This window comes from Mytilus edulis, chromosome 10, assembly GCF_963676685.1.
Source record: "Mytilus edulis chromosome 10, xbMytEdul2.2, whole genome shotgun sequence".
In the NCBI taxonomy this organism is placed as follows: Eukaryota; Metazoa; Mollusca; class Bivalvia; order Mytilida; family Mytilidae; genus Mytilus; species Mytilus edulis.
In genome coordinates, this window is record NC_092353.1 from 47,331,384 (window position 1) to 47,438,335 (window position 106,952).

The 106,952-nt window shown below is 31.6% G+C and overlaps 5 protein-coding genes across 8 annotated transcripts; 3 read left to right on the plus strand and 2 right to left on the minus strand.

Annotated features, from left to right (window-relative positions):
* The first annotated feature begins 11,747 nt into the window (after nt 1-11,747).
* Nucleotides 11,748-21,117, plus strand: LOC139491332 (E3 ubiquitin-protein ligase XIAP-like). 2 transcript variants are annotated; one of them, XM_071278959.1, is made up of 6 exons: nt 11,748-11,973; nt 15,784-16,627; nt 16,925-17,085; nt 18,079-18,109; nt 18,982-19,089; nt 19,841-21,117. In XM_071278959.1, the coding sequence occupies exons 2-6, from the start codon at nt 15,808-15,810 to the stop codon at nt 19,942-19,944; spliced, it is 1,224 nt and encodes a 407-aa protein (XP_071135060.1). In that variant the 5' UTR covers nt 11,748-11,973; nt 15,784-15,807; the 3' UTR covers nt 19,945-21,117. The 2 variants fall into 2 exon arrangements, with proteins under 2 accessions (XP_071135060.1, XP_071135059.1); XM_071278958.1 differs by having other exon boundaries at nt 11,779-11,926; nt 15,737-16,627.
* A 6,936-nt stretch (nt 21,118-28,053) lies between these two features.
* On the minus strand, nt 28,054-40,362 carry LOC139491333 (restin homolog). Its single transcript, XM_071278960.1, has 3 exons — nt 40,304-40,362; nt 34,011-34,083; nt 28,054-30,822 (listed from the first exon to the last, which is right to left on the minus strand). The coding sequence occupies exons 2-3, from the start codon at nt 34,070-34,072 to the stop codon at nt 28,881-28,883; spliced, it is 2,004 nt and encodes a 667-aa protein (XP_071135061.1). The 5' UTR covers nt 34,073-34,083; nt 40,304-40,362; the 3' UTR covers nt 28,054-28,880.
* A 9,444-nt stretch (nt 40,363-49,806) lies between these two features.
* Nucleotides 49,807-62,358, plus strand: LOC139491334 (uncharacterized). 3 transcript variants are annotated; one of them, XM_071278961.1, is made up of 6 exons: nt 49,807-49,978; nt 56,787-57,932; nt 58,553-58,707; nt 59,372-59,402; nt 59,853-59,963; nt 60,809-62,358. In XM_071278961.1, the coding sequence occupies exons 2-6, from the start codon at nt 57,317-57,319 to the stop codon at nt 60,892-60,894; spliced, it is 999 nt and encodes a 332-aa protein (XP_071135062.1). In that variant the 5' UTR covers nt 49,807-49,978; nt 56,787-57,316; the 3' UTR covers nt 60,895-62,358. The 3 variants fall into 3 exon arrangements, with proteins under 3 accessions (XP_071135062.1, XP_071135063.1, XP_071135065.1); XM_071278962.1 differs by having other exon boundaries at nt 49,935-49,986; XM_071278964.1 differs by lacking the exon at nt 49,807-49,978 and adding an exon at nt 52,414-52,612.
* Nucleotides 62,359-70,306: 7,948 nt separating this feature from the next.
* LOC139491335 (uncharacterized) lies at nt 70,307-75,584 on the minus strand. The gene is made up of 2 exons (XM_071278965.1): nt 74,813-75,584; nt 70,307-71,461 (listed from the first exon to the last, which is right to left on the minus strand). The coding sequence occupies exons 1-2, from the start codon at nt 75,396-75,398 to the stop codon at nt 71,052-71,054; spliced, it is 996 nt and encodes a 331-aa protein (XP_071135066.1). The 5' UTR covers nt 75,399-75,584; the 3' UTR covers nt 70,307-71,051.
* A 14,292-nt stretch (nt 75,585-89,876) lies between these two features.
* LOC139491336 (E3 ubiquitin-protein ligase XIAP-like) lies at nt 89,877-101,807 on the plus strand. The gene is made up of 6 exons (XM_071278966.1): nt 89,877-90,002; nt 94,529-95,466; nt 95,672-95,829; nt 97,023-97,053; nt 97,797-97,907; nt 98,753-101,807. Exons 2-6 carry the CDS (start codon nt 94,860-94,862, stop codon nt 98,821-98,823), a joined length of 978 nt encoding a protein of 325 aa, XP_071135067.1. The 5' UTR covers nt 89,877-90,002; nt 94,529-94,859; the 3' UTR covers nt 98,824-101,807.
* Nucleotides 101,808-106,952: the final 5,145 nt, after the last annotated feature.

Consider the following 106,952-nt stretch of genomic DNA (forward strand, 5'->3'; position numbering starts at 1 on the left):
TTGCATTATCTCATTATTATGACATGCCTTCCGTTTAACCAATGAAATGTGCTGCATAATGATGTTACGGTATAAAAGATTAATTCCTTATCGAATATTTAGTCGTCATTCCTTGGGTCATAAGAAATCTGAATATGGTTCTATATCGTACAAATATATGAATACATTGATGAATATATTGTTGAAAATGCTTAATATGCGATCGAATCGATTTTAATTAACAGGTTGTTCAGAAGAAAATAAAAGTCTTGTTGTTACATGCAATGTTATTTTTTCTAAAAGTAGGATAAATCTGTAATCTGTAATCTGACAATTGTTGTTGGGCAATATACCCCCAATGCAATGATGCGATACATGGAGTTATGGATTGGAAACTACCATCTGTGACTTTTTACGGTGACAGCAAGCAAATTAAACATCTTTCCAATTACACCAATCACTGTCCAGTTAAAAAAAAATATTTAAGCATCCCACAAGGGTTATACTTTTTTCGTACTCACCATTTTCTATTATTAAAATTTCCTGTAACAAAGTCAAGAAAATTGAAGTTGTTATCAAACAGTCTGCTTCTGTGTATGTTGTCGTATGTGTTTGTTCACTTCAGAGTTTCTGATGGTCAGTTCCTACCCGAATTTGTTTTCTCTCATTCGATTTTAGACTTTTGAACAACGGTATGCTACTGTTGCCTTTATTTATCATAGTAACGAAAATCTCTTTAATGGCTATTCTTTTTTTAACGAAGAGACAATTACCCATATTGACCTTTAATATACCCACACAAAAGCCTTAAAGTTGGTAGTCAGTGATTTTTCGCTGAATATTAAATTACAACATGGATAATCAAACTGCACTATATACTCTTTCTTTGCGTATTGTTAAAATATAAGAAAACACATATATATATAATATATACTTTACAATTGCTACCATTGCAAGGAGAAATTCCATAACTAAATATACGATTAAAACATAAATATTTAAAATGGGTTATACCGCTTTATGCGACGTTGATAATTTTTCATAAGAACTTTAAATTGAAAAATAAACCACAACATATACCCGTAGAAAATGATAGAATAGAAAAGAAAAGAGTGGATTTTTTGTCTCCACCAAATTAGGGCCCCGGGAGGACATATATCATACGAACAATTTCATTATAAATAATTACATTTGCAAAACGAAGACAATATATATGTGACATGTGTAAAGAGAAACCAAGATACTTATACGCAACAAAATATTATATTCAAATATTATCATGTTGACGCTGATTCAATTGCACCAGGTAAGTGATTATTTTACTTTTAAATAAACAAAGTTTATTAATAAGTAGTTTGTGCAGAGAAATCTCAAAATAAAATAAAAATAAGGTAAACACACACGTATAACTTTTAGAATTTATATTTGTGAGTAACATACCCACTCACAAGTCATTTTATTTACATGAATGGGCTTTAAAGGCACACTGTAGGTTCTGCACATCATTTTGTGTCTGACGGATAGAGGACTTTTCATTAATACAAATGATACCTTATTCTAACAGAACGAGCAGGTACATATACATGTGCACATGTAAATGTTAATCGCCAAAGTTATGCTTTTAGTGAAGTTGTTATAATCACTGCTTGAAAATCTCACTGATAGGCCTTGTTGTATCTTCCTCACCAAGCAACACCATTAATGCCTCACTTCTTTCCAACTTCTATTTTTTAGTTGATGCCAAAAAATTAGAAAATTCGTAAACATAATTACTCTAGAGAGTACAACAAAATTGTCGTTTCAGTACGCAACCACAATGTGTAGTACAATCATCGTAAGTTTCAAAGATCACAAACCAAAAAATAGTCGATTTCTCAGTAGTTGTTAATCATAATTACAAAATTCGAAACAGAAGTTTTACATTAATGTTATTGTTTAGTATGAAAAGGTACACGGGACATAAGTCAGCATTCACAGATTTGGCACATTTTTCGTATTGTGAGTTGAAAATGTTTTATTTTAAAATAAAAATAAAAATTCAGAAAAGCTTATACTAGTATTTTATTTTCACGAAATTGATATTTATTTATGTTTATGATTAAATTTCTTTTCTGAACCTTGTATGAGTTGGTGGTGTGTGTAGTCTGTCAGTAGTTTTTAACTTAAAGAACCTTAATTGTCTTAAAGTTAACGCACTCAGGGAACAAACAGGATATGCTAAAGTTTAATTTTATTATTTTTGTAAGAACCTATGAAATTGATTTCCTTTGAATGCAAGAGAAACCATATCCACAATGAAGTATTTTAAAGCTTTTAATCAATTTGTTACCCTAAAGGGTGACTTGGGAATAGCAAAATTGTCGCGTTTGGTCTTCTTACGACCGTCAGTACAACCCTTGCAAAAGTGTTCGTTTTTGTTGTGTGGGATATACAAATACGTACCAAAGTCATATCGGAATGGGGACGTTAAGTCTGATGCCTCGTGAAGATAGAATAATACGCTCTCTCCAGATTAGGAACCCTTGCAAAAACTCTTTTGGGGGGCCAAAATGTGGCCAGCTGTAAGTTTAGATGTCTGTTACCCTTAATTCTCAATGTCAGTCCAAATGTCAGGCTTGTCATCCCGGTCGACTACTGCTACAGGATCTGCATAACATTTACAATATAAATTTGGTTTCGTCCTGAACTTGCACATGACACATTTGACACCGGTCATTAAGTAAACAGAAACCACTCTTTTTATTATTGTTCATCTTTATCCATATTGTAACGGGCAATAATGAAGATGAAATCATTAAAGGAGTGTCTTTTGAATATAAAGTATGGAGTTCATTTATTAAAAAAAAATGTGTTGTGTGTTCAAATTTTTCAAAAAGGAAATTTGTTACTCTACATGTAGCAGATTCATTGATAAACACAAATTTTCGTCACATTTAAGATTTCATCAAAAAAGTTTTTACAAAAATAAATTTCTCCAGGTAAACTGAAAATAGGTGGTCGATAAAAAAAAAATAACCGACGGAACGAATGTCAAACAACTGGTGTTCCAGAGCTGGTACAATCATTTCTTAACATAAGTGGTGGATTAAACATGGATAATATAGGTGCCAAAATCTCCCACTTGCATGACAGTTGTTCATAATTCCACTATATGGACAAAATTTGGTGAGTAATCCTAGTATGTATAATCTTGCTATGAAAACATTGCAGAACCTTTTTCTTATGTTATGGCATATTGTTTGTTTGGAAAACGCAATGGACAACATAAATTGTAAAATTACCACATAACTGATTGTTGTTGTTTTCAAATGTATGAATACCCCCAAAATATTTCTTTATTCTCATATCTGTCAACATGAACAAATTATTCAAATTATATTCCTTCCAGTTAGATCATTCTAAGGCAACATGAAATGAAATAATAAGTATATTCTCAGATTTTTTTCAGATAACAAAACGTTGGTGTCTAACAGATACGGAAAAGGCTCGCATGTTACACCCATCAAAGATAAGCTGTTAATTTACTATCATCCAGACATTCTATTCAGCAGTACTTGAGACTGAGACTTGAAAACGTGTGACGATTGTAACATATACTGTTCTTAAAATAAACCATTTGAAAAATGATCACTGCATTAACAAATGAAGTTTAGCTTAAAGTCTATAAATAGCGTAGGGGATTTTAACAGAGTATCTTTTCGAATGTTCCGTATGACGTAATATACTTCTAGAAGATTCGCATTGTTTGTAAATAAGTCATCGATTACCTTTTTGGTAAACATTATATCTTAGATCCTTAACGAAACAGGTTCCAGAGATTTCTTGAAATAAATACTATTGTGGTAAGCCTTATAAAAAATCTACTATTTACACCAATGTCATTTTTATTTAAAAAAAACTCAAATGTTTAATTGACCTTTAAATGTGTATGTTATTCCAGATACACCATACACAGTTTAAGGCTCATCTTATTTATTAGTGAGTGCCACAATCATGCCACATAAACATTAAATAATTATTGTTTTGTAATAAATCAGGCAGTTGGTTGTTTCAAATGTTTGTACATGTTATAGTTGACAATACGGTATAAGTTTGCTTATTGTTGACGTCTGTACAGTCACTTAAAGTGATTAATATTAACATTTGGAATCCGTTGTATATTTGTCTCATTGGCAATGATATCACGTCAGTTGTTTTTTTTTATAAATATAACTATATTAGACAGGAACATCTAACTCTAAAGAGAATGTATGTAAACTGTATTAAATGTTCATGTATCAGCGGTTTTGATATTAATGGTTTTGGTAAATTGACCGATAACTGTTTCCACTTCTATTCTACGTCATTCATTGATAAATTTTATGCAAATCTAAAGTCTTTGTGAAATGGAACATTTAAAACTATGTGTGACCTCAATTTTAAATACACACAACGCTTTGTCAATATTTTTAAACCTTGAACTTGCTTATCAATAATAAAAAGTTATAAAATTTGAAATTAACTGTCTGCCAATCTTAAGTTTGATATGTGTGCAATCATTTGATAAAAACGTGTAGTTGATGGCCAAGTAAATTTTACATTCTTACTTAAAACTTACAAAAATGTTTCCCCTCGAGCATACTTTTATGACGAAAATGTTATTTAAGCTACATTACACCCGTCAAGACAAGGGTATTATGAAGAAGTACAGTACTCAATCACTATAGAAAATGATATCACATATTGATTCTTTTAATTTGCTGTATTTTTTAAAGGACATGAACTGTGTAAATGCAAACAAGTCAAAGTATTTCTCAATGCACTATCACATATAGTAACGTGTAGGAAGATTTCTTATTCTTATCTGTTTTGGAGATTATAAATGATTTGTTTGCTCTATGTTTGTTTAACAAAAAAATATGTTAATTACATCACCATTTATTTTATGCTGTGAACAGTTTCATGTAATGTCATTAAAAGTCACAGTAGGCGCATTGCATCAGTTCAATTTATGATTACAAAACATAAGAACAAATCTCGCACATTCATTATTACTAACGTAAACAAACATATTGGTGGCAACGAACAGTTCTTTATTTTTCATACTGTGAGTTGTTTAAGTAGTAAAATGTAATGAAACATAAAATATATTTTAAGTATGTCTGTAGATTATTTTGAATAAAAAATAATGAAAATAAAAAAAAACAACAAAAAAACAAGAAACAAGAAACAAAAATAAATAAATAAATAGATAATTAAAAGATAAATATATTAGTTGAATTTCAAAGAAATTAAAAGGTATCTTATGTAGACTTAACACGCGTCTGGCGTATTTAAATATTGGCCTGGTATCAAATTATAGTTCTTGTACCATTGATTACTATTTACACCACTGGGTCGATGCCACTGCTTGTGGGCGTTGTGATCCCGAGGGTATCACTAGCCCAGCAGTCAGCTATTCCTAAAATGTGTACCAAACACAACTGAGGTAAATGACCTCAATGTCAACATAATTGATATTCATGACAACACCGAAGTGCTGACTTCTGGGCTGGTGAAACCCTTGGGAAAGAAACCTGCACCAGCAGTGGCACTGACACAGTGGTCAATCTAAGATAACAGGCTTATATATTTATACGCCAGACACGTGTTTCGTCTTAATAAGACCAATCAGTTACGCTCAGATTAAAACAATAGAGCCAAACAAGTTCATACTTGAAGAATTAGATCATTGAGAGCCACAAATTCCAAAACGTTGTGCAAAATACGGCTAAGGTTATTTATGCCTGGGATACGAAGATCCTTAATATTTCGTAAAATTCATACTTTTGTAAACAAAAAAAATATACAATTAAACATATCAGAGATATTCATGTCAACACCGATTTACTGACTACTAAGCTGGTGATACCCTTGTCGGGGACGAAACACCCACCCACAGGGTAAAGCCCTATTTGACGTGTAAATAGTTATCAATGTACCAGATTTATAATTTAAAACGCTGTTTTGAGGTAATTCTGAAGCTCAATGTATACTTCGGATTTGCTTTAAGAATTTATATACAAAGTGATTTAGTTTGATATATTCCCAACTATCTTATCTTACTTCCATGAAATAATTTCAAAGTATTTAACATACCTGGTTTCATTTGAAAGCTTTTACCAAAATATATATATAAATAACCCACAGGGCTTATAGTACACCTCGATGGAAGAGAGAACAGGTGATTGCAAATAATGACGGATGGAACAACACGTTGTAAGAAGATTAATGTTTAGGCATGCTCAATAGTTTTTGAATCGCCAAATAGAGGCGATCTGTATACTTTTTATTCTTTTGAAACATCAATCGTCTGAAATACCTAGCATGACATCTTGAACTTTCCTAATTATGATGAACACAAATATTAAAAATAACAATTGAAAACGAAATTAACAATGACATCTACCACAAATTTAATAAAATTGAACAAGCGGCTCATTTCACAAGTAGTTTTACTAGTTAACATACTCTTTAAATCATTAAATTTCAGTTAAACTTATCAATTTTCGTTGTATCAGTGCTAAATGAGCACCTGTGTCTGTTGTCTAGTACATTCGAAATGGTTAAAATATCTTGTAAAATTGATAGGGCTTTTTCTTATGTTATAATATCATGAATATGATAAAATATGCTTTATTTAAAAACACTTCGTCACATTCACGTGTGAAACAAGAGGTAAATACATACACGATCCAATCATATACTTTATAAGAGAGGGGCGAAAGATTACAGAGGAACAGTCAAACTAATTGATCGAAAATAAACTGACAACGCCACAGCTAGAAAAAAAAAGATAAACAGAAAAATAATAGTACAAATGACACAATATAGAAAACAAAAGAGTTAGCAACACGAACCAAATAAAAAACTGGGGGGTAATATATGATTTGCGTTGTAACCATTTCAAAATTGAATAGAATTTAAAGACGTCATAATTTTTCAGACGTATGTCTAGACATTGTGTCTTTTCCAGGAAGTATATTATATATAGCGTAGGTTGTCATCGAATTAATTAATAAGAACATTCTGTACAAAAAAACAGTGTTTCCTAATCATCGTTAGATACTATTGCACTTCTAGTTGGTATTTTATTGTGTGTATTAAACTCCGTCACACATAATCAAAACTCAAAATTCGATATTAGAATTTCGTATTCGTGATAATTGAAAAGAAATTTGAAGAAGGTATGTTTTTATGTTGACTTTTTGTTAATATGGCTGAAAATAAAAAAGATAAACAGAAAATTATAGTACAAATGACACAACATAGAAAACTAAAGACCCAATCAAAAACTTGGGGTTAATATATGCTTTGCGTTGTAACCATTTCAAAATAAAATAGACTTTAAAGACGTCATAATTTCCAGACGTATGTCTAGACATTGTGTTTTTTCCAGGAAGTATATTATATATAGTGTAGGTTGTCATCGAATTGATTAATAAGAACATTCTGTACCACAAACCAGTGGTTCTGAGAATTTCTTGTCAATCGTCGTAGATGTTACCTCGACTATGATGAATGCCACAAGAGTTCGGAAATCAGTAGGTTTGTGCAAACGAAACATGAGTCAAATTTGTCTTAATCAACTATTTGTATGGGGTTTTTTTTGGGGTGTAAAAGAAATGATTAAAGCAGATATTGGATAAAGCGCGGAAGCGTTTTATTATAAAAATAAACCTGCACAACTTGTAGTTAGACATGTAGTATAGTGGCAATATTTTAAAGGTAAAGTTTAGCGAAGTATACGAAAACTCAATCTGAAAAACATTTTTACTAATGATCCATTTTTAACAGATAATAAATAAAGAAAGCATATTAATTGGCCTCAATATAGTCCAATATAGAAAACCAAATCTACAGTTCATATTTTGATTTGAATTCCAGATGATGATTATTTTTTATCATATCTATTTTATGATATGAATAATATTTGCAATATATCTTGGAGTATGCAAGTAACCATTATTGTATGATAGTCCTGTGTCTTTTAAAGATTATATACAAATTAAGTAACTTTTTTTGTGTACTGTTTTTACAATTAATTTCATGAAGCTACCACAACTTGTTCTCTTTTAAAAATATCTGATCTAATGGCTGACTATGTGGTATGGGCTTTGCTCATTGTTGAAGGCCGTACGGTGACCTATAGTTGATAGTTTCTGTGTCATTCTGTTGTCTTGTGGAGAGTTGTCTTATTAGCAATCATACCACATCTTCTTTTTTATATGTTGAAATTCAATTCAAAGTTTTATTGCCATATTAACTTTACAGTTTGTAACATATAGCAACAACAAAAACAAATGAAGACAATAACTAAGTTACTCAATATATATATAAAGCAAATTTACAGATCTAACATTGTTGGGTTGGTGTTTAGGCGAGTTTTATATACATTATGTACACAGCCATGTATCACGATCCGATGGATACATCTGTTGTAGAGTTGTCACTGACTCAGACGTACTTATAAATATAATTGTTTTCTGTGACTGTATATTACATTAATTAGTTATCAAAAGTACCAGGATTATAATTTAGTACGCCAGACGCGCGTTTCGTCTACATAAGACTCATCAGTGACGCTCAAATCGAAATATTGATAAAGCCAAACATGTACAAAGTTGAAGAGCATTGAGGATCCAATATTCCAAAAAGTTGTGCCAAATACGGCTAAGGTAATCTATGCCTGGAATAAGAAAATCCTTAGTTTTTCGAAAAATTCAAAGTTTTGTAAACAGGAAATTTATAAAAATGACCACATTATTGATATTCATGTCAACACCGAAATGTTGACTACTGGGCTGGTGATACTTTGTAGGATCCTTTACTATAGATAATTTAGCTGATCTGTAACAATAACATCTTCATACCTTATATATCATGTACTGTAGTACGCCGCTAGATTAAAACTGACGAGGAAAGGTAACACATTGCCAGCGAACGCTCTTTTGTTTGAGAGCCCAGGTGGTTGTATGGTCTAGCGGGACGGCTGCAGTGCAGGCGATTTGGTGTAACGATATCACAGTAGCATGGGTTCGAATCCCGACGAGGGAAGAACCAAAAAATTTGCGAAAGCAAATTTACAGATCTTACATTGTTGGGTTGGTGTTTAGACGAGTTATATATATATATAACATCTTCATGCCTTATATATCATGTACTGCAGTACGCCGCTAGATTAAAACTGACGTGGAAAGGTAACACACGGCCAGCGAAAGCTCTTTTTTTGAGAGCCCAGGTGGTCGTGTGGTCTTGCGGGACGGCTGCAGTGCAGGCGATTTGGTGTCACGATATCACAGTAGCATGGGTTCGAATCCCGGCGAGGGAAGAACCAAAAATTTGCGAAAGCAAATTTACAGATCTAACATTGTTGGGTTGATGTTTAGACGAGTTGTATATATATATATATGTCTAGAGCGCTGGACATGAGGCTAAGCGATTGGTGCTGTAGTGTATCAAAGGTGTGAGTTCGAATCCCGCTGAGGGACGGACAAAAATTTGTCAGTATAAAATCTAACTCTAACACTGTTTGGTGTAATTTTCAGACTTATATATATACATTTGTTGAGCCGAAATATTTGTCAGCACGATTTAATAACAACATTTTCGTATTATAACATCTTATATCAGTACCGTTGTGCAAATCTTTAGACTGATATATATATATAGATATATATAAATAAACCATGATTGACTTGTACATGTATCAGCAGTGAATGATAAGGCAAATGACTGTCATATTGCTTCCTCTACAATTTTTAGGCTCTTCTTTATTTATTTGTACATTCTATACTAATCTGTGAAAAAAACACAGTTAAGGTGGTTGGTGGCCTTAATTGAAATACTTCAAATTTGTTATCAGTTAAGAAAATCTTGCTTATCACAAGAAAAAATAAAAGTTATTAGATATAAAAAAATGAATGGCTGCCAATTAAGCTGCCGAGTGCACTTTCTTATTGGCATTTAAAATTACGGTACATGTACCGATTTTGTATTATTTTTCTTTTAAGGGAAGGTTCAATCGGAAATATTCTATTTTTACATAAACAACAAATGAGTGACGAAGTAAAGATTTTTATTCTATACTTCTAATGTTAGTGGAGCTTACAAACAGTCTTATCTAGGGTTAAGGAAATGTGCAATATGTCATTATTCATGTTATTACACTGGTTAGTTTGATGCCGAAAAAAATCATCTCTGTTAAACACTTGTTTAAAGTGGACATACAAAAATTAGTTGTCTCTTGCATTTCCGAACTGATTATTTCAGTGTTTACAATTATGCCCGTGAAATGTAGTTTTTGCTATTTCTTGATGACAGCTAATCATCTGCTGCTCGGAGTCGACGGATGGAAATCCAGAAATTCGCGGTTTCTTGAGAAGCAGTAAATATCTTAAACATCAGTACCAATCACTTGTTTATTATATACTACAAAGCATTTCTTACTTTCATGAAATAAATTCAAAGTGATCGTAATTATTGATTTCATTCAAAAGCTTTTACTAAAACTTATACATTTACCGTACACATAGATCTTTATATTCGAAACCAACTTATGATAATATTTTATATATAATTCAGCTAGGCCGTAGTCTGGCTTTAAAAATACTGTTAATCACTTTTGTTAATAGAAAAAGTCATAATTAACTGCATACATTTGTATCTAAAGATTATCTAAAGATACAAACCCATTGCATTTAGACCATATAAACAGAAAAAATAATATGTATATCTCCACTCGTAAATCAATTTTTTAAATTATAAAAGTTTGTGTCTGATATATGTTGGTCTAAATGGAGTTTTCAAGAAAAAATCATGGGCACACAAAAATATAGAAAAGAGAATAAAATGGTGCTTACGTATAAAGAATAGAGAATAATAGGCGAATCATATAATGCATAGAGACAAAATGCCTTAAGATAAAGAATACAGAAATAAGGCCGCCCAATCCAGAGTAAGACCTTAATAGATATGGAAAATATTATTACGTTAGACCCATCACTTAAACATGTAAGCTTCTTACTAAATAAGGGATAATTCTATTCAGCAATACTACAGAATATTTTACGAACTATTTTAAGAGCATTCAATATTTAACAGGAAATATTATATGTCCGACGTTTTGGACAAAAATGTTGAAATTACATCTTATCGTTGTGAAGCGGCTGACCAAGTATCAGATCTGTTAAGAATTATTAGTAAAAAAAAGTCTAAACGTATCAAAATATAAGAAAACAGAAAACTACACAGTGGCGGACTCAGAACTTTTAAGGGAGGATGGCTGACTGACCTAAGGGGAAGGACGATCCAGTCATGCTCCAGTGATTCCGAATATTATCAACCAAATTTTCCCCACAAAAGAGGGGGCCCGGCCCCCTGGTACCGTCTATAAAGTAAGTGTGATCAAACCATGACATAGAATAAAGGAAAGAACAGTTAACCACACGGGAAATGACTCAGACAAAAGACCATATCGCCTCCCTCTTACAAATTAAAATGGTTGCTCCCTAGAGAACATATTAATTTTTATGAAAAAACCTTTTTAATTACTATGTCTGCACTATTCATTGAAGTAAGATAAAAGTGTCAGTTGTTATGGACTTCCCGATACTCTTTTTGAATTTGCCCGGTTCTTTATAATTTCTTTACATACATTTTATTAAACAGTGTTTATATATAATAAACCAATGAAACTCATTTAAAAGACAAGGTAAGGGTGTCAGTTAAGTTTATTTTTAAATATTATCAATAACATGTGATCATGACAAACATACATGTACTGGTATCTTCTCGAATCTTCCGATCTATGACGTCATAAACTTCTAGAAGATTCACATTGTTTGTAAATAGTTCAACGATTGTAACTTATAGTATGTGTTATCCTGAACGAGAAGGTCCTGGATCATTCTTGAAATACACGAAAGAGGTAGGATTCAATATATCAATGCCATTTATGCCTCAAATCGAGTTTAAGTTGATCTTAAAAATGTTTGTTTATTAAACATGTTGAAGATAAACCAAAAACAGTTTATAATTATTGCTACTGATAATTGATACCTACTATAATTCATAAATGCACTATTTAATGTCACTATGTCGTATTTCGTTTTCATTTCTTGTGTATTAAACATGCCGTTGGTTTTGTCGTTGAATTGTTTCATGTTGTCATGTCGGTACCTCATAAATCTGGCTGCATGGTATGAAATCTGTGCATTGTTGAAGACTGTACGGTGACCTATATAGTATATTACACCACATTTATTTGGATACCAAATATTTTATTTATATCAATATATTTAAATCATAAAAGAATATCTAAGTTTAATGTCAGTTGGTCTGAAGAAATTGCCCATGTTGCATCAATTGGTTAAGGCAATAGACCGAAACATACGTTAATGTTTCCTTGTCTATTTTTAGTTATAAACATAAATATTGATATTCATTGATAAATTTTATGCTAATATCTTAAGTACTTGATTAAAAATGGGTCGGTTAAGATTGTGGGTGACCTCAATTTGAATACACGATACACTAAATGAATATATTTAACTTGAATTAATTTTTTCAAGTAGAAAATAAAAGTTGGTAAACGGTTGTCAATTAAGAAGCTGGTATGGAAGTGATTCACATCTCATTCTAGATTGATAAGACAAAAAAGGATATGTTGGTCATATGCACCTTTTTGATTAAGTCGTCTGTTCTCACTGTAATACCGTTTTGAATAAATTATAGGTTCGAGTTTGCCCACAGTCTTGTTCATTTGTGGCTGGTGAGGAAAATGATATCCATGCAATGTTTGATTGAAAGCCAAAAATTAAAATGAGTAAATTCGGGTTTTTGATAGGGGACATACTTAAACATGTACTTCACCAACAAAAGTAAATCCATAACAATAATACTCATTCTAACTTGTTTATGGTTTCGAAATCATTTACTAATCTATTTAATTTGTTCTGAAACTTTTTTGGAATTGCTTACTTTTTGTCGTTTAAATCTAGGATAGTAGATGCTTTGCTGGATTTATTGTTTGTTGATTAGTGTAAAGTGGCTAGCTTTTCATGCATATTTAGCAGAGAGTAGAGTAGAAGCTGTGCCTTGCCTAATGAGTCGACGAAACATTTACAATGTCTTCCCACAATGTCACGTCTTATAAAGGACAAAGAACAAAAACTCACTAAAACGCAAACAACATTGTATTTAGAGTCTGCAGTTAAATAATTGACCAATTAAAGTATACCAAACAAAATCCTATGCATTTGATTCATCGTTTTATAGTATTGTACAGCTTTGTTTCGGTTTATTGTTTAAAAATAACTTTGTCACACATACTGAACTTTCTATAATAAGATTTGTGATTCATGATATTATTGTATATTATCATCTCGACAATCATACACAATCTCAGGGCCGTTATAACCGGATGTGCACATATGTAAATTTTCTAATGGTAATCATACCACATTTTACTTTTATACTTTGAACAAAAGATTTTTTTTAATTTTATTTATTTTGTGACGAATGTCGTCTGTTTACTTCTGGGTGTTGGCTACTCATAGCTAAATACTTCATTTCCCCTTTTGATTCATGCTGAGTAATTTGTATTAAAATTCGTGTTACCACAACTATAATGACAATCAAATTGAATTTGAAGGTTTGTGCTCACGCAAAAATGTTCTTACCCTACGACATTGTGTGCAAGTATATAGGTTGGCTTTAAAAACCATATGACGTTTACAGTTATTGTTTCTCTTCGTTTGTATTTAAGCTTTTTAAGGTTGAGAGGTTGATGTGGAGAAATGTGTTGTGTTGTTATGTTAGACATTACTTTTATTTAAGTATCAAATGGTTCTTTGATAATCATGATAATTTAATGGTGTAAAAGCGATGATTGAAGCAGATGTTGTTAAAAGCGTGGAACATTTCTAACAAAAAAAAAACGTTCGCATGATCAACGCTTTTACAACCTTGGACAATTAGTAGTCTAGAAATGATACCACGGTGACTAATACTTTATTTATGTTATTTGTTTAAAGCATGATTCAAATAATGTAAACAAACTTAATTTAGCGGATACGTCTATTTCCATTTTGAGCATATAATGAAGCACAATGTATATATATATTGGAGATTTTGTTCATGTATTTTTGTAAAAAAATATTTAGTTAACGTATTCCTTGATTATGGTTTGTTAGAATTTTTCTATATGCGAAAGTCACAAATATATGTAGCCCGAGAATTTTAGACTAGTTGATGACAGTATAATGAGTTATCAAAGGTACCAGGATTATAATTTAGTACGCCAGACGCGCGTTTCGTCTACATGAGACTCATCAGTGACGCTCATATCAAAAAATTTATAAAGCCAAACTAGTACAAATTTGAAGATTATTGAGGATCCAAAATTCCAAAAAGTTGTGCCAAATACGGCTAAGGTAATTTCTGCCAGGGATAAGAAAATTCTTAGTTTTTCGAAAAATTCAAAGTTTTGTAAACAGGAAATTTATAAAAAAAAAAATGACCACATTATTGATATTCATGTCAACACAAAAGTGTTGACTACTGGGCTGGTGATACCCTCGGGGACGAAACGTCCACCAGCAGTGGCATCGACCCAGTGATGTAAATAGTTATAATATAGACAAACTAGCAATGTATATAAAAAAAATCAATTTATAAACTGCTCAGAGGTTTACCGGCTTCTGTTCGTAATCAGAAATACGTTCGGCCTCTTAAATGCTGAATTATGTCTCCCTTCTTACTGCAAGTTGAAGATACCGGTCTGGTATATTTTTTAGCTATCTATAGGTGGTGTCGATAACGCTTTGCTTCTTCTATGAAAAATACATTTTAACAAAAACCAAGCTGCAACGAACAAGAAAAATTTCAAAACAGGTCAGATTATTGTTCCTTTCAAACGTTCTCCGTTTCCATACTCAATACTTTTTCACTAAAAAGAGTCTAAAATTAACATAATTAATTATTTTACAGACTTTTCAGTTGTTAAGATTATTTGAGACCAAGTTACATTTATTGTGATATCGATAAAGAACATTCTGCCCAAAGTAAGTGGTTGTCTTGAACTTGCAGTGATGTTAGATATTTTGCTTCATCCTCAAGGTCTTACTTATATTTCTAATAACGAAGAACATTAACATTGACAAGGAACCAAACAATGCACAATGCATATTACAAGTTAGTTTAAAGAAGGGGATTTTTAACTGACAGTGGCAATTAGATTTGTAGAATGAAATTTGATTCCTTGTAATATCTAAATGGTGGATACAGACGTATAGATATGGAAGTTAAAAAGCCCTATGTGTGAATCATTTTGACCAGATGTAAACACACTTACTATCAATTTATATCTTTGAGTTTGACTGTCCCTCGGGTATCTTTTGATCTACGTTTATAGGTCAGATTTATATCTTGGAGTTGTAAATATCTGAGTTAATTGAGACTGAGAGGAACCCTCAAATTCATAAGCAAAAATAAACTTGATGATTTATTTGCACAAATGAAGACAAATGCCAGTAGTCTATTACTTTTCCTTTCATCTGAGTTTTGATTTATAGATATCTGCCAAACTACAAATACAATATCAATACTATGTCCCCTTTAGGGGCTACTTCTGTGCTAAAGATTGTCACTGTATTATTATTTTTTTAAGTTATTTTCACATTTAGTATATGAATGAAGAACAGTTACCTAATTTTCTTCTAATTCTTTTCTTTTTCAGTTAAAACATATCGTAAGAAACTGGTGTAACCACATTTTAGTCTGCAGATTTCATAAATTTTGGTTTTTAAAATGACGGATATCGATACATTTGAAACAACCCAGAGACTTGCATCATTCCACAACTGGCCACACTCTCTATATTCACCTGTCATAATTGTCAGAACGGGATTCTCATACACAGGCAATGGATTTGTAGTAGAATGCAAGTTTTGCAAGGTAAAAGTAGATATGAGTCGGAAGGACAATGTTATTTCACTCGCTGATGAGCATGACAATAGTTGTAGAATAAAAGCAAATCCGAACGATAACGTTGAAATTCCAGTAACGTTACACAATATAGCTGTTCATGCAGAAGAGGGGACCAACAATCAGAATAATCATTCGTCAGCTTCATCTTATAATGATGATGCCAATACTTATAGACAAACCACAACCGAACAGACAGCACAGGAAAGATCGGGTTATTATTGCATGGAAACTACTTCAGTAGAAACAACAGGCATTGCACAATCATTCATGGTAGATCAACCTAGGAATGCAGAACCAGAACCAAGTATACCTCAAACAATCGTGCTAACAAATAAACGTATCTGTAGTGATTTGTCTATATATTCTAATTATCAGTCAATCAAATCGGCTCCATGTTGTTGTTGTCCCTGTAGGCTCTGCAGATACAACAACACTATTCCTATATTTTGCAGTAGAAATAAAACTTGTATGTATGGATTTCCAAAAATGGATGTAAGAACTATGATGCTACGTCTACGGGAAAGAGTATCAAATGGCCCACTTCATCCAGACTTTAACACATTAGAAGCTAGGAAAAGAAATCTAAAAGGAATTATTGACTCATATTCATGCGGAGCAGAAGCAGGATTCTTTGCTGATAGTAAGTAAAATTCTTCGTGTATATGTTGGTTTATAATAATAAAATAGTTATACCAAAATAGCATCGATGTAATCGTTAAAACCTTATAAAAAAGATTTGCATCCTCCTGTCTTCGAATAAATAAACATTTATTAAGACACAATGAATGTTATCAAAAAATATCATCACTAGATAAGATTTTGAATTTGATAGCTTAATAGGCGTTTTATTTTCTGTAGAAATACAGACAATTCGTTTAAGTAAAAACACAAGATACATGTATACTTTTAAAAACATATCTCCGAACACTTTTCATAGGTTCCTGTGGCAAAGAAAGAATATGCTGCTTTTACTGTGATGGCAATCTACGAAACCAACTGTTGAGTAATAATCCATTCAGAGAACACACACGCTGGTTTCCTGTTTGTCCATTTATCTTACAACAGAAAGGAGAAGAATATGTTCACACCGTGTTACAGGTACATTTATTTTCCTTTCATTTGCTTTGTCGTCAATAGTACATGTAGTATGAGCCTAATAGTTTCCGGTATAAGTGTCCGTCATATCGGGTTACAATTTCAATGGTAATTAGACATTTATCACATGCAACTTCAATCTTCTAAGAACGATATCTTAATAAGGATTTTAACCAATATGTCTCGCCCAAAAAGCATGAAAATGCATATTGCAAGAGTTGTCATATGTATATATTTTCTTTTTCTTTATTTCGTTATCTTCACTGTTTGTTTATTCATAAATATACCCTTACAATTAAAGACTTATCAATCTATCGTATCCGTTACTTTATTAAAAGAACATGAATGATATAATCAACAAGAAAGCAATACTTGTTTTTTCTGTCTTTATTTATATTTTCGTATAATTTTTAGTTACTGGAACCGAATTGTAGAATGAAGTTATCACCATTGACCAACTAATCGTTTTAAAGTATAATATGAACTTTTCTCTAATTCTTCGTCAATTTAACCCTTTCTGCACCCATTGTATCAACGTGTGGTTCGTTTCATCTCAGTACTTCATTGGTTAAAATCCGATTATGACGTCGAATTTTCTTGCTTTCCTCAGAATTTCTTATTGTGACGGCATGAAAAAAGGCGACCATGCCTAATGACGTCACATAGAAAGAACACATCTTTTTGCAGATCATTCGAAAAGAAGGAATAAGTCTGCCTGCATAATGTTAGAAAATCATTAGAGAAACAGATTCAACAACAAAATCTCTTGTAATACGATATTTATCCACTCTCAACAGTTAAATTTTAAATATTTAAAACGCTCGGGCAAGCCTCGCGTTTTAAATTTAAAAATCTAACTGTCTCGAGTGGATAAATATCGTATTACACTCGATGCAGTGGTATAATCTATATTTATCACATCTGTTAAATGTAGAATTGATATGCATGTCTTCATATTTATACCCTTCGTCTAATCTACTAGCACGTTTTTTGCAGGATACGAAAATACTCAAGACTTTCCTGAAAAGTGAGTTAACGTATTTTTAATAAGAATTTCGAAAAATCTTAAAGTTTTATACTATTTATTTGTTCTTGTCTCTGTTCGTTTTGAATTCATTTATTTAGATGATTTAGGTATTTTGGTATCTCCTGTGTCTCCCATTTTTCATTTCTTGACTAGTGACATTTATAACCAATTTCATGGTCCACTGAACATACAAAATGATAGTGCGAGTGGAGTATCAGTGTACTACGGACACATTCTTGTTTTGTATAGGGTTTGGTCTTAGAGGCATGATTTTTTTATTAGTTGTTAGTGGCTTTGAACTAGCTGTCAGATAACTGCGAGTACTCTCAGATCTGTCCATTGTGTCTTTTTGTGTCGGGATGTATAAGTACCCAGCCACGTCCACTTGTATTTTGTGTCTATCTGATGAGTTAAGCCTTTTTCAACTGATTTTTATAGTGCGTTCTTATGTTGTACTGTTATTCCACTGTCCCAGGTTAGGCGGATGGTTGGGATCAAGCTTACATGTTTAACCCCGCCACATTATTTATGTATAAGCCTGTCCCAAGTCAGGAGCCTGTAATTCAGTGGTTGTCGTTTGTTTATGTGTTACATATTTGTTTTTCGTTAATTTTTTTACATAAATAAGGCCGTTAGTTTTCTCGTTTGAATTGTTTTACTTTGTCTTATCGGGGCCTTTTATAGCTGACTATGCGGTATGGGCTTTGCTCATTGTTGAAGGCCGTACGGTGACCTATAGTTGTTAATGTTTTTGGTCTTTTGTGGATAGTTGTCTCATTGGCAATCATACCACATCTTCTTTTTTATATTGTCACTTCTCGTAATCACGTAACTTGAAATATAAAACATATATCTATCTTTCATTGTTTCAGATAAAATGAAGACGTCTTGCATGGACACAAACGTTGTAGTAGAAGCTATGCAGGTATATCCACAGTATGCTATAGGCAAAATGGTGGAGGAATTCTTTATAGACAATGGTAACGAATGTTATATTTTTACTTTAAAAGTGTGAATAAAAAAATGTATTTTCTATACACGATTTACGGTTTATCTTACATATATGTTCATGATACGGATTAGGTTCTTCTCATATATTTTATGACAGTATGATACGAAACCCCTAACGGGGGTGTAATGGACACATAATAAATGATTTTCAACCGGGTGTGTAATGGACACATAATCTTTCAATCTGTTTAAAAGAGGGACAGACAGTCAAACTCATAAATGGAAAATAAACTGACAACGCCATGGCCAAAAATAAAAATTTTCATTTGAGTTGCAACAACAGAAATGTCAATCTCAAAAATCTGAGATAGATCATTTTTTTCCTATTCAACAAGAGAAAGGAATTCGATCATGCAACTATGTGTGGTAAAAAGGTACAAGCAACTTATTTTAACAATAATGAGGAACAATGATTTTTGAGATGTAAAAAAATTTAATTCAGCATATTTTCATTTTCACATAATTTACTGTTGATGGATTCATATTTATTTTAAATATCAATGCATTTTTTGTGTGTGACTGCAATTGGAATATTAATAATTTTCTACATTTTTGTGATTTTGCACCTCTGAGAGGGTTGACATATTAAAGTAAGTTCAAGGTTTATAAAGTTTTTTTAAGGAACCTAATGTATCAATAAACAAAACGTATTGTAAATGTATTATGTAGGCTGCGAACGCAAACGGAATAATGTTAATATGTTTTGTTTTATTAATCCAGGTTACTTTCCGTGTCGTGAGGATCTCTTTGAATCTCTAGAGAATTTCCAATTATGGAAGACATCTGAGACATATGATTACTGTCGATCCGAAAACAGAAGATGATGTTGAAGCAAAATGCTATATGTGCATATTTTCCTAAAATAATCAGAACTAATTTAAAATCAACACTCATGAAAAGACGATATGGCTTCTGTTTGCCAATGTTTGTACTATACTTTTGTCTGTGAGGAATTAATACATATGCAGTTGCGTTTAATCGAATGGGGACGTTTAATTCGAGAGTTCCATGTTCTATTATGAGAACACCTTGCTATATGTCTATGAGGGATCCATAGCAGGTTTAGTTGCTGCCTCTATGGAACATATCCTCATTTTCAGTGGTTGTCCAAATAATCAGTACTTCAGAATGGTCAACATTGCAGAACCTATCTAGTGCATTAATTGTTAATTGTCTCTCGTCTTGAATGTGCATTAAGTATTTGCCTTTAGCCATTACCCAATGCAAGCAACAGTCGACCAATCTTCTTGTTTAAACCAAGGGAGTAATATCAAAGTTCAGTTTCCAAAAGAACAGTTGATTTCTAATTGTTGGCTCAATTCATATGACATTTTATTAAACATGTCACTTTAAATAAATAAAAAGATAAAAAAAAAATTATGATCTGAGCAATGTGTAATGTGCATAGCAATTAGTAAAATCACAAAAATACTGAAGCTATTGCACAAATTAGTATAACATGAAAATCAAAATAATTTCTCAATTTCAGTATTATCTATTGAACAAATCAGTTATTGTTATTTATTATTGAAAGAGTTCCCTTTTGTTATTTTTTCTATATGTATGTGTTCATCCCGATGTCAACATTATGTTAATATACAGCCAATTGCATTAAATGTGTAGGGAAAGGTATAATCATTTGTAAGTTGGCTTGTTAGCTGAACAGTGAAGTCAATATTATGTTAGGCAAACTACCCTCCCTTGAGAGTATACTAGTCCGACAGATAGCCAATCTATCTGTCTGTATGACTAGATTATTTTAAAAATAGTGTGGTATACCGTATAATAATGACGTCACGATTTAGCTAACAAGCAAGGTAACCAAGGATTCTACCTTTCCCTGCACACTAAATGCAGTTGTCTGTAATACCGGTGTATTGTTGTTTAATTTATTTTTTTAGTTACCATTTTTATTACTTTTTTATATTATGTGCATATACATGTATATAGTTATTTTAGCTGTTGACGTTATAGAAATAAAGAAATAATTACAGACAGTCTACGCTCTCGGTCTTAATGATAATATCATGGGAATCGGCAATATAACAAGAACCGATTATGTTAACATTTTGGATATTGTTTCTAAAACTGTTCGAAAAAAACGTTCCCATGGTCGTAGAAGAAATCGCAATTAAAGAAAATTTTTGACCAATCATACCAATATTTCGGACCTAATTTCTATTTCAAAAAACAACGGCAGATATTATCTATTTACAAAGCTCTGTTCATTACCGATTAATAAGTTAAATACAATTTTAGAGGATTGCAACACAATTTCATATAGCAGTCCTAAGTATGAAATCGTTGAAATTATAATGACATATTGTCATTCTATACTGTTTCCCAAAATTGATTGTCCTGAAGATCACAAAAACATTTTATTAAACTAAAGTATGTCAATAAAGGTTTTGATTTTGTAATTATTGCTGGTATTTTTAACGACCATTCTGCTAAAGAACAAATTCCTTGATATTTTGATAATACTGAGCTCCCTCTTATTTGTTATATTTACAAGAAATCTACCCGGAAATTTGTGTTTTATTATAGCCAACTGTGTAAAGATGTTAACATCAGTCAAAATACACCTACTTCGCGTAATTGCAGTAATTCCGAATACATTTTGGGTCCAATTTCCCATGTAATAACAGGAGATCTTAACATCGTTTAAGACCGAGAGTTAAAATCATCCCTCACTAAAGGACCTAAACATTGTCCCCCGTCAATTATTAATTGGAATGAGTGTCGTAATATCATCCACGACTCACTCCGTACTTACTGTTTGAAATAGATAAAACGGGAAAAAGCTGACAAAAAATCTTTGGATTCTTTTTTAATTCAGTAATGAACATAGTTGATATACGTATTTAACATTTTAAAGAACATTTTACTCTTAACAATAACCGCAATAAACATATTTCTCGTATCAAGCATAAACTAAAAGAATTAGCCAAGGAATTTGTTTTTGTCCCGGTCGATAAAGCTGCTAATAATATTATTATTGTTTGACGTCAATTTTACATTTAGGTTCTACAAAAAGAAATCACCAATTCACCAACATTCCAACTGACTCCATTTTTAGAAAACGACATCTGTAACAAATTTTAACTTTTAGCTACCGCTTTACAAGCAGAACCAAAAATAATGAAAGTCCCAACTATGTATTGGCTTCCGAAGCTACACAAAATACCATACAAATACAGATTTATTTCGTCTTCAAGCCATTGTTCCACTACTAAATTATCTATTCTTCTTACCAGTACACTTGGTACAATCAAAAACCTGATAATAAATTGTTCAAATAAGGCCTTCGAAAATAATGGAATGAATTACTTTTGGAGTGTCAAAAACTCGTTGGAAGTACTTGATAAATCGCATGCTTATATTGGTGATTTTGAATCTGTTCAAAGTTTTGATTTTTCTATCCTATATACCACATTGCCTCACATTCTCATTAAGAAAAAAATCACACACTTAAATAAATGGGCATTTAAAAAGTCAGAATATGAATATATATATGTTCAAACACTTTTAGGTCATTTTTTAGTAGCAATAAACAAAAACAACTATGTCAATTGGACATGCTTTGATACTATATCTGCCTTTGAATTTTTACTAGATCACATTTTTGTTCGCTTTGGAAATTCCGTATATCGTCATGTTATCGGAATTCCAATGGGGACTAACTGTGCACCACTTATTGCGGACCTGTTTTTGTAGTGCTATGAGTTACAATTAATGACAAAAATCAGCAAAGACCCATAGAAACAACATCTGATAAACAAATTTAATAATACTTTTAGATATTTGGATGATATTTTGGCTCTCAATAATGACGACTTCAGTAAGTAAACTAAAGAAATTTATCCTGTTGAACTTACTTTAAATATAGCTAATACTAACTAATGACCACTGCCCTTTCCTCGATCTTGATATCTATATCATTAACGGAAAGCTTAATACTAAAATGTATGATAAAAGAGATGATTTCTCATTTTCTGTCGTTAATTATACATTTTTAGATAGTGACGTTCCCTTGTCACCATCTTACAGTGTTTATGTATCTCAACTTGTACTATTCGCTCGTGTAAATAACAATGGTTTAGATTTTAACGAGAGGAATTTATGTATTACTGAAAAATTATTACACCAGGGTTTTCGATATCACAAACTAATCAAAACATTTACTAAATTTTATCATCGATATATAAAGGACATCATTCGTAAATATAGCTCAACATGCAGACTTCTTATACGTTCAGGTATTTCACATCCAATATTTTATGGAAAAATGTCAGTATTCACCTCAGAAGCTTACAAAACCTTTAAATAGACTTATTAAGAAGGGTTATAGTTACGATACTGTTGTCAGGTCATTAAAGATTGCATATTTTGGCGTTAATATTGATTCACTTTGCACGGAACTAAAACATTTATTTAAAAACCAGTTGTTGGCATGACACGGGTTATGTTCTTCTCATATATGCTATGATGGTATGATACAAAACCCCTCAGGGGGAGGGTTGTGCCTGATATTCATATGATGAAAACATAAATTTTCAATCAGTTAAATTGAAGTCTTGAGCTGGCATGTCAGATAACTGCTAGTAGTCTGATGTTATTTATGTATTTTTGTCATTTTGTTTATTTTCTTTGGTTACATCTTCTGACATCAGAATCGGACTTCTCTTGAACTGTATTTCAATGTGCGTCTTGTTATGCGTTTACTTTTCTGCTTTGGTTACAGGTATAGGGGGAGGGTTGAGATCTCATAAACATGTTTAACCCCGCCGCATTTTTTGCGCCTGTCCAAGTCAGGAGCCTCTGACCTTTGTTAGTCTTGTATTATTTTAACTTTTTAATTTCTTGTGTACAATTTGGAGTTTAGAATGGCGTTCCTTATCACTGAACTAGTATATATATATATTCGTTTAGGGGCCAGCTGGAGGACGCCTCTGGGTGCGGGAATTTCTCGCTGCATTGAAGACCTGTTGGTGACCTTCTGCATTTGCCTGCTCTATGGTCGGGCTGTTGTCTCTTTCCCATTCCTCATTTCCATTCTCAATTTTACTTTATAAATATATATGTTTTATATATTAATTTCATTTGATTTTATTCAAACTTCATTTTAAACTTGATGTGAGTTTTACACCATTGGACCATCAAATACATTGCTGTAATGTACTTGTTGTGTCCTGGATAGATACCTCATTTCCTCTTTTTTTTTATATTTCATGCTTGAATTCAAATTTTATTTATCTTATTTTATTTTTAAAAGGATATATGAAGAAAAAATTAACTTTTTTTGTAAAGTGAAATTCATTCTTTGCAATTCATTCCATGTCATTTAAAGCGTCATCTCAAGCCGGCTTTAAATAAATAAATATTGGAACCACAGCTTCTTATACCTTTTATAAACTAGTAGAATGGAGACATCGCATAACATTTTGACAAATGACAAATTCAAATTTGAATATAGAAAATTTAAAGAAGACGCTGCATGATTGTAAAAGATGTTGTTATCAATTAACAATAAAGGATAAATAAATTACCATCGTACACAACATTCAATAATTCACAAAGTATTAAAAGTTTTGCTGATTATGACATATATGTTCAAATTATCGTACCTACAATCCTTCACAATTGCCAAAATTTAATCTACTGGTTGAGACTTTTCGCCAGAATTGTACTTATATAAACAACACGACTAGTTCCACATATGCGCCATGTTCTGATAACCCTCCGTGAGGTTACCCGAGATAACTCTTTGTTTTTGGTGTGTTTTGTGCTGCTCAGTCTTTAGTTTTGAATGCTTTTATTTGTCTCTTGGTATTTAAAGTTTTGACCATGGCATTGTCAGTATATTTTCGACTCATGAGTTTAAATGTTCCCTTTTGTACTCTCTCTGTTTCAGACCGTAAAAACATAGGTCCCTGTAAGACAGGATTGTAAAAGTTAGTTAATAAAACCAATGAACATTATTTTTTACTCTTTTCTAAATGTGTTTCATGTTAATTTATATGATTTAACCTTACTTTTTACATGAAAACGGGCAATTGACACGAATTGCTGGTTTCAGAAGTGTTTTAAAAGGCTATGAAAGTACCCGATCACGTCCCTCTGTGTTATTGTCAGTGGTATTTCTATTTGTATCTATCTAATGACAGGGTGAGTTGATCTCTTTTCGACCAATTATTACAGTTCATGTTTGTGTTGTACTGTTTCAGCACTGTCCCAGGGTAGGAGAGGGAATTTTATTCTTCTAACATATTTTAACGTATTTCTTATGCAGCAAAAATACTGCAATCTGATTGGTTTATTAGCCCGGTGTAAATAACACCCCACCCTTGTTCACCCCGGGATAAATAAAATTTTTCCTAAAAAATTTCATAAAAATAAAATTTTGCCAAAAGAAAGATTTTTATTTTTTTTTTTAATAAAAGAAATACTAAAATGTAAAAAAATGAAAATTGAAAAAAAAAAAATATTTTGAGGACAAAATTTTTTTTTTTTTAAATATTAAAAATATTTTTTTCCCCTAAAATTCCAAAGAAAACAAAAATATTCTGAATTTTCCCCAAAATAAAGAAAAAAAAGTATTTGACAATGAGCACATTGAAAAATGTTACACTGGAAATTTTTATTATAATTTTTCAATTTTACATCCTGGTTTTAAAAGAGTAAAGGAATTGTTCATAAGAAATAAATTCGTTATCTTGGTGTAATCAGGGGTGTACGGAATTTTACACCGTTCTTGAAAATTCATACACTCATTCGGTATGAATTTTCAACAACGGTGTAAAATTCTGTACACCCCTGATTACACCAAGATAACTAATAATCTCCACATTATGTATGAATTTATGTGCCTGTCCCAAGTCAGGAGCCTGTACATCAGTGGTTGTCGTTTGTTGTTGTGTTACACATTTGGTTTTGCTTTCATGTTATGTACATAATTATACTCATCATAGATACCAGGATTAAGTTTTTGTATTTACGTGCGTTTTGTCTACAAAAGACTGATCAGTGACGCACAAAAGCTTTTTCATTTGAATTGTTTTACATTTGTCACTTCGGGGCCTTTCACTGCTGTCTATGCGGTAACAACTTTGCCCGTTGTTGAAGCATATACGATGACCTATAGTTGTTAATATATGTGTCATTTGGTCTCTTGTGAAGAGTTGTCTCATTCGCGATCACAACACATTATTTTTTTATGATCATTCTGTATCAAAACCGATTAAGAGAAACACAATTATTAAAAAAAAAATATTTGAAGTATTTTTACATTAATTCGCTTGTTTGAGATTTTAATTATGTTAGAAATATCATTGAAATGGTATATTCAGATTCAATTGTTTGGTGTTTGCATACAAAGATGAGTGACGAGATAATCGTATTTGAAGCCGCCGACCCATTCTCCTTCTCCCCTCCCCACCCTAGACTTACAAAACTATGACTATGATGAAACGACTTAACACAATACAAACTATGTAAACCTGCCTTTCATCTACAAAAGACGCATCAGTGACACACAAAGCTTTTTCTATTGAATTGTTTTCTATTTGTCACTTCAGGGCCTTTCATTGATGACTATGCGATAAGAACTTTGCCCATTGTTGAAGTATATACGATGACCTATAGTTGTTAATCTCTGCATCATTTGGCCTCTTGTAAATAGTTGTCTCATTCACAATCACAACACAGTTTGTTTATTTTATAATAATTCTGAAGAGACACGAACTTTCTTTACCCTATGTTTGAAAGAAGAAGATAATGTCACAAATCATGAAGTTGAAACACGGTATAAAGTTATTTCAACTGGAATATACTATAAAATACCAGAGCTTTTACACATACATGTAGTAAGATACTGTTTTTACATAAACATGCTTAAGTAAATAAAGGCAACAGTAGTATACCGCTGTTCAAAACTCATAAATCCATGGACAAAAAACAAAATCGGGGTAACAAACTAAAACCGAGGGAAACGCATTAAATATAAGAGGAGAACAACGACACAACACCGAAACGCAACACACACAGAAACGGACCAAGCAACAGACAAAACACCACGAGAATAACAAATATAAAATCAAAACCAAATACATGAATTTGGGATAGACAAGTACCGTGCCACGTCTTATCTCAAAAATAAGAGAAAACACAAACGACTCAACGTTAAAATGCAACACACACAGAAACGAACAATATTATAACAATGGCCATCTTCCTGACTTGGTACAGGACACTTTTAAAGGGGAATAAAAGTGGTGGGTTGAACCTGGTTTTATGGCATGCCAAACCTCGCACTTTAATGGCAAAGTTAAATATAACATTGAAATGACAACATAATATTACAGGACTACAATACAAATAAAAAGGAGACCATATTAGACAAAGAAAAGCATGATTAATAGATAACAAAAAGCATCAGGTTTAAAATTCAATACGCCAAAAACGCGTCTTGTCCACACAAGACTCACTAGTGACGCCCAGATATAAAAGATCGAAAGTGAAAAAAGTACAAAGTTGTACAGCACTGAAGATCAAAAGTTGAAAAGGTTTTGCCAAATACGGCATTGTTTGTATGCCCGGGATAAGAACATTCTTATTATATAGAACAATTCATGCTATTGCAAACAGTAAATTTTAACAAATGAATATGAAAGAGATATACATAATGAAACTGAAGTATTAACTAATTACAGAAAACTAAACCCGAATACATAACGCCCAGATATAAAAGATCGAAAGTGAAAAAAGAACAAAGTTGTACAGCACTGAAGATCAAAAGTTGAAAAGGTTTTGCCAAATACGGCATTGTTTTTATGCCCGGGATAAGAAGACTTAAAACCTGCCTTGCTCCTTAATAAATATTTACAATCTTTACAAACTGGATTTAGAGAAACACAATTATTATCAAAACAAAATTTGAAGTATTTATACATTTATTCGTATATTTAAGATTTAAATTATGTAAGAAATATCATTTGAACCGAAATATTCAGCATGTCCAGATCCAATTGTTGGCTAACTGCATACAGAAATGAGTGACGGGATGAAGAATATTTAAGCCACCGACACCATTCTCCTCCTCCCCAGGGCCCTCCCCACCCTAGACCCACAAACTGTGACATTATACAAACTATGTAAAACTGTGCTAAAAAAATTATGACTAGCAACAAAAAGTCATTTACTTGTAACAGGCATATATAAAATGTTGCATGGTTAATCATCACTGGTGGTAAACGGATGGTCGTAACTTAAAGTTATGGTTAGCCAAAAATGGGAGACATGTCTATAGATAAGTTTTTCTTTTCCGATTTTCGTGCAGTATTAAAATTTATAAGAAAACAACTACTAAAAAACAGTAACTAAGACTTTACATATCCACCAGTACACATGCACATTCAATGATTTTAGTGTAACACATTTAGAGAAAAAAATAACATTTATCAATGCTACACTATATGTATCAGCACACTGCAGAACCATGCATGTATATATGTGTATAACAGTAATATTTAGCGTATTCATATAAAAAACAATGTTCAAAAAACTTATTACAATGTTGAAAATGAATAATATTAATATCTTCAAATTTAACTAATGATGCATCCAGTCACACACACACACACACACACACAACCACACTGATAAACACACACACACAACCACACTGATAAACACACACACAAAACCACACTGATAAACACACACACACAACCACACTGATAAACACACAAACACAAGGAAGTCAGTTGCCTTTCGATTTGTGATAATCTTTTTGACGTAGATTTTCTTCAACTTTTTCAAAATATTCTTTGTGTTTTTTCTGCACAATTTGAAAAGTTTCGTCAACTGCCTTTTGACTCTGTTTATTTAATTCCTTTCGACGACGTTCAATTTCCTTCTTATCGGTGGCTGGATCAAGTGCAACAAGACCACCTAATCTATTAATTTGGTCCAATAGATGCTTGTCTGATACTTCAACGTATGCAGATGTTATTGCTTGAACAGCATACGTCATAGTGCTCACCTTCAACAGTTCTTCGAAGATAACTTTATTTGTAAATGCGTTTATTTTTCCTTGTTTTGGCTCTGAATCAACAGCAAACGTCGTATCTTCTACAAAATTTTGCACGTTCTCGTGATTTTTTATTTTGATTACTCTAGAAATAGTTTGGAAAAACCTTACAATCTTTCCCCATTCGGAACGAACCTGCGCTATTGATTTTAAACTTTTCACCATAACTTTTAGGATGTCGTCAAAATTAACTTCTTCTATTTTGAAACTCTCTAGTTCTTTCAAAGAATTTGTTATCCTATTGTTACTTTTTATTATGTTTTGAAAAGTTTCCTCTTTACAACGTCTCGAATCTTCTAATGCATTTCTTGCACTTTCCAATTTTAAACTCCATCTCGTAAGTTCCTGCTGAACCAATGTGTCCGAGCTTAATATCGTTTGCTTCCATCCAGCTCCAGTTTTATACATATGTTCTTTTGCATCTGCCAAAAATTGTTTAACGTCAAAATGCATATCCTCAATGTTTATGACGATTTGCCTTACTTCATCGTCATCTATCTTCAACTCTTTATGGAGTTCAATTAATTTTTTACAATATTTTAATGCATTCTTGCTTATCTTAATACCCTGATAATGAGCATCTGTATGTTCGGAATCCTTCTTAAGCCTTTTATCGATATGTGAAATAGTATGTTTTAGACCTCTAACGGCATCTATTTTATTCCAGTCGGGTTTTTTTTGTCCATTTTTACTACCGGCAGTGGCTATTTCGACCAATTGATCGACCGCGTGGTATAGATTTTCTGCAAATCCGAATGCACGAGTTTTTGCCCTGTCCTCATTTGTTTCTGTTTCCCGTGTTTCATGAACTTGATCGTACAACGACTGAAAGAGTAACTTCTTGACAACTCCAAACGTTCCATCGAATACAGAAAACGCCATAAGCTTCATCCAGGACGGTGCGTCATCAAGTGCTTCTTTAAAATCTGCTGATGCACTTTTTATCTCCTCGTCGATGTCTTCAAATTGTTTAGTCAACATCTCTTTTTCTTGTAGTGATTTCTTTATCTCTTCCATTGCGGCTCGTATAGCCGTTTCTGTATCTTTAGACTTATCCTCATAAAATCCTTTCGCCATTGTGCTAGCTTCTAAAAGTTCCCCAGCTACATTCATGAAGAGAAGAAAACGCCCTTCTACATCAAGAGACAGCTTGAGACACTCATCTGCGATTAATTCAATTTTCTTCAGAGTCTTTTTACTAAAATATTGCACTTCATCATTTGTGCCCTCTGTCATGACATCAAATAGTAATTCTAAATGGCTATTAATATTTGTCGTATATAGTTTCATTGAGTCCATATTTTTATGCGCTTCATTGAATGCATCCCATCCAATATTTGCTAATTGCACTAGTGATGATCGGAATGAATCGGGGTATTTCAAATATTCAAACTGTTTTTTGAAAGATTTAGTTTTAAGCATGTTAAGAGTGAAGTCATTGTCTGTTGCTATTAGCAATAAATGGCCCATTAAAGCTATTGCATGAGGAGGTGATGTCAACAGATTCGTCAAGTCAGTATAAGGTTCGATTTCTGTGTCAGCTACCTTTTTAGCTCTCTCTCTAAAATTTACCCCGTAAAGATCTTTAGTTTCCTTCACTGCTTCAAAATTCCTAGAACACATTGATTCAATGTAACGATTGTTGCACACGTTCAAAACAGCTCATATAAATGTATTGCTGGTAACATGTTATGCCTCATAATATTCTGCGCTTAGGTACTAACAGTATATACGGCATATTTATCTTTAATTAGCTGTTTATGAATTTTGAAAAAAAGTAGTTAGGTTTCACCTCCCTGAGGCAAGAATAAATGATTTAATTTTTTGGGGGGGCGACTTAATTTTATACGTGTTCGATGACTAACATACCATTATCATTTAAAACCATTATTTGTAATGCCTCACAAAAGAGCTTCGAGTAAAGATCACGTCTGGTAATTCTACATATTCTTAAGCATACTTTAGAAAAAGTTGAAATTTTACAAAATCATAAATACTAGTAGGTCTTTCTTTCCCTTTTTTATTAACATCAAAGAAAATCTAACGTCATTATAATGGATATCAAAACTTCACAAAACTCCGTGTAAAGACCGATACATAACTGGAGTACAGTAATAGATAGCAATATTGGGGTGAGATATGTTCAACCAGTGGTGTCAATTAGATAAGGATTCTCAAAAAGTCTTTACAAAAATCTACTGTTTAATCTTAGATCACAATCTCTGCAATTTTGCAGCAACATTGAGTCATTTGATAAGTCTACGAGAAACACTTTTTCCCATGCGCAATTGAAAAATAGACTTAACCATCTCATTAAACAGAGCCTTTTTTTTTATATAGAAATAGAAATTGTTGATATAAATGTTTTGTTTTTGGGCTATGATAATTGGTTGTTTTTTGTGAAGAACACAATGATTCTATGAGAAACTGCATTGAATATGTTGAAGATGATATAATCAAAATACTGGACTTTTTAATAGACATTACCAGGTATATAAATTTTGCTTTTGAAAGTGTTTGGAGGATTTGCATTTCAACTGACACTCGGTATTCCAATGGGTACTAGTTGTGACCCTTTTGAACGATTCAAGTTTTGTACTCGTATGAAGCAGAATTCGCACAGAACCTTCTACAAGACAAACAGAAAAATCGCCTTGTGAAATTCTATAAGTTTACTTTCGGAAATATAGATAATGTCCTATCACTGAATAACACATATTTTAGTCAGTACTTGCATCTCACATTTCCCAGTGAACTTGAAATTAAGAATATTACTGGCACCAGAAGATCTGCGTCGTATACCTCAATATTGCCACATATGAACGTCTTCACACTAAATTCTATGACAAACGGGATGATTTCAACTTCCCAATTATCAATTTTCAACTTCTCAGTACTAACATACCCTCTGCTCCTTCGAATGGGATTTATATATATCAATTGATACGTTATTCTCGTGCATGTTCACAATATACGAACAAAATATAAAGGAGTGTCCATCATGCATTGCTTGATCTATAATACAATGTGGTTGTGTCTATACTTACTAACTAACTAACGACATTTTTACTACGACTTAGATTGTAGTTTTCCATCTACATCGTCTTTCTGCTGAGTACCGAATGTGAACTATTCGGGATTCCGAATTCGCATTGCTAAAAGACGTGTTGCGGTATTCATACACCTTACATTCATATATTTAGTTTAAATGTTTCTTTTGTAAATTTGGTTTGATAATGGATCATGTCTTATCATTTGTGTTTTAAATTCTGTATTTTTAGGACATTTCCCATAAAAGGATGTCTAATTGTTCAGTATAGTTGAATTATTTTTCATTTTCCATGGATAAAGTCCAAATAATTATGATGTCGTCACAGCATCAATTTAAATGAGCATTTTAAGGCCATCATAATCATTATAATTATTATTACTATTGTGAAAAAAAATGGGAATATTGGAGTCTCGTAAAATACAATTGAATGAAGATTATATATACGTCACAACAAACTTCACTATTTCTGGTGTCCTGTGCTTTCATAAAACAGTAAAAGGGAGATGTCCATTGTTATTCCTCAATATACATGTTGTTTATTAATGCTTTTTTCTATTCTGAATTTTCCATCGTTTGTATGTATTATATTCCTATCTCGTAGTGTTGTCATTTTAGCACTATGTTTTAACAGTGCCATAAAAGCGTGAGGTTTGGTTAACAATAGAACCAGGTTCATCCCACAATGTGCTATAAATTGAATATAAATTTCATAGTTCAGTACTTAGAATCACAAAGGACTCCCCCCCTCCCACACACACACTCCCCCCCCCCCCCCACACACACTCCCCCCCCCCAAAAAAAAAACCATTCACCATAGAACGCATTCCACCCAATAAAATAATTTTATATTTTATCATTTTGTTATTAATACAGAAAAATTATGCACGACGCGAAAAAGATATATTGTATTTTATATCGGTTAGTAGTTGTATTTTATCTTAAAAAATTAGTGCAATGTAAATCATAAAAATAAGGAGATGAATTTTAATTGCCAAAACGACAACTGTCCGTAAAAGTTAAAATGGAGCAGATGCAATTTAAAAAATAAATAAACAATGGGTATATCATGTATATTCGGCTGTTAAAGACCTTGACATGCAAATTATGAAATAATTCAATTGAGAAAAATAGTGGTCTAGTTTATAATAGCACAACATACGAAAAACAAGTCTGATAGACACGAATCAACGTCAACCACTGAGCAACCTGCTCGTTACTTTGGAAAGGCACATATAAGATAACGTGTAACATTTTTAAAGGCGTTATCCCCCTTTTGCTTAAGCTATGATAATAAATGTTAAATCGACACAACACAAAAAAAACTACATCTACAAGTTTCCAATGTCCTTGTCATTTGGTCTCTTGTAGAGAGTTGTATCATTGGCAATTAAACCACATCTTCTTTTTAATATACACAAAACAATATCAGAAAGCAAATTGGAGATTATCATTAAACAACAACTATTACAGGTTTCTAACTTTGGAAGGCATAAATATAAACAAGCCTGAATGAACAAACACTATCTAACCTTGTGCAATGGTGTAACGGTTCAACATAGGAATAAACCTTGATAATGTTTTATGCCCCAAATAGCAAGTAGAGGGATGCAATAAAACTGTACAAAAAAATAATTTTAAAGTGAAGTAGTGATTTGGTCACGGGGTACGTTAGATATATCAATATAATTAAATTTAAGGATGGGACGCTAATATGATACATATTATGAATATAACAAACTAAGACTTACCTTAGAAAACATGCTAAAATAATCACACAAACAGGACGACAACATACACTGCAAGCCACCATTTTTACAAAGGCTTCAATATAAAAATAGACATGTAGGACATATAACAATGGAAACGTCAATACGGGAATTTTTACAGGGTTGCTGTGTAATCTTCTTTACTTTTGACTTTCGGTTGCCAAATTTGTATCTTCTCTCTCATTTATCTCATTGACGTTTTACATATACCCATTCAATACGTTACGCTCGTTCATGTTCACACCATACGGACCTTATTATATGTGGCGTGTTTTCAAACGTAAACTGTTCTGATTCAGATTGTTAATTTTCAATAATGCTCTTTGTCTTGATGCCCTTTTATGTGTCATTGTTACATATTTATTTGTTTTAAAGTTGATATGTCTGGGTTTTTTTTTCACACATTTTACTTAAGTTTCTATGGTATTTTGTTTTGCCTTGCAATTAATATAATTTATATTTGTTCCTAATATAAGTCAAGATTATGGCTTAAAGTTACGCCTAAACACTAACTGTATTTTACTGATTCTAAAATATGATTGTTCAATGTATAAAGAAAAGCGGAATGATTAATTTTTCAGAGATATGTATTACATACCACTTTCAAGGATTAAATTTCATTTGCCAGTCCTGTTGCCATTGTTCTAAACTAGTTTTATCTTCTTGAAGAAATTGTGCTTCAAAAATATTATGTATATTTTTAAACATAAAGCAGTCATTTGCAAGTTACATGTTCTGGTAAGTCATCAATAAATTATAGTGAAAAATAATGTTGGATCTTAAACCATTCCCTGAGGAACAACAGCGTCAAAAACTGGGTCAAGATGCGTATTAGTTTCTCCATAGGTGGTAATGGTAACGTTTTCTTCTGTTGCTCAGTCCATATCATTAACTTGGATATGTGTGATAGTTCGTTTCGAAGCTGAGACATTTTCACATATGTGATTAAACTTTCGGGGTAAGAAGTGAGATTACTTTTTCCGTAAATTAGCAAAACCCGAGTATCCTTTTGTGATGCGGCTACTCGTGATAAAAAAAATCCCATTTTTAACACAATAAGTTCTTTGAAAATTTGATACTTTGAACACATTTGATAGCTTCATAGATTTTACACATTTATTCTGTGTTCCCTTACTTTTTAAATTCACACAAATGGTTAAGCCCAGTCACTTGTTTTTCATAGAAACATGTCCAATATCACTACACAGAGATTTTTTGTTTACACGTGACTTTTGAGTTCCTCATTTCAAGGCACATTAGAGATATTGTCCCATATTGAAATCCATAGTTCTTTTTTTTTGTGATCTTCATAGGTATGACAGTGTGAACAAATCTGTGTATTTTTGTCCATTTCTGAAAAATAATAAAGTTGTTTTAGCACTTTAAGGCAATGACACTTTTGTCGCTATATTCATTTATTTTGAAAACAATGTGTATATATAATTAATTTCTTCCAGTATACCTTGACTAAATAACACAAGGACAACATTTCCGATGATAACATTAAATTACAATACACAACCCTGTTAAAGCATTCTATAAAATTTTCTTGTGCCTAAAAGTGCATTTTGACAGAGAAATTATGCAAAAATGATGATTTTATAAAAAAAAAACCACCAAAATAATTATTCTTACTAGTGGAAAGCTGGTATTCAAATACTGTGAAAACCACTCTTAACTACTGGGAAAGTCATTCTTGTCATATAATTAGAGTACAATGTAGTGCAAATTTTCCAAATTGTCCTTTCACATAATTATATTTGAGAAAAAAATGGTTTTTACATGTATTTAAGTGAAAACCTTTTATCAGTGAGAAATCCACATGACGCTTTAAAGGAAACATTGTGACATCACATGTATTATTGCGTCATTAAATAACGACAGATCAAAATAGTGCTAAATATAGTTTGCAGTGTTACGTGAGAAACAGTTGCCGTAAGATTTAATTCGAAATATTGAGTCAAAAAGATCTGTAACTAAGCATTTTCATTTAATACCAATACCGTAGCAATAGTTTTAATATTAGCATATTTTTAATATACCGACTGTAATTTCAATTGCATAAATACCATAAATAAACAATTTAGAGCTTGCCTAATAAATCAAAATGCTTACCAGTTATTCATGACTTTTTAAAACCTCTAGTTTGCCAACTCAGGTTAAAAAGTAATAATATGTCTGGAACTGAAATAAGACAAAAAAGATACTCAGGCTGTGTTATCATTTGATTTAAATACATAAGTATTATTGAGAGAGAAATATCGAATTCTTGAAAGTTTTATCACAAAGAAAGACCAAATGCTTCTCCCTTGTAACTTATCCACCTTCATTTAAACCTTTTATATTAGAAGCAATGAGTAGTAGCTAACTAGCTTAATAGTTGAATAGGTGGAGAAATATTTGTTTCAAAAAGGTTTGACCCTCCCACTTTTTCACTGAGAAATGACAATATCTTTTGTTTTGGTCGAGTGCATTTAGAATAATAATTCATGATTTTCTTAATACATGTAATGTTTTTTTCTGTTTATATGCATATGATGTCTACTGACCAGGGGTCAAATCATTGGATAAAAACATATGTGATGATGCATCTCACTTTACTCGTATGAAGTGTGTTATCTCCCTTGATTATCAGGTATTCCTGTAGACCAGAGTGATAATTACATAACAAAGACTATATTGTATCATGTTTACTTACAATCTAAAAATATTTAAAAGTTATTTCTTGACTTTTTTAATATAGTAAACAAATACCTTTTGGATTTCTCGGGGGTAAACAAAGTTATGATTGTGCCTAAAAAAAGTGTTCAGCCCCGTGCCAGTAATGCATTTTAAATGCGAAAATTTCATTGCGTTTTTGCTGATCTTTATCAATAATATTCATCTTAAACCATTTATGATAACTAGGTATAAATAAAAAACTACTAACCATCATTTACAAACCATTTTTAGCCATGGCGTTGTCAGTTTGTTTTGGATTTATGAGTTTGACTGTCCCTTTGGTATCTTTCGTCCCTCTTTTCTTTTACACAATTTTCTGTGGTGTACAAGGTGAAATCATCCATAAATCAGTCTGAAAACTTTTGGAATTAATCTTCTAAATTGGGTCAAGATGCGTATTAGTTTCTCCATAGGCGGTAATGGTAACGTGTTCTTCTGTTGCTCAGTCCATATCGTTAACTTGGATATGTGTGATGGCTCGGTTCGAAGCTGAGACATTTTCACATATGTGGTTAAATTTGCGGGGTACGAAGTGAGATTACTTTTTCCGTAAATTAGCAAACCCCGAGTATCCTTTTGTGATGCGGCATCTCGTGGTAAAAAATCCCATTTTTAACACAAGTTCTTTGAAAATTTAATACTTTGAACACATTTGATAGCTTTATAGATTTTACACATTTATTTTGTGTTCCCCTACATTTTAAATTAACACAAATGGTTAAGCTCAGTCACTTGTTTATCATAGAAACATGTCCAATATCACTACTCAGAGATTTTTTTTACACGTGACTTTTGAGTTCCTCGTTTCAAGTTGCATTAGGGTTATTGTCCCAGCTCATTATGAATAGTTAATACCATTTAAAGTACCTGGTGTTACCTATCGGCTAAAACATAGTTATCCAATTAATTTTTTGATTCCTTATACCTTAACAAGAGTGCACACGCTGAAATGTCTCGCCTTCTTTACTAATCATTGATATTATGTTGATAGTCCTAAGTATAAAGCTTTATTAAAAACTGTCACATAAACTTAACATTAACCAAGATAACTAAACAAAGACCAATAAACCATGAAAATGAGGTCAAGGTCAGATGAACCATGCCAGGCAGACATGTACAGCTAACAATGCTTCCATACAACAAATATAGTTGACCTATTACTTATAGTTTAAGAAGAATAGACCAAAACACAAAAACTTAACACTAAGCAATGAACCTTGAACATGAGGTCGAGGTCAAATAAAACCTGCGCGACTGACATATAGATCATAAAATATTTCCATACACCAAATATAGTTGACCTATGGCATATAGTATTAGATAAAAAGACCAAAACTCAAAAACTTAACTTTGACCACTCAACCATGAAAATGAGGTCAAGGTCAGATGACATCTGTCCGCTAGACATGTACACCTTACAATCATTCCATACAACAAATATAGTAGATCTATTGCATAAAGTATGAGAAAAACAGACCAAGACACAAAAACTTAACTATAACCACTGAACCATGAAAATGAGGTCATGGTCAGATGACACCTACCAGTTGGACATGTACACCTTACAGTCCTTCCATACACCGAATATACTAGACCTATTGCTTATAGTATCTGAGATATGGACTTGACCACCAAAACTTAACCTTGTTCACTGATCCATGAAATGAGGTCGAGGTCAAGTGAAAGCTAAATGACAGACATGAAGACCTTGCAAGGTACGCACATACCAAATATAATTATCCTATTACTTATAATAAGAGAGAATTCAACATTACAAAAATTCTGAACTTTTTTTTCAAGTGGTCACTGAACCATGAAAATGAGGTCAAGGACATTTGACATGTGACTGACGGAAACTTCGTAACATGAGGCATCTATATACAAAGTATGAAGCATCCAGGTCTTCCACCTTCTAAAATATAAAGCTTTTAAAAAGTTAGCTAACGCCGCCCCCGCCGCCGTAGCCGCCGTAGCCGCCGCCGCCGGATCACTATCCCTATGTCGAGCTTTCTGCAACAAAAGTTGCAGGCTCGACAAAAAACTAATTTTGAACCTATCTTTGATGGGGAACTTTTTCAAATGCTTTATAGAAATATAAAAGTATAACATTTATTTGATTGCCATTTGTCAACGATTTTGCGAGATCTTGTATACCGATAATAAATTGGGCGTCGCTAAACCCATGTTGACTATGATTGAATATATCGTTTTATACTGCAATTTGATGTCATTCTATACAGATACAGCCCTACAGATATCGCTTTAAAGCTCCGCCCACTGCCGGACTACGCTTGTGTATTGCTGTTGACGCGTGTTTTAAGAAACTGCCTGACCACAGAATGAGTATTGCAATCGCATTCCAATGATGTATTGTTTGACCTTATGCGAGCTAACGATTACTTTTATACGTTCTGTTTGTTTAAAACAGACAAACACGAACAACAGTATTTTCTAAGACGACAATCATCAATTTCCAAACTTGAATGTGTACATGTGTAACAAAATCAACTATGTCAATTTCAGCTTGCATGTTAACTAACTGTCAAGTTCAGTACAAAATCTGAAGAGTAGGACAACTCGTACACTTCTGTTTCAAATTGGATAATGTTTTGTTATTTGTTTTAACTGTTGAAATTAGTTATTATGTTAAAATAGATAACTTTTCACCTTGACCGATGTATTATTGTTGACCATTCGAGAATCTTTTTTTTTTTTTGAGAACCCGTCTTCACCTGAATGTGTGATTTCAATATTACTACGCGGGCCTCAAGGGATTTTAAATCGAAAATAAATGCAAAAAATGTGAGTTTTTGTGTCTTTCAAAACACAAACAATATACAAAATTAATTGCATGATAAAGACAATAACTGTTTAGTGTCTTTACATATCTGCTGTTTGAACTCGGCTTAAAAAAAATAGCTAACTAAAGCTCGCATTACAACTGTTTGGGCTGTTTCTTAGCCTCGTACCAAATACAGTTGATATTTAAAGACAGATATTGTCTATATTAGTGAGATGTTTTCCCATGTTGCATGTTATGAATATGTTCCGAAATGTTACAACATATCACAGTTCATGAAACTGGTCATGAAACAATTAATACCTTTATGCTTGTCACCTTAAGACCATGTTGTAACATCAAAACAAACTATAAAAAACAGCTCATTAAATCTATATTATGAATATAAACGACAAAAACGACAAACACACATAGTATAGATATAGGAATACTAGCAGTTACTAAATGCTAGTTAAAGGCCAATAACAACTTATAAAAAAATCATGTATCTAAGAAAACATCTAACACTAAAATGTCAATCAGTACGCACCCAAAATCCAATATATTCATTGAATATGTGCATTGCGACCCTGACTACCAGCTCGACAACGTTGCGTGCGATTCTTTAGGTTTCAACAAAAAATGTATGTGGTTTAATTTTTTATTATTTTTATTCTAATCATTTTAAGTTTTACATGTTCAATTCATTCGAAACCTTTCTGCAATATCTATTATATCTTTTAACATTGTTTAAATAAAGCTTAATTGTACTTACCGTTATTATACCACCTAACAACATAAACATGATAAACGTTGCGATAAATTCGTCTATATTTAGATACAGGTAAACCAGACAATTTTTTGAAAACTTAAGTGTGTTCTTTTATAATGGAATAGCGCTTGTATCAATTTATTAAATGTTATAAATAACAATAATACTTATAGATGCAACAATAATATATACGAATCATAATATTATAGTATTAATAAAACATTTTTTTTTAATTTGTAGAGAGCTATTTTCATTTTGCTTTTAATCGGATTCATGATATAACGAAAGTTGTAACGTTAACTCTTCATCGGTGTGTGCACGTTCAAATCAAGCAAACATATTTTCACATGTTTCACACAAATATTTTATAAACTTCGTCAGTCGAGTATTATATGATAACTTTCATGTATTTTTTGTCGAATGTATTATGGCAGATAGTTCCATATATTCTAGTTTCCATATTTCAGTTCATACAATTAACATTATACAAAAAACTAAACTCTTTATTTTTTGTTTACATTTATAAATATTATGTCTTTAAAACCAAGTTTACTCTTTCATTTTCTACATTAGCACATGCCTATACTAATAGTTACCAAAAGTACCAGGATTATAATTTAGTACGCCAGACGCGCGTTTCGTCTACATAAGACTCATCAGTGACGCTCATATCAAAATAATTATAAAGCCAAATAAGTACAAAGTTGAAGAGCATTGAGGATCCAAAATTCCAAAAAGTTGTGCCAAATACGGCTAAGGTAATCTATTCCTGGGACAAGAAAATCCTTAGTTTTTTTTTTTAAATTCAAAGTTTTATAGCAAGTCAGGAATGACGGGAAGTTAATTCCGAGCTTCTAACATTGTTCTAACATACTAACATGACTAGTGTATTGGTTGTTACTGTTAATAACTTTTAAACATATTACTTTATTAATGACGTAAAACGAAAAGCTTCAAAATGCTGTTTCTTCTTTCAATGAGCAACAGGACAGGCTTTTAAAGTGGAGGGCGGATCTTTTTAACTATCTGGAACACCCAATTTTAACCCCAAGTGTTATATTAGATTCATGCTGCTTAATTATAGTGTTCTATGTGGAGGATATTTATTGGGCTGTCGTGTAGAGTTTTTTTTCTTTTTTTTTTTTTATTCAACAACAATATATCACATGCTGTTAACAGTTTTTTTTCTGTGTCTTTGTGCTATTTGTTTTAGGCAAGCCAAAACTATCAGAATAGAGAAAAATGATTTCAATACACCATATGCATGTTCTAGTTTCGAATAGGTATTCTGTTTCTTCAAAAAGATAAAGGTTATAGTCATTAAACGTTCAATTAAGCGGTATAAGTCTTAATTGTTTTTCTCTTTCTATTATAAATCATTAAACATCATAAAGTGGCATACACACATTGCTTTAAAGTTATATATCAAATTGAGTGGCGAAAGATACTTGAGGAATATTCAAACTCAGTATATCGCGATGAGACAGACAACGCGATGAGTAAAAAGAAAAAGAAAGATCATTAGACATGTTTGACAATCAATAGTACACAAAACACAACATATAAAGGTATAGACTGAGCAACATGAACAACATTCAAAGTTGAGGATGATCGCAGGTGCACCGGGAATGCAAGAAGATCCTACTCAAGACAACACAGATAAGCTCTCTACCATCAACATTTCAAACCCTCATACCTTTCTTCAACTGGGTAGACTTCGGCTTTATTCTTACTGTTACCATTACCAGGAATACACTTTATCTTATCTTGCACTCAAATGTATTGTGATGGGTTTCGTACAGCTCTTTGTAAGAACCAGGCAGAGTGTGATATTTGAGGGTTTCAGATTTTATTTATAAATGGCCTAGAAGAAGCAGTAACCACATACTGCTCAAAAAATAAATTAGAGTGGGAATATATGAATGGTTGCCATGGTAACGGACAATCTATTTTTTGGTTGTTAAGCGTGGTAATTTTTTCAAAAATCATCTAAATCACTACAATTCAGAGCCCGATATTGAATAGAATCAAGTATATTTTTTGAAAAATTTTGCCAAAAAATGCATATTTTCAACTTTTCTGAATTTGAGATTTTTGCGAAATTATCAAATTTTCTCGGGTGTTTTTCATAAAACTGCAAATGTGTACAGCATAGTTAGCACTGTAGTTATGAAGTTTGGATACTACTTAACCAAATTAAATAGAAAAATACTTGGGACCTTTTTTACTTTTATCACCATAGCAACCGATTTTTTCCTTGGAGACGGAGTTATTATTTGCAGAATATAGCAGTTTAAGAACTTTAACGTACTGAACTGTTTCATAACTGATAAGAAAATGCATAAAACTTTAAATTACTATCGTCAAGTGTTGTTGCCTTCAATTGTTACCATGGAAACAAAAATTATCCATGGCAACATCCATTTAAAAATTGAATAAATGGAAATTTATGTTAAAAAATACAATTTATGTTCAAAAATACATAAATTGAGGGTGATTATATTTAAATTTGAATATGACCTTATTCTTAGCTTCACTCGCAGTCTTGTCTGGTGTTTTTTCAGACAGGTCAATAAATGTAATATATAATGTAACATTGGGGTTGGAGGGTTGAGAAAAAAGTGGGATATGTTAATTTTTTTCAAATGTATCATACAAGTTGATCCTTGAAAAGATAATGGCGTTTTGTCGGACTTAAATTCGAGTTAATCATCTGATAAACAATTTTTGAAAGTTAACACATGATGAACTTCATATGATTGAATAGCCGGGCAAACCTGGCTTATGGTAAGGCAAGATAAATATGGCCCTTAACAGTTGTAAGCAAATTCTTAATTTATTGGAGCACACACAAGTCGGAGATGTTATCCCACCAGCATATTTCACAAACTTGACCTGTAACATAATAACGAGCTTCGTTCTTATGTTGTACTGTTATACCCCTGTCCCAGGTAAGGGGGAGGGTTGGGATCCCGCTAACATGTTTAACCCCGCCACATTATTTATGTATATGCCTGTCCCAAGTCAGGAGCCTGTAATTCAGTAGTTTTCGTTTGTTTATGTGTTACATATTTGTTTTTCGTTCATAAGGCCGTTAGTTTTCTCGTTTGAATTGGTTTACATTGTCATATCCGGGCCTTTTATATCTGACTATGCAGTATGGGCTTTGCTCATTGTTGAAGTCCATACGGTGACCTATAGTTGTTAATGTCTGTGTCATATTGGTCTCTTCTCGACAGTTGTCTCATTGCCAATCATACCACATCTTCTTTTTTATATTTACAAACCAAAAATAAAATCATTTGGTCAAAGCATTTATAAACTGAAACTGAAGTGTGATGGACGGGCGGATAAACGGACAGACTAATTGAACACATATTTAAAAGTCAGTGGGGACTTGACATTAGAAGTCCAGTAATATGGAATCCTCTTAATATATAGCTATTAGCATATCATTAATAACTCCTTTGTTGTACTACTATTCTGCAATTGGAATTCAGGATCTCCGAGATAGACGAATAGATACATATTATAAGATAGTGATATGATAATCCGGTAAAATGATTATGCTATACCGGAAAAATTATCAAAACAAAATAATGTATAAAATAATTGTATTAATTATGAATCATTCCTTACTATGCACCGTATACATGGTATGTGTGTGTTTGTTTTGTTTTTTTGTTTTGTTTTTTTTTTTTTTTGGTGGGGGGGGGGGATCAGCTGAAGCACACTTCTAATCCTTCTGAAATCCCCCTCTTCTCCTTTAAGATAGTCAACATGTAATAATGTATCATTTTTACTGGTTGAATCTTCAAAAAATCGTTTTGCTACTCTCAATGTCTTTTTTTCATGAATTACACCCCCATTTTCTGTATCTGTCTCTGTCACTTGTATAAAAGACTGTGCAGTAATCCCGAGATTTGGAATGAAACCACTAAGCTGAGAATGTGTGAATAAATACAGGATTAATACAACAGTTAATTTGAAGACAAATTACACATGTTACACACACGGTCTTATTCAATTAACTGCAAGACTAGAAACAGCGCAGTAAATACCAATCTTATTCGTCTTTGTAATAACCAATGCTTTCTAATCCCAACAAGTTGACTATATAGAGTGTCCCATGTGAAATAAAAGAATAATTTCCAATGTCTCGCGCATTGCACACATTTTATTTATTCAAGGTATAAGGGCAAAAACTAAAATACACACTTTTATGGCCGCGCCGCAAAAGTGGGGGAGTAAGTTTAACCCATGTCTGTTAGTAGGGAAGTTGTCTCAAAGTTGGTTTCCATTATCTAATTTTAGTTTGCCTCAAACAAATGTTATGAAACATATACACGATGCTTATAACCACAAAACAGGTATCATGAATTTTGTTGGCCTCACTTTAACTGTTAACTGTTCCCGAGTAATGCCCGTTTTGCTTTACGTTTCTTTGTTTGATACTTCAAAAATGTTTAAAAACCAGATCCAGACAAGGTTAGAACTGTATAGTTTGCCTTAAATGGCCTGGTTAACTGACGAAATTTCTAAAAGTGACTATTTGATCTTAAGAGAACCTTTCTGGAGCCCTATTTTTCTATCATACATACCATATTATATTTTTCGACTTTCATGTAGATTTTTTTTTCATCATTTCTGTTACTAAAGTAATATAAAAAAAAAGAAGATGTAATATAATTTCCAATGAGACAACTCTCCACAAAAACAACTGTAGGTTATCATCCAGCCTTCAGCGATGAGCAGAGCCCATGCCGTATAATCCGCTGTAAAAGGTCCCGAAATGACAATGTAAAACAATTCAATCAAGAAAACCTAACGGCCTAATTTATGTACAAAAAAAGAACGAAAAACAAATATGTAACACATAAAAGACGACAACCACTGAATTACAGGCTTCTGATTTGGGACGGCAACTTACATAGATAATGTTGCGGGGTTAAATATGTTAATGGGATCCCAACTATATATAAATTCATTTTCAATAAAACCTTTATAAAGATAAATAAGAAATGATTGAGAAATCGACATATTGTGAAGACACCTATAACTACTAGTTTTGTTGAAATCTGTATGTTGCCTGCTAAATGTCATTAGTTGTTTTTGTCGTTTGGTTGCTGTGTTATTGACGGATAACCTACATCTCCTACAGTTTTAGTTCCGTTTTTGTGAACTTTCAAATAGGTGTATGAAAAATCATGACTGAAAGGGTTATTGAATATAGATTTATAGCTTTTCTTTCTGTCCCTCAATAATATGCTTAGAGAAAAATGAACCGAGGAAAATGTACCTTAGTTTAGAAAGTTAAATAAACAGAAAAAATGTTTCACTTTCCAATCTTAAACTCTCATATTCTAAGCACAGTAATTACAAAGAGATTTTACCTTTGTTATGTGTGAAGTGTTCTTAAAGCACCATGACTTTCTTTGTTTTCATTGGTCTGTCCGTCCATATGTCTGTCCTTGTCACTGCAGTTTTAGTTTGGAAATGCTTAAACCAAATGTTTCTATTATTGGTTTGTAAGCTCATATTTATAAGTGAGATTTCATGTTGAGTTTCTTGCTGTTTGGATTAAATTTCTGAGTGTTATTACGCTTGGAAAATTAAAATTTTGCCAAAATGTCTTAATTTCTTACCAGTGGTAAAGGACATTATATTGTCAGAGCAGTAATTTCAAAAATTATATGGACCTTGACAAAAGCTAAAATGTGCTATTGCAATCCCCATGAACTCCATCATCTGTTAGTAACATTTTATGAATTATTCTAGATTACCAGATTGAAAATCTGAACAAAATCTGACCAAATGTTGTAGGAAAAAGTAAAATAACAAATATACGGAACACTGAGGAAAATTCTAAACGGAAAGTCCCTAAGCAAATTGCAAAATCAAAAGTTCGAACACATCAAACGAATGGATAAAAACTGTCATTTATTACTGACCTGGTACAGACATTTTTTTATGTAGAAAATGGTAGATTAAACCTGGTTTTATAGCTAAACCTCATAATTTTCCTCATAGAGATGATGGATCTATGAAAGATCCAAACAAAAACTACCCAACCTCAACTCCTCCCCCAAAATGCCACAGTGTATATATTTAAAAATGTTGAACCTTCCAAAGGAGCAAAGACTGGACTAAGAGTGAAACAAAGCAAAGCATGCAGTTATATTCCCATTAGAAAAATTTACATTATTACACTTAATTATATGTAATTTTTAACATTAAAATTATATTATCATTTATCTTTTGAATGAATGTTGTTATGGGTAATATTTGTTACCATGGCAACTGTTGTAATAATACTCAACGATTGTAGTTTAGAGTGAGAGTATATATATGCTTCTATGTATGTTTGATAAAGGTTTGGAAACAATTGAGAACATTGAATTTCCTATACTGCGGAATTCAACAAATAATATATCTGTTTCCAAGCGGAAATACGTTAATAAGGTGATAAAATTCAAGAGAGCCCCACGCAGTATTCTATTTATTTTGGTCAAGTAGTATTCAAATTTTGTTACTACAATGCTAGCATTATATATGCTTTACATATTTGCACTTTTCGGAAAAACACACGAAAAAAATTGATAGTTTCACAAAACTCAATGATTCAGAAAAAATGTGTTTTTTTGTATATTTTAACAAAAATGCTAATAGTCGGGTTGAACTGCAATCTTAACTACGCTCTGAAGCTAAAACCAAGTTATATTGATGTTTTGTATGAAATTTCTGAAAAAAAACGTTATCGTTTCAAGAATCTACATGTATGATTTTTTTTTAAATAAACCTACCCTCCCCCCTTTTTTCCCAACCTCCAAACCCAATTCTACATTATATATTACATTTTTTTAACCTTCTGAAAAGAACAGAAGAAACTGTGAGTGAAGCAAAGCATGCTGTCATATTCAAATTTGAATATAAACACCCTCTATATATTTTTTTACATAAATTTCCATTGATACATTTTAAAATAGATGTTGCTATGGATAATATGTATTTCAATGGTAACTATTGAAGTCAGCAACTCTTACCGATGGTAATTTAGAGTAAGCGTATGCTTTTATATATTTTCTTATCAGTTATGAAACAATTCAGTACGTTAAAGTGCTTAAACTGCTATATTCTGCAAATAATAACTCCGTCTCCAAGGAAAAAATCGGTTGCTATGGTGATAAAAGTAAAAAAGGTCCCAAGCATTTTTCTATTTAATTTGGTAAAGTAGTATCCAAACTTTATAACTACAGTGCTAACTATGCTGTACACATTTGCAGTTTTCTGAAAAACACCCGAGAAAATTTGATAATTTCGCAAAAATCTCAAATTCAGAAAAGTTGAAAATATGCATTTTGTGGCAAAATTTTTCAAAAAATTTACATATTTGGTTTACATGTAATCTTTACTAAAATGAAGCTTAAACCAAATTGTATTAATGTTACATATGAAAATTAATGAAAAATGATTGATTCTATTCATCATCAGGCTCTGAATTGTAGTGCTTTAGCTGATTTTTGAGAGATTTTACCACGCTTATTAACCCAAAAATAGAGTGTCTGTTACCATGGCAACCACTGATATTTTCCCACTCCAATTTATTTTTTTGAGCAGTATGTGGTTACTGCTTCTTCTAGGCCATTTTAGATAAAATCTGAAACCCTCATAAATCACATGTATATGGCACTCTGCCTGATTCTTATGAAGAGCTGTACATTAGGTTACCAGAGAACTTTTTTATCAATCGTCATGTCATGTCAGCTTACTGAGAAAAATAGGTAGATAATATGCACCGAGGACACTGATTAATTTACATGTTATATACAATGGATGTATTTAATATTAGGAAACATAAATAGACATACTTAAATATAGCTCTATAACTATAAAACTAACTGTATCGTCCAATCAGAATTGGTATGCGTATGAATAGTCCAAATTCTCAGTTCTACTTCAAACACAATTTTTATCAACATTCTCTAATATCTGATTGTGTTTTCTTTGAACGTCTGAGGTAAGACATTTCGGATACTAGTTTTATTATCAGATTTGAATTAATCATATGAACAATGTTAAGTCATATAACATCTTATTCATATATTAATGTTTATATTTTGAAATTTTTTGTATTCAATTAAATTTGTCATTTTCAATGTAAAATTTCATGACTATATAATGATATTAAAAATATACAGATTTTGTTAATTTGATACAATATTTTGAGTTTAAATGACATAAAGAAATTGTTTATTACACAAACTATCAATAAACTCACCATAGATACCAGGACTAAACTTTTACACTTACCCTATTCCCCAATTTATATTTTTTTATACTTGAAAAAATTACAAAAAGTTTTAAATGTACATGTAAATAAAATAACTCACCCGAGTTTTTTTATATAGATATAAATGTGAAAAGAGACATTTTTTTAAAATTATTTATTATCCTTTGTTTGTTACCTGTTGTTAAATAATTTATCTTTTATATTTTAGAAATTCTATTATTATCTTGGATTACGTTTTCAAAAAAAAACCATTGTGAAGTCGTTTTTATTTTTGAACAACGCCAACACTTCTTGTTGGTACCAAGAAACAAATCATACTAGCTGGACATATATGTTTTTGTTTTAAAGTTTCGTTTTTTTTGGCTGAAAACATATGCTACAAATAATTTAAACCAACATCAATGTCAAATCAGATTCCGATATTGCATTAGAATAAGTACAATATGTCCAGCTAAAATAAAATATTTAATTCAAAATCCCCATTTCACCTCGAAGCAGGCTTTCTAAAGGAGGGGCGAAAGATAGCAAAGGGAAAGTCAAAGTCATAGACCGAAAATAAACTGAAAACGTCATGGCTAGAAAAAAGAAAAAGACAAGCAGACACATAAAAGTACACAAGACACAACAGAGAAAACTAAAGACTAAGCAACAGGAACCCATAAAAAACTGGGGGTGATCTCATGTGCTTTGGAAGGGTAGCAGATCTTGGAAATGTTTGGCATATTAAGCATTGTTCTTTCTAGATAAAGTTATATTTGTAACTCGTATGGTACTTGTTTTAGATATGTTTAATGAACATGCTAGGGACGAATTTCTATTTTTTTTTCTTTCATTTTTACAAACCGCAAATGCTATCAACTTGAACCTCGAAACATAATTGAAGACAATTTTGACTCAGCTTATATATAAATATAATTTTTACATCTAAATAGTATTTATCATCACTAACATATACAAGATTATACATACACCTTACACTTGAGATATTGAATCTGTTTATAATACAATGTAATAACGTTTGTAGATTTGAACTTATTCATCGTATATTTTAATTGCAAATTCATTTCACATTTCAACTTAAAACAATCATTATTCAATTTATGTCACAAGTCATATATGTGTCCTAGATACTTGACAAACTAGGTTTGGAATAACCTTCCGTCTTATTGGTGATATTTATTAAGAACACATATTAACACGCATTGATCACAATATAAAATAAGTGTATTTAAATAAACAAATTTATATATAGCTATATCTTAACTGTCCAATCAAATTTCATGTTTGATTATGACGTAATAATTATAGTCACATTACTCAATTCGACAATGAATATTTTTTTACTGTCATTCGAGCATATTGGACTGTGATCTGTTTTGGAGACTAAAGTAAGAAAGTTTTGATATTTTACTTAATTATTAGATTTAAATAAATCGGAACAGTTTTCAGTCATCAAATCATCTGAAGTATATATTTTGATTTCTTTTGCTTTCAAGAATTAAGCATTTTCTAAAAATAATGACATGTGAAAATCCTAAGCGAAAAGAAAACATAGAAACAATGATTTTGAAGTCTAGTTAACAATAACATTTGATAGTGACACGTTTTTTTCTTGCGCGAAAAAAATATTGCATATTGGTCAATATCAAATACAACATGTACAAAGGAAATGATTATTTATAACATATTACAATTTTGTAGATTTGATACAAAACAGTGAGTTATTATGGTTGTAAAAAACTTGTTTATAACACAAACATTCCCACATTATTTTATTATTCCTTAATAAACCAGGAAGATCTAAATGTATATCAAATTATCAACCGAGTATTTATTCATTCATTTATAAATTTGCACAGAGATAGTTTAGTTTTAAAAATGTTATTTTCATTTGTGTGCATCTTGTTTGATTAGCTGTCTTTATTTTCATATTATAGAATTATATGGTTAGTACGAGTTACGTTTTTAAAGCATTTACGTATATCTTTAAACCATGACACAACACCTGGATCATTCCGAGAAACAAGTTATATTATCACGAAATGTGTTTTAAGTTTTAATCATTGGCGTGTTTGCTGAAGTAAAAGTATATTTTCCTTATACTCTATTTTATTCTCTTATCTTATTAATAAGTTGGGATTTTTTTCAAGTTTAGAGAAAATGTCGAAACAAAATCTCATCTATGATGAATTGGATAATAACAATAGAAAAAACCAGTCTTCACATTTGTACTTTTCTACGAAATAAAACATTTATAAAATTAATGTTGGCAGAAATTGTATAAAAATAGACTGGATGTAACAGTTTTGTATATTTGATACCTATGTGATCTAAAATGAATGGTATTATAAACAAACTTCAGAATTATATTTCCCCAAATAATTGTTTGTTAGTTACAAAAAACAAGGAAGTTTTTTTTTCTCAATGTCAATAATCAATACACTTGGGTATTTTGTATAATTCTATATATAGATAACTATGTATAGAGAAATTATATTGAATTATCTGTTTATTTATTCGCTTGCATATCAGTCTTTTTTAAATTTATTTACTAATTGATATTTTCAAATAATTTCTTTCTTTCTAAGGGTTACGTTTAAATTCCTTTTTTTAATGTTGTTACATCTACTTTTGAACAATGACACCCACTGGTTGATTCCAAGAAACAAATCAAATCTTTGTGTAATTTTCGCTTTTGATTCTGTTTATAAATGTTATGGGAATTGTTAACAACGTGGTTGAAACGTGACATAGGAATACATAATAAAAATTATTCAAATAAATAAAGTATTTCATTCAAAAAATGCATTTCATTTTGAATTACGGTTGGTGTATCAATCATGATGTATATGTGTGATTAAGGTAGCAAAGACTTCACCGCAATACAAAGATTTCATAACTCTCAAGTTTTAAAATGCTGTAACTTTCTTAATTGTTAGTATTATGCAACAATTATGTAACCAATTATAATGATATCTGTGTCTAAAATATTTTTCACCAAATTTCCAATTTCAAATGAAATTAGGTTCTCCATAGGTATTCCCAGAGGGTTGATTTTATTATATGTTGTACCTATGGCCATTATCTACAAAAGGGGGTCTCAGATTTCAGATAGAATATATAGAACAAATTTTGCACCTAATTAAACATTATCTTCTTTTATGTGGTTAGGATGTTTACACTAATTACAGATTTGTGAGAGAATGGAATCCCATAGGGACAATTTGAGACAACCTTTTGAAGCCCATGATATGTTGATTAAGATTTCGTTAAAATTTTCTGTATAGTTAAAGAGATGATAGAGCTAAATTCATTCATGTGAACTGACCGAGATTTTTCCATTTTTCTAATTACATAATAATTGATTACATAATGATTGCATAATAAAAATATTGCATTCATATAAAAGATTAATCTATTATCCTCGCTTTTATCTATCTATATATACCTCTTTTATTATTTTTTTTTATACATTCATAAGAAAGTTTATACAGCATTTTAAAGGTTAGTCATTGGGAGTAAAAAAATCTTTGTATTGTGCTACCTTAAAAGTGTACATCCAAACACTAAACATATTTAAACACTTTGTATAGTCAAGTTATATGTATTATGCATATCATGTTAATAAAACGAGACTTATATTTTTGATATAGCTGATCCATGTTTTCATTCAAGACTATTGATATGTTAATATGACTACAAACTATAGTCTTATGTATAGCACTTGAGGAAATTTCCGTTTCCGGGACAGGGAATATGATATACGAGAAAAACATATTTACAATTCTTACTCAAGTTCATGTCTTGATAGTAATTATTTGACAAACACTTTATTGCTTAATCAATGTATGTTCACAAATAATTTGTACAGAATTAAAAATTGAACTCTACAAATATATAACTATCTTACTATTTTTAGAAACGTTGTTATAGTTATTATTAGAGATAGGAAATTTCTTAATTTGAATTTCGATAGGATTTAAAATAGAAACAGAACATTCGCATTGTGACAGTCTATACAGGTATGAATCATATAAACATGAAAAGATGTGTATTACTTTTAAGTATACATGTAAATTGCACGTATGCAGGTTACTATTTTTCACTTGTGTTTTTGAATTAAAAAAGCCACGATATTATAATATTCTTTGGAGATGTGTACATGATGTGTTGTTATAATGGAGTAGGAGGAATTCCGAAATATAACTTTCCCATGTCTAAATATTCTGTATGGGCCAGCTGAAGGACGCCTCCTGGTGCGGGAGTTTCTCGCTGCATTGAAGACCCACTGGGGGTCTTCAGCTGTTGTCTGCTCTATGGTCGGATTGTTGTCTCTTTGACACATTCCCAATTTCCATTCTCAATTTTATTTTATTTTTTCGTCTGAATGAATGAAAAGGTATCGGTAAATATACTAGTATTCAGGTCAGGTAAATCTAGAAATATCAAATGTTGATCTACTACATAGAAACTCAAAGAAACACTATTTTTTAAATTATCTGGCATTATTGCACGTAAATGAAATTATAATTAAAATTTATGATTAAAATAACTAAAACAAATCTTGTTATCAGCTTAGGGAATATATTATACATGTTGTCTAAGTTTAAATGCGCGTAACCTAGTTTTGTCGTTGTGAACTGTATCATGTTAGGGGAAGGTTGTTACCTGCAAAGTATTCTAGCCCCGCCATATTCTATATGCGCCTGTCACAAGTTAGGAAATTGCTATTTAATGGTTGTAATTTTTTCTGTTTCTCATATTATTATTTTTTTGTTTATTATTTTGCAGTATAGTTGTAGTCATGGTTGGAGGTACTACGATGTACTATTGTTGTGAATGTCTGTCATTTTGATCTTTTGTGGAGATTTGCTTTAATTGCAATCATACCATCTCTTTCTATTGTATTTGATATAAACTTTTAAATCTTTGGTTAGTAAATCAAATATGAAACGCAACTGGCAATTTTCTATAGTCTTTCGTACATTGTTTATTGTCCTATAAATGGTGACGTTGTTAAATTTGATTTACGATTAATTGCAAAGTCAAACGATAGACTACTATATTTTGAAAATAATTTTAACCAACCTTTTTGTAAATTGGATTATTCAATACTGTGATTTTTTCTTCAGTCTACGAAATGTTATACATAAACTAAACAGTCATGTTTTTCTTAATGTTTAGTATGAATTGGGGACTCAGGGTGTCATTTCTATGTTATCTGGATTTTGTTGTTGTTGTCAATTTAACACTATTCTACATAAAAATATCTTTTTATTTGTGTACCGCATCATTTTGTTCACGCATCTGTCAACCGATATACTTTTTTATAATCACTGTTAATTCGTCGAAAGCCGATTTCGTTTCTCGAATTGAACGATTGTTTATTCTTATTATTTAAATTTTGATATTTGACATTTTTTATTATATTTTTTGTATATGTAAAAAGATAAAGTATTTCGACAAGTATATCTATAATTAAAAGGCAGAAATTCTTGTCTCATTTTCAGATGAATTTAAATAAAATCGAGTCAATCGTATTTTGTCTTTTCACCCAGGTATGACAGTATTTATTATGAACACAATGTATAACTATAATAACTTGATGAATATAAATGTGAAAGTTGATATAGGTATATTGAACCGACCAATATTTATAAAACTGGACGAAATGTTTGTACTGGCAGATTGTGCTATATTTGAGCAAGTAAGGTTTTCGAAATAAAGATTCTGGTACACAATTAGGATATCCCTTTTTTGTCTGTCGAAATGCATAACCAAGGATACGTGTTACCATTCTGACTGACTGAAATATATACTGATCAATTTAAATGTTATATTTCAGTTTAGATTATTTTATGTGTTCCTTTCAAATATTGATGTTATAAGATTAATACCATGCTACTTCATACAACAACAACAACAAATATGAAGCTAAGCCATCATCTGGTACAATGTAGTAGTATAGTTTTGTACGTGGCCAAACATATACATGCTAAAAATATATAGATATATGTATACATTAAGTAGGAATGTAAACACTGTGAACAATTACTTATCGATACTCTAGTACTCACTCGGGAATATATCAACAACACAGAACCACAAAAAAACGTTATTCTGTGTTTTGTTGCTCGATGGGTGAAAACCAGTCTACAAGTACCTGGGATAATGAATTACAAATGGGTGTTTTATGAAAATATTTGTATTTGATAATTTTCACAAGAAAAACCATATCAAATACTAGTATTGAATAATCGTTAAGAAAACAAGTATATTGTTTACAAAGGCATAAAAAACAGAATTTCAAAGGATGCAACGAATTTATTTTGTTAGGAGCCATTTTTTGTCAACTATTATAGGGGACAGTCGGTTTCGTATCTTTGAAAATAACATTCTTGGAGACGAGGATATTTGATCTGACGGCTTGACTAAGACGTGTTATAAGTGTTAGCCTAGGTACAGCTTGTAAATTTTCCGAGACATCTTAAATGACAATTAATCACAAGCATTCGACACAAAATGTTTTTTCATTTACTAGTATGATTAATTAGTGATGCCTTTTTAATTTTCCGATAGAAATTCTCAAGAAGATTTTATGTAAAGAAAACGGCAATATTCTAACAGGAAACCAATTATTCGAGTATCGTTTTGGTATTCAATTCTCGGATCTTTTTTATTTTGAATGCGTTTGCTAAGTGTGTTCACAAATATAGATTTAAAATATATGTTAATCGTCGAGTTTACCTCTAAAAGAATGTTTTTTGTGGATCGAATCATTAAATAGAATGACTGACCTTTGTTTAACTTTCAATGTTGACTTTCTTTTTCTTTAAATCAACCAAAGCGCACAATGCTTGCGATATCCGTCGTTACCTAAGAGGTTAAAGTTCACATGAATACGGATTCAATGATGTCAAATTATTCACTTGCAAAGTGAGTAATTCATCATTAATGTTTCTTAGCTTTTTTTGACAAAACTGAACGATACTGGCTGCTAAAAGAGAATTATTGTTTCGTTATGTCACTTTCATTAATGATTGAACAAAACAAATCATACTTTATTTTATTTTTTTCATATATGTCATAGCTTGTATTCCTTTCATCAACATTAACTGGATTGGCCACAGTTCATAGAGACTGAGAAACAAACAAATTATAGTTTTTGAACATTTTACATCTCCTGTATGCTCTTTAAAAAGGTATTGAACATAGTGTGACTACCTTTAAAACGGTTTGTGATCCCAACAGTGTCATGAATAACTTTGATAGAAGCCAAGGCTTTTTTTCCGTAATTTGTTTTCCCTTCCTTTCTACTGTTGCAACCAATCCAAACTAAGTAGTTATTCTAAGTGAGTGAAGATTTAAACGAATATGTGTAATATTGTATACAGTGTAAGTATTCGATGAAGTAATATAACTTTGTTTCAATAATATGAAATGAATTTAAATTGAAAATTCAATGTGTGTGTAATATACAATAAATTTGTATCGTTCTCTCTGTTGTCATTAATTAATAATAGTCATTGATGAAATAAAAGTTTTTAAACAAACACTTTCTGTTAGTTTTGAAGATATTTAAGGTTATATTAATCCTATACGCACTTTACTGACCACAAGCACATGAACTGTTTGCCTCAAAAGCACAGGTTTTCACACGAAAGTCTGAAGATACCAAAGGTATAATTAACCTTTTAAGTGAAAGACAAACTGTCCTGACGCGAAAATAAAACGACCAAAAGACATACATCAGTCTTCGAAGCACAATTATACATAGAAAACCAAAACTAAGCAACACGAACCCAAAAATCACACTTGTTAATGCTTTCGCAAGATTTTATGTAGATTTTGCTCTACATGAATACAAAAACGCATCATAAAAAAAGAACAACAGTAGTTTACCAAAAGTTAACTCGATTAAGAAGACAAATCAGGGTACCAAAGTATCAAAATCAAGTGAACCCCTACAGACGTGAGACCGGGTACAATAAACTAGATGGAAACAGCTCATGGTACTAGTTACTGCAGGAATTACTCGTTATATTCGATAACGCAAAAGAAAAAGTTATATTCATTTTTTTTTTTCATTTATATTTTCTTACGTCTTGATACTAACAAGTATTGTTATACCATATATATTTTCATTGTTGATGTTCTAAAATTGAATTAAAATAATGTTATCATTTTGTTTTGTAGATATTACTATTCAATGGTCATGCATTCTATACAGTTTAAACCAGTTCGATACCAAGATGGAAATATGCATTGTACTTTAAAATTGAGAAGCTTCGTGTAGCCTCTGTTTCGAAATTTGAAATCCCATGATCGGCACGAAGTGATATAGAAAACATATTTTTTTTTTAAATATAGAACTAACTTGTATACAATATTAACTAGTAGTTAAACAAATCAATTCATATGATTATAACACATAAAATGGGCGTATTAACTCAACAGCATGAAAATTACTGGATTATCAAGTCTTCTAAACTGATTTTGATGTGCAAAGAACAACATAAGAAAGTTAACGCCACAGGAAAACACAGATATTTATTTTTCAAAACATCATTTCATGCATGCAACGACATAGGAATGCTTGATGACCAAATACGAGATTAGTCTATTCGAATATTAATATCATTTTTTGTCATTTTTCAAATTCGATTTGACATATTTGGCACTACAAAAACAGTGTTATAGTTTTGCGATCAGAAGTTGGTCAAAATATGGCTTTGAATACTCTAAATACATTTAACGCGACTACAAAACTGGCATCATATGCGAATTGGAAAGGACCCCATTTTCCAATTATCATGACAGGAAAGGGATTTAGCTACAGTGGACAGGATTTCATCGTTGAATGCGATTGTTGTAAAGCTAAAGTGGATATGAAAACTGAAGACATAATTTCATTATCAGATGGTCATGCAGTAAGTTGTAGAATAAGTCAACATTTGCGAACGAAGAAAGCAAATCCTATTGTAGGGCAAGGGATTCCTTTTTCTCAACAAATGCATTGTGATCAATTCACATACGAGCTTTTGTTGTATCCGTCCTTAGCTTCAATTATGCTAGCACCAAGCGATGAGTGTCCATGCAAAGTATGTTGCCGTGGAAACCATATACCTTCCACTCTGTTTCCCTTTAGGCCCAACGATATGTATGGCTATCCAAGGATCTTCGGAACAAATCTTATAAATTCCATAAAGCAAAGATTAGAGGAGCACAATGGTCCAATACATCCACAGTTAACAGATGTAGAAGAACGCCAAAAAACGTTTGCATTGTCCGAGATGGATGAAAATATTGAAACTTTGGCTGAAGCGGGGTTTTACTATGCGGGTAAACATGTTTATTGTTTTTTCTTGAATTAAGTAGTGTTGCATGATAAATCACTGAACACATTCAATGATATACTTATAAGGTAAGGTTTAAGAATTTGTGTCAGATGTTTGGACTCTATGGTTTTTCTCAATCAGTCAAGGATGAAATATTTTACACCATAACACCTATTTTTTATAGACTTCATTAACTCACAAAAGTTCATTTACCAAAATTTAAGCTGATTTTAGACTTCTTGTATTTCGATTTAAATAAAAGATTAAATATCTCCTAAAGGAGCTTCAAAACCTATCAATATTTAAAACTCTTTTTGTTCAACTTATGCTCTTCCGACTTATAGTATCAAATTTAAATTCTCGATTTTCTTTATTTCACTTAAGTACATCCTTAACCCTACCCTAGGTAAAAACTTGTTTCAAATCAGGAAAATCTTAAATCTTTTTAACTGACAGTTGTCTTCCATGGTAGAAGAAACAATATATTAACTTTTAATCTTGTGACACATGTGAGTGATATTAGTAAAACCTTTGTAATAAAAAAAAACACAGTTAAGACTTGTAAATCCACATAATATTGTATTTATTTATATCGATATCATTTTAAATATTATTTCTTTATAGTTCAAAGAAAGGAAATCGTATGCTTTTACTGTGACGGTAGTCTTCGTAAAGAGGTACTTACAACGAACCCATGGAAAGAACATGGTCGATGGTTCCCAGTCTGCCCTCACGTTATGAAAACAAAGGGAGAGTCATATGTACATGATATAATGATTGTAAGTTAATATTTCTTAAAAACTATGTGTATTTCCAAAAAATACAAGAAATGTATTCTATTGTTCAAATAAAAAATAAATACCTCATAAATGAAAATATATAGTTCCACTGAAGAACTAACCTTAAAAAGTTTGTAAATTTGATAAACGACATTAAACCGAATAAATTTAAAAAGCATTTAATTTGTCGAAGAAATTCCTAAAGTTTTGTTTAGTTGCTTTAAAAATTCACACATTTTTCAAAACAATATATCACTAGGAAAGGATGCATTCAGCCTATGTAGCATTTGTATAACATGTTTAAACTAAACAATGATAAAGATGAGTTAATCTAAGTGTATATTTCAACCAGTTTTTGTTCTAAGAGTCTTCTTAATACAAAACGTTCATCTGCCATAACATCAAATCACCTGGTTACTCTAATGAGTATTTTTTTCTGTTATGCCCGAATTTCTGTTCTCTTGCTTTGAATATTTCACTAACCCTAAGAAAAAGCGAAACTTTAACTTAATGTTACTTATTGTTTTTGAGTATTGACATGAATCCATATTATGCATGTTGTGAAAAACTTATTGCCTATTTTATAATACAGTTTTTGTATATTGATATGTTTAAAAATGCGACGCTTTTTACCACAAAAAAATAATTTCTCTGTCTTTTTCAGAACACTAAAGCACTGAAGACACACCTTAAAGGTTTGTATGATAGATTGTATTACAAACTTTTGCTTTTTACATTTTCCAACAAAGATTGATAGAGGGAAGGCAGTGGATTTCTAAACTTTAGTCGTAATGCTATCACAACTGTAGATAAGGACATTAAACATGTATCAAGTATGTTAAATATTAAAACAATAATTTTCATCACCTTTATTCGCCAAAGAGAAGTATGCTCTTCTGCTTTATCGATTTTGTCAATCTAATGGAAATATAAACAACTGTCATTCGTGTGGGATGTTTATCTAGATGTAAAAACAGACGTAATCTTCTATTTTGTTTGGAAATGCCTGAACCACGTCAAGAATGTGATAGTTGTTTTTTCACTTGTCCCATTTATTTGTAACTTTAGATCTTATATAAAAAATATTAATCGACCATTTTTTAATCTTGATTCAAGTTTAGTAATTTGGTTTATACTTTTTACAGGTTTAAACAGACCTAAAAATATGCAACTGCCTATAGTACTAGATGCTATTAACGAAGGATATCCTAGATGTATAATTCGGCAAACGATTCAAGGTTTCTTTTGTGAATATGGTAAGTGAAATAATATGAGGGTACCAATAGGGGTTTTCAGAATAGTGAATAAAAGGGGAGATATAAAGAATAGGTAAACATTTACCCAAGAAACAAAAAATTCAGAATAATTGCATGTTAAGTGCCAGTCTGCCTAAGAATCAGGCAGTGGATTAAAACATGATAAAAATACCCACCCTATTTGACATTGATTTCAGTTCATAATATGTAGTTATGCACTAAAATAACATTTATTTCCATTTTCTGTTCTGGTAATAGAAGACACAATTTGGTTGAAATGCACTAGAAATTAACAAAAAAAGGGGAGATAACTCTGTTATTCGCTATCATTCTAACCAATTTTCTAACTAAGTTATTTGATATTACCAGACACACACAAACAAAAGACCAATTATTTTTAACTCCGGAAGATGGTTAGTATCAAATAGCATGATTAGCTCGGTGGGTTTTTTCTAATCATGTTTTAATTTTTACCTAAATTGCCTGATTCTTACAAAGACTGGCACTTAAGATAAAAAGAAAAGATAACAAAGGGCATAACATATAAATGATAGAGAAAATGGATGAAAACAATGAATACAGAAATAAAAGATCCCCTGTCGATATTTTACATAATAAACTTTACAATAAATATTTTTAAGTAAGGTTTAATGATTTGTTGATTAAATGTCAGTTACTTTATCAAGAGTGAAAAAATCTAATCATCTGTTTTAATAAGAACATTATCTGCAATATTTTAATATAGATTATAAGTAATGAGTATGATACTTTTACTCTTATTTTAATATTTAACTAAACAACTGTAATTAAATAAAGACGTTTTTATTATGATATTCTTCTTGCAGGAAGCTTTCCAACTCGTGAAGAATTTTTCAGTTGCATCGAGAGCATTAAACAATGGAAGACTTTTGTAAACGTACCTTGTGTCTAATTGTTCTCATATAGGCCATGATAAGAGTTGTTTATCAAGATCATTGTGCATGCATAGCCATAAAAGGCTTTCATAAACTAGTGCTTTGTGTACACAGAAAGTGTCTCTAAGAAATTTAGAGAAACACTAGTTATATGATATGGGTGCTTTAACAGAGCACAAGTCAAACGTACTGACTATTCTTGTAAAAGGGTTTTTGACTGTACAAAATATGTGTATTATGAAAATGGGACATTGGATGTTTGCTGAACATAACAAAAAGTATATAATTAAAACTTGTCTACCTCGACCTAACAGTTGGAATTGGTAGAATAAAACTAAGTTAATATATAATTTGTAAGATATTGTGTATCTGCTTATACTACGTTTGTCTACATCGATTTGACGTTAAGGTTTGATAGAATATGATACAGATATTTTAATTATCATATTTTGATTAAAATGCATACATTGTTGATAAATGAGCAATCCGTAGTACTTTGGTTAATGATGTGTTAACCAAATTAATATAAATGTAGTTATGTAAACCTGTACTTAGTTAATACAATATATATTATAATGTATGAGTGCAATGTACTTTTAATTTAACATAACAAATCAACAAAGACCGTTAATCCGTGTTTTGTTGTGAAAGCCTGGGATTTGCTCATCGTACCCAAATGAAATTCAATTTGAAAATGTCCAAACAGTATACCATTTAAATAATACTCTCCTAATAATTTGGTTTGAATAATGGAAAATAAATACCAACCACATTATCAAACTAGAGACTCTAAAGAGTATGTGTCACTCACTGTGCATATAAAACAAAGATAGACAAGAATAGATTTCATGACAAGTTCTAAGGTTAGGTGATGATGATTTGTGTGTAGATCTTACTTCATTGAAGCTTCTTGTTGTTATCTTTATCTATAATTAACTAGACCAGGTAATTTCAAAGGAAATATTTTTTGTTAAAGATGAAAAATATTGTGAACAAAATGTGAAAAAAAATATTATGAAGGGCAATTACATATAAAGGGGTCAAATGACAATTTTTGTCCCTTTACTTATTTGAAGATCTTAATGTGTTGATCAATTTTGTTATTTACGTTGTATCTCTATCTATTTTAATATTCAAGATTATAACCAGAAACTGCAAAAAATCCTTTAAACTACCGATGCATGGGCAGCAACTCAACAACGGGTTGTCTGATGTGTCTGTAAATCTCAGGTTATACATATCTTGACCTTATGACAATTTTTACCGCATGTCAGATTTGGGTCCGATGAGCTAAAAGGTAACACTCATCAACTTATATCGAATATCCGATTACTGTACTGTTTTGTATGCCTAACTGAATGTCCACAGCAAATGCAATATTTTTTTAATTGCTGCAGATTTGACAGAAATATATATTAATCATTTCTAATGATATTTCACTTGGACTTTAATATCAAATAAAGTAAAATAACAAAAATAAAGAATTCCGAGGACAAGTCAAAACAGAACGTAACTTATAAAAGGGCAAAATCAAATGCCCGAACACATCAAACGAATTATACAGATTATCAAAATAAAGTTTCAAATATCATTGATTGTGTTATGGCAACACTGAATAAAAGTAAGAAATGTTTGGGTTTTTCATAATTGATAATTAATTACTATTATTTTTGTTTCATATTCTTTAACAATAGCATTAGCATAACTTATATTATTGTAGTGTAATAATCATTTTATTATCATTTCTAGTAATTATTAATGTTTTTCATTTTCTATATTTTATTGCATTGATAGTTTTGTTTCACGGGATTTGTTCGTTACTTTTAATTGTTAGTATAATATGTGCATGTATGAATCTATGCTTATTTATTTGCTTTAATCAAGTTTGTTTATTTATTTGCTTTAACCAAGTTTGTTTATTTATTTGCTTTAACCAATTTTGTTTATTTATTTTCTTTAACAAAGTTTGTTTATTTATTTGCTTTAACCAAGTTTGTTTATTTATTTGCTTTAACCAAGTTTGTTTATTTATTTGCTTGAACCAAGTTTGTTTATTTATTTGCTTTAACAAAGTCTGTTTATTTATTTGCTTTAACCAAGTTTGTTTATTTATTTGCTTTAACAAAGTCTGTTTATTTATTTGCTTTAACCAAGTTTGTTTATGTATTAACTTTAACAAAGTTTGTTTATTTATTTGCTTTAACCAAGTTTGTTTATGTATTAACTTTAACAAAGTCTGTTTATTTATTTGCTTTAACCATGTTTGTTTATTTATTTTTTGTTTATTTGTTTGCTTTAACCAAGTTTGTTTATTTATTTGCTTTAACAAAGTCTGTTTATGTATTAACTTTAACAAAGTTTGTTTATTTATTTGCTTTAACCAAGTTTGTTTATGTATTAACTTTAACAAAGTTTGTTTATTTATTTGCTTTAACCAAGTTTGTTTATGTATTTGCTTTAACAAAGTGTGTTTATTTATTTGCTTTAACCAAGTTTGTTTATTTATTTGCTTTAACAAAGTTTGTTTGACTTTTGGAGTCTGTATTACGATCATTGTTGCCAATCAATATCATTTTTTTCTTAATATACTTTTGGATATCAATGGTAGAGCTGATGTTACTGTTATATGTCATTTTTAATGGGTTATATAAGATATTCGTCTAATTTGCATCATTCAATATTTGTTCATACCGATTAAAATGCATGCAAATACGTTATAAGGGTTTTGTTATGCTGTTAGCTCGTGAGTAAGTATTTCTCATTTGCGGGATGTTTTATCTTGAATTGAGGTATAACTTCATGCCACGTCAAGCCTTTTACTGGGATTTAATTGCGTGGCGGGTTATTTAACAGTGTGCACCACAATGTTTATGTTATTTCGAATAGACAGAAAAAATGTTACAGTCATTTGTTATAATTTTATTCTAAATTCCATTTTAAACCGACGAAAACCATGAAAAAACGTTGATGACGTCACGGTCACATGACTAAATTATGTATATGGGCTGATAACAAAATAACGTCAGCCAATCAGAAGACGCGTTACATCCAAAATCAAATTATTAACACATTTCAGCTGTTATTCTAAAACTCGTTGATTTATTATTGTTTTAGTTGATATCAACTCTGTCCTATGCTTTAGCTCTTACATATCTATACAGATGAACTATATCATACTATGCATTTATTTTACTTGAATTTTATAATGTATATATGTTTTCTTAAAGTAGTCACTGCATGCACTAAACGAAGAGGAATTCAAAAATAAGTAAGGAAATTTAAACTAAAAAAATATAAGTTATCAGCATCACAAATGTTTTATCAACTCGGTTTTTCATTTCCGTAAACTTGCTTTGATATGTAGTGAACAATATGTTTAAGTTCTATGTCATAGGGAAATAGTATTCACGCATTTGACAAAACTTGTATTCTTCGTCATTTTTTCGTTTGATTATGTTACTGTGTATATTTGAACCTTTTGATAGGGTTAATCATTTGAATATCAACAAACTTTTCTAATTTTTTATTCTTAAATATAGCTCAATTACACATAGTTCCTCGGCGTAAGTAACATCAAAAGTCCCATACGTGTCTGCAAATTATTTGCTGGTCTGGAAAGCTATGAAAATAAATAACCTAACATAAGACAGGATGCAATTGAATATTCTGAAAAACAAAATGCAGATTTTTTTTTTTTTATTATTTTTTACATTTTTTAAATGTTTAACTTTGCAACAAACGTGTGTGTATTTAATCTTTGTCTTAAATATAAAACAAAAGCAAAAAAAAATTAACTTACATTAATACTGTAATTGTCAAGGAGAAACCGATTAAGTTGCAGAGAATAATCGACAGATTGGTTAAATTTATCCTACAATTTTGAAAGGACAATAAATAACGAATCACAAGGTTATGTTGATAAACTTTGACACGACTTCTAACAAATAAATACATCATAGATACCAGGACTAAATCTAGTATATACGCCAGACGTATGCAATAATTATAATTCATAATAACAAAATGTTGGATCAGTAGGAAAAGTGTTATGAATGAATAAATCATATCAAATTCATTAATTTTGTAAGCTGACACATGCATAAAGATTAATTTTAAGGATATTTGACTTTATATCAAGTTTTTATTTCAATTAATAGTTAAAACAACCATGAAAATTTCAATCGACCAGTATTTACATCTTAGTAGAGTTTGTGATCTTGACAATAAGTTCAAGAAAAATTTAAAAAGTCCTCTTTATGTTTCATGTTATATATTGATTCCACCCGTTGATTGATTGGTGTTGCTGTACGCCGAATCAGCACATAAAGACTATGTAAAAAGTTTGGAGGAACCAGTATTCATAACCTGGTCAATATGTCTCAAACGATTAACAAGTGCCAGAAAGATTGATTACGTATTTTTTTTGTGTGCAGAGTTAACGTAAAAATTCGAGTTTATTTTTTTTAAGTGTTTTCGAGTATTATATGGTGTACATTATGGAATGGAATGTAAATGTTATTTGGACAATTTTTTTCACAAATAACTTTGTTTGTATTTAGTATTTTTTTTTTTCAATCTACTGATATATATATATATACATATGTAATCTGTATCCGTGTTATTCTGATAAACTTATGAACAATAAATTGTTGTAATAATATAACACACATGTGGAGGTTCATTATTTGATTTCATATGATCAGACGACAACTCATGCTCATTTTTGTTTTCCACTCATACACAAAATATTTTTGAGTGAGTATAGTCATTGTCTATCTGCGGTGAACTTGTGAATGTTATCTCCTTTTGTAAAATTCTCATTATTTATAACCAATATATTTCTCAATAAATATGTAAATATCATATAACTTGTTAATTGTTTGTTTGTTGTTGCAATTTTAGACGAATATCATGCTCTCCTGGAGTACAAAATTAAATTACAAAAATAAGCTAACTCTGATGAAAATGAAAATGCGAAACGAAAAATCAGTTGTCAAATGGTAAAATCCCAAGCTCAAACTCAACAAAAGAATAGAAAACAACTTTCATATGCGTAACAAAGTTACTTGTATCATCAATATATGCATCATCAGTCTAAAAGAAGTCAAGTGATTAATATTTATCTATAGACTCAAACAAGTATACTTACATGGAGGATATGTCAGTCAGACAAAGGAACCATAATTTATCCACTAGCCTCGTGACCTTATACATGACCAATAAAGTGAGTTAAAAAAACAATATAACGCAACACATGTTGCTGATGTCAGCAGAGTGTTTGGATTATTTTCTAACTGGGGGCGACTTCTTCAAAACCACTATACGAACAATGTCTTTAATATGCAATGTAAAATCATGTAATAAAAGTTTATCAAATTAAAATTATCCAGTTTCAATTTTTCAAATCATTTATATTTGAAATGCTAAATCCTAACTAACAACGTGCGTTGATTTCATTTGACTAATATAGAAATAATTTTAAAAAGTATTGCGATATAACTGAAAGACAAAAAACTTATTGAAAAGCACCGAATTATTCAGTAACATAAACGCACACGCAAAACAATACTTAATGAAGAACTAAATATTATAAAAAGAGGTCAGATTACATTGATTTGCCGGATAATTAACACAAACATGTATAACACTTGAGTCAACAAGCATTATGAACGAAACAAATTTTCTCGACAATTTACAACTTGCCCAAAAACTCGATGTTTGACCAAATTGCAATGCAAATACAGAAGCATGACAAGCACCGTTGTATTTTTAATTCCTTACATGTATGCCTTAACTCGAAAAACTGGTATCATGAAATGATTTCTGCTTTCTTAATTCAGTGCATGTATTTTCCAAAGTGTTTATCATAGCGGTGTCTGTACTAAGTGTTGACCTTGATCATTGTTGACATGATTAATGAACGTTTTGATTTTTAAGGCAGGAATTTCGTCAACTATCGAAATTAACTTGACCATGTTAAATCTTTAGCTAAAATCTTTTTTGAGCAATACCTCACACTTCTTGCATTTTCGCTACGCCTAAACCTCATTATGACCTCTCATGTAGAATTGATCTAAGCTACACCCGTATAAAACCCCCATGCAGTATTCAAGGGAACAAGAGGCATATAAATAAATAATGAATGTCATAATTTGCATAACATTGTCTTGCAAAATACAAATACAATAGAAACATAAAATCACACAAACGACGTTTGTTAATTACTTCCACATATAAGACGCACAAATAGTACAAATAATTCCCAAGAAATGAAATCATTTCACAAGAGAAATAGATCAGAAATTTATAAGGCATCATATGATACTGGTAAAAAGAATTGATTTATTTATAAGGTTGCTCAGCATCGAGATACAAATGTTTCAAGCATGAACCAGAACACAGAACACATAAACAATAAATACAGTAGGTTGGTGTTGTTATGGATGCCACTGCAAAAAGGGTATATAGATAGGGCAGGAACTTGTGTCTTTCTACTGACTCATGAATAATAGAAAGGTAGCTGTCATACACATGTATAAAACTAAACAACAGAACATGACTCTACGGTGATGTGCCTTTGGCACCATCTTACGGTGTTTATATTTCACAGCTTGTTCGCTATGCCCGTGTCTGTTGTGACGTTTTTGATTTTATCGAACGCAACCTATGTATTACTGGTAAATTATTAAACCAGGGATATCGTTACCATAAATTACTTAAAACCTTTACTAAATATTTCTATAGATATAAAGATTTGGTTTTGAAGTTTGGTTGTACCTGTAGAAAACTTATTTCAAACGGGATAGCACATCCTCATTTTGACCGGAAATTTAGAAATGATCTATGCTCCTTTAAATAAACTTCTTCTAAAAGGTTACCTATTCAACACTGTAATAAGATCATTGAATATTGTTTTTATTGGTATAAATATAGATGTTGTTATCAGTAAATTAAAAGCTAAAAACTAAATATTCCTAGTATGTTATATGTATATACATATTCATGGATCTACAATCTGTCCATATCTGTAACTTGGCATTGCACAAGGTCATGTTTTTCTCTGGCTGTTTATGACGTCTTTACACTAAATCCATTGGATGTTGGATGTGTACGGATTTATAGTTTAGTCTTAGTTGCATGATTTTTATTAGTTGTTAGTGGCTTTGAACTAGCTGTCAGATAACTGCGAGTACTCTCAGATCTGTTTATTGTGTCTTTTTGTGTCGGGATGTTTTAGTACCGGGCCCGGTCCACTTGTATTTTTGTCCATCTGATGAGTTAAGCCTTTTTCAACTGATTTTTATAGTTCGTCCTTATGTTGTACTGTTATACCACTGTCCCAGGTTAGGGGGAGGGTTGGGATCCCGCTAACATGTTTAACCCCGCCACATTATTTATGTATGTACCTGTCCCAAGTCAGGAGCCTGTAATTCAGTGGTTGACGTTTGTTTATGTGCGACATATTTGTTTTTCGTTCATTTTTTTACATAAATAAGGCCGTTAGTTTTCTCGTTTGAATTGTTTCACATTGTCTGATCGGGGCCTTTTATAGCTCACTATGCGGTATGGGCTTTGCTCATTGTTGAAGGCCGTACGGTGACCTATAGTTGTTAATGTCTGTGTCATTTTGGTCTTTTGTGGATAGCTGTCTCATTGGCAATCATACCATATCTTCTTATATATAATACAAGCAATTAAAACCAAACGGAAAATCAAACAGCGGTACACAATACCAACAAAGAAAACTAATCACTAGGTAAGACCAACCCTTCTAAAAACTGGGAAGCACGCAAGGACTTCTGAATAGTATAGAAATTTTGTCCAACTAGTGAAAAATATATTGTTACTCAGTGAAGTAACCATAGGTGGATAAAATGAATATTTCGGCTCAGACAATGTCACAATGTCATACATATCAGTATTCATATGTGACATAGATAAATCATAACGGTCAACACAACAGGATTGCGTCGGTAAACTTCAAAGCGTTGACTTTGACTTAATCGGTGTAAGCAGTTACCCCTTTCCAAGGAAATTATGATCATTGTGATAGGAAACGTCAGCCCTGAAGTTTCAACGAGGAGATATAAGGTAACGAGTAGTAAAATGTTTTATCCAATTGCATAAGAAGAGGGACCTAGTTTATAAGTACTATATGGAATCTTTTGATTCTGTAAGTATCCTATACTCACACAGCCCAAATTGTAGGTAGTCGAAAAGATTTTTGAAGCCAATATAAAAAAGAAGATGTGGTATAATTGCCAATGAGAAAACTCTTCACAAGAGAAAAATTGACACAGAAATGTCACCTCACGGCTTTCAACAATGAGCAAAGCTCATATCGCATAGTCATCTATACAAGGCCCCGACGTGGCAAACGTAAAACAATTCAAACTAGAAACTTAACGCTGTATTGCAACTAACATATAGGTGCACAGAAAATGATTATATGATGATAGCAAATAAAATATGTGTTCAATATTTCACTCAAACAAAAAAGTGTCCCCAGTACACGAAAGTCTCATCCGCACTATCATTTTCTATGTTCAGTGGACCGTGAAAATGGGGCAAAAACTCTAATTTGGCATGAAAACTAGAAAGACAATATCATAGGGAACATGTGTACTATGTTTCAAGTTGATTGGACTTCAACTTCATCAAAAACTACCTCGACCAAACACTTTAACCTGAAGCGGCACAGACGGACGGACGGATGGACGAACGGACGCACAGACCAGAAAACATAATAAATATAGGAAGATGTAGTGTGAGTGCCAATTAGACAACTCTCCATCCAAATAACAATTTATGAAAGTAAACCATTATAGGTTAATGTACGACCGTCAACACGGAGCCTTTGCTCACACCGAATAATGCCCATAAATGGGGCATAAAAAATATGTTAAACCATCATTAGTGTCTTTTAACTGTCTACTTGAACTGTTCATTGCGAAAATTAAGATCTCGTGAAATACATAATTGTTGCATTTGTTCGTGGCTTTAAATGCTGTGTATTTTCATATTAACGTAGTCCATATTCACGGGACCACGACTGTTTAGGTGTGAGTAAGAACCATTTGGTCCGGTATTTGATTGTAGGCAATTACAGTCAAAATTCCGTTAGGTACTGTCCAATGACCTATCTAAATAAGGAGTAGAATGTACGTAAAAGGCAATCAAAACTAATAACTTGAAGTGAAAATAAGTGGCAACGTACGCGTCTAGGCAGAACAAAGATGGCAACTGTCTAGACTATATATATATAAAAAAAACAGAAACTATAATGAACCACATCAACAGACGACAACCTCTGAACAACAGGTTCTTTAGGATAGGTGCTAAGCAGCGGCATTAAACGTTTTAGCGTGCGCCAGACTTCACCATTACCTAATGTAGGTGTGTAACATTACACTATAAAAAGACGTACTATAGAATATCAATTATAATGGTTTAACTCAATCAAACAAGTACACATATTTACAAAATAAGTTAACATACACTGACCAAATAAATGTCACATGATACATTTTAAATACAATACATGTATTAGTAAAAAGGGGCAAATGTAAAACAATATTAGTAAGACAATTATAGCCTTTCACAAAATGGCGTTGAATAAAAAAAAACGCCCATTTGTTATTGTTATAATTTTGTTGGAAGGAGTACCTTATACATGGAATACATCATTATTTCTTTACAAATCAAATAAATTTGTTGTTCATAGTTCGGGAACAGAATCTTAAATCAAATAATGTGATTTATTGTTAAGCGCCATGGAAAACGAAAGAAGACATGACATGTAAATCATTTCAAATTGTGAAATTTGCGGTATGCATCAATGATTAATAAATGAAGGGCAACTTCTTCTCTTGATGATACATTTGGAGTGTTCAATATACTTTCAATAAACATGTTACTTTATATAACATTTCACAGTTTTATTATAATGCCAATTTAGTTTTAAATTAAAAAGATTTTCATTATATGATCAATTCAAAACTTTGAGTTTATTTGTGATCATATTTGATGAATTACCATACTGAATGCTATTATCACATATAAAAGAATACACGTTAATAACAGACTTCCCTCGTTGTATTCTAAAACATTTCAACTCACTGGAAAGCAAAGTAGAAACAAGAACGTAAAATAGTCCACCATAAATGTTATCTGATTACCAAACGCTATGGCCAGAAAATGTAACGTATGTATTAACGTCACTGTATATTTTATCAATGTGTTTTGCTGCAATGTAGACTTTATCTCCTTTCTGTAGATTTAAGACAAGATCAAATGTTCCGGTCTTATAACCGTCACCATCGTTATAACTTCCTGACATCGCCAACCCATTGTGATAAAGTCTCAGATATAAATCATCACCATGTGCTGACATAACCACCGCCGTAATATGATAAAGACATGCATTTGGAGCTGTAAATATCCCAGTGCTTGGATTATATCCATTCCCTACATTGGTCCAGACTTGATTAAATAAGATCTTTGTTCCTTTCGATAAATCTTGATGGCTCGTACGGTATGCTGAAAACGCAACTGTCTCTCGTTTCTTTACCAATTCATAAAAATCTGAAAGAAAAAAAAATATTCATATATAATCAAATGCTTTTTTAACTGATTCTCGACTTTTTTATATGAATTACTTTAAAAGGTCACGATATTTGTTAATGGTTGTACACTATCTTAGGAACTTAGTAGTTTAAAAAGTGTTGCAATTGTTTTTGTTTATTTTTTATGTTTCTTGATTTCTATGAGTTAAATGTTTATTATTTCACTCTTTTATGCTTACAATTTGACAATCTTTCATTGTACACCGTCTTTTATAATTTTATGAAATAAGACATATCTCTCGCTGTTTTGATTTCTATGACTATTAACAAATTGCAAGCGAATTTTGGAAATCACCTATAGATAGGGTGAGACATAAAGAATATTTACTTTTTATTATGGATTCACAGCCAAAATTTGCTTACATGAATTTCACATGAATCTCAAATAAAATTCGCCTAAAAACTGTCATCGCCTCATACCTGAAACTCACGGGAAACTGTTCATTAAATTGAGATTCACATAATTCTCACGTGAACTTCTCAAAAAACTATTTGGTATTTTTCATTTTTTTAATTACATTTGAAAATTTAGATGTTGTTTGAATTACTTTATTTTAATAATTTATGTGAATATCACGTGAAATTCACAAGAGTTTCGCATGGGATTCGTGTAAAACTTTTAAAAAAAACCTGATTTTACGTTAGTTCACGTATAAGCTCGTTTGAAGTGAAATTAATGAGAATTTCACGTGAGATTCATATGAATTCAAATTCACGTGAAACTGATGTGAATAAAATTTGCCTGTGTAACACCCAAAAATTGAAATCATTAAAATTGAAAGATATATTGTCTTTGTTATAACATTCGACGTAAAATATTATAATGACCCAGATGCGCAATTTTGTAATTAATAACAAGTCAGTGATCACCGAAACAATTGAATATTTGAATATCTTAAATCTTAAAAAAAACGTTTAGAAGCTGATATTTACAATAAGGACCAACAGAACAAACAAGACTATAAAACTTGTATTTTCAAAATATGATGATATTTTTTTAGTCGCCACAGTTGTGCAAATAACACTTTAAAACATATTTCATTGGATTTGACTTCCTTTGTGTATTTTCATCAGGAACCCTCATACCAAAATATTGAAAGTCATGGGTGTTTAGTCATCTTAACATGTGACAAGCTGTACGATCAAAAGAAGTCATGAGTCATTTAACACTTCAAATTTTCTGACAATTAAAATTTCAGAGTACTGTAAAAATGTTATAAAACCTAGCATTATGTTACGATATTATATTTGGTTAGGTATACTCGACTAAAAGTGTGATTTATTGAAAAAGGTATTGTTTTGACTATGGTTTACAGTCGAAAACTCATGAAAGAATTCGTTGTGTAAAAATTGGAAAGGACGAAGTAAACGTACTTTAGTAACCAAACGACGATACACAGACAAAATAGCGGCTTCCAAAAACACGCTTGTCTTCAATATGAACACTATATAGCAAAATTCATTGTTTGTACATTTACTGCTCATTTGATGAGTTTTGTTAAATTTGAAAAATAAGGACTGACTATGGAAACAAAATACTAGTATCCAAAATATTGTAATCTGAATGTCTTTGAGGTAAAATGATATTAGCAAAGAGTTTATGAAAAAGCAAATGTAAGTTCATAGGCCGTTCTGCATTTCTGCATTGTAATTAGGCGAGGAGGTTCAAAATATCAAAATCGTTGCAAGATTCTTATAAAAACCACACACAAGTGTTACTCTTTGTCTGTAAATAGTAAATTTGAAATATGATATGTGTTCACAAATATGGTACCAAAAGATTCTTATGTGTCACAAAATTTAAGGTTCTGACATAGTTTTGGCATATTCAATGATTCAATAGAATTACATGATTGAATAAACAATTATGAATAGGAATACTAAACGCACCAGTTTGAAGAACTGTCAATCACATATAAATTAATATATTGTGTTCCTGATGAAGGTGATTCCAGAAAAGTTCTTCTGTTCTTAGCCTGTGGATATTAACATATTGGTCTTGTGTGTTTCAGTCATTTTCAGATGAGTTATATAAAGTCACAATGCTTTGAACGAATACCCTTTATAAAAATAATTCTATAAAGTGCAATTCTATCTTTGCATGTTGGAAAAATCTTCAACTTTAATTGTTTAGAGCTTTAATGAATGTGTCGTCAGGTTTCGTCAACTTTCAAATCTTGACATTGTATAACAAACAATGATGAAGCATTCATAATTCAACTCTAGATTTCCCTCTATAAATAAAGGCAACAGTAGTATACCGCTGTTCAAAACTCATAAATCGATAGAAAAAAACAATTCCGGGTTACAAACTTAAACTGAGGGAAATGCATTAAATATAAGAGGAGAACAACGACACAACATTAAAATGTAACACACACAGACACGAACTTAGCATTAGACAAAATCCGATGAGCATAACAAATATAACATCAAAACTAATACATGAATTTGGGATAGAAAAGTACCGTGACACGTCTTATAATAATGTGAATTCCCACTCAAATATAAGAGGAAATAAACGACACAAAAGAAACCCAACGTTAAAATGTAACACAGACAGAAACGAACTATAATATAACAATGGCCATATTCCTGACTTGGTACAGGACATTTTTTAAAGAAAAAAATGGTGGGTTGAACCTGGTTTTGTGGCATGCCAAACCTCCCGCTTTAATGGTAATGTTAAATATAACATTAAAATGACAACACAACATTACAGGACTACAATACAAATAAATAAGAGAATATATTGAACAAAGAGACACACGAATAATAGCTAACAAAAGGCACCAGGTTTAAAATTTCATACGCCAGAAGTGCGTTTCGTCCACACAAGACGCCCAGATACAAATGTTCGAAAGCCAAAACAAGAACAAATTTGAACAGCACTGAGGAAAAGTTCAAAAAAGTTGTACCAAATACGACTAGGGTTTTCTGCTTGGGGTAAGAACATTCTTAGTATTTAGAATAATTTATTTATCCTTTAAAGCAGATCTTAAAAATAAAAATAAATCTAGACATAATAAAAAGACGATTTATAAAGTAATTGCGGCTTCTTTATGTAGGAACGTACAATTGTGAGATTATATATTTTTTTCATTGGTTTACTTAGATAAAAGTCAGTTTGCAATTTTCTTTGTGATTTAAATTTCATGCCCGACAAATGTATGGTTTTCTAATCAAGTAGATATAATCCAAAACATATAGAAAATATAAAGACATAGAGTTATTCCTTACATAGGAACTACTTGGAAAGCAACAAAGAAAACAAAACTTAATAATATATACATTCGTTAATGAGTCCTACCTGTTTGGTGCTTTGATATTAACTCATGTAACGTCTTATTGGAGTTAACTTTAATCATTTCCACAACTTCTTCAAATGAGGTATTGAATCGTACTTGTTCTTGATGTAGAGTAAACTGCATTAATTCTATAACTCTTTCCCTTTTCTTTTCAGCTTCACTGAACATTTGTATTTTCGAAGACAAAGATTCCAACAAGGTATTCATCTTGTCTCCATAAGATGACGTTTCATTGTTAACCTTGGCTTTAAACTGTTTAATGGCTTCCTGGTATGAGTTGTTAAATTGCATTTGATCCCGTATCTGAGAATCTTGTACCAATTGAACAAATGTCTCAGTTTCCTTCTTAATATTACCCATTTTATCCAACTTTGAAGTAATTGAATTGTCCCATGCCATCACTTTCTCCTCAAGTAACTGCATTTTAAGCTCCAACCGCACAAGTTTTTCGAGTACTTTTTCCTCAAAATGAAATTTGGAACAAGTATTTAAAGATTCGAATTCTGATCCAATCGAACTTGAAAACTTCCCAGCAACAGATAAGCTATATAGAATTATAAAGGTTCGGACGATATCCATATTGATCATTGACTTTGTGCGTTCAGTTGGTTTTTTTTCAAAATGTCTAACAAAAAAATCGCTTTAACTATAAAAAAACATTGCTGTATTCTGTTCCAGCGATTTCATTCATTATTTTAAAAACTCTAAACTATTTCTGCATAGTTAATCGGTCCGCATGCAATAGCTTAGAAGACTACCAATAACATGATAAAATCCAACATGATAAAAAAACATATATTGACTGTTATATCAATTCAACATCTTTGTTGACGTCGAAAATAATTTTTAGTGGTTAAAACAGTATACACTGAGTGTAAAGTCATCAAAAATAGGTGTAAAAGTAAACAGAAACATTTTGATAACAAATAATTATTATTTTACAAGGATTTGCCAAAGCAAACATTTACAAAATACCAACTAAAGATGCATATGTCTACAAACAACAAACATGTTAAAGTTTTCCTTGCAAAACACACAGAGTTAGAGATCACAATATTAGCTGCGAAAATCATTAAAGAAAGTAAGAACGTGTCAATATTTGTGGAAAAAGTAATCAAAGGTACCAGGCTTATAATTTGATACGCCAGACGCGCGTTTCGTCTACGTAAGACTCATCAGTGATGTTCAATCAAAGAAGTCAGAAATCCAAACAAGTATAAACTTGCAGGAATTTATTTGTGGAAAATAAGGCATTTAAGGTGTATTCAATCAATATAAATCTATTGATGTTTGATTACGAACTAAAAATGCAGGTAGTATCTAAGTTTACGTAAGCAGCATTTGAATTATTTGCAAACTAATCTTAGATAACAGGCTGATAGTTTAGTGCATCTTGGTGAGTAATTGTAATTGACTTATACTTTCAGATGCCTAATAATCTGAAAGCATTTGGAACAAACCACAAAATACAATATATAGCATGTAAAAGGTTATCAAAAATAAAATCACAAAAATACTGAACTTAGAGGAAAATCAATTCGGGAAGTTCATAATCACATGGTAAAATAAAAAAGTAAAGCGCATCAAAAACGAATGGACAAGAACTGTCATATTCCTGACTTGGTACAGGCATTATCAAAAGTAGGAAATGGTGGATTAAACCTGGTTTCATAGCGCTAACCTTCTCACTTTGATGACAGTCTCATCAAATTCCGTTATATTTACAATGACGCGTTAACTGAACAGACACAATAAATGAAATAGTCGTTTGTTTCCTTTTATATATGAGTGGGAATTTACATTATTATAAGACGTGTCACGGTACTTTTCTATCCCAAATTCATGTATTGTGTTGTGATGTGATGTTTTATTCTCATCGGATTTTGTCTAATGCTTAGTTCGTTTCTCTGTGTGTTACATTTTAATGTTGTGTCGTCTTTCTACTCTTATATTTTAAAATGCTTTTCCCTCGGTTTTGGTTTGTGACCTGGATTTGTTTTTTTCTATCGATCTTATGATTTTTGAACACCGGTATACTATTGTTGCCTTTATTTTGAAAAAGGTACAATTAATAAATTTTTATTTGTGTATTATCTGTTATTTTTACAATACAATGTAGCTGACTGAATGCAGGATTAAATGAAATGAGATGATCAACCCCAATGTCAATATCAAAGATATAAAACAAATACAAAATTTTTTGAACACATGGTGGTTCCGTGATGCTGTATCAAATAATACATCATATATGATTGCAACATTATTCGGATTTTCTGACAGATATGAGACCCTGATCTCTGTCAACTTTCAGGTCATTATGTCTGAGGTAATGGTCCTTATAAATAAAATACATTTGTGTTATATGAAAAAAATAGATTCCCGTTTATCAAATCAAATCATACATGTAGAATTGCAGGTTATCTGCAACATATTATTACGTTTGATGAGAATATAAAATAAAACGATTGTAAGGTCATTGTTTCTAAGGTCAAAATCAAAGTAACCATTTCAAACTAAAATTGAGAATGGAAACTGTATATAAATTTTTAATCTATTTTTTTTGAAGACAGCAATTATTTTCTGATTTGATTGACAAAAGTTTTTGAATGATTAACAATTGAAAACTATGCTAAAATCTATCAAAGATACAATTTTGAGCTTTCATGAGGTATTTATAATTCCTTTTGTTATATAATCAAGCGTTTGGAAAAACTCGATAATGTTGTTACATGAGACTTATAAATATATGTTATCGTATACATAATTGGAATAAAGGCATGCGTTATTACAATTAGGTTACATATAATACTATCACTTCATATATGCACTTAAAGAGCTAATTAAAGTGAAAGATATCATCGACGTTTCACATTGAGTTATTTTATTAGTCGTAACATAAATACTGCTTACAATAACCGCTTAAAACTTGTCAAGCACGAGAAAACAGACTCAGTATTTACGTGGTTTTATGCTTTCCTTGAGTGTGAATTTCGTATGCTCGATCTCCGGATTCACGGAAACAACCAATTAAAAACTTTCCTATTGTACTACTAAAATCACATACCAGATGGACTTAAAGTATTGATTATGGGTATTGACATTGTTTATCATCTTTATGACGTGTTATATTTTTCTTTTAATTGTCCTTTTGAATATCACTTACTGTTAAGTCTTTTTTTTCTTTTTTTTTGGGGGGGGGGGTCATTTGACGAGGTTCGTAATTGTGTTATTGTACTGTGGTACATTTTTGTATTCTTGTCTTTCATTTTTGCTTATGTGCTTTGTCTATTTGCCTTTTGTGTTACTTTGTTTTTATTGTGATTAAGATTGTAACACAATAACGCAATGTTAACAGTTGTACTTCTATTTTGAGAGTTTTACCTATTGTTTCTGTTTGTTTTGTGTACACATTATTGTCAATATAATGGATTTTTATGCAACTGTCAAACAAGTCCGATATATATTATGCTAGCTATAAAACCCATTTCCATCCACCATTTGTAATGCAAAATAAAATGCCTGTACCAAGTCAGGAATATGACATGTGTCATCCATTCGTTTGATCTGTTTGAGCTTTTAATTTTTCCATTAGATTAGGGACTTTCCGCTTTGGAATTTTTTTTGGAATTCTGTATTTTCTGTGATTTTATTTTTTTACAAACTGTACAGTAGTAAAATACGTATTTCTTGTACAGCCTAGTGGAAAATAATTGGTACACAAATGTAGAGAATAGAGAATAATGGATAGGGAAATAGAGAAATAGAAAATAATGGGGTGGTGAAATATAATAAATAAGAAATAATGGACAAAATTAATAAATAATAGAAACAATGACTTAAAAAAAGAGAGAATTGAAGGATCCCAATCCAGACACTTAGGCATGATTCACCAAATACACTATCTCTTTGCAAAAGCATTAGTTAGATTTTAGTTTGACTGATATGATATCTATTTAAAAATCTTATAAATATACGTATAGCTTTTTAGTTCACCTGGTCCGAAGGGCCAAAGTGAGCTTTTCTCATCACTTTGCGTCTTGTGTCCGGCGTCGTCCGACGGCATCATCGTCGTCGTCGTCCGTCGTCGTTAACTGTTACAAAAATCTTCTCCTCTGAAACTACTGGGCCAAATTTAACCAAACTTGGCCACAATCATCATTAGGGTGTCTAGTTTTAAAAATGTGTCCGATGACCCTGCTCGCGAACCAAGATGACAGACATGGCTAAAAATAGTACATAGGGTAAAATGCAGTTTTTTGTTTTTATCTCTGAAACTGAAACATTTGGAACAAATCTGACTTGTTGCAAAAATGTTCAACAGATTAAGATATATCTGCCTTGAAATTTTCAGACAGATCCGACAACCAGTTGTTGGGTTGTTGTCCTCAGTTAGTATAATTGTATGTAGAAATTTTGCAGTTTTTTGCTATTATCTTAGATAATATTATAGTATCTGATGATATCTTATACTACAAATTATGATTTTAACCTTATTTTACATGATTTCCAAAGCATTAGTAGATACAGGTGAGCAACAAGGCTCTTTAGAGCCTCTAGATTTATAGTACCGTAGTATATGTATCACATCATTTCCTCCTTAGAACTAAGTTAAATCTCAAACATTCTAGTACTACACAAGTAAAGTATAGGGGTTATTTGTAGTTATTGGTTCGCATTGATACATTTTATTTATATATATTTAGATACTTGTATTTCATATCTTTCCAACATGTCTCGTAGTGAGTAAGTCATTTTATCTTGTTTAATGATACTAGTATTACTATTTCATAATTAGTATTGTTTTGGTTTTTTCAAATGTTGATATATTCTTTCTTTAGTTGATAATTTAACTTCAAATTTGTATGACCAAAGCGCACTTTCATATCATAACATTTCAAACAAATGAAGGCAAAAATTTACTATTTAGTATATATATTGATATTGTGAAGTATGTATAACGAGTTCTGGTTTTTTTTTGTGAGAGTTTCTTAATTATGGCAGATTACCTTTTCAAACCAAAAAAAACATAAAAACACCTTAAAACGTATTGCGTGGACACTTTTTTATATATATATCACTGATATCTATGCAAGAACACAAAGTCCCAGAACGTAGAATTATAAATTTAACGGAATAATAAAAAAAGGTTGGACAGTTTAAAATGACAGAAACTCTTTGTCTATGACAAATTGTTGCTAATGCTTATGAATCCCACACCTTTTTCATGCTTGTAGAAATGGAGAAAAAGCACAAAACCTGACAAGTCAATTACGTTGATTGATTGATAAGTTGGCAAGTAATGCCACGTTCAGTACACTTTTAACGTGTTCGAGGTGTTCAATTTTTGAGAAAACCGACGTGTCAGGAGAGAATAATCGAATTTTACAGAAAAGCAAATCAGTTATATATGCAACTAGTACTCTAATATAAATGTACATAATATATACTTCAATTTCGACAGCTAAGACCCCAAAGGTTTATTGGGTTATCCATTGAACTTCTCCCTTCCACCGGAAAACCATTGATAAAGTAGGTCGTGCGTTTGTCGGAGCGTTAATCATGTACTAGTATATAAATACGCAACTATATCTCGTCCGAACGGAGACCGTAAATCTGACAGTTAAATTTTAGAGATCGTTCCGCCATCCATATCTACATCGAAGAAAGGGAAAAAATCAATTTCAACTTTTGAAGAATGTAACCTTTTTTGGCATTAGAAAGTGGGATATTATCCACAGAGACAAAGCAGTGGCTTCATTTATATATTCTTGTCATACAAAACAAGAGAAAAAAAAACATGGTTTTTGGGTTGGATATATATTATTTAAACATTTGTTATAACCTTGAAAGGTCTCGACAATTTTAGATTCAGTTCATTTCTTGATCTACTGTTTTGTTCGAGTGTGCAACACCAGAAAAGACATTAGAACATAATATATTTTTAGAAAACAATAGTGAATTATGACATTAAAAATGCGGAAACTGGCGTATAACGAAAAGTGTTGGCACCTTGCTAATAATGCTCCCTGATGCTATATTAGGATTAAATATGATGCTTTATAAACTTACGTTGCATTTGATTAAAATAAAATCATATATGTATTTTTTTTTTTTTTTTTTTTTTTTGCATATCGCGTTTTAAGTTATATAAGTAACTGCCCCTCAATAACTATTATAAAATTGTTGAATGCATTGTGTGCATACCTTCCTTTTATAATGTGTCAATATTGAACAAGAAATGTAAACTGGCTGATATAAAATCTATTTATAAACCTTATATATAGCTTTTTTTATAATACTGTAATACATGTATCATATCCTTCTTAGAACCAAGTCTCAAACATTCTAGTACTACAACGTAGGGGCGAATTGTAGTAATAGTTAAATATTGATGCATTTTAAGATCCAACCTTTATGTTATCATAGGTTGAATGAACACACACATGAGTCAATGTTGTGTTACAATATCAATATAAATACATATGCAGATACTCGTATTTCAAATCATACCAAGATGTCACGTAGTAAGTAAGTAAACTTATCTTTATTTTAATGATACTATTTTAGCCTTTTATAATTATGTTGTGTTGGCTTTATTCATATTTGGCAAATGCTGATATATTGTTTTTAATTGATAATTTAACTTCAAACTTGTATGAAAAAATCGCAGTTTCGTATCCCATCATATACTGTAAACTACTTGATCTAGTCACACATAAAAAGTAGGCAGAAAGTTACTATTATGTGAATATATTTTGAATAGATATAGGAAGATGTGGTGTGAGTGCCAATGAGACAATTCTCCATCCAAATAACAAGTTATATATTTTTTCTTTCTCTTTTTTGTGGTAAGAGATCATTTAGGCATATTAACCTTTTAAAACAGGCAAAAACACAATAGCATCTTTAAACGTATTAAGGGGGCTCGCGGGTCTAAATGATTTTTTTTGTTTAATATAGGATTTCGCTATATTTTTATATACATGAACTTTATCTTATCCTTAATAGAAAAATGAAATAAAAAAATGGGGTCACCGTTCATTTACGCTCACAATCTGCCTATGAAAGAAGCATATATTTTTGTTAATGTCCCTTTTTTCTGTTGAACTAATAGGAGAAATAGCGGTAATATCGAAATAAAAAAAGAACTAAATTACAGAAATCGCTTAAATTTTACAATTATTTTATTTATATACAGCTTATTCAAAAACAACAATAAAAAATTTAGGTCACCGATGAGTTAAAAAAGATATTTCAATATTAATGCAAAAAAATGGCATTTTTGCACCAAAGGGAGATAATTTAGAGCTTTTTCAATGATATCGACATTTTAATAGTCACCTGGGGTCAACACGAATTGATTTTTTGGAATGATTTTTGTACCATATGATAAAGTAGCAATTACTAAAAGTAATTAATAAAATTTGTAATGTAAGATAAAAGTTTATTTTTTTTCTGAAAATCTTATACCCGCGAGCCTCCTTAAGTGGACAATTATTGTTTTTATTTATCCCTGATATATATGCAAAAACAGAATGATCCAAACCGTACAATTGCTTTAATTTTCCGAGATAATTTTATCGGAAAATAAAAAAGGTTAGACAGTTTAAAATGACAAAAACTCTTTGTCTATGACAAATCGTTGCTAACGCTAATGAATCCCATACCTTTTTCGTGCTTATAAAAATGGGGAAAAGACACGAGTTTATTACAAATCAATTGTGTTAATTGATTGATTATTTGGTGTGTAATGCCACGTTTAGTACTTTAAACGTGTCAGTTTTCGAGAAAGCCGATGTGTCCGGAAATAAAAATTGAAAATTTTACAGAAAAACAAATCAGAAATATATGCACACGTACACTTTTCTATTATAGATGTACATAATATATACTTCAAGTTCGACAGCGCAGATCCAAAAAGTTTCCTGAGATCATCCCTTGACCTTTTCACTTCCAACAGGAAAACCCTTACTGAAGTGAGGTGTCCGTTTGTTTGCGCGGTTATCATGTACTAGTATAAAAAAAAAAACGCAACTACATGCATGTACGCGAAATGAAGATCTGAAATCGGGTGACTCATGTAAAGAGAGAGTTCAACCTTCCATTCTCCAGCAAAAAAGGCAAATTAATTTTAAACTTTTGGAGTAACTACTTTTTATTATATGATGGATTGGTCATAGCCCTTAAGGACAAAGCCTAAGCTTAATTAACAACGCCTTGTCATGAGAAGCAAAAATATACGTTGTTTTTGGGGTTAGATATATCATATATAAACTTTTTTTTAACCTTGAATGTCAAAGGTCAAATATTTAAATGACTTTTCATGGCACAAAGCATGATCTTGAGATAATGCATATATACGAGGCAAAATATGAAAATTGTCATGTCAATTGAAAACATAGTTATGTTCCCTTTATTAAAATGAACCCCCTTTAAATCTGTATTTTGATCTCGAGTTCAATGGTCAAATTCACATGATGGTCATGGTGATATGCGGTACACCGTCTTACGGTCTTAATGCTATACATGTTAGTGCAAAATATCTTACGTTGATTTCAAAAGATAAACATAATAACAATATCACTGAACTTTTATTCAAAATCGTAGAGCTAATAAATTGCTTTTAAAATATCTAACCTCAAACCACTTCATCTCAAATATGCATGAACTATTTGCCACTTGACTTGTTTAAGATTTAGAATCTAAAAACATTAAATGAACATTGCTTTTGATAAAGTTATTCTCTTCTATTCCTTTGTAAAATGTTGCTCATATGTCATTGTATGTCAAATTTTAATTATAATTTGCTTGTTTCTATCACTCATCGAACAGAAAAAAATAAGGGTTTGTGTTATGTTGTCAATGAGACAGTTATCAATAAATGCAGTGCGACTTAGAAAGACTATATTAATCAGTTATGAAGCTTCATCCTCCTCTGTGTTCATGAAATGCCAGGTAATTGGTATCAAATAGTAGCTATAATAATTAAGCTCTGAGGAAGACAGACTGATATTGCGTTATTAAGTGTTATAATGTTACTTGCACTTATGGTATTGAACTTATATAAATGATTGTCACTATAGCAAAACACTTCCAATATATAATCAATCATTGAATTATAATTAACCTATCAATTATCCATCTTTTATCCATCACTAATCTGATCAAGATAATATTATTACAATTAGACTGACATTGGTTTTTTTTAATCGAAAACCCTGACTTTTATAAAGTTGTGATGTGTTTTCAATTTCAGATTCAGTTTATTTCAGTGTGCAATATATATATAAAAAAAAATTAAAATTAAAAAAAAGCATTAGAAGCAGGGATGGGGTAATCGTAATCTGTAATTGTTATCGATTGTAATTGATTACATTTTTTCCAGGAATCGACAGTAATCTGTAATCGAAGACATTTTCGATTACATGTAATCGTAATTTAATCGATTACAGCAAAAATCATGATGAAATCATCGATTACTTTCGACTACAATTCGATTACTTAAGTAAAATAGTTTGATGAAATATAAACTATTTTAAATGAAAACATGTATGTATTCATCACTTTGAAGTACTAATATGACTTAAGAGTTTATCAACTGCCTTTATATTTTTTCTATTGTTTCAAGCTGCATTATGATCAACCAGATCGATCCCCTACCTTTATTTACTTTATATCTAGCTTTTGAAACAAATGAATGTATGTGCTTGTCAATAAGTCAACACCTTTAATATTAAAATAAGAAACTAGACTTGAAATAAGAAAACAGATTTAAAATAAGAAATGTGTCTTACGTTAAGTTCTGTACTTCCTTAAAGTAGTAAGCTTATTTGTATTAAAGGAGTAGGTCCGGTAAGGGCCGATTTTGGCCCCAAATTTCAGTTTCATCTGACGAGATATTTAGGACACTTTTTAAACACTTAAGGGTCTATTTCAATTGATTCGATTAGTTTATGTAAGAGATTTTTAACTGATTCAGTCATTAAAAACGCTCCGATTGAAGCTTAAATATGAAAAATCTTTCAAATATGCCAAAAAAGTCACTTTTCAGATGGTTTTCGTCAAAAATGAAAGTGGCCGCATCCGTGTTCATCCTCAACCTTTATATATGTTATGTATTATCATCAAATACAACTTACATTTCAATATTATGAATGAACACGAATGCGGCCACTTTCATTTAAGACGGAAACTGTCTAAAATTTAACTAAAATGCTATAATTGTGAAGATTTCAGTAATTTAGCATGACTTTATGATGCTAGTACATGATATATGTGCATTGTATTGTCAAAAACAGCACATATTTATGTAGCAGAAGCATTCTACTTTCCAAAAAATAGCTAAAAGATTACATTTTCACAATTTTGCAAAACTGCTTAATTTTGGGGCCAAAAAGGGGTCTTACTGAACCTACTCCTTTCCTAAAAGCATAATTCTTAATAAGATGTAAGTTTAGAATAGAAAAACAGTTGATTTCTTATAGTATTATGATTTACATGTATTTAAAAAATAAGAAAGTTCACAAAATCCTTTTAACAATGAACCAATGCCTATGCATTGAAATTCTTTTCAGAAAAAGATACATGTATCCCTCCTTGACACTAAAAATGAATACTGTTTATAATTTTATTACAGAATTAAAAAAATCTTAACAAACTTCTTGTCTTATTTAGAAGATTACAGGAAGTAGAAAACAATTGTTAACTATTAAACTATACATGCGGAAACTGGTGTCTTCTGGAAATATTTTAAAACATATTTTGTAATGCCCTCGTAAGTCATATTAAGACTTTTTAATTTCGATTTATGAGTTTGACTGTTCCTCTGGTATCTTTCGCCCCTTTTTTTAACATAATTAACATTTTAACTACAACTAACTCTGATATATAGTTATGTTTCTATGGCATTTTAAGCTAAATTGGTAAATACCCCTTTATAACTTATATAAAATTGTTGAATGCATTGCATACATTATTAAATATGATTTGTCAATATTGAAAGGAAATGTAATACAGGCTAATATGAAATATATTTATTAACCTATACGTATATTTTACATGATACTGTTCTATAATATTTTTATTCACATCCTTCTAAATAATTGTCAACCCTAAAACAATCCTGTACTGAATTGTAGGGGTTAGTTGTAATTATTAAGTCACATTGATGCATTTCAAAATCCAACCTTGAACTATAATCTCACTATAATAGGCTGAATGGAACACACACATGAGTCAATGTTGTATTAAAATATGTATATAAATATACTTCAATTGCATATTTTACAACATGTCTCGTAGAAAGTAAGTCGTTTTACCTTTATTAATGATACTATTCTATTAGAATGAAATTCAAAACAGTGTGGCTGTGGTCATTGATTGACACATTAAATTCATCCATTGACTGGGACAATTTAGGTGAACGTTTGTATGTAACGACCACTGCTCACTTTGTACTTTTTAAAGACACTTAAACTATGGGGCCACCAAAGGTTCTCAACACCTTAATAAAGTAATTCGAAAAATTAATCGGAAATAACACGATGTTTTGATTTATAACAATTATATAAATTATACATAAAGGTTATTCCTGATTATTTTTTCGAATTATTTTATAATTAAAGGCGTTAAGAAACCTTTGGTAACCCCACAGTTTAAATGTCTATCGTAGGTACGTCGTGAACAGTGGTCGTTACAGACAAACGTTCACGTAAATTGTCCCAGTCAATGGATGAATTTAATGTGTCAGTCAATGGCCACAGCCACACTGTTTTGAATTTCATTCTATTTTATAATTAGTATTGGTTTTTTATTTTATTTTTGTCAACTGTTCATATAGTGTTACTTTAATTGAAAATTTAACTTAAAAAATTGTATGACAAAAGCGCAGTTTCATATCATATTATATACTGTAAGTATTTGATAGTCACATATACATGCCAACAAAAAGTTACTTTTTAGTATATTATAAAAGTTATTCTGAAGATATTTACAACTTGTCAAACAATCTCTGTCAGAGTTCATTTTTGGTAAGAGATCGTGTGTAACATCCACCGTTAAAAAACGGGAGGGGCATCTTTGGTGTTTGATGCCACTTTGATCAGTTTCAGCTTTTTCGAGGCGGTCAGTTTTTGAAAAGCTGGCCACCAGAGAGATGAAAAAAATCAATTATAGATATATGCAACGGGTACTCTATTACTAATGTACATAATTTAACATATACTTCTATGATAGCCTGGACCCAAAACGTTTTCTGATGTCATCCATTGACCTTCTCCCTTTTAAAAGGAAAACCTTTGCTTAAGTGGGGTGCCCGTTTATAAGTGCGGTAAATATTTAACCTTTTATTACATAAGGAGGTCGAACATCACCGTAAGGGACAACCTCTTAGCTAAATTGAAAAATTCTTGTCATACAAAGCAACAAAAAAAACATTTGTTTTTGGGGAGAATATATAATATACATGTATAAACATATTTTTTAACCTTGACGGTCAAAGGTCAAGGATATTAGACCTTTCCTGGCACAAGAAATAATCTTGAAATAATGCCTTTACGAGGCAAACGTAAACTTTTTTTTATGTCAATGGATAAAAACAGTTATGTTCACGACACAAAAATTCTACCCCCCACCCCCCCCCCCCCAAAAAAAAAAATCAATAAATAGTATTTTGATATACATGTAGGTCAATGGTCAAGCTCACATGAAGGTCGTGATGATATGTGACACACCGTCTTTCTGTTATATGGGCGTTTTTCAATAAAAGCGTACATTTCAGACCTAAAAAAAATGGAAAATCAACTTGTCTAAAATTTAATTTCAAGAGTTATTTTGAATACCTCTATAATAGACCTGTTTGTAAACAAAAAGTGCAATCTTAAATATTCTTTAAAATGATATTATTTTCATAATGTGTGTACTGTTTCGTAGGGAACTTTTGTCCCCTACGAAACTTCTTCTAAACACACATATTTTTTGCAATTTTAAATGTTTCCTATAGACATTCCAGTTTGTTTACTTTAAATACTAGAAAAATATCATTTTTTTTTCTGAATTAGAAAATCATTTTTATCTATAAAGATTAGACAGTACTTCACATATGAAGGTTCAACTCATGTTACGTAGTGGACATTTTGATGCGTTTCGTAGTGGACAAAACCGTTTCGTAGTGGACAAAAAGTTTCGTAGTTGACATCAACCCTATTATATGTTAATAAAAACATAATAAAAATTACATGAAAATAACCCTTGTTATTTGTTTTGCACGAATATAATTGAAAAAAGATTAAAAAAAGACTCCATGGTAGTGGTAGTGTCCACTACGAAACGTTTTTCTCCCATACTTGTTTCGTAGGGGACCGTTTCGTAAGGGACGTATTCGCATGCTTTATTCCCCCCCCCCCCCCCCCCACATTCCCTATATTGCAATAGTAACAAGACTGATTGTATTCATCAAAGCATTTATCAAGCTGTACACTGATATTTTTTTCATAATTTTAAAACCAGATACTGAAGGAGATTTGACCCGTTTCGTAGGGGACATTATCAAAAATACGGTATCACTCTGGTCCATTTGATGTGCTCAATTTTTCTTACCAACAATTTAATTGCCGTTATAAAAGCATCACTTCTTTTGTAAGACCCTAATGTTTATATCTCTTGCAAACAAAAATTACATTGATTTTATAAAACTGTTTATTGGCAAATTTTAATGACTTCGTTTCGTAGTGGACAATTTGTGAGGGACACACCTTCTGAAATTAAAAAAACCTATATTGAAAGCTGTTTATTAGAATATGTTGGCTCTGAACATACTTTTGAATTATTAAAGAACTTATGTAAAGTAAAAAAAACATTAATTTCTTCATTTTTTTACGATATTTTAGAGTATGAATGTTGAACAGGCGGTCTAGGGACATGCCATTTTGGTTGTTTTGGACCATTAAGGAGTCAATATCTTATCAATCCCTCTAAAAAATAAACTGTTTCTTTGCTTAAAAATGTTAAATCTAATTCAATGTACTGACTGCACAAAAAATTACTTGCAAAGATCAAACACATTTTTTTTAAAGTGGCTAGGACAAGAAAATACGTTTTTATTGAAAAACGCCCATATACGATCGTACCAAATAACATACGTGAATGTCAAAAGATGAAATAGGGCGGACAAGGTTGTACGAGAAGAACCAGAAGAACGTGCCAAGAAATCCTCGCTAAAAATTCAGGTGGACCTCCTACCGCATCCATTAGTAGTTGATTTCATTTCATTTAAAAAATGAATTCATGACCTGCATGTACATGTACGTATCGCTTAGAACACGGCCATCGTACCAAATGATCATAATTAATCATCCATGTAATTTGTTCTATGAGATGTTTGCAAACTTTCAACGGAGGCGATTTCTTGGCATGATATAAAAATGTTCCCTGTTGAACACCCCCCTCCCCAACCCCCCTTTTTTACGGTCTACATTTTCAACCCTCAAATTAAGCTTACCAATATTATAATAAATATCAAATACGGAAAAGTGAAACTATAATTCAAAACACAAAGTCCGAAGGCTCTTAGGAAAAGAAGGTGGGTGGGTTTTTTTGGCAAAGAGTGCCGTGGTAATAACCTCTCTATGTTTAAAATACACATGAAATATTTGCCACTGCTCCTTGTCTGTTATATGAATTCTAAACCCGAGTTTTATATCTGCTGTTACTAATTTGTATTCAATTTAAAAATAATTTTATAAATGTAACCTTTTTTTGTTGCCAATTTTATTTAAGTGCTTGTTAAGAAAACAAAATCTGACTTAATGATTTTTTAATTACAATTAAATCGTTTTTATAATTGATATATGGACTCAATTTTCCTACAACTATTCATTTAAACACTCACAACTGCATACTACATGTACTAAGTGCACTGAAATTCTACATTTTTTGAAAATGAACTTATTAATAAATTAGGTAATTTCCAACTCTATTTATACATGTTATAAACAAACACTTCGAGAGAATTCTGTTCTTTCGGATCTCTTTGGAAGTTGGTATGGGTATCTAAGAAAAAAACCGAGACAGAGTGTCACGTCATCGTTGATATAAATAAAACGGTATATAATCATCTATTTATGTTCGGTCTAACAACAAACTTGCATCATCTTTGATCAAACGGACTGTTATATTTTCAATCCTGAAGTCAAAGTAAGACTTTCAAATTATCACTTTTACATAAATGTACAAGTTAATAATTGCTAACACTTTTTGTTTTATCCAATGACTTTCGGCCTATTTTTATCTATATATATCTCATTCTGTATAAAAAAAAAAACAACAATGAACATTCCTTTGGCTTTGGGGACATAATCAGACATTATGAATAATGCCATTAATGGAACACAGTACTCTTGTATACATAAAGTCTGTGAACATTTTTAGTATTATTTTGCTGTTGTTGTTTACTTTATTGCATGATTGTAATATTCAGCTGAAATGATATATAAGTATATATGAGTGGGGGTGTGGTGGGGTGGGGGTGGGGAGGGAGGAGGGGGTCATGATCCCGAAATCTCGGCCTTAGAAACATGAAATCCCGAGGTCCCGAATTAATAGAAATTTAAATCCCTACATCCCGAAATTCGAAAGAGGAGTTCCTGGCATGATCCCGAAATCTCGGCCTTAGAAACATGAAATCCCGAGGTCCCGAATTAATAGAAATTTAAATCCCTACATCCCGAAATTCGAAAGAGGAGTTCCTGGCCTTGAAGTCATTAATATTAAACTTTCGAGTCAGTTTGTTGTACTCATACTAAAAAAAACAACCAATCAAAATACTGGATTTCATGTTAAGAGCATGATTTTTGTGCTCCGAGCACTGAGCAAAGTTTGATGACTTCAACACCCGAATCCCGAAATGAGCAATACCGAAATCCTGAACTCCCGAAAAAGTTCTTGCCCCCCCCCCCCCCCCCCTCCCTTCCTGGTATTATGCCTTGCTGCAGCTGATAGTGTACATTTCGTTTCATTTCGAAATATGTGCTGTTGATGTAAGAGCTCTGCTCATTTTGACTACAGATAGAACTAGCTCGTTATTCTGACCAGTTAGTGCCGGATCCAGGGGAAAAGGGGGCCGGGGGATGGAATCCCCTCTTTTGTGGACTGAGGACATATGGTAGGAACAGCACCCCACCCCACCCCTTTTATCCTGAGATGGTACCTCCTTTTAAAAATGTTTATTTAAATGATTATTCAAGTACAGAACCAACCCGGAAGAGGTCTAAATGTTTTCTTTAAACTCTTAAATTTAAGTTTCTTTTGTGACACTTTAATTATTTATATTTTTCTTATATTTAGATAAATGAATTAATATATTTATATTTACTTATTTTTATTTTCCTAATCATATAGGTTAAATATATGAATATATGTATATTTGTATGTCATGTATGTGTCACAATCTAAATTAAGTTCCGTCTACGCATTTCACGACCCAGATTCGATTTGTGATAAATTCTATTTTAATATTAAGATCTTGATTCAAAAATAATATATCATTTTTCAAACGTTTTATCATATATTAGTGCCATAGGAGCGGATGCGATGGCCATCCCCACTTTTAATAAACGATTAAATATAGGATTTGGTTATTTTTTCTGATAGTGTAATAAATAAAATGTAATGAAAAAAAAATGTTTGAATTTTTGCTGACATTTTTGTACCCGCGCAAACCTCCATGATGAATATTTACTGAAAAAAATGTAAACGCAGAACAAAAATATATATATAAAAAAAGTCCCCCAATCGCCTGAGATTAATGTAACATCTCTAGTGTGACTCGTTGGTTTTAATATGGTTACCCTGCTTGAATGATTGATTGGTTTTCGTGTCTTAACGTCGAGTGACGAATTTCATGCATTTTGAAGGGTCAAAACACTTTAACAGAAATAAAATGGGTAGGTTAGGTAGCTCGAGATGATAGAAATTTTGATTGGGAAAATATATAAAAAAAATTCTACGAGGGAGAACTTTCGTTCGTATTATATGCTATGGCTATGTCACCGTCGTCGTCCGAAGACATTTTGGTTCAAGACAATTTATTGTAACTTGAGTATAAGTGCATGGATTTCTATGGAATTTAAGCACACGGTTCTATGCCACAATAGTACGGTTGGATTTGATTTTGAGGGTAATTGTCGTAGCTGTTTTGTAATGATGGGCAAAAACAAGCACTTGTCTGGTTCACAGAAAATTACTTGGTTCATAGACTATAACTTCAGTATGGATCTCTATTCAATTTTGATACAAGGTTTCATGCCACAGATGAGATCGGGATTGTTTGGAGGTGATTTTCGTAGCTGTTTAGTAATAAGGTGTCAAAAGAGTCCAAACACAAAAAAAAAATATTGTTTCGGGACAATAACTTGTGTCTAAATAGTATGGCCTGTATCTCTACCTTACCTCAAAAGGAATTATCGAAGGTTCGGAATGATTTTGGGGTTCTGTTACATGGCCCAGACTGTTTAGGAAATTAAGACATCAAAAGGGGGAAAAAAACTTCCAGACAAAAACTTGAGTATAAGTCCAATGATTGCTATTTGATTGTCATACAAGTGTTAAACCAAAAAAGGAAACATGGGATAGATTTTAGGTTTTATGACCCTAACGGTTTAGGAAAAGAGACAAAAAAAAAGCTTTGTATAAATAGCTTATTTCTTAATTGACTAATTTCAATGGTGCATAATTCAAAGTCTTTAATTCTTGGGGTTCATATGCTGAATATATCCGGGTAGTTAGAATATAGATTTTTTGGGTCCTTTTTTAGCTCACCTGGCCCGAAGGGCCAAGTGAGCTTTTCTCGTCACTTGGCGTCCGTCGTCCGTCGTCGTCGTCGTTAACATTTTACATTTTGAACTTCTTCTAGAGAACCACTGAATGGAATGAAACCAAACATGGCATGAATGTTCCTTATGAGGTACTGACCAAGTGTTGTTACTTTGTAGCCGATCCATCATCCAAGATGGCCGTAAGCGGGGGACTTAGTTTTACATAGGACCCTATTGGAAATGCATACGAATGGCTTCTTCTAGAGAACCACTAAATGGAATGAAACCAAACATGGCATGAATTTTCCTTATGTGGTGCTGACCAAGTGTTGTTACTTTGTATCCGATCCATCATCCAAGATGGCCGCCATCGGGGGACTTAGTTTAACATAGGACCCTATGGTAAATGCATACAAATGACTTCTTCTAGAGAACCACTGAATGGAATGAAACCAAATATGGCATGAATGTTCCTTATGGGATGCTGACTAAGTGTTGTTACTTTGTAGCCGATCCATTATCCAAGATGGCCGCCATATAAAAATAGAAAATAGGGGTGATTTGCAAGTTTTGTCAAATATTTTGAAAACAGTATAATAAAAAAAGAAAATCTGACAGGGCAAATGTGTTCAGATTGTTGAGATCTACTAATGGTTCATATACGTCAAAACTGCTAAGCGACTTTTTATAGAAGTTATTCCCCTTAATTAACAAATGATACCTACCCCTCCACCCTCCCCCCTCCCCCATTTTGTCTACTTTCTTGAAAACTATATTATATACATGATATAGGGGAAAAATGCAAAAATGATCAGCAAGACAAGTTCTAAAAAAAGGTCTATTGGTCTAAATCGTTAGTTGGCTTAGATTTATTGCCCTTTGAAGACGATATTTATCAACTTCTTGCGTTTTTTTTCTTATATCTTAGAAACTTAAATATCCAAAACTGGTCAGCAGGACAAAGTATACATTAAAGACGGATTGGGGAAAATCGTCCGTTGTCTGTTATCTTTCTAAAAAACTTCTTTTAAACTATAGCTACTGGGCCAAATTTAACCAAAGTTGGCCACAATCTGCATTTGCGTATCTAGTTTAATAAATGTGTCATCTGACGCCTCCTGCCAACAAAAATGATTGACATGGCTAAAAATAGAACAAATGGTAAAATGCAAATTTTGGTTTATTATTTTGAAAACTGTTATGAAAAAAGAAAATCTGATATGAGCAATTAAATGTTGAAGAATGTCCAATTTTGAATACGCACTTAGACCAAGGCTAGCGACACAGGCTCATTTGAATTCCTATATAATATATTGCCATCTATAATTTTCCGCTTATCTTGTTTATCAGTTTTATCTAGTATGCTTCCGTTCGGTGTCCGTTTTATGCGGTACTCGTCCGTTAGATGTACGTTCGACATCCGTTGTGTCCGGTACGTTTCTGATTCTCGTACGTTGCATATATCTTGCATGTCCGTTACATGTGAGATGTAAGATGTGACCACAGCTTAAGCATATAACCAAATTGGGCACAGTTTTGAAGTTTGTTTAAATAAGGGTCCAAAGTTAAACGTGTACCTTTCCAATCCGACATTACGTAACTGTGTATGATCATTTGTATATATCCCACACAGTTAAACTAACACTCTTGTATGTTACGAACACTGTAGTTCTTCTCTCTATGTATATGTATATACCTTTATTGAATTAGCTATGATATAATTGATATGCTGATAATTCAATTGAGCTTAAATAAATTTATACCACATTCAATTCAAAGTTTTGTGGGAGTTCAAATTTTTTGGTGGATACACACTGAACTTCATCATAGTTGTTTTTGTAGCTAAACAATTTTGAGAGATGTACATTTCTTTGTCGAAAACAAACCTTAATTCTATAGTATTTGCAGGTGAATCTGATCGTACCTTTTGCAAGAGAAATGGGAGTTGCTACTTCAGAACATGAAAATTACTGGACCTCCAAGTTATTAAAGCGCATCTTGGTCTCCAAAGAGCAACAGAAAAAAAGTAAACGCAACTGGAAATCACAGATATATTTTCTTCAAAACATCATTCCATGCTTGTAACGATAAAAGTATTATCGATGATCAGATAAGATAGTGAATCGAAAAAATTCCTCTGACTCTGAAAAACGTATTCTTTCGGGAGTAAATATATGTCACTGTGTCCAATCTTGTTATCCGCAAAATAACAAAGATTAATTTCAAAATTATTGAAGCCATGAGTATATCAAATCAATTTGCGAATATTAGCAAGCTTGCTACTTATTCAACCTGGAAGGGCCAACAATCTTCAATTGTGCTAGCTCGCAAAGGGTTTAGCTATAGTGGTCAGAATTGTGTAATAAAATGTGATGTATGTGAAGCTGCGGTAGATATGGAGACTAATGATGTTATAAACTTATCAAATGAGCATGCTGAAAGTTGCAGGATAAGGCAATTATTTCAACCGAAACCATCAAATCAATGCGAACAATCCCAGAGAGTTTTAACATCTCGCCAAACTCAACATTTGCCAGAAGCTTGCTTGGTAGACATAAACATATACCCGTCTGTAGCATCTATTATGGGAGCACCAAGTGACGAGTGTCCTTGCTCTTCTTGTAGTAGGAGCAAAATCTTTTTACCCGCCCAGGACACACAGAGAGATATGCATGGTTTACCAAGGCTAATTGGAAAAAGGTTAATCCTTAAGATGAAAAGAAGAATTGAGGAGAACAATGGTCCAATTCATTCTCAATTTGAGGATGAGGCTCATCGTCGTCAGAGTTTTGATTTACATGACATTAACAATGGTATCCAGGCAGAAGCAGGATTTTTTAGTATGGGTAAGTACGTTTGCAAATTTACTCCCATGCTCATTTCGACATTAAATGTTTCTTCGTTGATGCTCGAGCCACAATATCTAATATTATATCAGAAACGCTGAAATCATTCAAACTAGCAACGAACATAATTAAATTAATACAAACAAACTGTCTTTTTGCATTGTCTCATAAGATCTCTGAAACGGTTTCAATCTCCTTGTTTTAGTAGAGAGAAAGGAAGACAGAGTATGCTTCTATTGTGATGGTTGTCTAAGAAAAGAAGTTCTTACTATGGATCCTTGGAGGGAACATGCACGTTGGTTTCCCGTTTGCCCTCATGTGTTACAAAAGAAAGGCGGAGGATTCGTTCATGATGTGCTACATGTAAGTCCTACATCATTTTAAAGTAAATAAATTAGGTTTTTTTAGTTCATGTTGTTTTAGTAAACTTAAGTATTAAGTATTTTACAATAGAAGCAAATTGTTTTATAGACATACGTCTAATAATTCCAGTTTTTATAAGAAGGAATTGGTGTATGGATAAAGGCAACAGTAGTATACTGCTGTTCAATATAGTCATATTTCAGTTAAGAAAGAACAGCCAAAACCGAGTGCAACACATCACCTAATGAACTACAACAAAAGAAAACGCCTACATAAATAGAAAAGAATTGTAGATAAGAAATAAGTATGCCATATTTCTGACGTGGTACAGGAAATTTTTAAGACAAAAAGGGGAGGGGGTGAAACTAGCCAAATCTCCTGTTCATATGGCAATAAAATACGAATATGAAAAATGCTTTCCAAAACAGAAGAAATATTTGATAATAATGCATCATAATGGATAATTCTATGTAAATTGGGAATTCGGGAATAAAATATCTATGAACAATCTCAATGATTGAACATGGAATGTCTTGTGTTTTCCAAAAGAGTGTAGGTAAGTTCTTGTTTTTGAAGACCGTGAAGCCACAACTACAGTAGTATAGTATTTGTAACTGGAAAAAAATCATGCTGTACTTAGAGACAATCGACGAAATATAAACAATACGAATCAAAAAGAAAAAAAAGAAAGGATACAACAATAGCTATACGCGAGTTACTAACACAAAAACAAGGAGGAAACAAAGAAGATATAATTGTTGAGCAACAAAGTATTTACAATGTAATGTTTGTCGTTTCCTTTACTTATACCTTTTTACACATAACGGTCATGTGTGGCCTTGTGGTCTTACTACTGTGTCGCTAGCCTGTCAACACTGACTCGACTTATGAGTTTCAATATCGTACGGCGTAGATGCGTGCGAACTCCAATCTTAAATGACAAGGACTGTCAGATTTTTTACCGTGTGTCACTTATTCTCAACGGATTTTCCGGATTCCTCCACCATTTATAACTGACCGCCACGAAATAAAACACCAGTGCTTAAACTTAAAGTGTTGTTGAACACCTTTTCAATTTTTACTTTTAATAAAAATTATACCCATTATTTCTATGTTTTATGTTATAATTTGTGTTTATGAAAAACTGATTTTATTGATATGTTATTGATTTTGATTCGTTTATTTTTTTATAGGACACTAAAATTCTCAAAAGACATCTTAAAGGTAGGCATAAGAAATAGTCTTAATGACCGACACAACCTTGAAATAGCTCTTAATTGTTATTTCATCCTTAACATATTTCAGCATAATTATGCTTTGTGACTTTTAGGAATTTTGGATCTCAATGCTCTTCAACTTCGTACTTTATTTGGCTTTTTTCAACTTTTTGGGATTTGAGCGTCACTGATGAGTCTTTTGTAGACGTATATATAAAATTTAGTCCTGGTATCTATGATGAGTTTATTCCTAACGGTATCCTGTGAGAGTTCTAAAACATATCATGATGAGGAATTGTTTAAATTGTTTTTAATTGATGGCAGAACATTTATAAAATATGGTCCAAAATTCCAAAATATGGAATGAATTTTAAGTACTGTTAGTGGTGCTAAATACTTTTTTATTATTAAGTTTAAACCTAAAAACATTATTGCGATCGATGTGATATAGCTAACTATACAGTAGAAGTGTCTAAGCGATATAATGGTGAAGTTACATTAATAACAATAACGGTACCAAAATATTTGAACAATTTCTAAACTGAAGCTTATGTTTACTATTAAAATAAGCATAGTCTAAACTGTGTATTATAACAAATAACATAAACGATATTAAGATCCATTAGAATATACACCAAATGGGTTTGGTAAAGTGATTTCATGCGACTTTGTTCAAGCATCTACAAAAATTTCAATTTTAATACATGTATATCAACCATAATGGTTAAGTTAAATACACTCTTCATTTAGGTCTCAATAGGCCAACAAAGATGGAAACTTGTATAGTTGTAGACGCTCTGGATGCTGGATATCATAGATGTCTTATCAAAGAAACAATACAAGGTTTCTTTCATGAATATGGTAAGTATGGATGATATCGTTATATTATTCAAATGAAAAGAATGGATGAACATTTATGTATAAATATTTTATCTAAGTCAACGGATTCTCTCTCCGCAAAATTCCATACATAACCGTATGTAAAAGCATAAACGTAAGACATATACTGTTTGCCTATAGTTAAAAATACAAACAAGCCACCATCTCAAGACGTAAACTCATACTTTTTTAAAGATCCAAATGATGCAAAACACTTGTCCTACATCAATGACAAATATGTTGTTGTCCCCGCAGAGAAAGCCCCAAACAATATCGTTTTTGTGTGTAAATATCGTTACATAAACTGCTTGATAAATGAATTGGGTATTGACAATTCACTTGGAAGCTCAACATATACCCTCACGACACTTACCAAAGAGGAAATCCTGGATAATCATAGGTCTGTTCTATGTTCCTTTGGAATTTCAACCAATTTGAAATATGAAGAACATGATCTTCCATCACTGTATTCTATACCTACACTACATAAGAGTCCTTACAAACAACGGTATATTGCTGGATCTTTCAAGTGCTCCACGAAACCTCTTTCTAAATTGTTAACATCTATTTTATCAGCAATCAAAGCCGGGTTCTAAAGTAATTGTGAAACTGCCTTTTCTAGAGGTGGCGTGAATCAGATGTGGATACTGAAATATTCGAAATATCTTTTAGAATACATACAATCTAAGACTCTTTCATCTTGCCATAGTATTAAAACAAAGTGTTGATTTCAAGTATTTGATAGTTTATAAAATGTGTTAACAATATTTATTACTTGGCAGCTTTGTCTTGTGTTTTTTCGACTAATAGAAATGTTATTGTTGCAGGAAGTTTTCCCAATAGCGAAGAGATGTTTGGTTCATTAGAAAGCATCAGAGATTGGAAAACATTCCCATAGCATAGTTAGATTCTTTATGAATGTCGTGGGAAAAAAACGATTTTAAGTTGAGTTTTGTTGTGGTAAGGAAATTAGCCCAATGAATGCCACAATTTCCTATTCTGTGAACACAACAATATTTGTTGATAAATTAAATGATATGTCGTGCTTTTTTTGTCAATTGATTTAATAAGATATTGAATGTCAAAAAGTATAAACATTCCCTAAGCACAATTTGCGTCTTAGTGGATGTCTAGGGAAAAACGATTAAATTTATATAAGATTTTGAACCACTGGTACAATATAAATTGACAGACATTCTGTTTGAACTGAGAAAACAATTAGTTGCACTAACATTACCTTACTGCTCATGTGTACAGGTGCCTTTAAATAAGTGGAAGCATTCTAAAATTTGAGTCAACAAACATATTTATCAGAGCGTATAAGATGAAGAGTTGAAATTCAATATAGTGGGATGAAAGACTGCATCTTCACGTCAGATAGAAGAGTGATATCTTGGTCCATTTTGTGTTTGTTTTGTGCAAAGGGATACAACCCAAGTTTGGAACACCGTTTTTTTTTTTAAGATGAAGAGTTCACATCCAATATAATGCGATAAAAGACTGCATTTTTACATCAGAAAAAAGTGGAACGAATTTCGTCTCCGTCGTGTTTATATTGTGCAAAGGGGATTAACCCAATGTATGCCACTATTTTCTAATTTGTGAAGTTGATAAATCAAATGAATTGTTTTTAATACTGTCGTGCTTTGCATCATGTCTCGATGAAAGGGACCATTTATTAATTCTACAAGATATTGCTGACGAAGAGTACAATCGAAAATTGATGTTACATGTAAAATGAATGCACGCTAATGAAATCAAATGCTGCACGAAGACGTATCAAATTTAATTCCAAAATAAGCGCATTTGTGAGGCGCTTTATTTTTTCAGTTATTTTCCTCTTTTCATGATGTTACTGTATATACAATTATTGTTAATATTTGATGTACCCGCACGTGTCTTTTTTATTAATATTTACATCCACGGGCCTTTACTCGTTGGATTAGATATTCAGGTATACGGAATGACAATAACAAGAAACGATGGATGTTAAGTTACAATCTATCATATAGTCTGTTTCTATTGTATTATGATTTAATCCTTTTAGTTTGACTTTGATATGTATATAGTAAGTTAACCAATGCAATGCCTCTGATAGGATAGTTAATACAGCTACTGTTTTGTATGATTTATCCCCGTTTAATGAAATATTTAAACTAGCTATTTAAACATACTACTGCACATCCTAATATAAACCGTCATTGGTGTTGTCATTTTTGTGTAAACTTATACGTTTCATTAATAACTTCTCAAAAGAAATTTAAAAAAGTTTTAACTTCACAAGTTTGATTATTAAAAAATTTAAATATCACAATAACATGCAAATGTATCAGTTTTAGTTGTAACCTTTTTGTGAAAAGGGACTAAGAAGTTCAATAGAATCATATTTTCGCAAACAAGGACGAGAGGAAAACAATTGTATATAAAGAAGTAGTGCTCTCACTGTGTCGATATTTGGCCGAATTTGAGGAGTCTTGATACATATATGTGATGAAAACGTATTCAAAAATAAATAAAAGTAGAAATTTAGAAAGTTTAGCATAATGATATCGTTACCTCTTATCTCAGACTGCTATAACACAGTGCAATAGCAGTCTCAGCTCTTATGAAAGTTTGAGTATGGATGACTTATGTGCTGTTTTAAATATGATGATGTATGATTCCACCATTACTTTTTTTTGCTATGAAGTATGTCATCTAATGTCATACGCATCATTTTATAATAGTTTTATCGAATGATGCAGTCAATGTTTTTTCTCCAGATCGAAATATATTTTAAGAATGAATTTAAAGAGGAAAATATGGCTACGAAATTAATACATTTTCATAATTTCTATGCTATGGTCATTAAGAAAATAATATGTCTTAATTAATTATCAAAATATGAAATAAATGTATTAAATTAATTTTGTAAATATCAATTTGTAAATATTGTTGAATAGATATGATTTTAAAATGTAGAATGTAGACCACCTAAGTTCTCATCCTTTTGTTTTATTTGTTTTGAATTATAATTGACATATTTATATATGCTGAATGTAAATATTTTAATTTCTATTTATAATTGATGCGTTTTTGTATTATTAATTATCTTATGTAGAGGTCCAATTGATGCCAAACGTAAGGTTGGTAACACGACGGGTGCCACATGTAGAGCAGAATCTGCTTACCCTCCCGGAGCACCTGAGATCACTCCTAGTTTTTTGTGGGGTTCGTGTTGCTTATTCTTTAGTTTTCTATGTTGTGTCGTGTGTACTTTTGTTTGTTTGTCTTTTTTCAATTTTAGCCATGGCGTTGTCAGTTTATTTCCTATTTATGAGTTTGACTGTCCCTCTGGTATCTTTTGTCCCTCTTTTAGAAGTAAAATAACAAAAATACCGAACTCCGATTCAATTGAAAACTGAAAGTCCATTATAAAATGTCAAAATGATACATTTGTGAATTTTTTTCAAACAAATTGCCAATCAATTCATTTGAGCATCAAATTATAAAACAAAAGTCCCACAAAGAAAGAACTGCATCAAAACTCTATGAACATGAAATTTATTATCTAAATTTAGATTGACAGTTTGTAATCAAAATTAGTATCCATGAAATGATTCTGTAAGACTTAATTGTGAAAATTCAGCGTTGTTATATTTCTCTTGTCAAAATATATTGCACTGTAAAGCCGGATTACACAGTATTATAAATTGTTCTTTTACCACAGCATAATAGCAGGTTCAAAATTCAGTTTGATTCAGCTTTTTGTTTAAGGCAATACAATTGTTGATTCAATATAAAATTGACACTTTTCATGAAAGAAGCGAAGCTTGGTTCATCTGATTATGAAATTCATATGTTAAATATATTTTTGTATTAATAAAATGTTTGTAAACACGTTCCGTTCGTTGCTGGGTTTTTTTTAAATACCCGTACTACCGCATTGCAGATTCATCAAATCACAAATCGTACTTGCACTATAAAGTGTATCTCCTTTAGACATTTGTCAGAGGAATTGTCAGTCTCTGAATTGATATTCAGAAATACAAACTTTATAGAGGTTATGAAGAAACATAATTGATAATAATAAATAAAATTGAGAATGGAAATGGGGAATGTGTCAAAGAGACAACAACCCGACCATAGAGAAGACAACAGCAGAAGGTCACCAACCGGTCTTCGATGCAGCGGGAATTTCCCGCACCCGGAGGCGTCCTTCAGCTGGCCCCTAAACAAATATAAGTACTAGTTCAGTGATAATGAACGCTATACTAAACTCCAAATTGTACACAAGAAACTAAAATTAAAAACAATACAAGACTAACAAAGGCCAGAGGCTCAAGACTTGGGACAAGCGCAAAAAAGCGGCGGGGTTAAACATGTTTATGAGATCTCAACCCTCCCCCTATACCTCTAGCCAATGCAGAAAAGTAAACGCATAACAATACGCACATTAAAATATATCAGTGCACATTATTTACAAAATTATGCCTTTCAATTCCAAATAAAAAAAGCTTCTAATTGGTTTTTCGGTGAGGGAAGGCAATGTTGGCTTGGATGACCTTTGAAAAAAGGCAGGACAGGATTTTCTAAATAAAAAATGGAGGATGAGCAACCTAGCCCCCAAAAAAGCAGTCTAACAATGTATGCAAAAAAAATGGATATCATTAGAGCTTACTAACTAGCTAGATGGAGCTTTCTTGCACAATAATCCTTAGCTGTATTAGTACAAGAGGACTCGAACAATCTGCGATCAAAATTTCCCTAAACAATATACCATTTTATCAAAGACAAGTTTTAACATACAGGAATACAAACTAGCCAGAACATTAAAACAATTTAAAACAGAAAACAATTTCCATAAAAAAATGGAGTACGGAAATGGGGAATAAAAATATCAAAGAGACAACAACCCGATCAAAGGACAAATAACAGACGAAGGCCACCACTGACGGTTTTGTTCATTAAAGGACAAATAACAGACGAAGGCCACCACTGACGGTTTTGTTCATTAAAGGACAAATAAAAGACGAAGGCCACCACTGACGGTTTTGTTCATTAAAGGACAAATAACAGACGAAGGCCACCACTGACGGTTTTGTTCATTAAAGGACAAATAACAGACGAAGGCCACCACTGACGGTTTTGTTCATTAAAGGACAAATAACAGACGAAGGCCACCACTGACGGTTTTGTTCATTAAAGGACAAATAACAGACGAAGGTCACCACTGACGGTTTTGTTCATTAAAGGACATACATAAATGGTGTGTTCGATATAATTGTCACCTCGTTTAGTGTGACAAATTATATTTTCAAATTTCCAAAATTATTTTAAACAATTGAACAATCAAAATTCATTAGTGGAAGAAAACCGACAATACCATGTAAAAAAGACGAATAGACAAAACAAAATCTACAAATCATTATAGTCTACACATATCGAGCAAAGCGAACCCTATCTACTTGAGCTCCGGAAGGGTAATAAGATCCTAATCCACATGTTTATCTGCCATTATATACTGCGTATTGTTGTCATGCAGCTATGCAGCACAAAATAAGGATCTGCCCAGTATTGAAAATAAAATGTGTATAGTCATTTTGTTTGGGGTCACCTGTTCATGCATATATGTCAGTTTTAGTTTGTAACCCATATTTGATTTCTCTAAATCAATTTATGACTTAGCGGTATACTACTGTTGCCTTTATCTAGTTGAATCCATATTTATTTACTTTTCTGCTCCGACTATTTTATGTAATGCCTAGAAAAGTAGTACCAATGTCAACAAGTTTTTCATTGTTTTGCAAATTGGTACTAGGATAGCATGCTGAGTGCTATGCTCGCTTCCTTATGTTTTAAACAAATGCTCCATGTCGTTCAGTACAGAGGGTATTTCCATAAGGGCTTTACGGCGACATGTGTATTGTAAAATATGATGTATACATACACTTTTTGGCAAAAAGAACTGATCGAATATAAACCCTATTATACATGTGTATACATATGACGAGAGAGTCGTTTTTAAGTACAAGTACAAATGTATCAGTGTATCGATCAAAGCCTGATTCAATGCTGGCAATTTCTGAAATGTTGATTGATTGATTGTTTGTTGTTTAACGTACAGTGGCAAATATTTCATGCATGTTCAGGACGATAGATCAGTGTTGCTGTTGTGTCACTCCATGTAAACATTTCCCAAGCTATTCGACTGTTTCAGTTCTTATACATGCGTGGCTTTTAAATGTTCCGCTTTGGACGCTGGTTATTGTGAAGGTAATCGTGAAAAGCGCGTCAAACGCACCAAATTTATAAAAGTGTTACCTAGTTTTATAATGGCTCAAAAGTTGAGTTTTGTCTCATTTCATAACTGTAATATAATGTACATGTATTTCACTCGGTCGTTCATTGAATTATTTCCGGATCGCCGCACAAAATACTGGCCAGTTTGGAAGTAAATAAAAACTTAACCTTATCATATGATGAATGTTCCAATGTTTTCATTGAAGGCAAGTTAGGGACTTATCATTTTTTACCTGGGAGGGGTGCTAGTCATTTTGAAATCAAACATACAAAACTTCTTGATCCCCTCATAATGTTTCACTTTTTTTTATTTGATCCTTTAAAAGCATTTAAAAATTTGATTTCCCGCTCCTCAAGTTAGACATGCCAAAATTTTAACATGCAAAAAAATCATGTTATTTCACGAAAATATTGAAAATGAAATATTCTCAGTGGATTGAGTCCAAAAACATATTTGAGGGAAAATTGTTTGGAAATAGGGCTCTTCCGTGAATATAAGTAATTTGTGCTATTAATAAAGACAACTTGATCCTAAGTAATTCTAAAAAATAAATTTTTGGAACAGTAACAACACATTATTTTCTAAGAGGCTATGTCCCTCCCCTGAATGCTGCTTAGACTTACAGTTTTACGTAAGGCCTTATTGAAACTTCAATTGAGTCGAAACATTCAATATGGACAGTTCATGCTTTCAGCTTGAATAATTACTCATTTATTGTCACATTTCATTTATAAATGTGTGATAGTAACCTCATAATTTTGATTTACTAGCCTAAAAAGTACAAATTTTGAGGGAGTTGGATGTATAAATGGACCCAAAGGGATCTTGTAATGAAAACAAAAAGATACATTAGTGGTGTTCATAAACTCAGAACCATCTAGTGTATCAATTTCCAACTGTTTGTAGGCTAAATTAGATGAATATTTAATCATTTGTTGGAGAATTTATTGCTCTACAATTTTTTCTTTCATGATGCGGCGTGATTTGTATTTTGGGACAAAATTTTGCACAAATCGTTGTAGATTTTGTTTAATTTCTCTCAAACTTTTAATCTGATTAAAACAAAACTTAGCAGTAATGCTTAATTGTTAATTTAGGGATAAAAGTGAGTGAAATATATGTATAGCGACTGAATTATTCGTATTATGAAGCACCTATGCAGCTTCCTACATCACCAAAGTCTTGTGTTGTCGTACTTAATTGTATATGAATGGGGATAAAAATATATTTCGATTTGAATCTTGTAATGTTCTTCTTGACATTTTGTCTCTTAAAGTTTGTGAAATTCTTATTTCCATATGTAAAAAAAATAGAACCCCCCACTTTGAATTTATATATAAATTTGAACCCCCCTTTTCCACACACAGAAAAAAACTTTATCCCCCCTGTATTTTGACCAGCCCCCCCCCCCTTTTCCCAGATAAAAAAGTCGCTAAAAGGATACCAAATTTGTAGTTGAAACTCAAATTTAAGGGGGATTTCGATTTTTGTTTTATAAATGCGCTTTCGTGCTTTCGATCATATTTATGTGGATTTATCATGTTTATGTTGATCGAATTTTATCTATGAACTTGATAAGTGTAAATTGGCATGTTACTGTGTTTTTGTCAGAGACGAGTGTATTTAAAAGTCTTTTAGAAGATTTTTTTCTGTGGGGGAAGTGCACCGTAGGGAGGCTGTTTATTTACTTTCATTAGGGGATGGGAGAAAACAGTGGTATTTCTCTGATTTTTTTGTTCATGGCCCCACCTTAAGGACGGAATATAAATACAAGACACAGCCTTCCAAAGTCATTTAAAATGCACCCCCCCCACCCCCCCCCCCAAAAAAAAAATAATAATAATTAAAAAATCTCGATAATTTTATGCTTTACAAAAAAAATAACAATTTATATATATATATTATCGGAGGCTATGAAATATTGAAATCAAAAATCAGCAGTGGATCATAAGCTTAGAGTGAGAGAAGTTGTTGGTGACTTCAAGGAACTTTATTTAGATGTATATATTAATAAGCTGATGTGGTATAATTGCCAATGAGACAGCTATCCATTAGAGTTAAAAATTAAGTGGTAGTAATCACATGAAATTAAAGACCACCGTACGACCTTCTACGTATGTATAGTCAGTTATAAAAGAGTATCTGTATAGTCAGTTATAAAAGAGTATCTGTATAGTCAGTTATAAAAGAGTATCTGTATAGTCAGTTATAAAAGAGTATCTGTATAGTCAGTTATAAAAGAGTATCTGTATAGTCAGTTATAAAACGGAGTAGAGATGAAAATTTGTTAAACATTAAACCTGACTTGGGGACGGGCACATAAAGAATGTGAAATGGTTAAACTTGCCATGTTTGTTCAACCCTCCCTATGACAGTGGTGTTTCAGCACAACCTAAGAACAACCTATAAAATGCAGTAGCAATCTACAAGGCAATAAAAAGACAAAAGTCACTAAAACAAAAGACATAAAGCACAAATAAAAAGAGTACTAATTGTAGTGAGTAAAATCTTTTTCAATCATCCAATTTTAACCATTAAAGTATATTTTTTCAGAGACGAAAGTATCAACTAGTATACATCCACAGGATTTATAGTATTAAAACTTTATTAAAAAGGTTGGTAAATTATAAACTTGAGATGTTTCCGGCATCATAGTTTTATTGTATGGCGGAGAGGTGAGTGTGGGTCGAAACATTTTCGATACCCCATCTGAAGTATTAAAAATTTGAACACCCTTGCCATGC

Coding starts and splice junctions, on each gene's coding strand:
- LOC139491334 (XM_071278961.1), top strand. CDS start 57,317: ATGGCTTTGAATACTCTAAATACATTTAACGCGACTACAAAACTGGCA. Junction 57,933..58,552: donor AGCGGGGTTTTACTATGCGG/GTAAACATGTTT, acceptor ATTTCTTTATAG/TTCAAAGAAAGGAAATCGTA. Junction 58,708..59,371: donor ATGTACATGATATAATGATT/GTAAGTTAATAT, acceptor TGTCTTTTTCAG/AACACTAAAGCACTGAAGAC.
- LOC139491336 (XM_071278966.1), top strand. CDS start 94,860: ATGAGTATATCAAATCAATTTGCGAATATTAGCAAGCTTGCTACTTAT. Junction 95,467..95,671: donor AGCAGGATTTTTTAGTATGG/GTAAGTACGTTT, acceptor TCCTTGTTTTAG/TAGAGAGAAAGGAAGACAGA. Junction 97,908..98,752: donor AGGTTTCTTTCATGAATATG/GTAAGTATGGAT, acceptor TTATTGTTGCAG/GAAGTTTTCCCAATAGCGAA.
- LOC139491332 (XM_071278959.1), top strand. CDS start 15,808: ATGACGGATATCGATACATTTGAAACAACCCAGAGACTTGCATCATTC. Junction 16,628..16,924: donor AGCAGGATTCTTTGCTGATA/GTAAGTAAAATT, acceptor CACTTTTCATAG/GTTCCTGTGGCAAAGAAAGA. Junction 18,110..18,981: donor ACTCAAGACTTTCCTGAAAA/GTGAGTTAACGT, acceptor TCATTGTTTCAG/ATAAAATGAAGACGTCTTGC.
- LOC139491333 (XM_071278960.1), bottom strand. CDS start 34,072: ATGGTGGCTTGCAGTGTATGTTGTCGTCCTGTTTGTGTGATTATTTTA. Junction 30,823..34,010: donor ATTTTAGCATGTTTTCTAAG/GTAAGTCTTAGT, acceptor AATGTGTTCTAG/GAATTTTGAAGCAGTGAAGG.
- LOC139491335 (XM_071278965.1), bottom strand. CDS start 75,398: ATGATCAATATGGATATCGTCCGAACCTTTATAATTCTATATAGCTTA. Junction 71,462..74,812: donor AATATCAAAGCACCAAACAG/GTAGGACTCATT, acceptor TTTTTCTTTCAG/ATTTTTATGAATTGGTAAAG.